At 37.4% G+C, this 140,755-nt stretch overlaps 2 protein-coding genes and 2 pseudogenes across 2 annotated transcripts; 3 read left to right on the forward strand and 1 right to left on the reverse strand.

The window, feature by feature from the left end:
• Window positions 1-14,534: 14,534 nt before the first annotated feature.
• LOC124971196 (zinc finger protein 286A-like) lies at window positions 14,535-15,107 on the forward strand (the record flags this gene model as incomplete). The annotated part of the gene is made up of 1 exon (XM_047534980.1): window positions 14,535-15,107. A coding segment is annotated over one exon (573 nt), but the record flags the coding sequence as incomplete, so codon positions are not given.
• Window positions 15,108-70,887: 55,780 nt separating this feature from the next.
• LOC124971197 (vomeronasal type-1 receptor 90-like) lies at window positions 70,888-71,820 on the reverse strand. The gene has a single exon (XM_047534982.1). The coding sequence runs from the start codon at window positions 71,818-71,820 to the stop codon at window positions 70,888-70,890; it is 933 nt and encodes a 310-aa protein (XP_047390938.1).
• A 5,814-nt stretch (window positions 71,821-77,634) lies between these two features.
• On the forward strand, window positions 77,635-121,568 carry LOC124971198 (ankyrin repeat domain-containing protein 46-like; annotated as a pseudogene).
• A 10,066-nt stretch (window positions 121,569-131,634) lies between these two features.
• On the forward strand, window positions 131,635-133,440 carry LOC124970971 (E3 ubiquitin-protein ligase RNF168-like; annotated as a pseudogene).
• The last annotated feature ends 7,315 nt before the right edge of the window (window positions 133,441-140,755 follow it).

Below are 140,755 nucleotides of genomic sequence, written 5' to 3' on the forward strand. Positions count from 1 at the left end.
TAAAAATATGTATTGGAGAATACCACAGGTGACACAATGTGTGGACTTGAAGAGTAGGTCTTACAATTAGCACTGATCTTTTCTTGGTTTGTAACTTTAAGATTTGTTGACTATTTCAAGTTCCAATTTTAATAATTACAAAATGCTTTTTAGAGCTTTTTTAGAGCATCAGACATTAGAAAATGTATCCAAAGAAGAAGGATAGAGATGGATTTCAGAAAAATTCTTTAATGAAAAATTTTCTTCACCATTTTCTTTTCCCTGAATGCTGATAGTAAGTTTATCACATCTTTTCCATTTTGGGAGGTGATTTCAAATCAAATTCCAGAGCTTAACTTTGTAAATTCTATCAGAAAAATAAATAGAAATAAAACATTCTCCTCCATTGTGACTGCATAAAAATCAGTACATTTCCTCAAGTTTGTGTAGCAGATAAGTTGGTGAATTATGTCTTTACCACATCAGATTTTCTCCTATGAAATTGTGACTGTCAATCATATATCCTATTCTCTGGATATTGCAGTTTAATGCTAAATCATTGTTATATTTTGCTTGTAAGGTGTTCCCCAAAAGCCCACTTTTGAGACAGTGCGAGAAGGTTCAGAGAAGAAGTGATTGGGTTGTGAGAGTCTTAACTGCATCAGGTACTTAATGCCCTGATTGGAATTTACTGTGGTAACTGAAGTGGTAGGCTGTGGCTGGAGGAGGTTGGAATTGGGGCATGACTTTGGGTTATGTATTTTTATCTGGAGAGTGGAGACTCTCTTTTTGCTTCTGCATTGCAATGTGAGCTGTTTTCCTCTGCCACACTCTTTCACTGCGATATTCAGGCTCACCTCAATCCCTGAGAAATGGAGGTGACAGAATGTGTGGACTTGAAGAGTAGGTCTAAAAATTAGCACTGGCTTTTCTTGGTTTGTGACTTTCTATAGACTAAAAGCTCTGAAACCTTTGACTCTGAAATAAACTTTTCCTCCTCTACAATTTTTAGGGTCAGGTCTTTAGTTACAGCAGCAAAATAACTGACTAAAATAATCATATCATAGTACTTGGCAAATCATAGAATTGTTCACATAAGATTCATTGTCTACTCAGTCATTATTGCTATGGAGGTAGCAACAAAATTACATATATATTTTCCAAAAAATATAAGTACTTGTGCTTTTTTTCTTGAATATATTGTAAGCACCCTACAAATTTATTTCTTCTTGTACACATAAACATTGAGTTTGGGCAGGCATGGTCATGCACACCTGTAATCCCAGCTACTCAGAAGACTAATGCAGGAGAAATAAAAGTTTGACCTTAGCCTTCACAATTTAGTGAGACCCAGTCTCAGAATAAAAAGCAAAAATATAAGGAATGCTATCAATGTAGCTCAGGCATAAATCAGTTCATTTTCCCTTGGTTCGGTACCTAGTAGAAAAGAACATAAGCAAAACCCACTGAATTTGAGTATTTTTACTCACATCACATTCAAACTGTATCGATAAAATTGGGTAGAGGAAAGACCTGAACTCCATGACTTCCAGCTAAAACTAGTCTTGAGCCTATGTTCTAATAGGAGTTCTATGAAGGTCCATGTGTTCTGATGCATGTAGAGGCAGATTTTTAAGAGCTAGATTTGAATTGTAGATAATCACTCCTGAGAGCGAAGCTCAGACAAGGAGAAGAAAGCAGATGCTGCTGGTTTTCAGGTGTGTTTCAGGTCATGGGCTTCATTTTCCTTCCAAAATACCATGTGTTTTAAACTTGCAAACTTCCTTCCATGGTAACATGTCTTAAACCACTTTATTTCCTTTTCAAAATAGTTAATTTGTAGTGCTTTATATTAGGAGCTTCCCCTTAATTTTTGTACACTTCATTTTTATTCACGTGATGGATTCATGATCTGTAGTGTTGAACATATTTTCTTTTTGAAATGTAAATGTTGTAGTAATATATATTTGCACTGGTGCTATTGATGAGTCATTAGATATTGCTAAAAAAGTAAAACGTACTTTTGTTTAGCTTTCCATTTGGATGCTCCATCAACTTCAAGAATTAAAAAATGCACATTAAAAAAGGATTCCATTCATTGCCTATAGTAACATAAAGCTTTGAAAGAGAATAATTAGAAGAGAATCACTCTCCATTGCATTCAGGGATCCCAAATCTGTCATTTCTTGGTGACTTTTCACTCACATGAGTCTTGGCAAGTCCTGTTTTTTGTCTTCCCTGCCTAGAGGGAGTCTTGGCAAGTCCTGTTTTTTGTCTTCCCTGCCTAGAGGACTCAATATGGAACTATCTCATTTGTCAAATTAGCCCAAATTTGGAGCATTGAATCATGGTTCCTATCAGGTGAGGCATGGACTCTGAAGTCTCTGGAAATCCCCATCCATCCACTCCTCAGCTGCTTTCTCAAGGAAGTGCCCCCCACCTGCCACAACTGCCCAGTCTCTCTAGAGGAAGATTTCCAAAGTTCTCTGTGCATGTGTGAAGTTTCTGAGGACTGGAGATGAACCAGCTAACTGCAAAACCAGATAGGTTCTGTCTATCATGCTGTCCTGTACAAAACTGGACTACCTGTCCACCAGTGTCCCAAACTGCCCACCATGTGCTTAATGGGGCTGGGTCAGTCCCACATGGGAGAGAGTTTAGGGCATAACCTTGTCTTCCCATGTGACTCCACTGGCTCAGGCCTGATGAAATTTGGACTGCTGTCCCTTGTGTGGACATCGCAGACTGTCATGGCCTAGGATTTTTTCGCCCTCCAGGCATGTCCTGCCACCTGGGCCTCTAGCTCCTCTGAACTTTCCAGCTCCCTGTGCCAAGCCCTCACCTGGTGCCAGCACCTCTGTCAGTCTTCCTACAGAAGCCCTGTCCAAGTGTGACATGGGAAGATTTCCAACACTGCCATTGGGTTCAACCCATCACTTCTTTTACTATGACAAGCATGATGTGCACCATATTAACCTAGAGAATCAGCCTGAGGGGACTGGGAGAAAAGTTGACATAGTGAGGAAGGAACAGATTCCAGCTGGAAACCCATGCTCTGAGAGTCCATCTTCATTTTTCCCATCAATATCTGTAGACTTGACCTTTACATCTCTCCTGGGGGCACAATTCTTTGAACACAATTCAGTAATCTTTCCCTCAGTTTTGCAAGTTCAAAATGGATGATATTAATCTTGAATCTTTTGACATCCCTTCTATTAAATCAGAATTGCTTTCTCATAATTCATATTAGAAAGATGTTTATTATACTAAAGCAAACCAGGAACAAAAGAGACTCAGTCTCTAGAATATTAGTGTCTGTTCAACTACCTTTTATCACTTCTATAACATGGATAACATGCACAGATCAAACTTGAAGTAAAACATTTATCAGAAGAAGATTGACATGTTGCTCTATTTCATTTTGCTTCCTTGTGGCCACTCATATAAAAACCATGGTGCTGTTCTTTTATGTGCATTGACACTTTATACAAAACTTATCTGCCAGATTCTTCCCAATAATGATAATGGATTTCTCTTTATTATTATTATTATTATTATTATTTTGCAGTACTGGGGATCAAACTCAGGGCCTTGTGATTGTGAGGCAAGCACTCTACCAGCTTAGCTATCTCCCCAGCCCAATTTCTCTTTATTATTAAGTATCTCCTCAGAATTTTTAAAATACTCTGTAAACAACCATGTTTTATAAATATATTAGTATTATTTTTCTTTTTCATTTCTCTTGTTCCTTGGTTTGGAGAACAAAAATTCTCATGTTTGTTTACTAGACATTGGCTTTGTAACTGGAGACTTGAAGGAAACCATAGCTCCGTATGTTCAAGGTCAAAGGCATACACATTCAAATCTCCTTACCTCTTCAGTAAAAGAAACAGTTAAAAAAAAAAACCTATTTCTTAGTACATTAAAATTCCAAAATATAGTTCATAATGATAAGTGAAAAATATCAAAGAAAGTGAAAGACTCAGAATATTTAGCTCTTTATATTGTTCTTCAAAGTTATATCTCAGTAGTGTCATAAAAAGCATCAATTATGATTTTAAACAATTGAATATTTCTACTTTCATTTACATGAAATGTTGTCTGTTGTTTTAGTGCATAAAACATTGCCACTTTTGCTTATGTACTAAAATGTATAATTTAATCTATTTGCTTTTATTGCCTTCTTAATTTGTTTTCATTACTCATCTCTATTATAAAGACTGTCAATAAAAGCTGTAAAATTCTTTTAACTTCACACTTTATTTTGATGTTTCTTTCCCTTTCTCTGAATTATAGGCCAGGTCAACTTGCAAGAAACCCAGGAAGAGCATTAATTTGATGTTTGACAAAATGTCCTCAAAGATTTAAAAAAAAAAAAAAAACAATTACCACTGTCAATAGATTATTTTGGGTATATGCATTAAGATACAAGAAACTCTTGGAGTGATAGGTGTATATTTCGAATGCTTAAAAAGGATTCTTATTGCTACTTGTTATTGTAGCAAAATGCACAAACAGCTTAAAATATTTCAATTCAGATTCATCAATGAACTCTCCTTTAGTGTTCTACCTCATTGCTATTCAAGAGGTTGTCTTGGACCAATGTCATTAGCATCATTAGACAGCTCGCTACATATTCAGAAATCCAGATCCTCTCCCAGGACAACTGACTCTATCTACACCACAGCAATGTATCCAATCCATGTTTGTGCTCATTACAATTTAGGAAGCACTCTTCTAACTCACTAGAACTTTCTCATCTGAGAAATATATAAAGTTCATTTTATAAAATATAAATATAGTCTCCAAATGTACATTCTTATATTTATCTTAATTTCACATTTTATTTCACAAAAGTGTAGCATATGCACTTTTTTTGGACTCCTGTCATCCTCTTTTCTTAGAGTTTTTTAATACATTCAACAATGCTGCTTTGTTAAGAAGTATTTTATTGAATAACTGAGGTTCCTCACCTATGTGAGAGCCAGGTCTGTTAACTCTCATCAGGTCAAATGAAAAACTGTCAGTGATCAAATCATCAAAATGCCATTTATGCACTTATTCTTATTTCAGGAACCATTAACATTCATGGATGTGGCCATTGATTTCTCTCAAGAGGAATGGGAATACCTGGACCCAGCTCAGCAGAACTTATACAGAGATGTGATGTTGGAGAGCTACAGAAACCTGGTCTTTCTGGGTGAGTGAGCTTCCCTTCAGAATTCTTGATTCACTATCAGTATTGAATGTCCTTCCTTTGTAGAGTATCTCTTGGTAGGTTCTACTGTGCATGAATGAGTTTCCCATACTTACTTTCATGGGAATATATTGGGAAATTGTTGATATAGACAGGAAAATGTTAATTATATTTCTTTTTATGTTTAACCTCATTCTTTCTTGATATGATGTACACCCCTCAGTTCAGATTTGTCATAGAAATTCAACAGTATAATATATTGTGACCTACCCCTTAAAGTGCAATGTATTTCCTTAACTTTGATTTGTTCCTTTTACTGTTGATAGTTGAAAGTTGGGCTCAGGATTTCAGGATTGAAATGCTTCTTATATATTCTAATGAATCTGTCAGGAAAAAAATATTTGGAGAAAAAGTTTTCCAGAATCTGGTCTTACTGTAATGAACACAGTAGTAGGACATAAACATCAGTCATTACAAGGAGGATTTCCAACAGTCATTCCACTTTCCAAAAAACAATCCTCATTATCTCCAAGCCATTCCTAGTCACCTTTATGGGCCAAAGGAAAGATATACGGAATCTAAAGAGACAAGAGACCATAACTAGATTTTTTTTTTTTTTTTACCACTGTGAACCTGTGAACAAAAGATCTGATGAGACCTTTTTAAGGAGGAAAAGTTTACTTGGGGCTCCTGGTTTCAAAGGTCCTTTGTCCATCAGTAGCCAGCTCCATTCCTTGGGTTTTGACATGAGGCTAACATCATGCTGGAAGTGTTTGGTGGAGGAACATCATTCACATGATGATAGCAAGCTGAGAGATACAGACTATGGAGATTAAATACAGAGACAAAATATATACCCTAGAAGTGTGCCTCCAATGACCCACCTCCTCCATCCAACCCTACCAGATCACAGTTACCTAGAGTTCATTAATTTTATCCAAGGATCTATTCTCTGATTGGGTTAATGCGCTCATAACCCAATCATTTCACCCCTAAACCTTTCACATCATCTCACACATGGACTTTTGGGGATGCTTCACATCCAAAATATAAAAATAGCCATAAATACAGGTGGGTAGATATGAATAGAACCAGAGACCACTGATGATAAGTCCCACTGTGAAAGAGGAAACCACAGTTTAAAATGTTAACTGAGAAGTGTAATCCAACAGAAATAAATTTTCAGAAATCTTGTTTTATTTATTTTGCAGTCATAAAAGGGCAAGCCCTTCCCTGTGCTTATCATAATTTCAAATACTTTTAGGCTTCTTCTTCCCCTTAGTGATTTCCTGAGTACATTCAAAGTAACAGCCAAAGTATCCCCCTTTGTCTATTAGGATCTGCATGGTCTGACATCTCTTTATTGATTTTGAAGGCATTAGAAAACCTGTTCACATTTGTGAATGTCTCTAGGTTAAATCATTGCAATATATTACTATCTTAAAATAGTTTCTCTAATTTATTTAAATATTTATTCATTTAAAGTTTCTCCTCAGTGTTCTTTCTGAATGATTGTTCTGGGTTTTCTGTTAGTATTCTCTGCCATGTAATGAATGTTTCCTACTCACAATTCAAGTTCTTTGTGAGTGCATAGTTATGAGTGAAAATTATTATTGTAAAGAGCATTTTTTAAAATAATATGGTTATTGATGATTTTATGGATAAAATTAAATATTATTCCTGTGCCCATGTGTGTCTTCCATTGTTTAGAATAGGTAGTATGCTGAGAAGTAGGTTTTCTCCCATCAATAAATATTTTTATTTTTGTAATCTATATATTATGATTGAATATAAATTCCCTTTTCTTCACATTTTGGGACAATATGCATTGAAATATGCATTAAGCAGGTACATGTGCTCTTAAAAATACATGTTTTACTTTTATAAATTTTACCCTTGTTTGTTTATGATTGCATATTGTGTCTTGTTTCTTTTTTCCATTTAGGTATTTGTTTAATTTATCTAATTAAATATATGTAGATATATGTACACATACTACTCAGTATATGAGGTTTGTACCCAGGGGTGCTCTAATCCTTAGCTACATCTGTAGCCCCATTTTATTTTTATTTTGAAATAGCTTCCTGAAGGTGTTCATACTGACTTCAAATTTGCAATTCTTCCTCAGCCTTTCTGTCAGTTAGAATTACTAGCATGCCTATCATCTATTTATTGATAAAGCTCTTCTTTTGTCCAGGATGAAAACTTTAGCATTTTAAAGAAGGGTTTTTAAATCTTTTTATATTTCTGTTTGTCTTTTATGTATTTTAAAACTTAAATGCAATCAAACCACATAAAATTAAACTTACTGTTTTAATATTTTAATTATTGTTTAGTAGTGTTAATTTAAGTTGTTTTGCAATGTCTTTTTAGGAAGTTCACATCTTTCACAATAAAGTTAGATTTTCATGAAAAACAAGTGCTCTTTTGTCTCCCATCACAAACACCATTCCTTCTGTGCAATGGGATTGACTCCTTTAGATGTCTCCTATAAGCAGAATCATAAATCAAGATTTTGCTTTTTTGCATGGTTGTTTCAGTAAGCATAATGTCCTCAAGATGAATCTTTATTATAGATGGTATGCAATTTCTCATCTCTGTAAAGTTGAAAAACATTTTGTAGTTTTTTTCCAATCTACCCTCATCCACGCATATGAAAGGACTTTTTTTTTGCTTCCCTTGTTGTCCTTCTTGAATGATTTAATGATCACAAGTGTGTAACTATGTCTTCATTCACACATATAAGTGAAGATTTACTCTGTTGTGTTCCATGTGGCTACTTGTCTGAGTCTATGTGCATATTAATCTATTGAATACAGTAGTTTTATTCTGTTTTAAAATCAGAAAGCATTACTCAAATTTGTTTCTATTTTGAATAATTTTGAATTATTTATAAACATTTGTAATGCCACAGGATTTCAAACACAGCCTTTCTGATTTTGAAAAAAATAATATTGGAATTTTGATAGATTATACCAGGAGTCCAGATCCTTTGGGTAGTATAGACAACATCTAATTTTATCTTTCATTTCTTGAATGAGCCCATGTTTAAGAGTGCACCATTGCCACATATTTTTGAAGTTTTGAATGTCACTTTCCCTTTTGATTTCTAACTTACTCTAGTATGTTTTTAAAGTTATTTAAATATTGTCATTTCTTAAGGTATTTTCTGCTTTTAAGTTGGTCAATCCAGAATATTTCATGAGCTGTTGAGAAGATTGGTTCTGTAAGTCTAGTTGGTTTATAATAGTTCTCGAAGTCTTCTAGTCCCTGTTTACCATTCTACCTGGTTTTATTTTCTGTTTCAGTCACTGGGGATTGGTGTCTCAAAATATCACTGTGTCACTATTTATATCAACTCTCTCAAGGTGACCTCTCTATATTTCAAAGTACAATGCAAGTTAAACATGTATTTACTATTATTTTATGGTTTTTAGAGAATGGAGTCTTCTATCTTTATATAATATTCCAGTTTGACTCTTTTCAAAGTGTTTTCACTTAAAAAGCCTTTTATCTCATTAACTTTTTGTTTAATTTTTTTTACATAACATAATTATTGCCATCTCTGATTTCTTTTTTATCTTTGCATGTAATATCCTTTCCATAGTTTCAATTTTACTAAAATTGAGCACAAATTTAAATAAAACCTCAAGTAGAGAGCATAGAGGAATTTTTAGATTTAATCCCATTAGTCATGTTTTGTGTTCTAATTGGTGTTTAATAATAATACAATTATACTTAAATAAATTACCAAAAATAAAGAACTTATTACTGTTATTTTGTAAGTTGTTTTCTCTGTTTCTTATAATTGTTTTTCCTACTTTTTATTTGCATTAAATTTTGGTTAATAGATTTTTATGGTGATATGCTTTGATGTCTCACCTTATTCTATTTATGTATTTTATGGTTCTTATGCCATTAAAAAGAGATTTTAACAGTTTAAGTTTAAACTACATTATGTACTGGTAGTACTTAAATTCCCTATAAAAATCAACATCTTTGCATGTCCTCTTAATGTTATTGATGTCACAGCCATTTTCATATTGTATATCAATTAACAGGTTTATGATACCTTGTTTTTTTCTTTAAAATGTTATAGCAAAATTGTTTTATGTATCATACAGTGTAATAGAATTCATATTTGTGTATATTTGTTCTTTTGTCAGAAAGTTTTGAAATTTCAAATGATTTGTTTTGTGAAGATTTATTTTAGTTTCAATTGAAAGGATTCTCTATAGAATTTCTTGTAGGACAGGTCTAGAAGTCAGAAAGTGTTTTAGCATTTGTTTATCTTGATATTCTTTCTTTTTCTTTACTTTGAAAAATAGTGGTTTTGGATACAGTATTTATGGATGTTAGTTTATTTTTTTTTATTCATTGGACTATATGTTCCAATTCTTTTCTGGAAATCTTCTAGTAAAAAAATCAACTAATAATTACATGGACGTATTCTTGTGAGTGATACATCTTAGCTTTTGGTTCTCTCAAAATTTCTGTTTGTGAATTTTGAAACTTTGATTAGATGTGCTTTATTTTGAGTCATTTTGTGTTTATTCTTGTTGGAAATGATTGTGCTTCTTAAAGTTTGATATCTTTTCTTCCTCACATTTTCAATTTTTCTGACCTTAGTTTTTAAGGAATATTTCAAGTGCACAATTTCTGCTGATTTCTATTAGTAACTTTTTTCTCTCATTTTCATTTACTTTAATTCTATCATTTTGATTTTTATTTAAACATTTTTAATTTTTAAAGACTGCATTTTGATTCATTGTACACAAATGAGGTACATCTTTTTATTTCTATGTTTGTGCATGATGTAGATTTATACCATTCATGTAATCATACCTGTACATAGCATAGTGATGTCTGTCTCATTCCACCATTTTTCATATCCTCCTCCTCCCTCTCATTTACTTTTATGTAATCTAACATTGCTCCATTTTTCTCTCACCCTCCACCTTCCCCCCCATTACATATTATCATCCCTTATCAGGGAAAACATTCGACCTTTGTTTTTTTTTTTTGTGACTGGCTTACTTAACTTAGCATGATGTTCTCCAATTCCATCCATTTATCTGCAAATGCCATAATATTATTCTTTATGGCTGAATAATATTCCATTGTGTATATATACCAGTTTTTTTTTTTTTTATCCATTCATCTGTTAAAGGGCATCTAGTTTGGTTCCACAATCTAGCTATTGTGAATTGAGCTGCTATAAACATTGAAGTGACTGTGTTACCGTACTATGCTAATTTTAAATCCCTTGGGTATAAACCAAGAAATGGAATAACTGGGTCAAAATGTAGGTCCATTTCAATTTGAAACTCCACCAGCAATGTGAAAGCATGCCTTTTTCCTCACATCCATGCAAAAATCTATTATTGTTTGTGCTTTTGACCCTAGCCATTCTTATTGGAGTAAGATGAAATCTTAGAGTTGTTTTAATTTGCATTTACTTTAATTCTTGATCAGCACATTGAATATCACAGAAATGGTTATTTAGTCTTGTTAGTAAATTCATACCTTTCACTTCTTAGGGTTTTTTTCTAGTTGTTTTATATTGTTGCTTTGATCCATCCAAGTTTCCCTTTTTTCTTGGTGTGCTTTTGTTTCCACTGAGATTTTTCACTTAAAAATAACCTTGCAGTAGATGATTATAGTTATTTTGAAAATGTTTGGAAATTCCTAAATAAATAAAAAATAGGCCACATAAAAAAAACGTGCTTATAGTCCAAGGTAAAAGGGAGTCTGAGGCAGAGTGACTACAGGTTTCCTGGTGATATTCTGTCTCAAAAATAAACAATCTGGAAAAGGCCTGAGGGGACTGTGGTCAAAGCTCAGTGCTAGAGCAATTTCCTAGCATGTGTGATCTAGTGGTTTTAATCCTCAGAACTCCATAAAAAGAAAACAAAGGTATTGTGTCCATGTAAAAAGAGAAATTTAAAAAAAAGAAAAGAAACAAAAAAGGGACTGGGGAAGTAACTCCGTGGAAAACTGTCCCTGTATTCAATCCTAATTACACTCCCCTCATAAAAGAAGGGGATAAAAGTGTGGCAAAAAGTCAATTGTTACCTCACTTAACTCATATGTGAAAACTGAACAACTTGAATTTAGGAGCCATAATTTGGGGGATATTAGGAGTAATGTCAGTCACAGTCTGCAAGTTTATATTTAATTTTATTTTTTGTGGTGCTGGGGATTGAACCCAGGGTTTTATGCTTACACAGTAAGCACTCTACCAACTAAGGTATATCCCCAGCCCTGCATGTTTTTATTTTGATGAGCAAAGTCAAGTGTTCTGTACAACATGGTGGGTGTAGTTTGTTATATTTGTCTTTTTATTTTGTATTGGGAATTGAGCCCAGTGGACTTTACCACTGGTCAATACCATCAGTTCTTTTCCTTTTTTGTTTTTTAGTTAGTGTCTTGCTAAATTGCTGAGTTTGGTCTTGAATAGGCACTCCTTCTGCCTCAGTCTCCTGAGTCACTGGGATTACAATTGTGTGCCAGCCACCATGCCTGGTTAATACATTGTGTTCTTTTTAAAATTCATTTTGATGCATTGTACACAAATGGGATACAACTGTTGTTTCTCTGGTTGTACACAAAGTAGAGTCGCACCATTTGTGTAATCATACATGTACATAGGGGTTAAAGAGTGCTACTAGAATGTATGTAAATTTACTAAAATAAATATGCTAATTATGTAAAATAATACACATATTAATGAGTTATATTTTGTCATTTGTGTGCTTTAAAATATCTAGATGTACATAAAAATTAGTCTAATCAATTAATAAACAACAATATGTGTGAACATTAAAAAGTGAGTTTTTTTGTTGACTTCTATGGTTTGACTTCATTCAGATAATAGTGACTTCAGCTCTGATAAATGTTTGTTGCCTCTGAAACCAGTTTTTATGCTGTATCTTCTCTAGATGTGTATTTACATTTCTTTCACTGTAAATGTCCATATTTCTTCTTAAGAACCAATAATTTTTTAAGCTCATGATGAATATCTTTGGTATTTTTGTTCCAAATCTACTTGTTATCTCCAGGTCTCTGTGTAGACCAAAACTAGTTTTTATAAATTTGTCAAGAAAGCCATAACTGTTTGTTTATTTCTCACTTCCCTTTTGCCAGTGAGAGAGAATAAAGGGGTTGACAGTTTTTCCTTATCATACAATGTCCTACTGAGGAGTAAGAATGACTGTGTTGATCAAAGTAGCACATTTTTCTTCCCTCTACTATGTGACTCTCTCTAGTGAGCTCATCTGAAGTTCTGTAAAATCTAAGATGGTTTTGGAAGTTCTCACAAGTTAATTTTTTCAGCACATTTTTGTGAAGTTTATTTTTTTATTTTTTATTGGTTCTTAGTTATACATGACATTCAAATCCATTTTGATAAAATTATACAAGCATGGGATATATCTTATTCTACTTAGGACCAATTCTTGTGGGTGGTCATGTTGGTGGAATTCACTTAGGGATTTTCATATGTGTACATAAGAAAATTATGTAAGATTTATTCTACTGTCTTTCCAATTCCTATCCTCTCTATACCATGATTTTCTTATTCATTCATTTGTTGATGTACATCTAGGTTCATTCCATACCTTAGCTACTGTGAATTGTGCTGTTGCAATCATTAATGTGGCTATGTCACTGCACTATGCTCATTTTAAATACTTTGGATATATGTTGAAGTAGCATTACTGGATCAAGTGATGGTTCCATTCCTTGTTTGATTTTTTTTTTTAACCAGGAATGGAATCCAGGGGTGCTTAAACAATGAGTCACACTCATTGTTAAAACACTTTTAATGTTTTAATTACAGACAGCTTCTCACTGAGTTGCAAAGAGTCTCACTATGTTGCTGAAGCTAGCTTTGAACTCATGAGCCAACTGTCCCAACCTCCATTGCCCATTTCTAGTTTTTGAGGAATCTCCATACTGCTTGCACCAATTTGCAGTCCTACAATGTATCGGCATCTGCTTTTCCCCACATCCGTGCCAACATTTTGTTGTTACCTGTGTTCTTGGTATTTGCTATTCTGACTGGAGTGTAGTGGCATCTCAGTTATAGTTTTATTTTGCATTTCTCTATTTCATAGAGATGTTGACCAGTTTTTTAGGTATTCGATGATCCTTCCTATTTCTTCTTTTGAGAAGTACTTGTTAAGTTTATTATCCACTTATTGATTAGGATTTTTGTTTTTAGCTATGCAGCAATTAGGATCTTGGATTTGCTTTGCTGCTCCCTTTCTGACATTCTCACATTGATAACTTCATTTTTTTTGCAAAATGTATTCAAAAGAGTGTAGCAAGTAAAATCAGTTGTTTCTTTATTTCTTTCAGTTATGTATTTTCATCAAACCCAAGAAATTTCATCAGAGAAGGGAATAAAATGTTCATTCCAAAATGTGATAAAGGGGAGGTATAGAAACTCTGGCATTAAAAATTTACATTTAGGAAAGAAGGGGAATGTTTGGGGAGAGTAAAGTTTAGAAAACTTGCATGATGAATTTAATAAATGTGAGATAGCTATACAATAAATTTTTTATCATGAATGTATATCAAGAATATATGAAGTCTCAGAAAACACCTCAAGTTTTGGTAGTCAGTTTTGAGAAGGGTTTTGAGTGTGTTGAAATTTTATCTTCACTGAATTTTTGATAAATTAACTTTGCTGTGAAATGAAATTGGAAAATATAAGATGAAATCTATTGCATGCTTTAGTTCATAACAATAAAAATTTGAAATGTAGCATTTGGTTAAATCTTTACTCAAACATTTTTTTTAGACAAGAGATTTAATAATAAAATATTACTAAGTACAATCAGATTTTTTAACTTAATGAAAAGTGTGTTCTTCTGCATTCAATGAAGAGTTCTTTATGCCAACACATAGCATTTTAATAAATGTAGGAAGATCTGTACTTATCCATTATTACTTAATAAAAAATTTGGTATAAATATTTGATGAGAATTCAACATTTATAATTAATCTTTCAAAACCTTTTACCCAGATCTGTACCCTAAATAAATATGAGTACATTTTTATTGGTGAAAAATGTAACAAATACAGTCAAACTCACAAGTATTTATAATATTTTTTCAAATCCTAGAAAATATCACTGTGCTCATTTTACAAACAAGCTTTACAAAGGTAATAAGTGCAAACAAGTATTTCATCAGTGCTCAAAATTTAAAGAATGTGCAAGAGGCTTCAACAAAGTCACAAGCATTATTCAGTGCAAGAAAAATTATATGAGAAGAATGCCCTTCAAGTTGAAGAAATGCGTTGAAGCATTTAAGGATTTCTCAACCCTTTATCACAGTAGTGATAAACCCACAGAAGTGAAGATTGTGGTAAAGCCTTTAATAAAAAGTCAGCCCTTAGTAAACAGAAGAATCATGCTGGAGAGAAGCCCTATACTTGTAATGAATGTGGAAAAGCATTTATTTACATCTCAAAACTTACTGAGCACCAGAGGGTTCATAGTGATGGGAGACCGTACAAATGTATAGAAAGTGAAAAAGATTTTAAACACACCTCAGGCCTTACTCAACACCAGAGGATTCATACTGGAGAGAAACCCTACACATGTAAAGAATGTGGAAAAGCATTTATTCAAATCTCACATCTTAATCAGCACCAGAGAATTCACAGTTCTGAGACACCATATGAATATAAGCAATGTGGCAAAGGCTTTAAGTATACTACACAACTCATTAGACACCAGAGCATTCATAATGGAGAGAAGCCCTACAAATGTACAAAATGTGGGAAAGGATTTGTAAAAATTTCAAACTTGACTGATCACCAGAGGATTCATAGTGATGAGAGACCATATAAATGTAAGGAATGTGGCAAAGGCTTTAAGTGTATTAGTGCCCTTGTTAGACACCAGAGAATTCACAGGGATGAGAGACCATACAAATGTAAGGAATTTGGAAGAGATTTTAAATATTTGTTGATCCTTACTCAACACCAGAAGATTCATACTGCTGAGAGGACCTACAAATGTACAGAATGTGGGAAAGGATTTATTCAATTTTCACACTGTACTCAACACCAGAGGGTTCATAGTGATGAGAGACCATATGAACATAAGGAATGTGGCAAAGGCTTTAAGTAAAGTGCAGCCCTTACTCAACACAAGAGGGTTCATAGTAATGAGAGACCATATGAATGTAAGGAATGCAGCAAAGGTTTCAAGTGTAGAAGAACCCTTATTAAACACCAGATGGTTCAGAGTGATGAGAGACCATATGAATATAAGGAATGTGGCAAAGGTTTTAAGTATAGTACTGTTCTTATTAAACACCAGAGGATTCATAGTGATCAGAGACCATACAAATGTAAGAAATGAGGCAAAGCTTTTAAACTCATCTCAACTCTTACTCACCACCAGATTATTCATACTGGAGGGAAGCCCTATAAATGTAAATAATGTGGAAAAGCATTTATTCATATCTCACATATTATTCAATGCCAGAGGATTCTTAGTGATGAAAGACCATATGAATGTAAAGAATGTTGGAAAGACTTTAAGGATTGTCCAACCCTTATTAAACATCACAAGGTTTATAGTGGTGAGAGATCATACAAATGTATAGAATGTGGCAAAGATTTTCAACTGAACCCTTACTCCGTACCAGAGAATTTATATTAGAGGCAAATCATGTGAAAGTGAAGAATGAGGGAAAGCTCTTAATAGGAGTGCATACCTTATTAAGCGCCAGAGAATTTATATTGGAGAGAAACCCCAGAATGTGGAAATGCATTTGAGTATTGTCCACCTCTTACTTGCCACCACATAATGGAGAGAAGTCCTACAAATGTAAATGTGGAAAAGCTTACAATTGAATTCCAATTCTTACTCAACACTAGAGGGTTCATCTTGGAGAGAGAGCATACAAATGTAGGAATGTGACAAATTCTCTAACTGTTGTTCACTCCTTACTAAATTCTTGAGAATTCATATGACAGATCCTGCAATGTAAATAATGTTGCAAAACCTTTAGTAATTGTTCATACATTACTGAACACCAGAGAAAGAGCAGACAAATCATAAAACTATAATTTGTCAGAAGGCTTGGTCTTAGACTAGGGTAGCACAGTTGATCCTTCTTATTCTGGGGCTTCCACCTCTTGGACTGTGCAGCTGCTGTTTCTTCCAGCTCTCCAGCCTGCAGAAGGTCATTGTGGACCATCCAGCTTGTGGTTGTGTAAGCCAATCTAATAAATTCCCTTTTGTAGTCATACTTCCTGTTTATTCTGTTCCTCTAGAGAACACTGAATAATACATTGCTGCTTTTTTTTTGTCAATTCCATATTGATAACCTGTTTTACTTCTGTTAATTTGAGTCTTTTCTCTTTTTTTCCTGGTTAGTTCAAACAATTTTTTCAATCTCTATAAGCAAACAACATTTGGTGTCCTTCAATCTATTTTCTATTCTCTATTTTAACCACTGCTCTGGTGTTTGTAATATTTATATCCTGTTAATTTTGGGTTTACTTCCTTGTTTTTTTTTTCCACTTAAATTATAAAGTTGGGTTATTCATTTGGAAGCTTCTATAATAATGTAGTGTTTCATAGCTCTGACTTTCCCTCTGATAATTACTTTGGCTCCATCTCATAAATGTTTATATATTTTGTTCTTTACACTGTTTAGAGTATTTTCTATTTTTTTCTTTCAGTTTTATATTTGTGCATTTTCTAATTTTAATTTAATTATTATTTTCTCACATATTTATTGTGATCATAAAAGATGCATGGCTCCATTTCACTATTTTAAATTTATTGACATTTCCTTTATGACCAAATATAACCCATCCTGGAGAACTTTCCTTGAACACTCCAGGAAAATGTATATAATGTCTTTTTGGACATAATATTCTGTATAGCTCCCTTAGGGCAGTTGGTTTCTATTGTTTCTAAATTTGTCTTGTGAACAATTGACTTTTTGAACTCAATAAACTTAACAACCAAAAAGTAAACCACCCAACCAATATGTGGGCAAAGGAATTGAACAAGCACTTCATAGAAGAATAAATATAATTAGTTAATAATTATAGGAAAAAATGATCAACATCTCCATCAATTACAGATGCAAATTAAAATTGCACTGAGATTTTATCTACATCAGTCAGAATGACAATTATGAAAATAGAAATAACAATAAGTGTTGGTGAGGATGTGGGGGAAAAAGATGCACTCATGCCTTGCTGGTGGGAATGCAAAGTGGTGCAACCACTCTGGAAGGCATTATGAAGATTCCTCAGAAAACTTGGAACAAAACAACCATTTGACCAGGTCACCCCACTTCTTGACATGTACCCAAAGGACTTCAAATCAGCATACTGCAGTGATGTAGTGTATCAGCCACATCAATGTTTATAGCAGCTCAGTTCATAGTAGCTATGGTATTGAATCAAATTAGGGACACTTCGACAGATGAATGGATGCATAAATTGTGGTATATAAACATGATGGAAAAATAGCCAGAAGAATGAATGAAATTATGCTATTTGCTTGTAAAAGGATAGAATTTAAGACATCATGCTAAGTGGAATACACCAATCCCAAACACCAAAGCCTAAATGTTCTCTCTGATATGGGAATTATAACACATATTGGGGGGCAGGGAGGAAGAATAGAAATACTTTGGATAAGAAAAAAGTGAGTGAAGGAAACTGGAAGGGAAGTTTCCTCCCTGGGGCCTATTTCCATATCCTTCACGCTCTACCAGAGTTTATCGATCATCTGTGACCCAGGAAACATTTTGGGACTGCAGCATGGTGGAGCCTATGGTAACTGAAACCCAGATTTGTGAGGTACTAAAAACCTTGAGGGACACTATAAATCTACAGGATAGAAACTGTACTACCTGAAACCCCTATGGCTAGATGGAAAGACACAAACAAATTGAAAAAAAAAAAAAAAAGGGAAGAAAGGACCCCAAACAAACCAACACACTCCAATTATACACTCCATTGAGAAACCAGTAGAAGAAATGTCAGAGAAGGAGTTCAGAATTTACTTAGTAAAACTGCTTCATGACTTTAAGGAGGATATAAAGAGTGAAATCAGAGCTATGTTTCAGGAGAAGGAAGATAACTTAAATAAAGAGATAAAGATCCTGAGAAGAAATATAAAAGAAATCTTTGAAATGAAAGAATCAATAAACCAAAATAAAAATTCAATGGAAAGTAGCACCAACAGAGGAGACCACTTGGAAGACAGAATTTCAGGCAATGAAGACAAAATACATAATTGTGAAAATAAAGGTGACCACACAGAGAAGATGATAAATTGTGTGACATTCCCTCACCCAGACACAATGCCTAAACAGCAGCTGCTGAAGCCAATGGAGTGGAGCTACTGTGACTACTTCTGGGCTGATAAGAAAGACCCCCAAGGCAGTGGCACCATGGTGGGTTTGAACTGCTGCTCCAAAAGCAACTTAAGGGCAAACAAATACAGAAAGAAATGTCTGAATTCATCCAAGAGAGGATAAAGATTGAAGAAGAATATGCAAAGAGCTTGGCTAAGCTCTCTCAGGACTTGTTGGATGCACAGGAGGAAGGCTCCCGGGGAGAAGCATGGGATCAGGTGAAGAAGAGCCTGGCAGATGAAGCAGAAGTTCATCTCATGTTCTCCAAAATCTTCACAGTAAGGTAGAGAAGCCCCTAATGAACTTTCATGAGAACTTCAAGAAAGACATGAGAAAGTGTGACCACCGTATTGCTGACCTTCACAAGCAACTCACCAGCCACTTTGCATTGGCAGAGGAGGCCCAGAAAGCCTTCACAGAGTGGCAGAGAGACCTGGAGATGAAGACCCAGCAGCTGGAGATCAAGCTGAGCAACAAGATGGAGGAGGACATCAAGAAGGCATGGAGGAAGTCCACACAGGCTGGTGATGACCTCATGCACTGTGTGGACATCCATAGCCAGGCCCAGCCCAAGTGGTTTGAAGTGATGATGACTACCACTTTGGAGCTGGAGCAGCTGGAAGTGGAGAGGGTGGAGATGATCCAGCAACATTTGTGCCCGTAGACATAGCTGTGGCCGAGACGGACATGTTCAACCAAAGCACAGTTGAGACTGTGGACCAACTGCTTTGAAAAATTGACACGGTCAAAGACAGAGAGCTGTGGATCAGAGCACAAAATGGGCAACATTCACCCTGTGGACATGGAGATCTATACATGCCTGTGTGACTCCGGGAGTCCTGCCCAGGAGAGGGACTGGGTGTCCCATGGAGAGGAGATGGTGTCTTCTGCTGGATGAAGCTACCCTCCCACCCACTCCTGTCCACTGAGAGAGCTGGCAATTCCAGAAGAGTGATCTGGATGTCCCAGCTGGGGGATCCCAAATATTCCCAGGCCAAGAAGACAGACCTGCAACCCTGCCCTTGTCTCCAAGACTGAAGCCCCCCAAACCCCAGGCCATGCTTGTTGCTGTGAGAACAAACTGAGGTTTGAAAAAAAAAAAAAAAAAAACAGAAAAAAGTGAGTGAAGGGAAGGTAAAAGGGATGGACATAGGAAAGACAGAATGAGTCAGGCCTCACTTTCCTATGTTTTTATATGAATATAGAACCAGTATAACTCCACAACATATACAACCTCAAAATTGGAGAGCAATACTTCATGTATGTGTATAATATGTCAAAATACATTCTACTGTCATGTATAGCCAAAAGAACACCTCAATTTTTTTCCAAGATTGCAAAATTTTATTGAACTATAATATGTATAGTGACTGAGATAGAGAGCATTGTTATAATTCATGGTATTTTCAATTTTTGTTGCCATTTCTGAAATTATATTCAGAGAAAATCATGTTCATGTTTTTATAAAGACAGAGGTTGTAAAATAGCACACTAATTTGAATAACCTTGAGTTAGATACCAGAAAGAGTGAAACAGGAAATACTATAGGATACTTTTACTCACTGTATTAATATTTATAAATCTTTCACAAGTATTCTACAGCTTAACTTCAGCAGTAGAAAAATCAACCTGAAATGTGGCACTCAGATGAGTGAGTTCATTCTGAAAAAAATTTTATTTCAGCATCAATTAAAAACAGTTTAAAGATGAATCTTACCAATAAAAATACAAACTACTATTAGAAGTCAGTCGTGATATTTTTCTGGAAACAGAGAACACTAAATTACAAATTAATCTTATCAGAAACTATGAGACAATGAAATAATGGCAATTGAAGGTTATCTTTCAGTACAATGTTCAATTAGGTGTAAACTGGACCACAAGTCCTAAAATGAAAATTATCTGTAATGGTTGTGTATTATTTTTATTTGAAGATTTTTCTTATGTTTGATGACTCTATAGGATGTGGGTTTTTTTTTGTTGTTGTTGTTGTTTTGTTTTGTTTTTATTGGTTTATCCAAAGTCTGACTTTTAATGTTTGAAATAAATAAACATTAAGGAAATATTATATGAAACATGATTATAATATAATGAGATCGTGTTGCTGTTGATTTTTTTTTTTTAACACAGATGAAATCTTATTACAGCAAAGGAGCACTGCCTTTCCAAGTCATTGTCTTGGAGAAGTGTAAGAAAATTCCATGTATCTGGCAATTGATCAAGGTATTTAAAAAACTCCCCTTGGAGTTTGTTAGAGCCAATTTGCACACCCCCAGAAAATAATTTGTTGCTATGTAATTGCACCACATTTGTGAGAGAAAATCAGCATTGTCCATTTTATTTCCTTTTTAAAATTATTTTTTGATTCATGTATACAAATGGGGTACAACTTTTATTTCTCTGGATTGCACATACAATCATACATGTACACAGGGTAATGATGTTTCTCTCCTTTTATTATCTTTCATTCCTTCCCCACCCATCATTTTCCTCTGCATAATCCATCTTTCCTACAATCTTTCCTTAACCCTGCACCCCCCCCATTATGTATTATAATCCACTTATCAAAAAAATTATTTGGTCTTTGGTTTTTTGGGATTAGCTTTTTTCTCTCAGCATGATATTCTCCACCTCTACCCATTTATCAGCAAATGCCATAATTTTATTTTTATGACTAATATTCCATTTTGCATATATACCTCAGTTTTTTTATCTATTCATAAATTGAAGGACATCTAGGTTGGTTCCACAATCTAGCTATTGTGAATTGAGCTGCTATGAACATTGATGTGACTGCATCACTGTAGTATACTGATTTAAGTTCTTCAGGTATAGTTTAAGAAGTGAGCTATCTGGGTCAAATGGTGGTTCCATTTCAAGTTTTCCAAGGAATCTCCATACTGCTTTCTGCAGTGGCTTCATCAATTTGTAATGCCACCAGCAATGTATGAGTGTATCTTTTTCCCCACAAAAGTACCAATACCTATTTTTGCTTGTATTCTTGATAATAAGCCATTCTAATTGGGGTGAGATGAAATCTTAGGTTGGTTTTGATTTGCATTTCTCTTATTACTAGAGGTGTTGACCATCTTTTTATGTATCTGTAGATCTTCTGTGAAGCATCTTTTCAATTCCTCAGCCCATTCATTGATTGGGTTTTTACTTATGGTTTTGCATGTTCAGAAGCAAAGGACTTCAAAATGCTTAGTTCTGGTGAGGATTCTTTGGTGTGGAGCATCATAGAAGATGGTAATGGCAAAAGCTGATGTGGGTATAAATTCATTTTATCAAAAAGGAAGCAAGAAAAGTAGAGTGGAGCCCATGTTGAGCTTTGCTAGTAACCTCTTATGAGAACATACTAGACTAAGGTAATATTTTACTTCCTTTTGATGCTATCACTTGCAGTGAATTATCAGTCACCAAGGAAAAACAGTCTTTTTAATTCCCAGCAATGGTCACATGGTTGCACTGGAGATCAAACTCTGAGCAAATGAACATTTGGGAGAAGCAATTAGATCATATTCAAGCCATAACTTTCTGTCCCATCCCCCAAGATCATGTCTATCTCACAATTCTAAATAAATTGATCTTGTGCCATATAGTTCCAAAACTTGACTGGTTGTGAAAGTACAGACTCCTATGAGAATTAAGAAATTCTCTTTCTGAATTGAGCCACCTGTAAAAAGTTCCATACTCCTAAAATTCAATGGCTTGGGATAATTTTTTTTAGTTTTAAGGAAGAAATAGAGAAGTAGAAAGAAGTGAACTCCAAGCAAGACCAAAATACAAAAGGGCAGAGATTAAATTCTAAAGCTCCATGTTTACTATTTTATGTCTATTTTGGTGAGCTATGCTCCCCCAAGACCCTGGGCAGCTTCATCCCTATAGCTTTATTAGTCTAAGTACCTAGAATCTTGGGCTGTATCGTATATCTTTGACTTTAAAGGCTAGCATAGAAAGTTGGTAGGGAAATTTTTTATGAGAACCTCACTACACCTCCATTAGAAATGTGTTCATCTGGGGTTTTCTGTAGGTGTTCTATTCATGGGGAAATCATCCTGCATTTCCAAACTTTCACCTTATTCTTTGAGCAGAAACGATCATGACTTTATAACTCTTGCATTCTGTGCACCTGCAATCTCAACTCTGTAGGAATATCAGGACCTGCATCTTGTACAAGATGCATCTGGATCTACTTAAACCTCAGCTATGTTTAGACCTGTTATCATTGGGGTGTTCAATTGAGGCCCAGGTCCTTAGGGTTCTGAGTAAAAAATTGAGGAAGACATGCAGAACTAACTGGAAAAGTACAGATTTATTGAAGGTGAATGCAAAAGTGAGATAGGAAACTGTATCTTAAGAGAAATGCCCACAAGTCTTTGAGATGCAGTTGTAAGTTGCAACATGACCTTGACCCATGCCCTTGTAATGAGGGAAATATTCAAGGACAGGGAAATCTGGCATAAAATTGTGATGTTCCATCCTAAATCCAGCTCCAGTTCAATCCCTAATATAGCCCTTCTATAAACATTGAACCCCCACACCAAGGCAGGTATTCTGACACCAAGGTACGTATTCTCACTCTCGAGATAGCCCACATTTTCCCTTGAATATGTATCTACCTTCCTAAATAACCTCTGTCTATATCTGACTCATATTCAAATTCTTTTCTGTCATGTATACCAAGAACCCTGCCGGTCCTGAGTTGAGTTCCCCCCTCTTCTCTAGGAAGTCCTTGGACCCTTCTGTGGAGGCATTTTTTGTTCCATGACAAAAATAGTACTAGATAAGGTACAGCAGAGCAGGCTGAATATGAGAGAGAAGCTTAAGACCCTGATGTCTGCAATTTAGAATCATATGCTGAGCTGTGAGGCATTCTCTTCCCTATACAGACCCAATTGAGGAACTTCCACCATATGCTACCATTGCTTACCTTATAATACCTAATTAGAACAATATTCAACTTTCCCCCATTGGTTATTTTAGAAAAGAAAGCATGTGGTGGGAATTATCATGGGCAATAAGGCCTCAGTGGTGGGAGTTTTCATGGTATTGGGACTTCAAGCAAACAAGAACATGATGTCTCATCTCTCTGTCTTGTCCTCCGGCTGCATTTTTTCTGGACCCTGCTTCCACCATCTTGGAGTTCTTAAACTCTTTCCTAAAAGACCCACAGCAGAGTGCCTCACTAGTAAGTGGGATAATCAATGCAGAGGTATTCAAAAGGAAGGGTTTATGGAAGTTCCCTCTGGCTATTAGCCTGGAAAGGATTCTTCCCTTAAATATTTCTGGACTTGTGATGGGGGTATAGTGGAATCAAAAAATTCTGAGATTTCTGGAAACCTGTTGTCATTGTCTTATCTTTGGCATATAGTTCCATTTGCTTATACTAATTTATTTACATTAACATACAAAAATTTTCATTTAAACTTTTTCACAAAAAATTCTTAGAACCATTGATTCCTTTAAATCTCTTATATTCACTGTTCCCCTTCTGTTTTTATATTTAAATTCACTTTATAAAAAACTCAAGATTTGTTTTTTCTCTTTTTTCAGTGAAGTTATATTTTAATGCTTTAATATAATATCCTTATTTTATAGAATTTCTATATAAAATTATATATATATATATATATATATCATTAGAAGTTTTACTCTCAGCAACTTTGACTTGTAGGTAAAACCTAGGAAATTAGCAAATTTTTAAAGGTGTTTGCCTTATGCCAATGATTTGAAAATACATATTTAAAAAATTCTAGAAACATGCTTCCATATAACCAGTTTTTATTGTAAAGTCTTTATTTTAAAAAGATTTTACAGGTCTGTCAACCTCAAACTTACATAGGTGAATTATTTATTTCTTTCTCTCATTAGATGAGAATTATGCCTCAATCCTGTCTGAAAAAATATATAAAAATAAATCTTTTTAACAAATAAGTATCACCCATATCTTCCTTTATGTAATGCCAGGAGCAAATACAGAAATATACTTTTCTAGTCATCCTCTTATGCCAGATTTAAACCAAAATCATATAACTAAATGATGCACATCAAGTATATATGACTAAAATTGTAAAGAGATTTCTATAGTAATATGTATGCCTTTGTACAATTGTTGTTAGAATGCATGCTGGGGGAAAGGACCCAGCCATAAAAATAAGGCAAGAGAAGTTCTGAGGCACATCCCTTCCCAGCTGTGCCCCATTTTGATCACACCTGGCATAGCAAATTCTAGTTGATCAGGGTACAGAACACAAGCTCTTGGCCCTTATTGGGGTGATCTGAGAAACACTCCACATACAAGGGTCTACAGGGTGATGCTACCAGTTTAGTACTTTCATGCCCTCTTGTGGGAGGTGCTAATATTGTATTTTATGCCCTGGTGGAATCAAGCTGCCCCCTGGCTGGACTTTCTCTGTGTATGAATGTGTAAATCACAGAGAGTCTGATGTGAATTTCCAAAATAGGTCATATTTGAAGAATCTACATCTGGTAAGAGAAAGAAAGGCCAAATAAGCAGATGAGAAAAACATAATAAATTAAAAACAGAAAAGTCCATAAAATTCAGAACTTTCATTTTTTAGTGCAGATAATGAAAACCGGGAAAACCTTATGGTCAGACCCCCTTTTATGGATCAAAGAAGCAGTCATGTTAGACATTTTGCCATTCTGCTATCGCCAAAATAATGGGCAGCTTTATGATACATGCATCATCATAGGTGTTCCCCTCAAACAAGTGAGAACTGCTCAGGCTGTGGACATGAGCTAGAGGTCAGAAGTAGAGAGAATTGTAGGAAGGGACACCTCTTTGTGAATCCCACTGCAAGTTTAGTTTAATGGGACATTCTGGGTGGGCAGATCCAGGGTGAAGTAGTGAAGGAAGCACACACTTGTTCTCTCATCTGCAGTGTGAGCATCATATTGCCTCTTAGGGATGCATGACAAGTAAATTCTTTCATTTACTCACCACATAGCTACATAAGTGCAGACTCATGTGCTTTGGATTGTCATCACACATGTCAGCTTCACCACTGTTGCCAATCCTTATCTTCCCCTTCTATGCACTAAGGCATAAGGTGGATAATGGGGATCTGGGAGGTTAGACTTGTTCTGCTTCAAACAAGTGTTTTTGGGACTGAGATTCATGTACATGGCACCCTCTACCTTATGGCACTATGTGTGCTGAAAATCTATGAAGAGTACTGGCACTTCAGGAAAGGCATAACCATCACCCAGCAGATGTCAGTCCCACAAGCACATAAGCTTTGAAATACATGAAATCCAGCAACATGATGAACCAAACCCTGGTCAATGTTTGGGCAAATAAATGACAGACATGTGTGAGAGACAGGTGAGTATTTTTGGTTGCTTTTATAAATTGTCAGGGTTTTATAATATAGCTCAGGGTTCATATTTAGAGGTATGATATTTATATTACCATTATTTTAAATTTCTTCTGAGAAAAACCACTAGAGAGAAAGTGTTCTTTTAAAGTAAATAAATAGGAATCCCCAGAGATGCTTCTTTGCAGACCCCAAGCTGTCACTGTCATTACTGGGAAACCCAAGCAGCCTTGCAGGAGAGTCTGTGTCCCTGATTGATGTAGTGATGTATGATTCATATCCTGCTTTCTTGCTCAATCCTGTCTCATTTCGTTCTTTGTTTCTTAGTTAAAAGACAATGAGGGGCTGGGGCTGGGGCTCAGTGTTAAGGTGCTCACCTGGCACGTGTGAGGCACTGGGTTCGATCCTCAGCACCACATAAAAATAAATAAACAAAATAAAGGCATTGTATCCACCTCCTGCAGCTAAAAAAATATTTTTAAAAAAAAGACAATGAGATAGGTTCAAGTTGATCTGTTCATGTGACATGAAAAATCAAGTTTGGGAATAAATCTGAAAGTAAGGTTCAGGGAGCAGGACAGGATCCAACCTGTCCACTGACTATAATATTCCACTAACCAATATCAGATTCAGACATTTCCACTGTGACAGAAGTTGGAAAATGTACCTTTTTTTAGTGACTAAGACATAAAAGACTAATGAATGCAAATATTCTTCCCCAAACTCTCAAGAATTATATTCCTGTGTGTTTTTAAACCAGGAATGGGTAATAACTAGGTTTCTTGTTGATTTTTAAAATATGTAATGTATTTCCAAACCTTTTCATGATTTGACATTAGATAAGTGATAGTGTAGAAGATAAGGCATTTTTAATAGGTGAAATTAAATTGGATCCAAAGATTTTATGAGAAAATACAAGTATGTAATTTATAGAAATGTGAGGTTTCCCTCTATAAATATGGTTCTTTACATAGAATGCCATTTCCTTTTTTAATATTTCAAAACTTATAATGACTCAAACTATAGAAGTTGCTTATATTAATATAATTCTATTTGGTTTATGAAAATGAGAAGCAAAATCCTAAGTCATAAGAGTGTTAAATTAAAACTTGTGTCTTCACTGATATCATTTGTACCAATATATAAACCTTAAAATCTCTGGATGATATATCATATGTAAGCTATCTGACAAGAAGTGATTGAATTTAGAAAAATGGAAAACTAAAATAATTGTTATTCCCTATGGAAAAAAATGACTAGCAGGATCTTAATTAAAGAAGCAAACCTTAGAAGAATATATCCTCATTGCATCATAGAAATCACAATCCTCTGGCCCAAATAGGACTGTTGGAGCTTTTGTCTCTTCTGCAGCTATTGGAAATCCCACTAGTAGGCTCAAATTCCCTCCTCCTACAGCCTATCTAGGACCCACACACAAACTAATTTTGCATCTGTGGACACAAAGACACTCACCCAGATGACTGAGAAAGGGAGGACTTCGTGCAGCTGAGAAGAGCACAGACAGTTGTAAGTTTTATGGAAAGGATGTCTTTAAGTCCTGTCTCTGCAGGCCTGTAATTTTAATGTCTGCAGGAAGGTGACAAGATCTCACTGGAGAACACAGAACAATGGCTTCTGCAATGGAGAATGTCACCTGTCTCTTAGTTTTACTTTATTCCCTGGTGGATAATGGCAACCAAACTTTTCTCTAAGTTCCCTGAACACATCTGGAGAGGGATCTTGATTGGAATCATGTCCTCATCATTCGACAGATCCAGTTACTCTGATCCTAAGATCAAGTTAGTTCAGAAATTTTTCACAATTTACTATGTCTCTACTTTGAGATGAGGAATTCCTGGCACCTGCCATCGTTTGCCAGTGACTCTGAGTGTCCTCTCCCTACAGTGTGTGATGGGCCCCTCTTCCCTACCTTGTTCCCATATGGAGCACCTGGTGTCTGGGTATTGTTGATTCTGTATGCCATCATTTCCAAACTGCAAACTTCAGATTTCAAGCTCTGAATGAGATATTAAAATCAATTTTGAATGAAATGAAAAATAAAAAAGTAGAGGCAGAGCTGGAAATCACATGTTTATGGGATCAGAGGCAGATTGAGCATCGTTAGAGCTGAGCCAGAGCCCAAGGTGCAAGTTCACTCTAAGAAACCTGAATTATCAGCCTTCATCCTTACTAATGGAGATGGGGGAGGGATGCATATACACAGAGAAACCATGTAAAATTAGACTTGGTTTCCTGTATACTTTATATGAAATTTTATAAAGCTTTAATGTCAAAATGAAGTCCTGTGACCTGGAGTCAAAAAAAAAAGTAAAATCCTTTCAAGCAGACCCCATATTTCTCTAGGTGTTGGAATCAGAAGATAGTTCTTTATGACCACCATTATCAATATGTGAAGGGTTAATACAGGTAAGATAACATGAAGAATTAGTTACTTCTAGAGAGAATTGGAAACTTGAACAAATGAAAATAAATAAAATGAAAACTGTAACCTCTAGTGGCTAAAATGCCACATGGTTGGGGTTGGGGTGTTTTGAAAACTGCAGAAGAAAGTTACAACCAGTCCAAAGCAAGAGACCTCCAAAGCCCTGTTAGAGGAAAATGTTACATAGGAGGAGAGTGCAAGAAGTTGAACAAGCATGCCAGCATATGTGTGAATATGCAAGATGCATCTGGGGAGGAGAAGGCCAAGGGCTTCATTCACTGTGGAAAATTTTACCCCCCACATGCAGCTCAATCCTGGCTCAGTCCCACCTCTGCCTTTGGTGACCTAGGTTTTGCCCTGCTCCTTTGCATAGTGTGATGGGCTGAGAAATCTGACTCCATGAGAATGTTATAGGCCAGACTCTAAGGGAGATGACTCAACAGACTCCATTTTGCTCTGAGACTCCATGTTATGTAGGAAATAAATTTCTCCCATGGGAACACCCCACCTCTGTGCTCATCATTAGTTACTTGGTGTGACATGTTTAATAATATACAATGGCAACTCCTATGTAGTAAAGAATTGCTCTCTTGTGATTCCTATTGCTCCTAAACAATGCACCATGTGAACAGTGATTGTGTGGATGTTAGTAACCATTTTTTAGTTTGTACCTAGGTTAGGGTCATTTTGACCCACTTCCCCCTCTGTTGATGATCTCATGAGGTTAATGTGTAATTTTGAATCATAGCAACAGACACTTATGATTAATGTAATTTTTGGTATTAGAACCCCTACAACCCTGTGGTCGGTGCTGTTCTCCCAATAGCCATTTTTTGGGGCATTGTGTGAGACAGTCAGCTGGCCGGCTTAATAAAGACTCTCAAATTTGGACTTCTCAGTGGTGATCTGTCTCTTAAGTTGCTCCCCATAACACATAGCATGGTTAAGTTATCACCAAGGTCCCACCTTGAAACCTCTTCCACAGGTACACTCATTCCCTGGGAGGCTTCTGGAGTGAGTTGAGACAGAGGGGTTGGTTTCTGTCCACCCAACTTTGTGGAGTCTGCTTTTTTTGTGGAATCCCTGAGAGCTCTTTGGAGAGATGCAGAAGTATAGGCAAACATCCTTGTTCTACTGTGGACTTGGTATGTGATTTGGGGCAGGTGAGTCCAATCTCTCTTTGTCTTAGTTTCTCTGATTTTTAATAGAAAAATGACTCCATCTGTAACTGTGAGATTAGGCACCAATATACTGATACTTGAATGCCACATCTTTTTCCTACCACTCCAACACTTGACACGGTTCTGTTGGAGTAGAGGATCCAACACTTGACATGGTTCTGTTGAAAGATCATCTTCCCTCTTGGGGGGCCATAGGTGTGGCATGTCACCATGTGCAGTTGCTTTTAATACTAATAATATATCCTTAGGAAAAAAATATATCCTTAGATTCAGATTATAGAGAATACTGCAGAGATTTCATGGTGCTGGGACACAAAATAATGTAAAATAAAGTTTAATATTAATACTTAGATGAAATTGTAAGTAAGCAATTATGATTTTCTCAAATTTATAAGGAGTCCTGATTTCTTTAGTATACAAATTCTCTAAAAGTTATATATAGGTATATGAGAATGTATTCCTCTGAGTTTTGATGTGGTGTTTGGTCTTCATTGCTTTCTTAGGGTTTATAACTAAGTTTAAGAATATTTTTCCCACTTAATAAAAAATAAATAGGTTAATCATAAATACAATTTGTATTCTTCCTATGACTATTTCTTTAAAGATCAAAATAGAGATTTACTCTGCCATTGAGTACATGAAATAGAATAAATATTAACTATTAGCTGATTCCTTTCTTCTGTGTTAGTAACAACAAAAATTTCCACTGTTAATAACTAACATTAGAGTTCTTGGAAAGAGTAACATCTATAGAAACTTAATGATGTAGTCTTTCAGGGAAATTATAACTAAATGGATCATGGTGCTCTGTACCTTGCTGGGAACTGTTTTTTTTGTTTTTTTTTTTTTAAGCTATCATACAGTAAGAACATGTTTCTTGAATAAGATCATTAATTTTACCTTGAAGATTTTTTACTTAACATTTCCTTGTATTAACCATGAAATGATGTAATCAATACCAAAGAAAAAAACATACAAAAAGACTCTGTGAACAATGAAGATTCAGATTCAGCCTAGAACACGTGGTGTCTCTGTGTGCTGTTTCTTCACTGCACAGATGCCTCCCATCCACCTACGACCCCCAACTGCTATTAGGGCTGGACCCCGGCACCTGGTGTTGTGATGGACAATCACTTTGAATAAGTATATCACTTTTGGTAATGTGGCCATATTATCAATATTAATTCTGCCTGTCCAAGAACACTGGAGTTTATTCCATTGTCCAGTGTCATCTTCTATCTTCAGTGTTATAGAAGTTTGACTATCGAGCTCTTTCACCTCTGTGGTTGGATTTATTTTTAAAGTTAAAACATTTTATTGTTGAAGGCTATTGTGAATGGGTTTGTTAAAATTTCTATTTCAGTGGATTCATTATTGATGTCTTAAAAGGGTATTGATTTTCTTATGTTGGTTTTGTAGGTTTATTCTTTGTTGAATTTGTTTATCAATTTTGGAAGTCTTCTGGTGGAGCATTTGGTTCTTGTATGTATAGGATCTTATTATTTGCTAACAGTGATAATTTGAATCTATCTTTCCTATTGGCATCTCTTATTTCCTTCTCTTGCCATTTGCTCTGCTAAAATTTTATATTCTGTATTGAATAAGAGTGGACAGGGTAGACATCCTTGTCTTCCTTCTAATTTACAATTTTTCCCTGCTTGGTATAGTATTGGTTTTGGGTTTGTCATGTGTAGCCTTTTTCATGCTGAGGTAAGTTCCTATTATGCCTAGTTTCTTCAGGGTTTCTATTATAAATTAGCACAATTTTTTAAAAAACGTCTTGTTCGGCATCTATTGAGATGACCATTTAATTTTTAATTTGCATATGTTGAACCATCCTTGTACCATGGAATGAAACAAACTTGGTCTTGATATACAGTCATCTTAATGTGCTTTGGAATAAAATTTGCTAACATTACCTCAAGTATTTTTTCCATTCTGTTCTCAGGCATGTTGCTCTGCATTTTTCTTTTGTTGACGTGTCCTCACCTGGTTCTGTATCAGTGTAATATCAGCTGCATTAAATAAATTTTGAAGCATTTTCTTCTCTTTCTGTTCTGTGGAGTAATTTGAGAAGTAGTGACATTAGTGATTTTTTAAAGGCGTGGTGAAATTCAACCAAGGCTATATCTGGTCCTGGACCTTTCTCTTTCATATGACTTTTAAACAAAATATTTTTAGCTGGTCCCAGCTGTGCATGCCTGGTATCCCAGTGGCTCAGGAAGCTGAGGCAGAAGGATTGCAGGTTCAGAGTCACCCTGAGCAATGTAACAACACCCTGTCTCAAAGAAAAATACAAAAAAGAGTTGGGGATGTGGCTCAGTGTTGAAGTGCACCCAAGTTCAATTACTGGTACAAAAAAAATCATTTTTATTAGCATATTATAATTATCTTAATAGTAGGTTCTGTGACATATCTGTGTATGTGCATGGCATCATTTGATGGTTTCATTTCTCAGTACCTCACTTTTCCCTCATCCTCCATTCTATGAACCTCTACTCCACTGTTCTCCATCCTATTTTTGTAAGATGCTCTTTATTCATTTCATTCCTCTTTTTTCTAACTTTCACATTGAAAACAGTTATTACTTGACTCTCTGAGTCTGGATTATTTTACTTAGCATGAGGTTTATTCATTTCCCCACACATGAGATAATTACATTCTTCTTTATGACTGACTGGAATGAGTACATATGTATAGAGATGTGCAGATGCTCTTTTTAGAAATTTTACCTGCCAACACACTGGACCTCCCATGTTCAAGCCCAACCTGCGGTTGTGTGAATCAGGGAACAATGACCCAGGGAGCCTAAGATCTCATATGAAGCCTGCGGGGCCCTTTCATTGTGGCTTTCACTGCTTGCATACTACCCAACCAGCCTAGTGACCTGCAGAGTGTCCTTCATTGTCTATGTGGACTACTAACCTGTCTCTGTGGCCCAGGTTTTCAATACAGTTTTGGGCCTGAGAGAAGAAAGTTAGTTGGAAGTTGAAATCTCACCTCCTTTTAGGTGTTTGATATAGGACTTGGCCCTTTCCCACAATTCTACCCCTTTTGTTCATTCATTAAGCTATTTTTAGCAAATTTACAGTGGCCAGATCTTCATATAATACTTTTGTTGTTCTGGACCTGAGTTCTGGTTGGAGAAAGGAAATCTGGGGTCAGAGCAGGCCTGGGCCCACTGGCTGTGTGAAATTTATTAAATGGCTTCACTCTTCTGGAATTCACATTTTCCGTGTTGTGAAGTAGTATTGACAGCTAATAATGGTGACAGTTAATAACAGCAGGGGCCATTAAGGAGCATGTGTTTGACTAAAGTGTTGAGGACTTTTATACCTATTCCCTTCACTGGAAGCAAGAACTCCATGAGCAGAAACCATATGTATACCCATCAGAGAGAATAGGAATGCTGAACTATGTAGAAGTTAACTTCCTCCAGATCATGCAGCTATCTAATGGTAGGTTCATTGAAGCTGAGGGGACAGAGATGCAAACACACAAATGATCATGATAAAGTGATGGCAGGTCTTGATCTTGGACTTGGTGCAGGTGATGGGAGGCTGTGCTATGACTTGGAGTCAGTGGGATCCCCAAGGAGGTTAGAACAGAGGCCAGAGTGCAGGCCAGAAGCAGGCTGCACTCCTGTCTTAAAGAGGTGGCCCAGAGAGGAGCAGTGCAGGAGTCCTTGACCTGGGTGACCATTTGCTTGCAAGAATGGGGCCCTGTTGTTGCTTCAGAATTTGGCATGTAGAAAGGTAGAATGTGGTGATGGGGCCTAGCTGGGTGCCCTGAGCTCCTTGCTGTTTTATGTGCATGTACAAAGGTGCACAGAGGGAGGGAGGCCCAGAGAGTAAATAATCTGTGTAAAGCTCATTCATTTTGGGGTGAACATCTTGAATGGATAGAATTCTCATTTCAAATTTATTTTAATCTACTGGGGTTTCACTAATGAAATACCAGAAACTATGCACTGTATTAACAGCATGTTTATTTATGCACTTCTGGAGACTTGGATGTCTAAGGATCAAGTCATAATTAGTGTCTGGTAAAGAACTGCTTCATCACAACTTCATACACACTGTGCTCTGAAGCGTTTTATCCCCTCAAATGCATATTCTGAACACCTCAAAGATGAGGATATTAGGAGGTTGTTTCTTGGGAAGATGATGAGGTCATGAGGCTGAAACTTTCATCAGTGGAATTAGTGAGTTTATGAACAAAGTCTCATAGAAAAGGAGGCCCTTCCACCATGTCTGGACACAGGCAGAAGCTACCATCCATTATAAATGTCCTCACCAGACATTGAATCTCCTGGTGCCTTGATCTTCCACACTGAAAAATAAACATCTGTGTCTTTTAAACAAGCCAGTCTACTCTAATTGATTATAGTGCACTGTCTTGCTGTCTTGCTGTTTTGTCAAAGGGTGAAATGAGAGGTCCCTTTTTTTTGTTTGTTTGTTTGTTTTTTGAAGGACAACAATTCCATTCATGTGATTCCACCCACATGACTGAATAACCTCCAAGTCCTCACCTCCTATCCTCATCTTCAGGGTTTAGGATTTCAACATACAAGTTTGGGAAAGACATTCAGACCATAATAAAAAGTGATGCCCTTTCTTCACTACCAATATTATATCATTGCTCAATACATAGGCCTCAGTGCTTCTTGTCCTTCACTTCCTGTGTCCTTGAGGACATGTGTACCATCAAGTGGTCCTCAGGGAGATTCTGTCTTCATATTTGATGGAACAGCTGCTGTGCAACCACCCTGGGTTTTAAGACTGAGTGTGACATCTAAGTGGTTATCAGCCCACACTGGTAAGTACTTTAGGATCTGGCAGCTGGGCAATAAAACCCAGCCCCCAAAGGGGTGAGGAGAGTGTATCCAGAAGAGAGTATATCAGTCTTACCCCAGTCTTGGGATAATTGCAGGATGTCATAGGGACAGAGAAATCACATATTGAGCCCACAGGAGAGATGAAGAAGAAGTTTGTCCCTGGATAGACATGAGAAATTTTTGTTCTGCCAAGGCTTATGCTAAGCCACCAAGATATTCAAATATCTACTCATACAGGGGTCTAGAACTGGCCATTTTGTCCCACATGTGTATAATCAAGCAGGACCTGTCAGTAAGTTTTGACTCCTTCCTATTTTGTGGGCATTAAATTGGCAAAGAATCCTTCAGGGATTAAGAGAAGCATCTGTGTATTCATCAGGGTAGTCACTATGAATTTGAAGTGGCCCCTGTCCTTGTGGCTTCCAGTCTAATGGAGAAAGCATGAAACCCATGTGGCCCCTTGTGCTGACAGTAGACATTGCTAATGAGTTGTGGCACCATTCATTGCCAAAAGCTGACTAGCACTGTTATGTAGAGACAGTATTGCTACCTCAGGTAAAAATTGTGTGCACATTGGACTACAAAATCCTGAGAATCATCCAAGGTTAAGGAATCATTTGTCTGAATAGCTTGGCTAATGCTGTGGTGGTCATGCTTGCCTGTCTTTTGGGCCTCATTTTTGTCTCTTTGATATAATACCATGTTTCAAACATGTATCCTGCTTATGTGGTTTGAAGTTAAACCCATGTTGAAAGTATACTGAAGTCTTGGCTCTACCCTTTTCATGTCTAGTTCCTCTCACTTCCCTTTGTGAATATCTGCTTAAGTGGTTCTGCTTTCTACTGCTGCTTGTTCTGGTAGGTGGCAAGCATAATGATATGTTCTTAAGTCCCTTCCTTTCTTACCCAAAAGGTAGTGCTACTACATATACTGTCTGTCCCTTGCTTTTATACTTGATGAAACAACCTGAAATCACTCCACATCTCTAAAAGTTTTAGTTTTTCATGGTGTCAATAGGCCACAGTGTTTTGGAACTGATTTCCATGATAGACATTAGGGCTACTTCTGAGCTTCATTTCTTAACAATTTTGTTGTAATGAATGGCTCTGGGCCTCTACTTTATTGTCCTGCAAATGCATCTTCAGGGGTCCATTTGTACAAGGAATATTTCTTGAACAATAACTAAATATGTCTTTGATGTTTAAAAATAGAACTAATTTTCTGAGGAGTTGCATAATTTCACTATATCCCAGAAGATATAGATTATTTTTCACTGTAGACTCCACTGTAGAAAAGGGCCAACCTTTGGAAATTCTGTGCATGATCACAATGTACTTGTCATTTTGTCTGCATTTTTTGAGGGAAACTTTTTTTCTTTTTGTTGTGGTTGATACCATGTCATGGTAACAGAAGGAAATAGCTGTGTGCTACCCTTAGTATTTCCTGATCAAAGAAAGAGAGATGCTGAAGCCCACTATTTCTTCCTAATATGATGATGACCAAGGCCACAGTGAGTTTTGGTAGCTTGTGTATTTCAATGAAGTAATTAATTTAAGTTCTCAGTTCTATGGACTGAGAGTTGTACACAATTTTCTAAAATTTAATTTTATTTTTTTAATTTATTTTTATTATAAACAAATAGAATACATGTTGTTTCTGTTTGTACATAGAGTAACAGCATACCATTTGCATATTCATACATTTACATAGAGTTGTGATGTTTGATTCATTCCATTATTTTTTCCTTCCCTCCACCCCTCCCACCTCTCTTTTCCCTCTATACAGTCCCTTCTTCTTCCATCCTTGCCCCCCTCTCACCCCCCCATTACATATCATCATCCGCTTATCAGTGAGATCATTCATCTTTTGGATTTTTGAGATTGGCTTATCTCACTTAACATGATATTCTCCAATTTCGTCCATTTGCCTGCAAATGCCATAATATTATTATTCTTTATAGTTGAGTAATATTCCATTGTATATATATATCACAGATTCTTTATCCATTCATCAATTGAAGGTCATCTAGGTTGGTCCCACAGTCTGGCTATTGTGAATTGAGCAGCTATGAACATTGATGTTGCTGTATCGCTGTAGTATGCCGATTTTAAGTCCTTTGGGTATAGGCCAAGGAGTGGGATAGCTGGGTCAAATGGTAGGTCCATTCCAAGTTTTCTAAGGAATCTCCACACTGCTTTCTAGAGTGACTGCACTAATTTGCAGCCCAACCAGCAATGTATGAGTGTACCTTTTTCCCCACATCCTTTCCAACACCTATTGTTGCTTGTATTCTTGATAATTGTCATTCTAATTTGGGTGAGATGGAATCTTAGTGTAGTTTTGATTTGCATTTCTCTTATTACTAAAGATGGTGAACACTTTTTCATATTTTTGTTGATTGCTTGTAGATCTTCTTCTGTGAAGTGTCTGTTCATATCCTTAGCTGATTTGTTGATTGGGTTATTTGTATTCTTCATGTAGAGATTTTTAAGTTGTTTATATATTCTGGAAACTAGTGCTCTATCTGAAGTATGAGTGGCAAAGATATTCTCCCACTCTGTAGGCTCTCCCTTTGCATTGCTGATGGTTTCCTTTGCCGAGAGAAAGCTATTTAGTTTGAATCTATCCCAGTTATTGATTCTTGCTTTTATTTCTTCTGCTATGGGAGTCCTGTTAAAGAAGTCTGATCCTAAGCCAACTAGTTGAAGATTTGGACCTACTTTTTCTTCTATAAGATGCAGGGTCTCTTGTCTGATTTCAAGGTCCTTGATCCATTGTGAGTTGAATTTTGTGCAGGGTGAGAGATAGGGATTTAGTTTCATTCTGTTGCATATGGATTTCCAGTTTTCCCAGCACCATTTTCTCTATTGCATATTTTTGGCACCTTTGTCTAGTATTAGAAAATTGTATTTATTTGGGTTTGTGTCCGTGTCCTCTATTCAGTACCATTGATCTACCTGTCTATTTTGGTGCCAATACCATGCTGTTTTTGTTACTATTGCTTTGTAGTATAATTGAAGTTCTGGTTTTGTGATACCCCCTGTTTCAATCTGCTAAGGATTGCTTTAGCTATTCTGGGTTTCTTATTCTTCCAGATGAATTTTATGATTGCTTACTCTATTTCTGTAAGGTATGTCATTGCAATTTTAATTGGAATTGCATTGAATCTGTATAGCATTTTTGGTAGTATGGCCATTTTGACAATATTAATTCTGCCTATCCAAGAACATGGGAGATCTTTCCATCTTCTAAGGTCTTCCTTAATTTCTTTCTTCAATGTTTTGTAGTTTTTATTGTAGAGATCTTTTACCTCTTTCGTTAGATTGATGCCCAAGCTATTGCAAATGGAGTTATTTTCCTCATTTCCCTTTCAGCTGTTTTGTCGCTTGCATATAAAAATGCTTTAGATTTATGTGTGTTGATTTTATAGCCTGCTATTTTGCTGAATTCGTTGATGAGGTCTAGAAGTTTTCTGGAGGAGTTTTTTGGATCCTCTATATATATAATCATGCCATCCGCAAATACTGACAGCTTAAGTTCCTCTTTTCCTATTCTTATCCCTTTAATTTATTTGGTCTGTCTAATTTCTCTGGCTAGAGTTTTGAGGACAATGTTGAATAGAAGTAGTAAAAGAGGACATCCTGTCTTGTTCCCATTTTTAAAGGGAATGGTTTCAGTTTTTCTCCATTAAGAATGATGTTGGCCATGGGCTTAGCATAAATAGGCTTTACAATGTTCAGGTATGTTCCTACTATCCCTATTTTTTCTACTGTTTTGAGCATGAAGCAGTGTTGTATTTTTTTGAACACTGTTTCTGCATCAATTGAAATAACCATATGATTCTTATCCTTAAGTCTATTGAGATGATGGATTACATTTATTGATTTACAAATGTTGAACCGTCCTTGCATTCCAGGGATAAACCCCACTTGATCGTGGTGCAGAATTTTTTTAATATGTTTTTGGATACAGTTTGCAAATACTTAGTTAAGGATCTTTGCATCTATATTCATCAAGGATATTGGTCTAAAATTTTCTTTCCTTGATGTGTCTTTGCCTGGTTTAGTTATGAGGGTGATATTAGCTTCATAGAATGAGTTTGGTAAGGTATCCTCCCTTTCTATTTCCTGGAATACTTTGAGAAGTATTGGAATGAGTTGTTCTTTGAAGGTTTTGTAGAACTCATCTGAGAATTCATCTGGTCCTGGTCTTTTCTTGAATGGTATATTTTTAATGGCTTCTTCTATTTTGTTGCTTGATATTGATCTGTTTAAATCATGTATGTCCTCCTGGTAAAGTTTGGGAGGAGCATGTGTCTCTAGAAATTTGTGAATGTCTTCAGTAGATTTTATGTAGTTGGAATACAGATTTTCAGGAGCTTCTCATTAAGTTCTATATCTCAGCAGTGTCTGTTGTGATATTTCCTTTTGCATCATGTATTTTAGTAATTTGAGTCTTCTCTCTCCTCTTTGTTAGTGTGGCTAAGGGTTTGTCTATTTTCTTTACTTTCTCAAATAACCAACTACTTTTTTTTATTGTAAACAAATGGGATACATGTTGTTTCTCTGTACATGGCGTAAAGGCATACCATTTGTGTAATGATAAATTTATATAGGGTAATGTTGTTTGATTCATTGTTATTTTTTTCCTTCCCACCCAACCCTCCCACCCTCACACCCCTCTTTTCCCTATATACAGTCCTTCCTTCCTCCATTCTTGCCCCCCTCCCTAACCCTAACTCTAACCCTAACACTAACCCCTCCAACCCCCCATTATGTGTCATCATCCACTTATTAGCGATATCATTTGTCCTTTGGTTTTTTGAGATTGGCTTATCTCACTTAGCATGATATTCTCCAATTTCATCCATTTGCCTGCAAATGCCATAATTTTATCATTCTTCATAGCTGAGTAATATTCCATTGTATATATATACCACAGTTTCTTTATTCATTCATCAATTGAAGGACATCTAGGTTGGTTCCACAATCTGGCTATTGTGAACTGAGCAGCTATGAATATTGATGTGGCTGTATCTCTGTAATATGCTCATTGTAGAGGTCTTTCACCTCTTTTGTGAGATTGATTCCCAAGTATTTTATTTTTTTCGATGCTATTGTGAATGGGGTGGTTTTCCTAATTTCTCTTTCTAAAGATTCTTCACTTATGTATAAAAATGCCTTAGATTTATGTGCATTGATCTTATATCCTGCTACTTTACTGAATTCATTTATGACATCTAAAAGTTTTCTGGTGGAATTTCCTGGTTCCTCTAAGTATATAATCATATCATCAGCAAATAGGGATAGTTTGAGTTCTTCTTTTCCTATTTGTATCCCTTTAATTTCTTTGGTCTGTCTAATTGCTCTGGCTAGCATTTCAAGGATGAAATTGAAAAGAAGTGATGAAAGAGGGCATCCCTGCCTTGTTCCAATTTTCAGGGGAATGCTTTCAGTTTTTCACCATTTAGAATGATATTAGCCATGGGCTTAGTATAGATGGCCTTTACAATGTTAAGGAATGTTCCCACTATCCCTATTTTTTCTAGTGTTTTGAGCATGAAGGGGTGCTGTATTTTATCAAATGCTTTTTCTGCATCTATCGAAATAATCATGTGATTCTTGACTTTAAGTCTATTGAAATGGTGAATTACATTTATTGATTTCCTGATGTTGAACCAACCTTGCATCCCTGGGATGAAACCCACTTGATCATGGTGCAATATCTTTTTAATATGTTTTTGTATGCGATTTGCTAAAATTTTGTTTAGAATTTTTGCGTTGATGCTCATTAAGGATATTGGTCTGAAATTTTCTTTCCTCGATGTGTCTCTGTCTGGTTTAGGTATCAGGGTAATATTGGCTTCATAGAATGAGTTTGGGAGGGTTCCCTCCTCTTCTATTTCCTTGGAATACTTTGAGAAGTATTGGAATGAGCTCTTCTTTAAAGGTTTTGTTGAACTCGGCTGAAAACCCATCTGGTCCTGGACTTTTCTTTGTTGGTAGGCTTTTGATGGCTCCTTCTATTTCAATACTTGAAATTGGTCTATTTAAATTGAGTATGTCCTCCTCGTTCAGTTTAGGCAATTCATATGTCTCTAGAAACCTGTTGATGTCTTTGAAATTTTCTATTTTGTTGGAGTATAGATTTTCAAAATAGCTTCTAATCATGTTTTGTATTTCAGTCATGTCTGTTCTGATATTTCCTTGTTCATTCTGAATTTTAGTGATTTGGGTTTTCTCTCATCTTCTCTTTGTTAGTGTGGCTAAAGGTTTATCAATTTTGTTTATTTTTTTGATGAACCAACTATTTATTTTGTCAATTTTTTGTATTGTTTCTTTTGTTTCAATTTTGTTGATTTCAGCTCTGAGTTTAACTATTTCCTGTCTTCTACTACTTTGGTGTTGGTCTGTTCTTCTTTTTCTAGGGCTTTGAGCTGTAGTGTTACGTCGTTTATTTGTTGAGTTTTACTTCTTTTATTAAATGCGCTCCATGAGATAAATTTCCCTCTTAGTACTGCTTTCATAGTGTCCCAGAGATTTTGATATGATGCTTCTTTGTTCTCATTTACCTCTAAGAATTTTTTAATTTCCTTCCTAATATCTTCTGTTATACATTCATCATATAATAGCATTTTGTTTAATCTCCAGGTGTTGGAGTAGTTTCTGTTTTTTACTCTTTCATTTATTTCTAACTTCAATCCATTAGGATCTAATAGAGTACACGGTAGTGTCTCTATCTTCTTGTATTTGCTAACATTAGCTTTGTGGCATAATATATGGTCTATTTTAGAGAAGGATCCATGTGCTGCTGAGAAGAAAGTGTATTCACTCTTCGTTGGATGGTATATTCTATAAATGTCTGTTAAATCTAAATTATTGATTGTGTTATTGAGATCTATGGTTTCTTTTTCAATTTTTGTTTGGGAGGGCTGTCCAGTGGTGAGAGAGGTGTGTTAAATTCACCTAGTATTATTGTGTTATGGTCTATTTGGTTTCTAAAATTGAGAAGGATTTGTTTGACATACATGGATGAGCCACCATTTGGGGCATAGATGTTTATGATTGTTATATCTTGCTGATTTATGGTTCCCTTAAGCAGTATGAAATGTCCTTCTTTATCCCTTCTGACTAACTTTGGCTTGAAGTCCACATTATCTGAAATGAGGATGGATACTCCAGCTTTTTTGCTGAGTCCATGTGCATGGTATGTTTTTCCCCATCCTTTCACCATTAGTCTATGGGTCTCTCTTCTATGAGGTGAGTCTCTTGCAGGAAACATATTGTTGGATCTTTTTTTAATCCAATCAGTCAGTCTATGTCTTTTGATTGATGAATTCAGGCCATTAACATTCAGGGTTATTATTGAGATATGATTTGTATTCCTGGTCATTTGGTTCATTTTTTAAATTTTATTTATTTATTTATTTTTTTGACACAACTTTGTTCCTCCTTTGTTTGACAGTTCCTTTAGGATAATTGCTCCCTTTGCTGATTTGCTTGTTTGTTTTTTATCTCTTCCTCATGGAATATTTTGCTGCGAATGTTCTGTAACGCTGGCTTTCTTTTTGTAAATTCGTTTATCTTTTGTTTATCATGGAATGATTTTATTTCATGGTCAAATTTGAAGGTAAGTTTTGCTGGGTATAAGATTCTTGGTTGGCATCCATTTTCTGTCAGATCTTGAAAAATGTAGTTCTGGGCCCTTCTAGCTTTTAGGGTCTGGATTGAAAAATCTGCTGATATCCGTATGGTTTCCCCCTGAATGTAATTTGTTTCTTTTCTCTCACAGCCTTTAAAATCCTGTCTATATTTTGTATGTTAGGTATTTTCATTATAATGTGCCTTGGTGTGGGTCTGTTTTAATTTTGTGTATTTGGAGTCCTATAAGCCTCTTGAACTTGATTTTCCATTTCATTCTTCAGTTTTGGGAGATTATCTGATATTATTTCATTAAATAGATTTTTCATTCCTTTGGTTTGTTTCTCTAAGCCTTCCTCAATCCCAATAATTTTTAAATTTGGACTTTTCATGATATCCCATAGTTCTTGGAGATTCTGTTCATGATTTCTTACCATCTTCTTTGTTTGTTCAACTTTGTTTTCAAGGTTAAATATTTTTCTTCAATGTTGAGGTTCTGTCTTCCAGGTGTTCTATCCTATTGGTTATGCTTTCTATGGAGTTCTTAATTTGGTTTATTGTTTCCTTCATTTCAAGGATTTCTGTTTTTTTTTTTTCAATATCTCTAACTCTTTATTGAAATGATATTTTGCTTCCTGTATTTGCTGTTTTAACTGTCGATTGGTGTGATCATTCAATGCCTGCATATGCTCTTTCATCTCATCGTTTGCTTCCCTGATCATTATCATTATGTACATTCTGAACTCCCTTTCTGTCATTTCTTCTGCCATGCTGTCGTTGGATTTTATTGATGTAACATCTAGATTTGTTTGGGGCATTTTCTTCCCTTGTTTTCTGATATTGTTCAGGAATCAGTGGGTCATTAAGATATTGCAGATTTCCTCTATTGACTTATAATGTCCCTGAAGATTGCTAGTATATCCCCTCTTATCCTTCAGTAGCCTGAATTCTTGGAGTAAGTTGATAATGTGGTGCTCCACAAGGAAGTTGTCTCTCTAGGGTTGGTGATTCTCAGGTGGGGTATATTCCCTGCCAGTGGGCAGAGGTGCCTCCACTTGTTGAACAATGGTCAACCAAAGGGGAACTAGGCTGTGGGCTGAGGCAAGGCCTGTTTGTGCCTGTGTCTCTTGTTTTACCATCCTTGTGGGAAAACCTCACCCGGCATGGAAGACTCACCTGGTGGGGAGGTCTCGCTGGTCAGTTCCCCTCCTAGAGGTTCCCCTCAATGTACAACTACTGCCTGGGCTGGGCTGCCTTCCTTTGTAATGTTCCCAGGGGCCCGGACCTACCTCCTGGGCCTGGGAGCCTCACCCTTCACAGACGAGTCTCCTCAGGCTTCCTCTCCTCAGAGAATCTGCCCACAGTCCTGGAAACTTTGCTCCACCCTTAGGCGTGTCTCTGTGTGACTCTTCCACCAAGAAGCCGCCTAGGTCCTTGGACCCTGTTCTACAACTAATTGCCTGGCTATGTGGCAACTCCTGTGAGCCGCCACCTGGAGCCCCATACAATAGCTCTGAGACCCAGAGACCCGCCACTCACCTCTTCCTCCAGACAGCCGCTCAGTGTTCCGATGCAGTCACTAGGAGTCCAAGCAACTCACTTCGCATCTCCTCCTCCCGCCAACCTCCCATAGCCCTAGACAGTCACTCCGAGTCCAAGTGACCTGCCCTGTTTCTCCTCCTCCTCGGGGTAACCCCCCGGGTGTCCAGAAGCGGTCACTCAGAGACCAAGCGACCCACAGCGCTCTTCCTCCAGGCATGCCACCGGTGTTCAGGAGCGGTCGCTTTGAGTGCAAACAACTCACCACTTGCCTCCTCCTCAGGCAACCCCCTGTAGCTCTGATGCAGTCACTCCTAGACCAAGCGACCCACCGCGCTCCTCCTCTTCCTCCGGGTAACCCCCCGGTGTTCAGAAGCAATTGCTCTGAGTCCAAACAGCTTGCCACACGGCTCCTCCTCTGGCAACCGCCTGTAGCTCTGATGCAGTCACTCCTAGACCAAGCAACCCGCCACGTTCCTCCTCCTTCTCCGGGCAGCCCCCCGGTATTCAGAAGCGATCACTCTGCGTCCAAACAGCTCACCAAGCAGCTCCTCCTCAGGCAGATGCCCGGAACCCCAGTGGTTGCTCTGAGTCCAAGTGGTGTGCTGAGCAGCCACCTCTATGATGTTCCCAGTGGTCCATGTTGGCACCAGTGGGGGGAGAGGTGCCTCGCCGGGCAACTCTACTTCACAAAGTTCCCTGCGTTCCTGGGCTACCGCCCCATCTGGGACACCTCCCCAACAGGAGAGACTCACCCAGTGGCTTTGAGTTGGTCCCAAGTCTCTCACTATCTCCTCTTTTGAATCCTGCGTCCTGGAGCAACATGAAATGCAGCCGCCCTCTAGTCCGCCATCTTGAAACCTCTCCCAACTTTTTATTTTGTCAATTTTTTGAATAGTTTCTTTTGTTTCAATTTCATTGATTTCCGTTCTGATTTTAATTATTTCCTGTCTTCTACTACTTTTGCTGTTATTCTGTTCTTCGTTTTCTAGGGTTTTGAACTGTGATGTTAGGTCATTTAGTCGTTGACTTTTCATTCCTTCCTGTAATGCACTCCATTCAATGAATTTTCCTCTTAGTACTGCTTTCATAGTGTCCCAGAGATTTTGATATGTTGTATCATCATTCTCTTTGACCTCTAAGAATTTTTTTATCTCCTCCCTGATGTTTTCTGTTATCCATGTTTCATTCAATAGAATATTATTTAGTCTCCAAGTGTTGGAGTAATTTCCCTTTTTTATTTTGTGATTGATTTCTATTCTCAGTCCATTATGATCTGATAGAACACAAGGCAGTATCTCTATTTTTTTTTTTGCATTTCCTAAGGGCTGCTTTGTGGCATAACACATGGCCTATTTTCGTGAAGGTTCCATGTGCTGCTGAGAAGAAAGTGAATCAGCTCGTTGATGGATGCAATATTCTATATATGTCTATTAAGTCTGGGTTATTGATTGTGTTATTGAGTTCTATGTTTTCTTTGGTAGGATTTTGTTTGGAAGATATATCTAGTGGTGACAGCGGTGCATTAAAATCACCCAGAATTATTGTGTTGTGATCTATGTGATTCTTGAAATTTGAAGGATTTGTTTGATGTACAGGGTTGCACCATTGTTTGGGGCATAAATATTTACTATTATTATGTCTTCCTGATTTATGGTTCCCTTAAGCAGTATGAAAAGTCCTTCTTTATCCCTTCTGACTAACTTTGGCTTGAAGTCCACTTTATCTGATATAAGGATGGAAAGCCCCACATTTTTACTGAGTCCATGTGCATGGTAGTTTTTTTCCCATCCTTTCACCTTTAGTCAGTGGATGTCTTTTTCTATGAGATGAGTCTCTTGCAGGGAGCATACTGTTGGGTCTTTCTTTTTAATCTATTCTTCCAGTATTTGTCTTTTGATTGATGAGTTTAGGCCAACAATGTTCAGGTTTATTATTGAATAATGATTTGTATTCCCAGTCATTTGGCTTATTTTTGTTTTTTAAGTTGGCTTGGTTTCTCCTTTGAGTAGTTTTTCTCTAAGGTAGTTCCTCCCTTGGCTGACCTACATTGTCGTTTTTCATTTTCTCCTCATTGAATATTTGGTTGAGAACATTCTGTACTGCAGGCTTTCCATTTGTAAATTCTTTTAACTTTTGTTTATCATGGAAGGATTTTATTTCATCTTCAAATCTGAAGGTTAGTTTAGCTGGGTATAGGATTCTTGATTGGCAACCATGTTCTTTCAGAGCTTGAAATATGTTGTTCCAGGCCCTTCTAGCTTTTAGAGTCTGGGTTGAGAAGTCGGCTGCTATCCATATTGGTCTCCTTCTATATGTAATCTGATGCTTTTCTCTTGCAGCCTTCAAAATCCTATCTTTATTTTGAATGTTAGGCATTTTCATTGTCATGTGCCTGGGTGTGGATCTGTTGTGATTCTGTGCATTTGGTGTTCTGTAAGCCTCTTGTATTTGATTTTCCATTTCATTCTTCAAGTTTGGGAAATTTTCTGATATTATTTCATTGAATAGGTTGTTCATTCCTTTGGTTTGTATCTCTGTGCCTTCCTCAATCCCAATAATTCTAAGTTTGGTCTTTTCATGATGTCCCATAGTTCTTGCAGATTCTGTTCATGATTTCTTACCATCTTCTCTGTTTGGGTGACTTTATTTTCAAGATTAAATATTTTGTCTTCATTGTCTGAGGTTCCATCTTCAAAGTGGCCTAGTCTTTTGGTGATGCTTTCCATTGAGTTTTTTATTTGGTTTATTGTCTCCTTCATTTCATGGATTTCTGTTTTTTTTTTGTTTGTTTGTTTGTTTTGTTTTGTTTTCTGAGAACCTCTATCTCTTTGTTGAAATGATCTTTTGCTTCCTGCAGATGCTCTTTCATCTTATTGGTATTATCATTCATTGCCTCCATTTGCTCTCTTATCTCATCCTTTGCTTCATGAATCATCTTAATCATGTATAATCTGAAGTCCTTTTCTGACATTTCTTCTAACATACTGTCATTGGATTCTATTACTATAGAATCTAGATTTGTTTGGATCATTTTCTTCCCTTGTTTTTTCATGTTGTTCATGTATCTTCCCCTCTAGCAATGCAGATCTGGGGTATTGCAGATTTCCCCCTATAGGCTTTTAGTGGCCCTATAGGTTTCCAAAACCCTTTCTTTAAGGGGAGATCATTTTAGCAGTGCCCAAATCAGACACTATGCAATCCTAGACCAAATAGCCCCTAGGGGGACAGTAACAAAATTGTCATAATAAACAGAATGAGTTCAAATATTATCTTCGGTAAAACAAACAGTTTTGCAATTAGGTCTGCAGTTTCTAATGGAGGACAAAGAGGATGCAGAGGGATGTAGAATGTGGCTGTTAATGGGATAAGAAAAGAATATACAGAAGTTCTAGAACATAGAAAGTGTGAAAGTGTAATCAAAAGAAATTGGATGATAGCATGCAAAAAAGGGAGAAAGAGACTCTGAGGGAGCAGGTAAACAAAAGGAAAAGACAGCAAGAAAAGTAAAGAAATATAAACTTAATTTTTTTTAAAAAAGGAGAAAAAAAAATCCACTGTATAACAGTCATATACTAATGAAACCTCCCAGTGTTCAGTAGCCTGATGCATGAGAGGTACCTGACAATGAGCTTCTAGCCTGCAGCAGGCATTGCAGGTTGGGATTTGCCCCACCCAAAGATTGGACCTAAGACTTCCTGCATTATCCAAGATGGCCACTCTGGCTTCGAAATGTGTTGTCAAATGGGGAGCTGCAGCTCAGGGTTGGACATGGTCAGCTGGAGATCTTGTAGACGGGATGCAGTTGGTCCGGCCGGGGTCCTGGATGTCCAGTGTGTTTGGTGTGGTTGTGGGATCCTGGAGGCTGGGTGCAATCAGTCTCTCTGTGGTCCCAGTGATAGGGCACAGTTAGTTGGTCTGGGAGTCCTGGCGGCAGGGAGCAGTCAGTCGATGTGAGGGCCCCAGTGGCAGGGAGTGATCGGTTGGGCTTAGGGATCCTGGAGACGGGGCTCAGTCAGTCCGGCCAGGGATCCTATGGGGCCTGGCTGTCATCTCAAAATGGCGGCAGCCACGTGTAATCAAAACTGCCGATACTGTGACAGTGAACTTCCAGGCAGCAGCAGGCAGTTGGTGCTCCACTGGCGGTTGGTGCTCCACTGGCGGTTGGTGATCATTTTGCTGACTAGTGTCGGACGATCGGGAGGTGAACCTCGAGTGTTGGGTGATGGATAGGAGTAAGGCAGGCAATGGACAGGCGAGAGGCAGGCAAATGGCAGATGATAGATGCCTGATAGTGAGCAAATTGGAGAAAATCATGCTAAGTGAGATAAGTCAATCCCAAAAAAACAAAGGATGAAAGATCTTGCTGATAAGCGGATGATGACACATAATGGGGGGTGGGAGGGGGCAAGAATGGTGGAAGGAGGTACTGTATAGAGGGAAAAGAGGGGTGGGAGTGGTGGGGGAATGAAAAATAACAGATGATGAGCAATTCTGAAAGTATCCTTTTATTCATTTCAGAGGAACTTCTCAAGAAGTGGTGGACCGGGTGGGCCAGAGTTTGGCAGGTGTAGGAGTGAGCTTGATGGAAGAGTATGGCTGATCAAGAGCAGAGTCATCTGCAATTCTACCATATGTCAGTGGAATTGGGCCAAGCCAGACCACAGAAGGTTCCAGGGCTAGAGGGGAAAACATGGGACCCTAGGATGTGAAATAGACCAGAAGAGAACAAGCAAAGTGGGCAGAATGCAGCTGTGCATGTGGGTGGAGTGGGCATGGTAAGTCCAAATGTTGGACGGAGTCTATGAGTGGAACCCAGTGCAGTCCAGTGAATGGATGAAGCTGGCAAGCAGAACTTAATGGAGCGAGTTGAGCCCAACTCATAGAAGCATACGGTGGGGTGGACCCTAGTGGAAACACAGGGAAGGAGCGCCCCACCCAGTCCATCACAGGTAAGCTCCCAGGTGCATCAGGAGCCCTGAGGTGAGTGTTGGCGTGGTGGATGCATCCTCAGAAGGTGGAGGGAGCTAGGAGAGGTATGTTTTGGAAATCCTTTCAGACATCACTGTGGTCCCATGGGAATCAGAGTCTGTTCCCTCGGAGCCTCTTTCCCCACTCACACAGTGAGGTAATGGAGGGAGGCTGGCAATGCCACTGCACAGCCTTCCATAGTCCCTCTTTCTCATGGGATGGTGTGGACTTTCCGTGTATTCAGGTGGGTCGGGGGCCTGAGGAATGTCCTTAGAGACTTAGGATCTTGGGAATGACCACTATTCCTGTGTGTTCACAGAGTCTTCTGGTGCCTGCTGTGTAGATAGTGTGACCTGGAGGTTCACAGGTGGCAAATGTGTGGTGTGGCTGTCACTCGCTGGAGCCAGGTCTGACTCCCATACCCACAGTGCACCTCACTCAGTGGGCAGGGGATTCCTAGCACCTGGGCAGTGAGAGGAAGTATACATGGGGGAGGTGGCCTTGACCCTTGCCAGGGGCAACCTTGTGGGACTTATTGCATCTTTAAGGAAGGACAAAGAGCAACACATGCTTCTCAGGCTGGTGTGAAGCCAAGCCCCAGCTTCACAATTTTCTAACAGGCAGTTTGGCATGGACAGGGCAGGGGATATGGGTTTTTAAAATGTTATTATTATTTTGTTTGTGGAAACATACCCCTTTGAATTTTAAAATGATACTATAATGTACAATGCTCTTTTCTAGGCAGAGAGGACATAGATGTGAATGAAACAGTCAGGAATTTCTTCTTCCATTCTGATCGGGTGCTAGGCATCTGATGTCATGTTACCATCCTGGCAGTGTTCCACCTGCTCAGTTGTTTTAAAACATGCCCCTCATCTTGTCACTTAGCTGCTCCCAATCCTTTCCTTCCTGTGACATAAAGGCCTCCTTCAGGAGCTGTCTCTCACTTGCTTCTCCACTTGCATCTCCCCATCCCTCCCTGAAGTTTCAAGAACATCTGTGTCACCCCTAACAGTATATACCTCTCAGCTCTTTGTGAATTTTTTCCTTGTTAGAAGTGCTGAATTCCTTATTAGATACTAGATGGCACCAGAACTGTAGACTTTCTGGAGTCCACCAGAGTATCTGCCTACCTATTGGCTGGCTTGGTTACTGGAAGTTTTAGAAATCCCCTCAGTACTTATTTTACAAGTGACCTTTTTATTTTCCCCCATTAAGCTCTTAACAAATTTTATGTATGGAATTAGTTCTCCAGCTATGAAAGGGAGCATTGCTATACTCAAAACCAAGAGTGCTCATTGTCATCATGACAATGAAGATATATACTTGAATATATGAATATATATGTGTGTGTACATATAAATCCATGTGATAGGAGGATTTATGGCTGTTTAGCAGAACTTGCCACCATGGGCCTGTGATGTGTATCAGTAGAATATTTGTTATGTAACATGATGGCATGACTAGGTAACAGGAGAATAATATTGGTTGATCCTTATGTATTTATAATTATATATATAATGTATATTTATAATTTTGTGTATATATACACACATGAATATATTATAATCTTGTCTCTAGAATAAGCAGGGATTGAAGATGAATTGGGTTGTGGGTAAGAACCTCAAGACCAATGATAATTCCTGAATCTTTGGCTTCAGCAACCTTGGTAGTTATTGACATCCAATACTGGATGGTGCAGAAAGTCCATATAAGGTAGGAAAAAGTGCTGGTTTGGAGGAAGTCCTCTGTGTCAGTATTTGTGATACCTACTATATATCCATGTGGACAGGTCTGAAAGTGGAAGAAGAGGTCAGGGAGAATATGGATCTTTGGGAGGCAAGGGGTGTGAAAATGCTTCTTGCAATGAGACTGCAGGTGAAATAGGGTGAGGGTGAAGATGATGAAGCACAGCGTGCCTTGCTCTGAGCTGGGGACACACATATTTTGTGATGGAGAACAGAAGTCTATGGAGGAGATATTAAGTGATCACATCCAGATAGGGAGATGAAAAACCAGGAAAGGGAATGACATGGATTTCTGGGAAGCAATGATTTCAAAAATAAAGGCAGGACCTCATGTCCTGAGGAACACAGAAGCAAACTGGAGCATGACCAAGGAGGAAAATTAGATTTGGTGCCATAGAGGTTTCTGATGCTATCAGGTCATATTGATATAAGGTAGTCGAAACTGAAGTCAATTGGATGATTAACAGAAGAAGTGAAGTTGGCAAAGTAAAGGCAACAGCTGGAGATCATTTTTCTAATAGCAGACAATGAGTTGAAGGGAGACACAGTCAGGTGTTAACATTGGTTGTCTGTGACATGTGGGGAGGGTGTCATTTCAGAAAGTGCAATTTTCTCCTGGTTGTGGCTGCAGAAATCTTTGTACTATTGCTATGTTTCCAAGTTAAGCACTAGAGTTTTTAGTTTTGTTTTTTATTTTTAAGTCTGGATGCATGATAGGGATTACTGGGCCAGGGACAGTGCTGGGGCAGGTAATGAGGTGAGAGTGGGGGACAGGTAATTAGATATGATCACTATGTACCATGGATTTGGAAATATCATACTTATTCCCTTTAATGTGTGCAATTAATATGTGTTAATTTTAAAAAAAAGTACATAGAAGTAATCATTCTCCTCAATCACTGAGGAGTAGGCCATCCACAGTAGAGGAGGAAGTTTGTATCCTTATCACGTGCTTTTCCTGCTTGTGCAAGTTTTCATTCTCAGTCACCTGTGAAGAGCACAGTATCCAAGATTTGCATTATTCCCCATGATATTCACAATAACGGCAACTACTGGCCACACATATTGAGGAATGTACCTTACATGGGATTTGGTGGTGTGAGTTTGTGTGTGTATGTGTTTTCAGACTGGTGGTTAAATAATTTTGAAAGGAATAAAACAGATAAAGTGCCTCCTTGTTGTAATGTGATGGGGTGATCTGATGATCACTGAAAGCCTTAAGGTGCTACCATCTATTCATGGGCAAAGTAATTTTTGCCAGGTTCACCATTTGGGGAGTTTCCATTTTTCTCTTTTCCTTCACTATTCATTTCAATCAACTCAGTGAATCCGCCCACCCTGAGAAGAAGGGTAGTAAGCTCCACCTACAGGAGGGGATGCTATCTGCATTGTTTTCAACTCTTCTGTTGGAAAGATTTGTCTGTTCTTGCACTGTTATCTCTGTAGCCATTTATTTATCTATGTCAGTGAACACATTCATTTATTGCTTTCAGTTATATTCCACTCTTAAATCCATTTATTTTACTGTTCATTTCCTTCCAGCTTTGTCTCTTTGAAGATCTTTACCTTTTTTCCCAGATCATTTGTCAGACATTTATATTTGGGACACTTTGGGATGCTTTCCTCTTCTACTACTCTTTCTCTCCCTCACCTGACATCACCTTCTCCCTTCCTCCTCTTGCTACTTCCCCTCTTGTCCCTCTTCCTTTTCTTCTATTTTCAGGCTCATTTTGTATATATTTTACCAGACCCTAAATCAGCATTTTCTTCAGGGAAATAGACTCTTATTTACTTGTACTTATTAGGGCTAGCTCTGTAATTTGTCAGCCCCTGTGCAAAATAAAAACTTAGAGTCCTTGTTCAAACCAGATAACCTGTGCCATTAACATCATGCAACAGAAATTTATTTCTTTCTTGAGTGATCTCTGCACATGTCATGTGCATTTTATTTGTCCTTTAGTGTCCTTCTTATTACAGAAAAACCAGTATTTTGTTATTAGCAAGACTTTTAATATTCATCTTTAAATATGCAATGACCATTCTTAGTGCAAACATAAAATGAAGCCATATTTATAGCCTGTACTCCATTTGAGTTCTTTCATACAAGAGCAGTGAAAATATTACAGAAAACAAACCCAATTGTTTTTACTACATCTTGATAACTCTTAACCATTTCTCCAGTTCATTTGTTAATGAGTTAGAAAGAATTGAAAGGAAAGTGACTATAGATTGTGCTGGTTTCCCTTTCCCTTCAATATTCAGATGGAGAGGTGGGCTAACACAGTGAAGTACAATAAATGACAAAAGACAAGACAGGGGTCCTTGGTCTTGGTGAAGAATATACTGCCTTCCTTCTGCATTGGAATCTAGATCTGGCTGGAACACAAAGTTTGGTCTCCCTGGTATTCAGTGCCCTCCCTCTTTGTTCTTACTTGTAAATAGAGCACAGTCACCTGACTCTCTCTCAGTTCCCACATTTTCTTGACCCACTGAACTTCTGTGCTTATGGGAATTAAAACTTCTCAATATAAATGAGGTGGCCAGATGCAGTAAACATGTAGGTTACATGTATGTGCTCTGTTCATTCATGTGGTCCATTGTCTTCTTGGAATTCACTTACTAAACATAACTAGTAAGATGCAAGCAATAAAAATTTATAATAGTAGCAGCAGAGTATTCTAGCAAGGACAAGACTACTTTGAGAAGGGATCCTGATATGTGATAGGAGTATAATGGGGCTAGTCTTCCTTTGCCTGCCTTCTGCCTCCTCGTTGACAACTTCATACCTCAACATTGTAAAGGCTATGTGTGCTAATCCCAAGGCTAACATCATTCTAAATGGAGAAAAATTGAAAGCATTCCCTCTAAAACCTGGAACAGGACATGCCTGCCTCTTTCACCACTTCTATTCAACATTGTCCTTGAAACCCTAGCCAGAGTAATCAGACAGATGAAAGAAATTAAAGGGATATGAATAGGAAATGAAGAACTCAAACTATTACTATTTGCAGAAGACATGATTCTGTATTAAAAGATCCAAAAACTTTACTTCTAGAACTCATAAATGAATTAAGCCAAGTAACTGGATATAAACTCAATACACATATATCAATTGTATTCCTATACATAAGCAATGAATCCACTGCAAGAGAAATTAGGAAAGCTTCCCCATTCACAATAGCCTCAAAAAAAAAAATACAGAGGAGATCCAGGATGGCAGACTAGAGGGAGGCTGCATTCATTGTCACTTCAGGTTTCAATCAGAGAATATCTGTTTCTCAGTGAGGCAGTTTTTGCCGCTTATTGATCCCCTGCTGTTTACCCCATTTGTCTACTGTGATCACCTGCAATCTGCCAGCATATTGACTACTTTTTGAGTGCAGATTGCTCACTGACTGGTGCCTATTGTTCACCATTCTATTGCTCACCATTTGCCTGCATCTTGCCTGCCTTTTGCCTACCCATCACCCACCACCTGAGGTTCACCTGCTGATTGTCCACTGGTAGCCAGGAGACTGACTGCAGACTGCCAGTGGATCACCAGCTGCCTGCACTTGCCTAGAAGTATACTGTCACAGTACCTACATGTTTGGTTACATGTGGCTGCTGCCATTTTGAGACAACAGCCAGGATCTGTAGGACCCCCAGTCAGACTGACCAAGCCCTGTCACTAGGACCCCTCAGCCCAACTGACTACTCCCTTCTTCCAAGACACCCAGACAGACAGACTGCACCTCTTCACCAAAAGCCCCAGAGGGACAGACTGTGCCCTGCCTCCACAACCCCTCCACCAGACCGAGCACACCCTTCCTTCAGGACCTCTGTCCAACAAACAACACCTCACCTCCAGGAACCTCCAGTCGACTATGCCCACACCCTGTACTGCAGCTCCCCCTTTGACAACACATTTGGAAGCCAGAATGGCCATCTTGGATAATCCTGGAAGCAGTAGCTCCCATCTTTAGGTGGGGGAAAATCCCATTCTGAGACTCCCTGCTGGACACTGGAACCTCATTGTCTGGTACTTCTCCAACATCAGGCTACTGAAGATTGGGAGATTTGAATACTATATGATATGAGAATGTAGATTTCTTTTCTTTTCTATTTTCTCCATTTTGAAAATTTTTAAATTCTTATTTCTTTTCTTTTCTTGCTCTATTTTCCTTTTGTTTACCTGTTTCCTCAGAGTCTCTTTCTCCCTTTTCTCATGCTAACAACCAATTTCTTTTGATTACACTTTCACTCTTCCTATGATATAGAACTTTTATATACTCTTTTCTTAGCTCATTAACAGCTACATCCTACACCCCTCCCCATCCTCTTTGTCCTCCATTAGAAATTGCAGACCTTATTGCAAATCTATTTGTTACACTGTAGATAACTAAACTCATTCTGTCTATTATGACAATATTGTTAACATCTTCATAGGGGCTATTTGGTTTAGGGCTGCATATTGTCTGTACTGGGTACTGCTATTATTGATCTCCCCCTTAAAGAAAACGTTTTGGAAACCTATAGAGTCACTATAAGCCTATAGAGGGAAAACTGCAATACCACAGATCCACACTGCTAAAGGGAAAGATATGTGAACCACATGAAAAACAAGGGAAGAAAATGATCCAAAACAACAGAGATTCTATATTAATAGAATCCAGTGATAGCATGGTAGAAGAAATGTCAGAAAAGGAGTTCAGAATATACATAATTAAAATAATTTGTGAAGCAAAGGATGAGATAAGAGAGCAAATGCAGGCAATGAGCAGTTGAAAGAGCAACTGTAGGAAGCAAAAGATCATTTCAACAAAGAGATAGAGATTCTCAAACACACACACACACACACACACACACACACACAGAAATTCTTGAAATGAAGGAGCCAATAAACCAAGTAAAAATCTCAATGGAAAGCATCACCAACAGACTAGATCACTTGGAAGACAGAACTTCAGAGAATGAAGACAAAATATTTAATCTTGAAAATAAAGTTGCCCAAACAGAGAAGATGGTAAGAAATCATGAACAGAATCTCCAAGAACTATGGGACATCATGAAAAGACCAAATTTAAGAATTATTGGGATTGAGGAAGGCTCAGAGATACAAACAAAAAATGAACAAACTACTCAATGAGGTAATATTGGAATATTTCCCAAACCTGAAGAATGAAATGGAAAATCAAATTCAAGAGACTTATAGAACATGAAATGCACAAAATCACAACAGGTCCACACCAAGGCACATTATAGTAAAACTGCCTAACATACAAACTGAAGATAGGATTTTAAAGGCTGCAAGAGAAAAGCATCAGATTACATACAGGGGAAACCAATACAGATATCAGCCAGATTTCTCAGCCCAGACTCTAAAAGCTAGAAGTGCCTGGAACAACATATTTCAAGCTCTGAAAGAACGTGGTTGCTAACCAAGAATACTATACCCAGCAAAACTAATCTTCAGATTTGAAGATGAAATAAAATCCTTCCATGATAAACAAGTTCAAAGAATTTACAAATAGAAAGCCTGCACTACAGAATATTGTCAGCAAAATATTCCATGAGGAGGAAATGAAAAAGAAGAATGTAGGTCAGCAAAGGGAGGAACTACCTTAAAGGAAAAACCAATCAAAGGAGAAATCACATCAAGTTAAAAACCAAAAATAAGCCCAAATGACTGGGAATACAAATCATATCTCAATAATAACCCTGAACATTAATGGCCTAAACTCATCAATCAAAAGACATAGACTGGCAGATTGGATTAAAAAGAAAGACCTGACAATATGCTGTCTTCAAGAGACTTATCTCATACATAAGAATATCCACAGACTAAAGGTGAAAGTATGGGAAAAAACCTACTATGCACAAGGACTCAGTAAAAATGTGGGGATTTCCATCCTTATATCAGATAAAGTGGACTTTAAGCCAAATTTAATCAGAAGGAATAAAGAAGGACATTTCTTACTGCTTAAGGGAACCATAAATCAGGAAGACATAATGATCATAAATATTTATGCCCCAAGCAATAGTGAATCCATGTACATCAAACAAATCCTTCTCAATGCCAGGAATCAAATAGAACAAAACACAATAATTCTGGGTAACATTAACACATCACTATCACCATTGAATAGATCTTCCAAACAAAAACTAAACAAAGAAACCATAGAACTCAATAACATAATCATTAACTTATACTAAACAGATATATATAAAATATTTCATCCATCAATGAGTGAAAACACTTTCTTCTCAGCAGCACATGTAACCTTCTTGAAAATAGACCATATGTTATGCCACAAAGCAGCCCTTATTAAATGCAAAAAATAGAGATACTACCATGTGTTTTATCAGATCAAAATGGAATGAAATTAGAAGTCAATGACAAATAAAAAACAGAAATTACTCCAACAGCTGGAGACTAAATAATGTACTATTGAATGATTTATGGACAACAGAAAACATCAGGGAGGAGATAAAAATACTTAGAAGTAAAAGAGAATGGTAATACAACATATCAAAATCTCTGGCACACTATGAAAGCAGTACTACAAAGAAAATTTATTGCATGGAGCATATTCAATAAAAGAAGGAAAAGTCAACAAATAAACTGGCTAACATTACATCTCAAAGCCCTAGAAAAAGAAGAACACAAACACCAAAAGTAGTAGAAGATAGGAAATAATTAAAATCAGAGCTGAAATAAATGAAATTGGAACAAAAGAAACAATTCAAAAACTTGACAAAACAAAAGGTTGGTTCTTTGAAAAAGTAAACAAAATAGACAAACCCTTAGCCACAGTAACAAAGAGAAGTAGAGAGGAAACTCAAATTTATAAAATTCATGATGAAAAAGGAAATATCACAGCAGACACCACTGAGATACAGAGCTTAATGGGAAGCTACTTTGATCCTCCTGAATCATCCTCTTACATCACTGTGTTTATAGTTATGTACCATCATGCCCAGTCTCCCATCACTACTGTATTTTGTTTTGAGACAATGCCTGTGTAGACTGCCCAGGCTGGACTCAACCTTGCAATTCTCCTGCCACAGACTCTAGTCATTAGCCACCATGTTCAGCTATTTGTAGTTATTTTTTTTTTCTTTGTACTAGACATTGAACCCTGGGGCACTTGACCTTAAGCACCAAGCCACATCCCCAGCCTTTTAAAAATATTTTATTTAGGGACAGGGTCTCACTGAGTTGCTTATGGCCTTGCCAATTTTCTGAGAATTGCTTTGATTGTGCAATCCTCCTGCCTCAGCCTTACAAGCCACTGGGATTATGGGTGTGTGCCACCATGACTGGTTACTTTTTGTTTCTTGAGGAACCTATACAATTTTCCATAGTGGTTGCACTAATTTGTATGCCCAGCAAGAGTGTGTTTTCTTTTCTCCACATCTTCAGCACCATTTGTTATTTACTGCTTTTTTATTAAAAATGGCCCTTCTAATTGAGATGACATGATATCTCATTATAGGTTTTCCTTGCAGTCTCTTGAAAGCTAATATATTGAACATTTGTGTATAAATTTATTGGCCATTTATATTTCTTATTTTGATAAGTTTCTACTCAAATATTTTGTCCAGTTTTGAATTGAATTCTTTGATTTTTGAAGTTCATTCCTCAGTTCTTTTCTTGTTCTTGATATTAATCTAGCTTCCTAAGAATAACTGACAAATTTATCCCACATTGAAAATTTCCTCTTCACTCTTAGCTGTTTTCTTTGCTGTGCATCAGCTTTTTTGTTTGCTGTAATCACATTTATTTGTTCTTTTTGTTTGTTTGGTTGGTTTTCCTTTGTGTTTTGGAGGTCATTAACTTTAATATAAATCATTAACATTCAAAAATTATTTGCCCAAAGTATGAAATTATTTTCCCTATGCTTTATTTTATTTTCAGAGATTCAGGTCATAGGTTCAGGTCATATATTGAGGTCTTTCATGGTTTTGAGTTGATTTTGTATGGGTTGAAAGACAGAGATCCACTTTTATAGATTATATAAAACCAAGACTGTAGATTATAGTATAAACCAAGATTAGCAATTGGAAAACATGAGTCTTCCAATTTTGTACTTTCATTAAAGTTTGTGTTGATTAAATACAATTCCCTGAACTTCCATATTAATTCTAGTGTCACCTTTAAATTTTGTGAAAAGGGAAGGATGAGAGTTTGATAGGTTTGCATTGATGTGTAGAGCAAATTAGCATTCATAATTTAACATTATATCCTCTAATCCACATGAAATTCCTGTTTATTAAGTTCTCAGATTTTTTAAATAAAATTTTCAGCAAATAGACTTGGAATTGTTTTGTAAATTAATTGCTAAATATTTATATCTTTGATACTTCTATACATGGAATTTTGTACTTAATTTCATGTTTTTGTGTTCACTGCTAATGTACAGAATATGACTTACTGAATGAATGAATTTATTTATTGGTGCCTTGGATTGAGCTCAGATTCTTATCACTGAGCTATACCCCAGCATTTTTCTTTTCCTTTTTAAACTTTTGAGACAAGGTCTCACGTACTTGCTTAGAACCTCCCTAAGTTGCTGAGCCTGGCATTGAACTTAAGGACCTCCTGCCTCAACCTCCTGAGTTGTTGAGGCCACAGTTGTGTGCCACCACACCCAGTTCAAATTTATTTTTCATGCATTGGTTTTAGGTCCTACAACCATTCTGAACTTTTTACTCTAATCATTGTTACATAGATGACTTAGGATTTTCTATGCACATAGCCAAACTAATTGTTAATATAGATTCATTTTGAAATTCTCATTTAGTGTCATATATAGCTTCTTTGCTTATACATTCTCTATCTGTTATAGGCATCTTTAGACTTTTCTATTAGTTTTCAAATCAGTTTTGGTAGCTTTGTTTCTAGGGATTTTTCTATGTCATTGAATGTCATCTTATTTCTTGACACACAATTCTTCATAAAATATTATTAATGGCTTGTAATAGTTAATTTGACTTGTCAACTTGATTGAATTAAGAGATGCTGATGATTAAAAGTCCTCTGTGTGTGTCCATGAGAGCATGTCTAGGAATGCATTACTATGTGGGATAGTGAACTAAAGAGAAGTCCCTCCCTAATCATGGGAAGCCCTGCCCAATAGGATGGAACAAAAGCTGGAAGCAGATGTAGACGTAAGCTCAGTTTTTCTTGAACAGATTCTTGATGGCTGCTTTGGTTGTCTGAGGATATCAGACTTTCACTTCTTCACTCTGCCAGGGAATCTCCAAGTAGTTTCCAGAAGCCTTGGTTTCAGACTAGGGTAGCACTGTTGATCTTTCTTGTTCTGGTACTTCTGCCTCTTGGACTGCACAGCTGCTGTTTCTTCCAGTTCTCCAGCCTGCAGATGGCTATTGTGGATAATCCAGCTTTTGATCATGTAAGCCAATCTAATAAATACCCATTTATAATCATACTTCCAGGTTGATTCTGTTCCTCTAGAGAACCCTGAATAATACATTGCTTTTTTGTCTATTCCATATTGATAAACTATTTTACTTCTGACTATGTTAATTTGAGTCTTTTTCACTTTTTTCCTGGTTTTAATAATTTTTTCAATCTTTATAAACAATCAATTTTGGTGTCCTTCAATCTATTTTCTATTCTCTATTTTATCACTGCTCTGGTCTTTGTTGTATTTACCTCCTTATGCTAATTTTAGGTTTACTTTTTTCTTTTTCACTTAAATTATAAAGTTAGGTTATTCATTTGAAAGCTTCTTTAACAATGTAGGGTTTTATAGCTCTGACTTTCTGAGGAGATAATGACTGTCACCAGATAAATGTCCCTGTGCTGCATCAATGTAGAATGCTGATTTAACATCCCTTTGATATATGCTGAGGAGAGGGGTAACTTGGTCAAATGTTGGCTCCATTCACCAAGTTTTTGGAGAAATCTCCATACTACTTTCCAGAGTGGTTGTACCAATTTACAACACCACTAGTCATATTTGAGTGTACAGTCTTACCAAAATTTTTCTTGCTTTTGTTATTAATACTTGCCATTCTGATGTGTGTGAGTTTATATCTCAATGTAGTTTTAATTTGCATTTCTCTAATTGCTAGAAATGTTGAACATTTTGTCATATGCTTTTGACTATTTGTGTTTTTTGAGATGAGTCTGTTCAGTTTCTTTGTCTCTATTGATTGAATTACTATTAATATTTTGGTAAGTTCCTTGAGATCTTGGTATATTTTGGAAATTAATGCCCCATGCAAGTTGCAGGTGGGAAAGGTTTTCTCCCATTTGACAGGCTCTCTCTTCATACTCTTGTTTCCCTTGTTGAGAAGAAGAGTTTTAGTTTTGTGCCATCCAATTTATTGCTTTTTCAATTTAATGCTTGCACTTTAGGAGTCTTATGAAGGATGTCAGTTCTTGAGCCAATATGTTCAAGTGTTGGGACAACGTTTTATTCTCGTATGTACATGGTTCCTGACCTAATTCCTAGGTCTTTGATCCACTTTGTGTTGATTTTTGTGCAGGGTGAGAGATAGGAGTTCAATTTCTGTCTACTACATTTGGACTTTCCAGTTTTCCCAGGACCATGTGTTGAATAGGCTATCTTTCCTCCAGTGTATGTTTTTGGCATCCTCACCTGGTATGAGATAACTGTATTTATGTATTTTTGTCTCTTTGCCTTCTGTTCTCTTCTGTTGTCTTCAAGTCTGTTTTTGTGCCAATACCAAGCCATTATTGCTACTATAGCTCTGTAGTAGAATTAAGAACAGAAATGGTGATGCCTACAGTGTCACTGTTCTAAGAATTGTTTGGCTAACTCTGGGCCTCTTATTTTTCCAAACGAATCTCATGATGGCTTTTCCTATATCTATGAAGAACATCATTGAGATTTTAATAGCAATTGCATTAAATCTGCATAGAGCTTATTGTAGTATGGCCATTGTGATGTTAGTTTTACCTAACCAAGAACATGATAGATCTTTCCATATTCTAAGGTTTCCTTTAATTTCTTTCTTTAGTGTTCTGTATTTTCACTGAAGAGGTGTTGCACCTCTTTTGTCAGATTGAATTCAAGTGTTTTATTTTATTTTTTTAATTGTGGTAAATGGGACAATTTTCCTAAGTTCTCTTTCAGCTGACTCAACATTTGTGTATCAGAATGCATTTGATTTATGTGTTTTGATTTTATATCCTGCTACTTTTCTGAATTTCTTTATGAGTTCTAGAAATTTTCTAGTGGAGTTTTTGGGGGTCTTCTAAATATAGAATCATGTCATAGGCAAATAGAGATAGTTTGAACTGTTTTCCTATTCATATCCCTTTAATTGCTTTCTTTTATCTGATTGCTCAGGCTAGAATTTCCAGGACTGTGTTAAATAGAAGTGGTAAAAAAAGGCATCCCTACCCCATTCCTATTTTAAGAGGGAATGCTTTCAATTTTTCTCCATTTAAAATTATGTTGGCCTTGAGTTTAGTATATATAGCTTTTACAAAGTCGAAGTATGTTTCTACTATCCTGGTTTTCTGGTACTGAAAGGATCCTAAATTTTGTCAAATGATTATTGTGCATCTATTGATAACTATGTGATTCTTGTTTTTAACCTATTGATATGATGAATTATGTTTATTGATTTCCATGTGATAAATCCACCTCATTTCCCTGTGATAAACCTCAATTGGTCTATCATTTTAATATGCTTTTGTTTATAATAGGCCAGTATTAATTTGTTTTTTGAATTTATTCATCAGGGTTATTGGCCTGTTTTGCTTTCCTTGATGGATCTTTGGTTTCAGTAATGGGTGATATTAGCTTCATAGTATGAGTTTGGAAAGGTTCCCTTATTTTCTATTTCATGGAATAATTTGAGGAGGACTGGTGTTAGTTCTTTAAAGATCTTGTTGAACTCAAATGAGGCTCTGTCTGGTTCTGGGTTTTTCTTTGTAGGTATTCTTTGATGGTGCCTTCAATTTCATTGCTTGATATTTATTTTGTTACATTTTCTGTGTTCTCATGATTCAATTTGTTTAGGTACTATGTCTGTAGACATTTGTCAATGTCTTCAGGATTTTCTCTTTTATTGGAGTATAAATTTTCAAAATAGTGTTTTGTTTTTTAAATTTTTATTTCAGGAGTGAATGTCATAATATTTTGTTTTATTTTTTAAAACAGTTTTGTCATTGTAGATGTGCAGAATGCCTTTATTTTATTTATTTATTTTTATGCAGTGCTGAGGATCAAACCCAGAGCCTTACATGTGCTAGGCAAGCACTCTGCCACCAAGTCACTGTCCCAGTCCCATGATATTTTTTTCATAATCTTCAGTAATTTGAGTTCTGTCTCTCCTTGCAATTGTTAGCTTGGCTAAGTGTTTATCAATTTTATTTATTTATCCAAAGAATCAACTTTTTTGATTTTTATGAACTTTCTTGGTCTGTTTCAATTTCATTGATTTGTGGCTCTGATTTTTAATTTTCCTGCCTTCTGCTTTTTTTTTTTTTTTTGCATTGCTGGGGATCGAACCCAGGGCCTTGTGCTTGCAAGGAAAGCACTCTACCAACTGAGCTATCTCCCAGACCATGCCTTCTGCTTTTTTGATGATTTCTTTTATACCTAGGACTTTGAGGTTAAATGTTGTTATTTATTTGTGGATTTGTAGAAATCCCTTTAGTGAATGAGCTCAATGCAGTGAACTTTCCTCATAGAACTGCCTTCATAAACAGATGAGGCAGAGAAGTTTCATTTTAAAGCACTGTCCCCCATATGGAGATAAAGTCCTTTCACTTATTCCCTATGATACAGTTACAAAAACACTGAATATTACAACAAAGTTTTATGGATAACAAAAGAGACAAATATAGAAACTAACCTACATCAGATAATCTGGCACCAAAATACTCTTATGGCATGCTTCCTGGGATTGTTCTTTATCCTGATCTCTGTTGCCCCCCCCACGCCACCCAAGCAGCCAAACCACCTTTAATAACCACCTTGAAGCATCATAAGTCATGTTTAGATACTTTGAAACCCAAACTGAGACAATGGAGAGAGACACAGTTTCTCACATGAGTTTCAGACGCTTTTGCAGTATTTCATATTGTCAGTTGATTCATTCTTTTTTTTTCCAGGTATTTGTTGAGTGTTTACTCGACATTCCAATAGGGCTGAAGATGAAGTGATAGAAAACCTTTATCTTTGCCCCCATGGTGTTGTGTTTGGTGATCTATAGGTTTTTTTTTTTTTTTTAGTGCTGGGGATTGAGCCCAGGGCCTTGTGCATGTAAGGCAAGCACTCTACCAACTGAGCTTTATCCCCGGCCCTTTATCTATAGGTTTCTGCAGAAGTCAATGAAGGATCATGCTTCTGTCCTGAATAATTTTTATGATTTTATCAAATGTCATCTTCTGTTCATTTCAGTCCTCACCCAAAGGCTGAAATTACAGAAAGTACTCAGTGGCCACTTGTACTTTGGTTGGAGTGGGGTTGATGATCAGCTGTCTTGGATGGCCTTAGTGTCCTTAGTTCTAATTATCAATATCACAGAGAGATCCAACAAACACTTTGAGAGGATATTTTTCTTTTTCTTTTTTTTTTTTTTTTTTTTTGTGGTGCTGGGGATCGACCAGACCCTGTGCTTAACCCAGGACCCTGTGCTTGCAAGGCAAGCATTTTACCAACTGAGCTATCTCCCCAGTCCTGAGAGGATATTTTTCTATTAAAGCATGTTGTGTGTTTACTCATAGTATTGCATTAGGCAACATGGCCTAATGGTCATAATCTCTGGATATCTTAGGACTCCAGAGGGACTCCTTTGGACCTGGGAATTTTTATTACATGTACTCCACCCAGGGATATTGATGGGACATCTCTTCCAACCTAGGAATTCCTGAAAGTTGGAGTAAGGCCAACTTGGACCAAGGATGTGCAGGGTCTTAGTCAAGTGTGAGGTCAGGGAACAAGTCTCTGTTTCTCTCATATCTTTTGTGTCTGGGATGGTCAGACTCAGCTCAGTATGTGCATTAGTGTGACTAGAAAGGGGCACATGACAGAGGGGATACCTAAGGTGGAATAAAAGAGCAGAAGGTTTCTTCCACCTGAGTCATCCTCATAAACACCCCTACCTGGGGATACTGCACAAAGTCCTAGCTCTGTAGTCTGTCCCTCTTCAATTTTGATTCCCCATGGCAGATTTACAGAGTTCCTATGGGTACTTACTACTTCCATCAAACAGAACAAAATGATAGACACCATTGTATGTTGTTTTTAAAGTGTTTCTCATAATAGTTTCTATTAAGGTATAGCACATTAAAGCCTATATTTTTCTTGTATTCTAGAAGTGTGCTATATTTCACTATTTGAATTGCCCATTGGGTTATTGATAACTGATTTTACTACATGTAAAAATTTTGGAGCAATTTGATTTTGCCTTCCAAGTAGATGTTGTGGATAAATAAGGAATGTTTTTTTTTTTTTAAAGAACTACCTTCATAGTATCCCATAGATTTTGACATGTTATATCATTATTCTCATTTACCTTAATTCATTTTTTAATTTCATCTGTGATTTCTTCTGCTATCCAGTAGTCATTCAGTAGTGTATTATTTAGTCTTGTGGTATAAGAGTAGTATCAATTTTTATTACATTGTTGATTTCTAGTTTCTTTTCATTATGATGTTATAGAATGCAAGGTATTATCTCTTCTTTTCTGTATTTTCTAAGAGTTGTTTTTGGCCTAAAGTATGGTTGAATTTAGAGAAGGATATCTGTGTGTGATGAGAAAAAAGTGTATTCAGTCACTGATGGATACAATTTTCTATATATGTCTGTTAAGTCTAAATTATTAATTATGTTTCTTAGTTCTCTAACTTCTTTATTTAATTTTTGTTTGGAGGATCTATCCAGTGATGAGAGAGGTGTATTAAAGTCACCTAGTATTATTGCTGTGGCCTGTTAGATTCTTTAAATTTAGAAGATTTTTTTTCCTTTTTAAATTTTTTTATTGTAAATAAATGGGATACATGTTGTTTCTCTGTTTGTACATGGCATAAAGGCATACCATTTGTGTAATCATAAATTTACATAGGGTAATGCTGTTTGATTCATTCTGAGGTAAACTGGGAAGGTCTCAGTGGTGAGTAGAAAGGACTTTCTCAGGTGTGTAGGGAGGACACTGTCACATAGTAGAAAGGACTCATACATGTGTGTAGGTACTGCCTTTTAAAGTGATTAGTGAGATTTCTAATATGATTAAATGGGAAAACTGAGGTGTACAAAAGTGCTGTATGAGTGTGTAGCAGGGCTATCTAAAGTGTGAAGGAAGGACTTTCTGAGCTTTGTAAAGGTCCTGTGTGTGGTTTGCAGTGAGGGTTTTCTGAGGTGTGTAGGAATGACAAGAAGAGAGTGAAGAATTGCTCAATGAGGTGTGTAGAAAGCATCCCTATGTTGTGTATGGATGGCACTGCATGTGTGTAGGAAGGGCTTTCTTATTTGTGAAGGGAGGGCACTGTGTTGTGTGGTTAGTAGTCTCTGAGCTGAGTAGGGAACGCTGTCTGAGCTTTGTAGTGTAGGTCTTCTGAGGTGTGTAGGAGGGATCTCTTAGGGGTGTTAGAGGGTTTTTTGACTAAGAGTACTAACTCAGTTATGTATAAGAAACCACTGATGTGATTAGTGAGATTACTCTGAGATGAGTAGGTAGAATACATTGAGTTGTGATGGGAAGACATTTTTGGGGAGAGTAGAAGAAATCTCTGAGGTGTTCATGGAAGACAATCAAAGGAGTATTGTGAGGGCTTTCTGAGGTATGTAGGTACAGCTCTCAGTGGTGTGAATAGAGGAATTTGTGGTGACTGAGTGTCATCTGAGATGTGTACTTAGGGTTTTCTGAGGTGTGTAGAATGAGCATTCTGAGGTATGTATGGAAAACTTTTTGAAAGGTGAGAGGAGGACACTTTGGAGTTTGTAGGGAAGACTCTTTGGGTGTCTAGAGTGGGAGTTCCCATTTATTTAGGGTTGCTCAATTAGGTGTGGAGGAAGAGTCTGTAAGGTGTGCATGGATGGCACTTTGAGGTGTGGAAGAAGTTTCCTTTTTGAATAGGGAGGGATCATTTAGGTATGAAGTGTAATGCCTTTGAGGTGCATAGGAAGTGGTCTTTGAGGTGTGAAGAGAGCTTTCTTAGGTGTGTAGTGGAGGCTCTCTGAGGTCTGTAGGGAGGGCACTTTGAAGTGTGTTGCAGGACCTTATGAGGTGTGTAGGAGGATTTCTTGAAGTCACTGGAAGTATTCCCTTAAGTGAGGAAGAAGAGTTTTTGCAAAATATGAGGAAGGCCTGTGTGGGAAGACAAAAGGGCTCTGAGGTGTGCAGTGAGGGCTCCAGATGTGTGCAGCAATGATGATTGATGTGAGTAGGGAGGGCTTTCTGAGGTGTGTAGGGAGGTGACTTTGTGTACAAAGGACTTTCTGGGGTGTGTAGGAATTGTTCAATGAGGTGCAGAAAAACCCTGTCTAGGGTGTATAAAGATGGCCCTGTGTAGGAAGGGCTTTCTGACCTGTGAAGGGGGCTCTGTGGTGCATAGGTTGGAGTCTCTGAGATAAGTAGGGACAGCTCTCTGAGCTTTATAGTGTAAGTTCAGTGAGTTGGGTAGAGAAGGTGCTCTGAGCTGTGAAGGACTCTCTGATGTTTGGAGGGACTGTTTTTGAGGTTAGTAGTGAGGACTTTCTGACATTCATAGTGAGGAACCTCTGATCTCTGAAGGACATTCTGAAGTTTGTGTAGAAGGCTCTCTGAAATTGTGAAGATCTTGCTGGTGTGTATTGGGTGGGCAATTCAAGGTGTTTAGGAATTGCTTATTGAGTTGTGGAGGAAGTCTGTCTATATTTTGCATTCTATGGCCACCTGAGGTGTTTAGGAAGAGCATTTGATGTGAGTAGGGAGGGCTTTCTGAGTTGTGTAAGGTGGTGTCCTTGAGTTGTGTACTAATGGCTTTCTGAGGTGTGAAGGGAAGACTCAGAGCTGTGTAGAGAGATGTACTTGTGAGATGTACTTGTGAGATGTACTTGTGAGGTCTACATGAGGTGTGTAGGCAAGTTTCTTTGAAGAATGTAGAAAGGACTTTCTGAGTTAAGAAGGGAGGTATGTCAGAAGTGCATGCACAGGAGTAGATTGAGGACTTACTGAGGGTTGTAGGGGCATCTCTCTGAGTGTATAGACTGATCTTGAGGTGAGTAGTGAGGGCTGACTGAGATGTGTAGGGAAAGCACTTGTGTATAGGGAGGAATCTTTGAGGTTTGTAGGGAATGGCCTCTGAGCAGTGTAGGGAGGGCTTATTGACATGTAGGAGGGCTCTATTAGGTGTGTCAGAGAGTGCTTTGACATGTGTGGGTGGGCCCTCTAAGGTTACTAGGAATGGTTCACTAAGGTTTATAAGGAGGGTACACTCTAGTGTGTATAAATGGCTCAATGAGTTGTATACGGAGAAACTTCTGAGGTGAGTAGTGAGAGTTCACTGAGATGAATAGAGAGGACACACAGATGTTTCAGGGAGGCCCCTATGAGTTGTGTATGGAGGGTTCTATGAAGTCTATAGGAGGTCTTCATGAGGTGTGAAGGAGGGCACTTGACCCAAGTTGGGAGTGTGCCCTTAAGTGAATAGGAGGGCTAATTGAGGTGTATGGGAACATCCTCTATATAGAATAGAAAGGGCTTTCTGAGGTACATAGGCAGTTGAGTTTGAGGTGTGTATTAGAGACTCTGAGGTGTGTAGGGAAATCCTTTGATGTATGTATGGAGAGCACTCTAAAGTTTGTAGGAGGGCTCCATAATGTGAGTGGGAATGTTCCCTAAGATGAATAAGTAGGACTAGTTGAGGTTTATGGGGAAGACTTCTGTGGTGAGTAGAAAGGGCTCACCATGGTGTGTAGGTTCTGTCATCTAATATGAATAGTGAGAGATTTCTGAGATGAGTAAAGAAGAAACACTGAGTTTTGAAAGGAGGGCTCTACTTGATGTATAGCAGGGCTCTCTGAAATGTGTAGGGTTTGCTCAATTATGTGCAGAGGAAGCATCCCTAGGGTGTGTATGGATAGTCATGTGAGGTGTGTAGAAAGGGTTTTCTGAGGTATGAAGGAAGGGATCTGTGATGTGTGGGTGGGAGCCTCTGAGGTGAGTAGGGAGGGCTTTCTGATCATTTTACTGTAGAATCTATGAGGTGTGTAGGGATGGCTCCCTGAAATGTGAAGATTGGGCTCTCTGTGGTGTGGAGGGAAGGTGCTCTGTGGTGTTTAGGTTCTGTCATCTAATATGAATAGTGAGAGATTTCTTGGAGAAAACTCCAAGATGAGTAGGCTGGGCTTTCTGATTATTGTGGTATAGTTTCTCTGAGGTGTGCAGAATGGCTTTCTCAGATGTGAAGATAGGGTTTCCTTGAGTGTATATGGAGGGCTCACTGAAGTATGTAGTGAGAGTCATCTGAAGTATGTAGGAGGGCTCTATGATGTGAGAGGGTGTGCCCCCTGAGGTGCATAAGGAGGGTTGTTTGAGGTGTATAGGGAAGGCCTGTGGTGAGTAGAAAGGACTCTCTGAGGTGTGTGATGGTTCTCTGAGGTGAGTAGGAGGGCATTCTGAGATGTTTAGTGAGAGCTTGCAGAGTAGAGTGAGAATTCACTGAGGTGTGTAGGGCATGCTATTAGGGTGAGTAGTGAGGGCATTCAGAGATGTGTAGGGAGGGCACTCTGAGATATGTTGGGAAGGATCTCTGCTTTGTAGGTAAGAAGCTCTAAGCTGTGTAGGAGGGCTCTATGAAGTGTGATAAAGGGCACCTTCAGGTGTGTGGGAGGGCCAACTTCAGTTAATAACTGTAGTTAATAACTCCCTAATAGGGAGGACTCCCTGAAGGGTATGTGGAAGGCAATCTAAGGAGAGCACGAAGGGCTCAGTGAATGGGCTCTGAAGGGACTTTTGAGATGAGTAGTGAGAGTTCACTGAGATGAGTATTAAAGATGTTGAAGGAAGGACTGTCTGACGTGTGGGGTGATTACTCTCTGCAGTGTGTAGGTAGGACTTGCTGAGATGAGTAAAGTGGTCTCTGTTTCATAGAGTGGTATCTGTGATGGTCCTCAGATGTGTAGGGAGAGATCCAGAGATGCATAGGAATAGCAGTTGATGTGAGTAGGGAGGGCTTTCTGAGATGTGTAGGGAGATATCTTTGTGGTGTGTAGGAAGAGCTCTCTGAAGCAGAGTTCCCTGAGGTGTGTAGTGAGCACTCACTGAGTTATGTAAGCTTGGTCCTCTGAAATATGCTGGAGGGCTGTATGAGGTGTGTAGGCAGGCTCCTTGGTGTAAGTAGGAGGGCTCCCTAAGAGGATTAAGGAGGGCTATTGGGTGTATAGGGAAGGCCTCTGTTTTGAATAGAAAATGCACTGTGAAATGTAGTGAGGGTTCTCAGAGATGAGTAATAGGGCACTATGAGGTGTTTAGTGAGGGTTTGCAAATGAGTAAAATGAGGACTCAGTGAGGATTGTAGGGACATCTTTCTAAGGTGGCTTAATACTGCTGTTGGAGTAATTAGTGATCCCCAAAATGTGTATGGGGTTACACTGAGTTGTGTCATGAGGGAGAGCTTAGGTTTGTAGAGATGGGCCTCTAAGCAGTGTAGTGAGGTCACTATGACATTTGTACAAGGGTTTTATGAGGTGTGTCAGAGGGCTCCCAGATGTCTGTGGGAGGGCCACCTCAGGTAATAAGGTAGGACTCACTGAGGTATTTATGGAGGGCAGTTTGAGTTGAGCAAAGAGGGCCCAGTGAGGTGTGTATAGAGGCACTTTTGAGGTGAGTAGTGAGTTGGTTCTTTCTAAAAATAGTTTTAGTTGTAGATGGACACAATACCTTTATTGTATTTATTTTTATGTGGTGATGAGGATGGAACCCATTGCCTCACGCATTCAAGGCAAATGCCCTACCACTGAGTCACAACCCAGTCCCAGCATTGATTCTTTAGTGACTGACAGTTCAGTTGCAATAATAACTCCAAGGTTCATGAGATACTCCCTCAGGCATTTATGTTTCTTTTCCAGGCTGAATAATATTCCAAGGTGTGACCAGACCACATTTTGTGTATACATTCATATGCTTTTGAGCATTGACTTGTTTTCAATGTAGGTAATTATTAGTAATACTACTATGAGAATTGGTGTACATATTATAAAGTGAGTCCCTTCATTCAATTATATTTTGGCAGATCAATAAAAAACATCTGGTGGATCACTTGATAATGAATGGCATTGAACATTGACATATTTAGCTGGACAAATTACAGCTAACTGGAGCATTTACTTAAAAGTACTTTACACTGAATGTATTTATAAGTGGTTAACCCATGCCTTGAAGGTGACACACAATTCATAAGAATCACTTGCTGACACAAAGAAGATATATTGTGCCTTTGTATTAAATCAAAAAGATCCATTATTGACATTTCTATGACATTTTTTCACATGTCTCAAAGTAAACAAATTTAACAAAACATGCATATCTCCACATTGATTTAATTCAGAGAGCATATATTCTATGCCATGATTTATTGTTCAGAAGCCAGTATACTGGCAGATTAGGAGAACTTGTCTATCACTTAGTAATTAAATATATACTATCTTCCCCCAAAACCATTTCAACAAGTGAATAATTTGTTTTTCAGTACAGAGGAGCAGAAAAGGACTTGTTGTGGCATAGCCACTTGCCACCATCATCTGGATAGAAAGACAAACAGGGTCATTGTTCCACATAGTTCTTGAAGAGGAGAAGATGCAGTCCAAACAGTACATGAACACAAAGAAACTCATGAGAAGAAGGATGATCCAGGTGGCCCTCTGTACAGGGGATGCTTTTGGAGAAGGGCAGGTACTGTGAAGTTGCTGGATGTGCCTCTTATGCCTGACCAAGAGGGTCACCATGTACCCACTCGAGAGGGCCATGAGCCCTATAAGAAAGACATCCCGGAATGCACCTAGTATAAAAAATAAATGCCTGAGGAAGTAACTCATTGGTAAAATCATGCAGGATTCAGTAATAAATATAAGACCATGTGAAGTCACATTGAGGATGACAGTAGAAGAGAATGAGAAGTGAGCACTAAAGGACATATAGAAGACCCACAGGAACACAAGGGAACACAAAATCTGATATGGAGGTTTATATTTGAACTTTTCCAGGCAGGAGCTTCTGGGGCTGAGGGTGATGGCCTGGAGGACACTCAGCAGGCAGGTGGCACAAATTGAGAGGCCCCTCAAAAACTTGTACAAATAGATTAGTACTTTACATTTTATGTCATCCCAAATATTCTGAGGCACAAAAACATCTGTAGTTATGAACCCCATAATTATCAGCATCCCTATGTGGATTAAGGCCAAGAGACAAATGATGAGGTCAGTGGGCTTCAGCCTGTGCTGGAGAAGGAGCGTGAAGATGCGGAAGAGAAGAAGGATGGTGTTGGCTGAGATCCCAATGCCAACTTCAGAGAAGAATGCATATCTCATACTAATAAAATCATATAGTTGGTTGGTCACTTTCATCTTATAGGCAAGAAATCACATAGTGTATATCTTAGGAGAAAATGAAGAAAAAGTCTTTATTTCAAATAATATCACTGTCATGAATTTCAACCTACACTCTTACCATCAGGAAATGGTAATACACACACCCTTTTCTCACTTAAGCCCTCAAGTCTCTCTGACACACTCCAGGTTCCATTTTGCTAATAATACCAAATCATGTCAAAGTATGTAAATATTTTTGGACTCCCACTGTACACGAGCTTTTCTATACATTCAGAATTACCATTTAGTTTTGAAAATAGTTCACTTATAATCTCACCTTGAGATTTTCCAGGGTAGTGTCTTACTTGTTTTTCATCTTTCTCTTCTTGATTAAGTACCAGGTACACATGGAAACTCTACAATTTTTGGTGAATTCAAATGGGAGGATTGCATAATAGTAGAGAATTCCAGAACTCTCAAGAAATTAATCTCAATGGAGTAGTTGTACACATAACTATATTATTTCAGTGCTGTCTTTATTCTGGTTTATAACCAGATGTAATATCCTTAATACAACTGACCCAGTATTAAGAGGTATGCCCTCTATGATACATTTTTTGAAATTTACTTTATAATTTTTCATTGAGTTCAAGTGTGACCTTGATGCTAAATATGACCATCTCATCTATACAATATGAGCAGTCATTTTGCCTATCTTCTAGACAGGTTAGCCATTATGTTTAAATTTTTCAGTTCTTCATACCCCTGACTTGGGAGATTATCTTGGTTATTTTAATAATGACCACCTCTTTTGCTGCCTCAATAAAACCTCCATAATGTTAGAACTTCTTAGCAATTTGTTCAGAAAGATCTCTGGTGGTATTTTAGGATTGTGTTTGAATTCCAATATAGCTTTACATCTTAGATTTCTGTTATAACTATCCTATGTGAGTCAAGTCCAGTTATTAAATATTACTAAGAATATATCCTAGTGTTTTCCCCTCAGTCATCTAGAGTCAGAGTGGTTAGTAAAGTCACAGTTAAAATAGATTCAGAATCATTCCATTGTAAGGTTTCCATTAGAGAAAAAGCATTGGATCCAAGACTAAAAGATCTACCTCCTAAAGAGTTCAAATTTTCTTCTCTTTTAAGTAAGCAGTTCTCCAGATCAGAGGCCCAAGAACAAATGATACAGAAAATTTGATGTCGACCTACTGGTAGAATATTTTCTCTACATGATATTTTTGTGCTTTAATTCAAGTGTCTAAAATAGTAGGTACCTACTTTAAATTATTTACAGCCACATACTGAAAAATAATAATCATCAGAAAATCATGCATGTGAGGCTAAATCATTTCAGAACTCTTTGAACTGTAGACCTATAAGGCAAGATATTAAGAAAAACCAGAAAAACTATTCATGAACATGGGACACCATATAAAAATCTGAAGTGATGTAGATACTTCATTAAAACATTAAATTGTTGATTTTTCTTTATTTTAATTTTTACTTGGAATCTACTAATTGTTCTTGGATATGGGACCTAGCATTATAATTTAAGGGTGTGGGTGTACAATGTGTATATAGTGTGTAGTGATCAAATCAGGGCAATTTCCATCTTCTCAAATATTATCATTTTGATAATTGAAACCTATATACTGTTGTGGTTATTATGAGTTGTATAAGTAATTGTCATAGACTATAATCACCCTATTATGCTATAAAACCTAAGAGTTAGTTTATCCTGTTAACTATTTTTAGCATTCCTTACCCACCATCTCATTTCTTTTCTTATCATAGATCTAGAAAACTTTTCTTTTCTCAACTTCTGTGTGATCAAGTTTTTCAGTTTCAATGCATGAGTGCCAACATACATTATTTGTGGAAAACTAAAACTCTCTACCATCACTAGGAAAAGTCAGTCTTATCCCCAGTTAATGAGATAAAATTTCTGCTTTTACTCATTCAGTGTTTTGGTGTTGTCTCCAATGATAAGTCCAGAAAAAAATAGAAGATATAAATCAATTGTCCATATGTCTAAGCTTTTAGGGGTTACATTTGATCAATAGGACATAATTCTCTTATTTTGTGACATCTGTGTATATTTAAATGGCTTATGCTCATTCTTATAAATTTATTTCACATATCAAGTGTGAATATATTTATAGTGTAAGTTTAAATGGATACATATTAGCATGGGTTAAATAACTTTAAATAATTGTACTAGGCCAGGCGCTGTGATGAATGCCTATATTGCACTGACTCAGGAGTCTAAGTTAGGAGGATTGCAAGTTGAAAGCCAGCTTCAATAACTTAGCAATACCCTAAACAACTTTGTGAGACCCTACCTAAAAATTTTATAAAAGGACTGGTGACGTGGCTCAGTGTTTAAGTGCCCTGGATTCAATCCTTGGTACTAAGAACAGACAAACAAACTTTAAAAATTGTCTTCTCTGAAAACACACACAAAAGTGTATTATAAAACAAAAGCAAAGCATGCATTCTATGATATCATTTCTGTGAGTGACTTACAAGATCTGCTTTAAATAGTTTTAACCTTTGGACCTTACAAAAAAAAAAGCATTCTAACACTCATTGAATGATATTTTTTAATCACCTGTGACTCAAGGCCATTGGATGACATAAGTTCAGTATGACCAGGGATTTTTCAATTCTACAAACATGAGTAATGAAATGCAGGAGTATACAGTGCCATGAATTTGCAATAATATTCAGGAACTTATGGATTTCTTTGTTCATTGTCTTATAACCACTGGAAAATTGTTTTCTGAAAGTGAGTGTCTGTATTAGTAGCAGGAAAAACACTCTCTGCTGATGTTATGCATCAAAAAGACACATTTTGATGTAATCCTAAGCACAACTAATTCTCCTAGTAATGCCAGGAGAAAATACAGAAAAATACTTTTCTTGTCATCCTGCTATCTCCAATTTTAAACAACATTCATATCACTAAATGAGGCACATCAAGTATGTGTAATTAAAATTATGTAAATATTTTACAGTAAGTATTATAAAGAAAGGTTCATAGTAGTGTATGCTGATGTACAGTTATTGTTAGAAAGCATTCTGGGCAACAGGAATCATTCATACAAACAAAATAAGAAAAATCCTGAGACACATTCCTTCCCAGTTGTGCACCATTGTGACCACACCTGGCACAGCACAGTCTAGGAGATCAGGGGAGAGAACACAAGCTCCTTGCTATGATTGTAGTTATCTGAGAAACACTTCTCAAATTAGGGTCTATGGGTTGATACTGCCTGATTGGTACCTGGATGCCCTCTTGTACCAGGTGCCAATATTGTACTTTATACACTGATGAGATCAAGCTTCTCCCAGACTTGACATTCTATATGTAAGGATGTGTAAATCATAGTGAATCTAATGGTAATTTCTGAAATAGATCAGATTTGAAGAATCCACATGTGGTAAGAGGAAGGAAAGACCAAGTGAAATGATGGGAAAATCAGATCACACATGGAAAAAAATGTTCAAAAAATTCAGAACTTTTATTTGTGAGAGCAGATAATGAAGACTGGGGACCTTTATGTTTAAGACTCCCTTTATTATCTGTATCAAGGAAGAAGTCCTGTTAGTCACTGTGCCATCCTATCACCAAAATCAGGAGTGGCTATATAATACATGCATCATAATACATGTTCCCTCAAACCAGTGCAAGCTGTTCCAGCAGTGGACATAAACTGGAGGTCAGAATGGAAATAGAATTACAAAAGGAGGACACCCTCTGTGGAACCCACTGCAAGTTTGGGTTCTAAGGACATTTTAGATAGGCAGATTCCAGTGTGAAGTGGTGACAGAGGCACACATCTGTTCTGTGTGAGCATCATCTGGCCTCTCTCTTAAGGATGAGATGACAGATAAATATTATTTACTCACCACTGATCTATGCATGTGCAGCCTCACATGCTTTGAATTGTCATTATCACACAGTTCAGCTTCACCACTGTTGCCCAACCTTCCATTCAGTAAGAAAAAAATGGACAAAGGGGATGTGGGTGGTGAGACTGGTCCTGGTTCAAGCAAGTGGGTTTGGGACTGAGGTCAATGTAGGCAGTACCCTCTTCTTTGTGGCACTACTTGTGCTAGAAATCTATGAAAAGCACTAATCAGAAATAACTAGCACCTCAAGGAAGGCAAAACCATCACCCAGCAGTTGGCAGTCCTGCATGCACATCTGCTGTGAAATATATGAGCTCCAGCAACATGATGAGCAAAATCCTGGGCAAGGTTTTGACATATGAATGACAGCTATCTGTGATTAATAGAAGTATTATTTGTTGCTTTTGTAAATTGTCAGGGCTGTAAAATAAAACTCAGGTTTCATACTTCTTACCACTATTTTAAATTTCTCCTGAGAGGTTGGGGTTTTTGCTCAGTAGTACAGCACTTGCCTATCATGTGTGAGGCACTAGGTTTGATTCTCAGCATCATATATAAATGAATAAATAAAATAAAGATGTTGTGTCAACTACAATTAAAGAGTAGAAAGTGTTCTTTTAAAGTAAAGAAACAGGAAGTCCCAGAGGTTCTTTTATGCAGAACCCAAGCTCTCGTATAGGAGAATCTATCTCCATGATTAATTAAGTAATGTAAGATGCAAGTCCTGTTTTCTTTCTCAACAGGTTTGGCTTTCCTGCCTCATCTTACTCTTTGTGCCTTAGTGACAAGAAAAGGAGATGGGTTCACATTTATCTGTTCATGCTAAAGACATCAAAAATTGAGTTTGGAAAGAAAATTTAAAGGTACTATGAACAGGGCAGAATGGTATTTCACTGTCCTAAGTATTCCTCTAAACAAAATAAGGTTCAGACTTTTCCATTGTGACAGAAATTGGAAAAGATACATTTTTTAAGTGACTAAAACATAAAAGACTAGTGAACACAAATATCCTTCCCCAAACTCTTGAGAATTATTTTCCTGGGTGTTTTGGAGGCAGAAATGGGAAATTACCAGCTTGTTCATTTGAGTTTTTTAAATATTTAATGTACTTACAAATCTTATCATCATGGTACTCTAATTTGACATTTCCAACCTGATAGAGTACAGGGTCAGGGAGTTTTAATTTGTGAAATTTAATATTGCATGAGAAAATACAAGTACATAGTTTATATGAATGTGAGATTCTCCTCTATGAAATGAGGTTTTGAATGTAGAATGACAATTCTTTTTAAAGATTTCAAAACTTAAAATGACTCAAACTATAGAAGTTTGTTACATCAATAATAATTCTAGGGAACTGGAGTTGTGGCTCAGTGGTAAAGTGCTTGCCTAGCATGTGTAAGGCACTGGGTTCAATTCTCAGCACCACATATAAATAAATTAGTAAAAAAATAAAGGGCTACCAACATCTAAAACATATTTTAAAAACTAATAATTCTACTTAATTTATGAAGATGACAAAAGCAAAATTATAAAGAAACATTAAATTAAAACTCATGGCTTCCCTGATAATATGCATACCAATAAGCAAAGTTTAAAGTCTCTAAATGACATGCCATCTGTAAATTGTCTAGCTAGAAGTGATCAAATTAAAAAAAATAAAAAAAATAAAATTAATTGATATTCCCTATGAAAAAAATTGACTAATTTTAGAAAGATCTAAATTAAAGAAGCAAGCATTCTTATAAACAAATTTACTCATTGCACCATACAGAACACAGTCCTCTGGCCCAAGTAGGACTGTGGGAACTGATGTCTCCTGTGCAGCTACTGGAAACCTCACTAGTAGGGTCAAATTCTGTCATTCCACAGCCTTCACACTAATTCAGAATCTGAGGACACAGAGGCACTTACCCAGATGGCTGAAGCATGGGAGGTCTCCATGCAGCTGAGAAGAGCCCAGTTGTAAGTTTTAAGGAAAGGGTATCTTTAAGTCCTATCCTTGAAGGTCTATAATTTTAGTCTGTAGAAAGATGACAAGATCCCCTGGAGAACACTTAACTCTGGCTTCCCCACTGGAACATGTCACCTGTCTCTCAATTTTGCTTTATTCCTTGGTGGATAAAGGCAATCCTGGGAGAGCTGGGCTCCAAACTTTTCTCCAAGTTTGGAAATCTGGAAAGAAATTTTGATTGGGATCATGTCCCTATCATGTTGATGATTCCAGTTACTCTAATTCTTATCCTAAGGTCAAATTAGTTCAAATCCATTTTAAAATTTATAATGCCTCTACTTTTGAGTGAGTGAATCCTGGTAGCTCCTGTGGTTTCCCAGTGGCTCTGAGAGTCCTCTCCCTACAGTGTGTGATGGGCCCCTCTTTCCTAGTTTCTTCCCACATGGGGGACCTGGTTTCTGGATAGTGCTGGTTTTGTATGCCACCATTTCCAATGTGGCAGTATGAAGTTTCAAGCTCTGAGTAAAATATTAAAATCAATGTGAAATGAAATAAAAAATAAAAACATAGAGGCAATTCTGAATGTGACAGGTGGAGGAGATGACAGGCACTTTGAACATAGTAACCTAAGGAGAGCCCAACTTGGGAATCCACCCTAAGAAACCTGTATGATAAGCCCTCATTCTCACTAAGGGAGAGAGCAGGGAGTTCTGCACGTTCTCTGAGAAAAACTATAAAATTAGGCTTAGTTTTCTGTGTACTTTTCATGAAGATATATAAACTTTTAAGAAAATGTGGATCCCTGTAACCTGGAGTCAAAAGAAACTAAAATCACTTCAGGCAGACCCAGTGATATTCCAGGTGCTGGAATCCAAAGATAGTTCTTTAGGACCACCATTATCTACATGTGAAGGGTTAATACAGGTGATAATAAATTAAAAAATTGTCATTTCTATAGAGAATTAGAAACTTGAAGTAAATGGAAATATATAAAATGAAAATTGTAATCTCTACAGTTTGAAATTCTCCATGGATGGCTTTGGGAGGTTTGAAAACTGCAGAAGAAAGTTGCAATAAATGCCAAAGCATGAGCATACCTTTCACTATTGGTTTTCTAAGTCTGAAGTTATTAGGGATGGCTCACTGGGGTGTATATAGAGGACACTCAACTGAGTAGAAAGGGCTCAGTGAGTTGTGTACATGTAGCTTTCTGAGGTGAACTCTGAGATAAGTAGGGAGAACACACTGATATAAAAGTTAGTGCTCTCTGAGGTTTGGAGGAGGACTCTGGAATGTATATGTAGTACTCTCTAGGGTGCACTGGCAGGGTAGGGTGCACATCATGAGTAGACAGGATACCCAAAGTATGTAGGAATATACCCCTAAGATGAGTAGTGAGAGATCTCTCAGTTGAGTAAGGAGAACAAACTGAAGTGTAAAGAGGGCTTAATGAGGTGTGTAACAGTGATCTCTAAAGCATGCAGGGAGAAATTTTTGAGGTGTGTAGCAAGGCTGCAAATGGTGTTTATTGAGAATTCTCCATGGGTTATAAGAAAAGCTTTCTGACATGTAGATATTGTTCAATTCTGTGTGGAGAAAACATCTCTAGGGTGTCTATGGTTGGCCTTCTGCAGCGTGTATGAAGGGCTCTCAATGTGAGTAGGGAGGGTATTCTGAAGTGTTACGGAGTTGACTTTGAGGTGTGTAGAAATGGCTCTCTGAGGTAAGAGAGGACCTTTGAGGTAAGTAGGGAGGGCACAATGAAGTGTGTAAAGGGCTTTTTAGAGTGCTCCATAAGGTGAATAAAGAGTCATTTGAGGTGTATAGGGAAGGCCTCATTGGTGAAGAGAAAGAATTCTATGAAATATGTAGGGACAGCTTGCATAGGACTATAGTGAGGACTCTGGGGTGCATAGGGAGGACTCTCTGAGGTGTATAGGAAGGGCACACTGAGGTGAGTAGAAAGAGCTCTTCAAGATTTAGGGACTGCCTTTTAATATGAATAGTGAGAGATTTCTGAGGTGAGAAAAAACACTGAGGTGAGAAAAAACACTAAGTTGTGAAAGGAAAGCTCTATTAGCAGTGTATCAGGGGTCTGTGAAGTATGAAGGGAAGGCTCCTTGAGTTTGTAAAGAGGATCTGTGTGGAGTTTAGTGGAGGCTTTCTGAAGTGTGTAGGAAGAATTTTCTGTGATGTGTAGAAATTTCTCATTGAGGTGCAGAGGAAGAATCTCTAGGGTGTGTATGGATGGCCCTCTGAGGCTTGTAGAGGGGGCTCTCTGAATTGAGAAGGGAGGCCTTCATGGTGTGTAGTAAGAGTCTCTGATGAGTAGGAAGGGCTCTCTGAGCTTGTAGTGTAGGTTTTCTAAGGTGTGTAGAGTGGGTTCTCTGAGTTGGGTAGGAATGGCTTTCTTATGTGTCAGTTGAGCTTCAGTTGTGAGTAGGAAGTGTGACTGATGTGAGTAGGGAGGGTTTTCTGAAGTGCGTATGGAGGTGTTTTGAGGTTTGTGGGAAGTGTGATCTGAGATATGTAGAGAAGGCTCTCTGAATTGTGTGGGAGGGGTTTATGAGGTGTGTAGGAGAGCTCCTTGACATGAGTGCGGGTGCTCCCTAAGGTGAGTGAGGAAAGCTACTTGAGGTGTATAGGGAAGGTCTCTGTGGTGAGTAGAGTGGTCTCTCTGAGGTGTAGTGAGGGTTCCCTGAAGTGAGTAGAAGGGTACTCTTAGGGGTTTAGTGAGGTCTTGCAAAGGAGTAGAGTGAGGATAGACTGAGGTGTGTAGGGACTGCTTTTGAGGTGAGTAGTAAGGGCTTTTCTAGATATGTAGAGAGAACACTCTTGGTGTGGAGAGAGGGCTCACTGAGCTGTGTAAGAAGGACTCTATTATGTGTGAAGGAGGTCAATATGGGGTGTGACATAGGGATCCATGATGTGTGAGAGGGCCCCCAAAGGTTATTAGGGAGGATTTACTGATGTGTATATTGTAAGAAACCCACAAAAACTACGCCAGACATGGGAAATCACATAAGGGAGTTTATTAAGCAAACAGAGAGTCTCCCTGCAGGGTAAGAGAGAAAATGAGAGGAAAAGAGAGGAAAAGAGAAAGGGTGTATACAAGAGAGAGTGTGAAAAGTGAGGAGGAGAGAGAAGGAAAGTGAGTAGGAGAGAGAAAGCATGAGAAAAAAGATGGCAGGGTAGCTACCCTTAAGCAGTTTAATTCTGCAGGGTTAACAGGGGACCAATAATGGAGAAGGATACTTGCAAGCTAAATGATGAACCAATAGTTAGCAGGGATGTTCACAGACTGACAAGTAGTTGGGAGGCTGGGAAATGGCTGCAGCAGAAACAGCGGGGAAAGCAGCTTTCAGACTGACAAGCTAGGTTGTGATGCAGTGGAATGGTGGGGGAGCAGCTTTGTATTACATATATGAATGGCACTCTGAAGTCATTTAAAAAGGGCTCAGTGAGTTGTGAACAGAAGGAATTCTGAGGTGAGTAGTGAGAGGTGCCTGAGGTGAGTAGGGATGACACACAAATGTTGAAGGGAGGGTTCTCTGAGGTGTGTAGGCAGGACCCTCTGAGACGACTAGAGTGGGCACTCTGGGTTTTGTAGTGTAGGTTCTCTGAGGTGGATAAGGTTGGCTCTCTGAGGTATGTAGGGAAAACTCTGAGTTGTGCAGCAGGGATTTATGAGGGGTGTAGAAGGGTTTTTTGATTAAGTCAGAGTGCTCTCAGTTGTGTAGAAAGGGCCCTATGATGTGAATAGTGAGATCTCTGAGTATGAAGAACATATGGAGGAGTCATACGAGGGTTCTCTGAGGAGAGTAGAAGGAATCTCTGAGACTTTCATGTAAGACATTTAAAGTAGTATTTTGAGGCCTGTCTGAGGTGTGGAGGTATAGCTCTCAGAGATATTCATGGAGGGGTTTATGGGGAGTAGTGAGGTCTACCAGATGTGTAGGTAGATGTGTTTCATTAAGTTTGTAGAAAGGGCATTCTGAGATTTGTACAGATGGCTCCCTGAGATGTAAAGGGAGAACTCTCTGGAGTGTATAGTGCAGATGATCTGAGATTAGTACTAAGAACACACAAGGTGTGCAGGGGTGACCCTCTAATGTGAGAGTTGTCTGAAATGAGTATGGAGAACACTGAGGTGTACATTAGGGCTCTCTGAAGTGAGAAGTGTGGGAATTCTGGGGTGTGTAGAGAGAATGCAGGTTGTGTATACCAAAGAATCTCTGATGTGTGTAAAGGGCCTTCTGAGGTTTATAGGCATTACTCAATGGTCTGTGGAGGAAGCATCTCTAAGGTGTGTATGGATGGACTACTGCAGTGTGTAGGAAACATGCTTAATGTTAGTACGGAGGGCTTTCTTAGTTGTGTAGAAATGTGTCTCTATGTTGTGAAGGAATAACTCTGAAGTGTGAAAGTAGAGCTTTCTGAGGTATGTAGGGAGGTCCTCTGAGGTATAAGGGGAGGGCCTACTGAATTGTGTGAGAGGATTTTATGGGGTGTGTCAGAGGGCTCATTGACATGAGGTGGAGTGCTCCCTAAGATGAGTAAGCAGGGTTATTTGAGGTATATAGGAAAGGACTCTGTGGTGGACAGAAAAGACTCTCTGAGGTGTAGGAAGCGTTCCCTGAGTTGAGTAGAAGGACCCTCTGAGTTGTTTAGTGAGAGTTTCCAAAGGAATAGAATGAGAATTCACTGAGATGTGTAGGGATGACATTTTTAGTTGTAGAGACTGCTGTTCAAGTGAGTCATGAGAATTTTCTGAGATGTTTAGGGCACTCTGAGTTGTGTACGATGGGCTTTTTGAGCTGTAAAGGGAGGTCTCTATGATGTGTGTAATAGGGCTCTATGAAGTGTGTCAGAGACCTCATTGACTTGTGTGGGAGGGCCCCCTGTGGTAAATATGGAGGATGCCTTAAGGCAAGTAGAAAGGGCTCATTGGGGTGTGTAAAGAGGGACTTATGAAGTGAGCAGTAAGAGTTCTCTTAGATGAGTAGGGAGAACACACAGAAGAGAGTGGTTTCTGAGGTGTTTAGGAAGGACTATCTTTGAGCAGGGAGGGCACTCTGACTTTTGGAATGCAGGGTTCCTGAATTGCAAAAGGTTGACCCCATGTGGGTACAAAGGTGTTTATGAGGTGTGCAGGAGGGATCTATAATGGTGTAGCATGTTTTTTGACTAAGAAAGAGTGCTAACTCAGTGTTGTGAAAATGACCCTCTGAAGTGAATAGTGAAATCTCTCTGAGATTAGTAGAACCCACTGAGTTATGGTAGAAGTTCTTTGAGGAGAGTAGAAAACATATCTGTAAGGTGTGAATAGAGTTCCCTCACAAGAGTATCATGAGCACTCTCTGAGGTGTATAGGTATGGCTTTCTATGGTGTGTAGGGAGAATATTGTGGTGAATAGTGAAGGCCATGTATGATGTGTAGACAGGATTTTCTGAGGTGTGCAGGAAGGGAATTCTGAGGTTTGTGTGGAATGCTTTCTGAGATATGAAGGAAAGACTTTCTGAAGTGTGTAAAGCAGACCCTCTGACATGTATGACATGGGTAATTTGAGGTGAATAGAAAGGATACACAAGGAGTGTAGTGACAAGACTATCATGTGAGTAATGAGGGATCTCTGAGATGAGTAGAAAGAACACTGATGTGTGAAAGGAGGGCCCTATCAGGAATGTTACAGAGCTCTCTAAACTGTGAAGGGAGGTGTTCTGACATTTGTAGAGAGGCCATATGTGCTGGGTAGCAAGGGTTCTCTGAGGTGTGCAGGAAGGGCTTTCTGAGTTGTGTAGGAATGGCTCAATGTGGCATGGAGGAAGCATCTCCAAGGTGTGTATGGATGGCCTTCAGCAGTGTGTTGGAAGGGTGCTTAATGGGAGTTAGGAGGGCTTTTTGAGGTGTGTATGTAGGTGACTTTGATGTGTCCAGGAATGAATATCTGAGGTGTGCAGTGAGTGTCTCTGAGGTATGTAGGGAGGGCTGAATGAAGTGTGTAGGAGTGCTTTATGAGGTGTGTAGAGGGCTCCTTCATGTAAGAGGGAGTGCTCCCTTAAGTGATTAAGGAGTGCTATTTGAGGTAGAGGGAAGTCTTCCGTGGTGAGTATAAAGAGCTCTCTGAAGTGTGTAGGGATGGCTTGCATAGGACTATGATAAGAAATCTGGGTGTGTATGGATGTACCTCTGAGATGTACAGGGAGGGCACTCTGAGGTGAGTAGAAGGGGCTCACCGAGGTGTGTAGACTGCCCTCTAATATGAGTAGAGAGAGATTTCTGAGATGAGTAAAGAGGAAACAGTGAGGTGTGAAAGGAGGGCTCTATGAGGTGTGTAACAGGGCTCTCTAAAGTGAAAGGAGGGATTTTTGAGGAGTGTAGATGCTGTGTTTGCTGTGTAGTGAGGGCTTAGGTGTGTAGAAAGGTCTTTCTGAGTTGTGTAGATATGGCTAAATGAGGTTCAGAGGAAGTACCTCTAGGGTGTGCATATACGACCCTGTTAGGTGTTTAGAAAAGGTTCTCTGAGTTGTGAAGGGAGGGCTCTGTGGTGTATAGGTAGGAGCTTGTGAGATGAGTACAGAGGGCTCTCTGAGTTTTGTAGTTTAGGTTCTTTATGTTGTGTAGAGAGGGTTCTCTCAGCTATGAAGGGAGGACTCTCTGGTGTTTAGATAAAGCTTCTGAGATAAGTAGGAAAAACTATTTTTTTCCTCAATTACTTTTATTATGCATGTTTATTCCCTTCCCCATCCTACTTGAAATACACTTCATGGGTACAAACCTCAGCCCCAAAAACTTTCAGAAACTGAAGTGATGACACATTCAATCTTCTATCCCAAGAGAATCCATTCCAGCTGCCTTTCTAAGGATTGTGATGTGCCTGCAGGTGCCACAAAAGCCCTTAAAGATCTCAGGATTTCACACACCTGCACTTTTCCAATCGTGAGGCAACTATATTTCTTCAGCTGACCCACTGACTCCTGGGTTCAGGCAATGGTCATGCCTCAGGCTAATGAAGATGGAATTACAGGCATATAAAAACCTTGCCCAGCCTCACTCCTGCCTTTGCTTACAGCTTCTTACACACTGCTTCCCAAGGTGATTCTTTGTACCTTTATTTAAAAAGGTCTCCAAACTGGTCCCAGTCACACCATCCACATCAAAATGTATGTCCAGTAATAGAAAAATAAAGCTGGTCCAAACAAATCAGACTCCATCATTTCTACTTCTGTTCTATCTAGTACCTTGTGCCCAGATATTGAGGCTGCTTAGGACCTCTGTACTCATTCCTTTGGCATATAACTGTCCACAAGATGCCATGTGGGGTCATACTGCTGCTACTCCAGGAAGCTGAAGCATTTCAGAGGACACCCTCCTACCGGAAAGACTCGCAGCCCTGAAAACCGAAAAACTGTATTTTGTAGTGTGGGTTCTCTGAGGTGGTTAGGGATGCACTTCTGAGGTGTTTAGGAAGGACTCATGAGGTATGTAGGAAGGGTGATTCATGTGAGTAGAAAGGCCTTTCTAAGGTGTTTAGGAAGGGCTCTCTGTGTTGTGAAGGGAAGGTCTCCAAGGTGTGTTGGTATGACTCTTGGTGGCATCCAGGGAAGGATTTTGATGGGTAGTGAGGGCTCTGAGATGTATGTTAGGGGTTTCTGAGGTGTGTAGTAAGAACATTCCAAAGTTGATGTGGAACACTCTCTGAGATGTGTAGAGAGGACTCTGTGCTCTATAGGGTGGGTGATCCAAGGTAAATAGAGGAGACAAATGAGGATTGTAGGGATGACCCTCTAATGTGAGTAGTGATCTCTGAGATGAGTAGAGAGAACAAACACACTGAGGAGTGAAAGGAGCAATATATGAGGTACGTAACAGGACTCTCTGAAATGTGAAGAGGGGGTTTCTGATGTTTGTACAAAGGCTGTGTGGTAGTTCTTTGAGGTGTGTAGAAAGGATTGCTGACATGTGTAGGGATTGCTTAATACTGTGGGGAAGAATCATCTCTTAGGTGTATATGGAGAGCCCTCTGCGGTGTATAGGAAGGGTGTTTGATGTGAGTTGGGAGGGCTTTCTGAGGTGCATGGGGAGGTGAATTTGAGGTTTGTAGAAATGGCTCTCTGAGATGTGAAGGTAGGGTTCTGTGAGTTGTGGAGAGAAGGCCTCAGGGGTATGTAGGGTGGGCCTAATATACTGTGTAGGAGGTTTGTAGGAGGGTTGCCTGACATTAGTGAGAGTGCTCCCTTTGGTGGGTAAGGATGGCTCCTTCAGGTATAGGGAAGGCCTCTGTGTTGAACAGAAAGGGCTCTTTGAGGTGATAAGAAGGGTTATCTGAGGAGTTTGTTTAAGGCTTCTGAAGAGGTAGAGTTAGGACCCATGGAGGTGTTAGGGATGACATTCTTAGGTGTACTGGGACTGCCTTGAAGTGAGTTGAGAGCTTGCACAGAAGTGTAGGGAGGGCACTGAAGTGTCTAGGGTGGGCTCTCTGAGGTGTGTAGGGAGGGTTCTCTGAGGTGTGTAGGTATGACCCTCTGAAGTCTGTAGGAGAGCTCTATAAGGTGTGCAATAGGACTCCTTTACATGAGTTTGAACGCACCCTTAGGTGAGTAAGGAGAGTCACTTGGAAAGTATAGAGAAGGCCTCTGTGGTGAGTAGAAAGGGCTATCTGAAGTGTGTATTGAGGTCTCTCTGTGGTAAATAAAATATTTTCTGAGGTCTTTATTGAGGACTTGCAATGGTGTATAGTGAGGACTCACTAAGGTGTATAAGGACTGTTCTTGAGGAGGGTAGTGAGTACTTTCTGAGGTAAGTAAGTAGGACACCCTGAACTACATAGAGAGGGCTCTCTGAGGTTTGTAGGAAGGGATCTCTGAGGTGACTTGAAGTGCTGAATGGTGTTTAGTGAGGATTTATAAAGGCGCATAGTAAAGATACACTGAGGTGTGTAGAGCTTGCTCATAAGGTGAGTAGTGAGGTATTCTGAGATGTTTAAGAAGGGCACTCTAAGCTGTGTGGGGAAGGCTCACTGAGGTGTATAGTGACTGTGCTCTGAGGTGAGTAGAAAGGGCTAAGTGAGCTGGATACAGAGGGCCTGCTGAGGTGAGTAGTGAGAGCTCTCTGAGATGAGTTGGAGAAACACATCATGCTGAAAATAGGGCTGTGTGATATGTGGAGGGGAGCTTTCTGTAGTGTGTAGTTAGGACTCTGAGATGAGTAGCCAGGGCACTCTGAGCTTTGTAGTAGGTTCTCTGGTGTGTGTAGGAAGGTCTTTATGAGATCTCCTGGAGGGATTTATTGGTGGTATAGGAGGGATTTTTGACTGACTGGGGGTTTTAGTTAGTTTTTCTTTGCTCTTGCAGCTAAATGACTCAACCAGAACAACTGAAGGGGAGGAAAAGTTTATTCAGGGGCTCATGGTTTCAGATGCCTCAGTCTGTAGACAGAAGTTTACATTCCTGGGGGCTTGATGGGAGGAAGAACAACATAGTGTAAGAGTATGGTAGAGGGAAGCAGCTCACAAGTGGTCAAGAAGGAGAGGAATATATTCCACTAGACAGATAAAAATATAACCTCAAAGCCATGCCCCCAATGTCCACCTCCCCAACCATACCCCACCCCTTCAGTTACAACTCAGTTAATTCACTGATTGAACTGAGAGTCTTACAACCCAATCATTTCTCCTCAGAACATTTTTGCCTTGTGTCACATGTAAGTTTCTTGGGGACACTTCACATTCAAACCATCATGGTAGGAGTGCTGTCAGTTGTGTAGGGAGGGCCCTCTGAGGTGATAGTGAGATCTCTCTGAGATTGATAAGGACACAGTGAGGTGTGATGGAAGGGTTGTTTGAGCAGAGTAGAAGGAAGCTCTGAGGTGTTCAGGGAGGATATCCAAAGAAGTATCATGAGGGCTCTCTGATGAGCGTAGGTATGGCTCTCAAATGTGCATGAAGGCATTTGTGAAAAGTAATAAGGTCTATGGGATGTTTAGGTAGAGATTTCTGAGGTGTGTAGAAGGGCATTCTGAAGTTTGTACAGAAGGTTATCTGAGATATAAATGAAGGACTCACTTGGGTGTGAAGGAAGGACTCTGGTGGGTATAGATAGTGTGATGTGATCTGAGGTGTGTAGGAACCACTCTGTAATATGAATAGTGAGAGATCTCTGAGAAGAGTAGGGATATAATACACAGAGCTCATGTATATTTAGGTTATTTATGAAAATCAAGCCTAATCAAAATTTTATGTCATCTGTTTCTCTGACAGTGAAAAATCCTAAAAGAAGTGAATATTACAGTTTGTTGTTGTGTGTGTGTTTTTGTAGGGGTTACCAGGGATTTAACTCAGGGGCAGTCAACCACTGAGTCACATCCCCATCCCTATTTTTGTATTTTATTTAGAGAGAGGGTCTGTTTTGCTTAGTGCCTTGTCATTGCTGAGGCTGGTTTTGAACTCACAATCTTCCTGCCTCAGCCTTCTGCACGGTTGGGATTATAGACATGCAACACTGTGCCTGCCTGGACATTACACTTTAATAAAAACTTTATAGCTCTCAGATCTTGTACAAATTGTTGCTCATGAGTGTGAGGGTTTTTAACAGATGAAAGTAGGATATGTGGCAAGTCTGACTCAATTTACATTTTAAACAATTGTCCAGAAGAGAATGAATCCCCAGTAATACCTCTTTCTTAAGGAGTTATTTTTCCCCCGGGTAAGTTATTTCCCCTAAAACAAAATCTTGGTTAAGATAACACTGGTCACCTTTCTCAGGGTCTCTCTCTCCTAAAAGGTCTTGTTAACGTATAGTAAACCTCTAACAATGCAGACTATGTTTCCTTTTTCTGAGATGCACATGCAAATGAAGTTGTTGCTCTTTGGAAGTGTTCTCTACATTTAATGTACCAACAAATATTATCCCAGAAGAGGCTTTGGACAGTCTGGTATGTAAAAAAAATAGCTGTGCCTTAAACTTTTTTCCTTCCATTTTGGACTCATGCATTTAGAGCATGGGATATTGTTCTTTAACCAGTCTCCCTTATCATCATAATGCCATCTACAAGTGAGTTCCCCACTGTCAATTGTATAGAGACTCTTTCTTTATACACATTAATATGCAGAGCACTCTGTCCAATGAAGGTCATATTGACCATACAGAGATTGTTAGGAAACTCTCTCTGCAGAAATCAGCAGAGCCAAAATAGGGTATCTTCTCAAATCTTAAAAGGTTATAATTTAATACTACTGGAACCCATTTCCACATTCTTTGTGACTGGCAGCTTTCATTCCTACCACCATAAAGATAGGGCAGTCAACTGTCAGATAATGAGTGTGATTGGCCCCAAATAAGGTCTTTTGGTTTTTAAATGTGAAATCAACCCTGTGAGGTTAAGCATTCTAGTCCCCTCCTTTGTACAAGGGAAGATGGAAATGGCGGTGGGCTAAAATGGAGGTAACATGAAATACAGACTTAGGGACTAAAATGAAACAAATAGAAAGCCATGAACCTGCATTCCTTCCAAACATCTGTACAGCATACATTCCAACAAGTAGCCCCAATGCTTTTTAATATCTATTCAGCATAGATTCTGATCAATACCTTAACCCCAAGCCTAAGTCTCAAGATCAGTGTAATCAAGTGAAATAAGTTTCTTTGGGTTTCCCCCCTTACATCAGGGGAAGTGTGTTAGGGCTAATAAAAGAGTTTTCCAGTGTCAAAACAGGATATATTCTTCTATAATGCCGGGAATCAAACACATAATGTACACAGCAAGTAAGATTGTTGGAATTCTATTTTCCTTAATCAAGGCCAACCTGCCCCATTTAAAATTAGGATGCACCTCCATGCTCTCAGAATCATAGCAAGTATGATTAACTTTGGAACTGTAATTTCCTGATGTTTTGTCTCCATCCTGCTTGAGAGATCATGCAAAACAAGAACAGAAGAAATTAACAGTATAGTTAGAGCTGGTTACTCAGCTATATGTTTAGGAAAGTATTCTGAAGAGTTAAGATGATAAATCCCTTCAGCTAAACCACCCCAAACTTCTTTATTATCAAAAGCAGGTGTTTTGGCATTGGCCATGGTAAAAACATGAGACTGTAATTTCAACACAATCAAAGAAACATGAAAGTTATCAAGTCCCATTAGGTAAATGTATACAACTTGCCATTAAATCTCAGTGTCATTATATGGAACTCTAGTAACACAAAATTGGGTAATATTTTTAGGGCCCTGGAGTCTCTGGGCCCATCCTAAATCTTGTAAAATCTTTAATTGTTGAATTTCATTCAAAAATTTCTGATACTTGAGTTTGCTGGGTCTCAGTAAAATTCCCTTCTCCAATGACCCTCCTCTGTACAGCAGGTGTACTGATTAACTTGTGTTCTCCAGTGGTCTCATTAATCTTTCTGATTGGGAGGTTAAGTGGCTGGCCCAGAGTTAACAATTATCCTTAGATAAGTTCCCATGTTCTCTTGATTTAGGCTGACTCAGAAGGCAATAGCAAAATATTGGCTATTTTTTTTTTTTTTTGCAGTGCTGGGGATTGAACCCAGGGCCTTGTGCTTGCGATGCAAGCACCCTACCAACTGAACTATCTCCCCCGCCCAATATTGGCTTTCTTGACCTTTTATTTTAACCTTAATCTTTAAGTCTTGGTCTTAAATATCCAGCAAGCCTGTCTCACCAGTTTTAAAGTAAGAGTACTAGACTTTAACTTCAATATCAACAACCTTAGAGTTATTTACCCCTTTTATTTAATGGAGGTCTGTATTATACTGGAAGCTAGCATTATATTCTCTCTGTCCTGTGGGTGATGGCTTATTATCTCAAATAAACCAAGGTTGTATGTTCTTGAAGCCATACCTCTGCAAAACATTAACAGGAAACAGTTATAACATTTACAAGGAAAATACAAACTAAAATTAACAAGAGTTAAACATATTTAGTTTGTGTAATAGCTACATTGAATTTTGGCTGAGTTATACATTATATCCCATGTTTGAGATCACAGTAATCTTTACAGAAAACATCAATCTTTGGAACATAACTTTAAATGAGATAAAGACTGTCTTTTTCTGGAGCCATTCTAACATGTGGTAAGATGTGAGGCAGAGCCTTTTCTCAGGTAAGGCAGGGTTCTTGACAAATCTTAGATAAAGTGTTCTAGTTTTGAAGCAGATCTTTGCCTCTTTCTTAAATGTAATTTTACAAAGTTGCACATATTATTTTCTGAGTCTATATGAATGTTAGATAACATAATATAACATTACATTTAATACATAAATCAAAGAGGCTGAGCAAGTTTTTACTTTCTTTTTGTGTGGAAAAATCCCAAAATGCTTCCATGTTTCACAATATTAACTTTTAAAAAGATTTGACTCTCATTGTCTTATAGAAATATATTTACATTTTGTACCAGTGTAAAAAACAGCATTAGGTTCAGGTTTGATTACAGAACATTAAATGATATAAATATATCCCCAATATAATTTCCAATTCTTATAAGTCTAAAATTACCATTACAAACAATTCTAGTTTAGAGAATATCATCTTGATAAAAATGTCCTTTTAAACCTCCTGCTTTTAAGACTTGTACACCTGGAAGTCATGAATATATTTAGTATGTTATACTAATGGTTTTATATTCATCAAGTTTAGCTTTTAAAGGAAAAAATTAGACTTTGTAATGTGACATAATACTCAAAAATAATGGTTGTTGCTGTGTAACCACTGTTCAATAGATCATAATTTCTTTACAATTAGTTGCTCTAAAGAGTTAGCAGACACAATGTTAAGAGTAAATTAATGTTTTAAGAAGTCATTGTCAGGTGAACACATAGATTAAACCTTGGTTTTATATTAGTGCTTTAGTATTTGACCTCAGGGAAAAACCTTAAATAGATTTAACTGATTGTTCTACATACATATAACCAACTTAGTTACTAACAAACTTGTTGAAATTTGCCCTTTTCTCACACAGACCTTCTTATTACTTAAACACTCTTGTTTATTTGATCATATACTTTCTTACCTAGAAACATTTTATCTTCTACTAAATATATTTCCATTCCTAGAAAGTTGTAATTTTTCTTTTCTATCTGTTGACCACTTCTCTTAATTTACATTCTGAGATAGCCCTCATGAAACTTCTGAATTTAGACAAATTACTCCACTTTAATAAGAAGAAATACTATGTTATTTACAGTACTCTAATTGAAACACAGTTGCAACTTTGGAGACTTTGTATGTAGAATCATATCTGTTTGTTTGCCAGCTCATGAAAACAGAAAGCAATGTTTAAGTGTAACACCCCATAGGAGTTCAAGAAGAGTACATGATGTTATATTTAACAGTTAGAATTTTATCTTTTTAAATTAATCAGATGCTTTTAGAAAACACATTTAAGAAGGCTAAACCCATATATGTCAAATCTAATTTACTTACTAAGAACCAAGGTGTTAGACAAGTATATTAAACAGCATTCACCTCTTCCTTGTTGAAGAAAAATCCTAGAAATGATGGACTTATAGATTATATTTTTATTAGTTGCTTGATCACCTGTAAACACCTGTGCAATAATGATTTTATGGGTATCCTTTGTTCTCACTTGTTTATGCAATTTAAATTGAACCCTCTAAATCACATGAATTAAAGCTGTTTGGACCATACTTTTTAAATTTTACTTTATGAGTTCATTCATTTATATGACAATTTTTATACACAAACACATGCAGAGAGGGTAATACACTAGTGTACACACATACATTGAACAAGCCAATGTAAAAGTAAATTGGGGACAGCTATAAAATTAAGGGGTCAGCAAATAAAGAGAGGAGCACACAGGATGGCATACAGAAAGAAGTGGCTCCCTTGGGAAAGTCAGTTCAGTTTTATTATCCATTTCATGGTCATATCAACTTACATTAAGTAGTATTAGTGCAGTTAGCTTTGCACATGTGCAGATCATATAACTTGCTTGCTTCTCAGAGTCCACTAGTACCAAATGTTTTTCTAATAAGATAATGTCTCCAGGCCTGAAGGACAGAGGAGTTGCAGAGTGTTTATAATCTATTCAAACAGAAGGCCTTTAATGTCCTGAGGTGTTTGCCCACTCAAAGGAATTAGGCTCCTCTGTACTTTTTGACTGGCCCGAATCTCTACAACTTCCCTTTTTGTTTTGTATGCCTTTTGAATAGACAAGACTTGTCTTTTGTGTAAGGAAGGTGGAGGGAGAAAGCAAGGCAGATATTGGCAAAAACAAGCACAACATAATAAGACAAGTATCAATAAACATCCTTCAATGAAAAGCTGTTTTGGGCTGGGGATATAGTTCAGTTGGTAGAGTGCTTGCCTTGCAAGCACAGGCCCTGTGTTCAATCCCCAGCACCACAAAAAAAAAAAAAAAAAAGAAAAGAAAAGAAAAGCTGTTTTATCTATACAAAATTTGGTAACCATGAGGTTAGCCAATGTAATAAATCCCAACCTCCATCATCTATTTGCACCTTCTTTATATTGTCTTTAAGATGACCCGATTTCTTTTGAATGAGATTACTGTTTTCAGTTAAATTAAAACAATATATATTGTTAAATTCATGGCACCCCTTATGATATAACAACAGCAAATAATCAATAGCAGTCCTATTATCAAGAATATTTTGATGAATATAATTTTTCAGAAGAATTAACAATTTCCACTGAGCAGTCCCAAATATTATAATGAGTGCAGGAAGCCAAAGATGAAACAGTTTTTTGTACAGGATCACCTCCAACAGGGATACAACACAATAATTTTGGGTAAATTTTGCAAACAGAGATGTAACCAAATTTTCTGATGTACATTCTAAACCTATCTGGGTTGGAAATTATTGAGCAGATGTTGTTGACCTATTTATATCCCCCAAGTCACTAGAAGATTCAAAGATAGGGGTCTCTTGGGTCCCTTGTTCTTGTCAGAGGTTTCTTCTTTGAATCAGGTTCCTCTATCTAGGACCTAATAGAATTTGGGAATCAAATTGTGAAGTCTTTGATGCCACCACATGATGATTGATGGGTCTCACAGCTTGGGAGGAATCCAGACAGAACCTGTAGGAGTAAAAACAGTAGGATATCCCCTAATCCATGTATTGAATGTACAGGATCCTGCCATTTTGGATCTGTTGGAACTCAATATTTTACATAAATATTTCATAGTGGTACTGTAGGGGTAAAGTGACTGTCCAAGGTAGAGGACCAGCAATGAGTATTACCTTCATATTGCACATTAAGATCATTTATTGTGAACAAGACAATATTGAGAGCATTATTAATAAAGAGCAAGTCTTACTAGTAATAAATAATAAATAAATAAATAATAATAAAGGTTCCACTCCCCTTTTTTAAGGCACATTTTAAATGTGCGATATGTGTGTTCAACTAAAGCCTGTCAAGTGAGATTTTGGAGAATTCCGTGGATTAGAATTTTATGCCATTGATTACAGAACTGAGCAAAGGGACTAGAAGTATAAGCAGAGAAACTATCAGTTTTTAAATGATTAGGTTTACCCATACTGGGAATGCAAAGGAGCAAGTGAGAGATACAGGATGAGACCCTCTCTGAATGATGTACACTGGCCCATATAAGGCCTGAAGATGTATCTATGGTAACATGGAAGAAAGACTAGGTGTGTAAGGGAGGAAGATAAGTTACATCCATCTGCCAAAGGGCATTATAATATAAAACTTGAGGATTCATGGTTTCCCAAGTAGAGGAATGAAAGGAGGTGCAAAGATCTTATAGTCTTTGAAATTCTATCAGATTGAGAACTAACTTTTGCAAATTGGCCTCTGAACAAAGCAGAATGTAAAAAAAAGACCTTGATAATTGAACAAAATAGTTCTGATCAAAAAATACATTAACCTAGGTGTACCAGATTAAAATTATTATATATGTATGTATGTGTATGTGTATGTGCATTTGTGTGTGTGTGTGTGTGTGTGTGTGTGTGTGTGTGTAAATAAAATGAACATGAATAATAGACAAAAATAATGGCAGGACCATTAATTGTTTTAGTAAAGCAGCATGAGAGAATGAGAGAGGGAGAAGGAGGGAGAGAGAGTGGAACAGAGATGCCAGAAAGAAGTTAAACTGACATTTTTGTTCCTTCAGTCTTAGATCAATCTCTTGCTGAGCCTGCAGGCCTCTTCTGTCTATGTTCCAATGCAAGCTTCAGCATGGTCTGGCTAGGGAAATTGATGCGTAGGGCTTTTTATCCCTTTTGAACTTGGTTGGTAATCAGGATGCCCAGATTTGAGCAGACAATTATGAAACATCTCCCATTACTTTTGAGGATGAGGCTGCTGTGTAAGCTGAGGGTAGAAGCTTGTAATATGGCTCCTTTTTACATGAAATGAGCCTGAGAACTCACTCAGAATTGAGGATCCTAATTACACTTTTGATAATAATTTTAAGTAAGGGAAAATATTTGCCAGATAACTCTACCCTTAAAATCTCTTCAGAAGGATATTGACCTGCTACTTGGCTCTTCAACATCCCTATAACTTGGAGTTCCTCAGAATTATTATGGGATGTGGAAATTAGGCTGCACTGAGGGAAGGGTTGTTTTTCCCCAGGGACAGTCCACTTTCTAGCATACCCATTGCCAACATTGGGGATGTGGCTTCGTGGGCAGCCTTGAGTTATGACAAGATTTTGCCCAATGTACAGTCCACCCACATCAGAAACAGCGTTCAGGGGGTGTATTACAGGGACTGTGGGGACAAGAACAGCAGTGAATTTTTATGGCTATGGATGGCTGAGGCTCAAAATTGGTGTTTAATTTAAGATGAATTTCTTTCTTTTGTTTGGCCTCATCTTTCTTATTGTTACAGGTCTTGAAAGCAGTATCTAGAAATTGCTCCTGGAAATACTTGGTGCCGTTCTGTAACTATTTATGCTTTTTATGGCATCAAGCACAGACCCACTGATAAATTGGTCAGAGAGAGTATCATTAAAAGTGTGAAGGTGTAGGGTGGTATATTTGGTGTTTGAGTGAAGGAGGAACAAAGGGTGAAGGTAGGGAACCTCAAACCATTTGCCATTGTGTATTAAATATTTTCCCAAAGCCTAGAGAATTTTGTTATCAAGAATTCTGTTCTTGTGACATGTGTACTGGTTATCTAATTTGTACTATGGCCAACGTTGAGTCCTGAGTCTGATGAGGGGTTGAATTTTGAGGTCCATTTTGGAGTAGAGTTCTTAAAATTGGTAAGGAGAAAGTTCAATTTGGTGTCTCTGGGAAATGACTGAGTAAGTCCCGTATTTGGAGAGACTCAATGGAATTGATGATTTGAGGGCATAACATCGTCTGGATTCCTATGACACAGGTGTGCCAGTCACTGGACTGGACTTTTTCCACTGGGGATTAGGGGAAAGACTTCACCCAATCAATGACAGGGAAAACCCAGGATGCTGGCTAGCTAAAGGGTAGGTACTTATCTGCTGGAGGCCCAGATATATGGAGTCTTACCTTTCTGGGGATAATGGAGAGGCCATTCTTGCAGGCAGGAACAGAATGGCCTTTGATTCAGGAGGTTTGCTGAGTGTGTAGGGAAAGGTAGATTGGGGACAGGAGGAAATAGAAATGGGACAACCTTAATGCCAATAAAGGATTTGCCACAAAACCTTGCACTTTCCATGTGGCATAAAGCTACAATAATGTAGCAGCTGGTTGATATTTGGTATCCCTGTGGGTTGTTAGAACCAGATGTGAGACATAAGATCTTCATGCAGCATCAGAGAATGGCCCTGGCATGTGGTCTTAATGTGCCTTTGGTCCCCCTCTCTCACACACACCAAATTTCTCTCACACAAAACCTGACAGTTGCTCAGCTAGAGTGGACTTCAGAGGACATAAAGGGACTACATTCTACAAGGAGGGTTGGCACACTGAGTTTTGGGATTCAGTCATAGTTTGAGTGGTAGCTGTGGTGACCCCCAACTTTCAGAAAGCCACAGAAGTGCTGGATGTTTGATGGTCACTTTCAGGACTCATCAGTCATTTAACTTTGACTGTGGGGAGAGGGAATGGGCTTTTGAGATACAGGGAATGACTAAATATAACCTTTTTCTGTTTCCTGATCTGAGAATCAAAATGTTAGCACAGAATGTCTGAGCCAGCTACAAACTTCTTGGATAAGCACAGCCTTTATTCATCAATGAAATCAATGATGAAGCACATTAAATGAGAAAAAGGTCCACCCTCTAATGAACCCACTTTCTTGGTGGAAAATGAGCCACTGGCCAAAGTGGGAGCCTGTGCTTACATAGGCTACTCTGAGAGGTGACTTTATGGACAGAGCATGTCAGTTGAGCACTTAGGAAACAGGTTTTTGGGAATTTGAGATTTGTTTTACTGGGCAATATTTTTGCTTGGGGAATGATGGAGGGTCTGGGGTCACCATTCAGTGCTTATCTGTTTCCCTTCAGAGTCCTATTTACTGTCACTGGGAAAGGATTTATATGGAGAAGGATCAATGCCTTGGATTCCTCTCAGAGACTGTCACTTTAGGCTTGATGGATGTCTCCTTCCCAGGACTTGTCTTTCCACTAAATGATGGCCACTTCTTTCTAAGGATTGTCCTGTCAGGGGGAGAGAATACACTGAAAATGAATCAATGCCATCAATATATGGCCCTCCTCCTCACTCCCTATTCCCAGGTTACAATATTTGGGGTTTGCTATTTTCCATAACTTAACCTGTGAGCTGCCAGATGGAACAGTGGGAAAGAGGTGGGTCTGATTTTCCCCTGGTTTGCTGGGCTCAGTTAAGTCTTTGCTAGTCTCAGATAAAGTCATGCTGACCCACTTGTAGACTTCAAAATTGCTTTTGCACTGGTGCATGGTAATCCCAAGATGTGGCCTGGCACCTGGCCCAGCTTCCCACAGATGATTTCTGAGCTCATTTTGTCTTCTGTGGACCCACTTCAGGAGTCAAACATCCTCTGCATTGACTAAAATATGTGTGCATTTAGCCTCAGGATTTTTTTTTGCTAAACCTGTTTCTGGAATTTCTCAGCATTTTCTATCCTATGTGGCAATTCCACTCTTTCTGCATATCAGTTTTCTCTAATTTTGTCTCCTTTCCTCACTTCATGTACTCAAACTCTTTTTTTCAGATTCTTTGCCCAATATTGAATATGAGTGCAATCCCATTTTCATCCACCTCAGGGAGAAGCAGTATTCCCACTGAGTAACTGAGCTATAAGAAGTACTGCTTCACTTCTCACCCACCATCTTTCATCCCATTTTCTTGGGAGAAATCCTAGTTCTTGGCCAGCAGCAGTGAATGTCTCAAGTGTGTAAACCTGGAGGGAGGAGCATTCCACCTTGGCCACTTAGGGAAGTACACAACTCCCCCAAATTGACTCAGTGTTACCAAGGGAAACTGTATAGGAATCTGGTGGTCTGATTCTCCATGGTGCATTGTGATTGGGAAAGAAACCTATAAAATGTGTAGCTGTTCCTGCAATAAATGAGTTTACAATCTGCTTGCCACAAGTTTGTTTCCACCCAACTCCTGGAGTGTTGGTCTTGACTCTGAGCTGCTTACCCCTTGTATGTTCAAGTCTGGCACAAGAGAAGCTATACTGTTTAACTTGTTGCTACCAGGGATTGAACTTAAAGGTGCTTAAGCACTGAGCCACAGACTCAGCATTTTTATTTTTTATTTACCGACAGGGTCTAAGTTTCTTAGGGCCTCACCTAATCCTGTCTCAGCTTCCTGAGCTTCTGGCATTAAATGCATATGCCAGCATGCCTGCCCATTAGCTGGACTATATTTTGGGACCACTTCAGGCCAATTTCTCATCAAGCCTGAGGGTAGTAATATCACTTTGGGCCCCATTTTTTTCACTATTTAAGGAATTACTAATTATGAGAGATGACTAATCGGATGGATGAACATCCGTGTGGACATAAGGAACTTGTTTCCTTCCTAAGAACTTCATATATCTCATTAAAATGTGTGAAAATAGAAAAGATTAATTTGTTTGAGCTACTGATAGGAAAAGGCCACCAAAACCTCAAAGGGAAATTCAGTAAAAATTAGGATGATTGGTTCTGCATCATTAATTATCAGTATTAAGGCATCTGTGTTCCTTGGGTGAGGGCTCATTCTGCAGAGGGTATGACTGAGGCTGTGAAAATTCCTGACAATATTCTGCTTGTTTCAGTTCAACATTTTTTTTTATATCAGAGTCACATGGACAAAAAATGAGGATATAATGGAAAGTTACCATGTGCTTATTCACCAGTTTTCTCTATAATTGACATCTTGCATTTCTGTAACATTTATTGTAATTATTGGACTAACTAATAATACTGATGTTGATATATTATTATTAAATAGACTACTTGGTTTGTAATTCTATAACTATTGACAAAAATCATACTATTGAGTAGCCACTGTCATAGTGACTTACAGATTAAGTTCACCACACCAAGGTTCCCCTTCTTCGGATGTTCAGTCTTCCCATTTTCCCTGAATCTCTAGCAACCTTTAATGTTTCCATGGCCTATTGTTTCACAATTTTTCCTGGATTCAGAGTTATGTGACATTTTAGGCCAGCTGTTTCCCATACCAACATGTTTATGTGCTTACATGTTTATTAGCCACATTACTTTTATTGCTGGACTTAATCCTGTCCCTCTTCCCCCAGAACTGAAGCCAGAACCCAAAAAGCCAATGCCATGGTGATGGGTTGCCCATTATTCCTATGGTGCAGCTCATTGTGAATATATCTATTCAGATTGGTGGACACCTCATTGCTAACCAGCATTTCTGGTACCTCCCTACCTCCCATGAGATCTCTGTCCTCAGTGATTAGAGCTTGAGTAGCTCCCTGATGCTCACGCCACCAAGACATGGCCGTGCATACCAGATTCCCCTGAGCAACTTAGCCAGCAATTTTTGACAACAAATTGCCATGCACTGCCTATTTGATCTGAACAGATATCTTGAGATTTTTCTTAACAAACCACGACAAGAAACAGAATAGGAAGTCACAATTTTCCCTCTGTAGTAATGACCATTTTTTGCAACTGCTGTTACTTTCCATTTTAATTTTCATTCGTTCCTTTTAGATATACATGACAGTAGAATATATTTGACATATCATGCATACATGGACTATAACTCTCCATTCTTGTGGTTGTACATGTTGTGAAGTTTCACTGCTCATGTATTCATATATGAACATAGGAAGTTATTTTCATTCATTGTATTGTCTTTTTTTTCCACTCCCCTCCTTTCCCTTTATTTTCCTTTGTCTAATGCAATGAACTTATATCTCCCCACCCCCATTAGTTACTTTAAATAGTGCTACCCATCCTAGTGACACAACAAAGTCAACAAGTCTTTGAGGTGAACTTTATCCTCATAGCATAAAGTAACCCATGGTACCTCAAATGCAAAAGAGATCAGGGAGTTCTAAAGGAGTAAAGCTTCAGACCTGAGGTGAATCCACCCAAGACTCCAGGGTTCTGCAAAGAAGACAAAGGACACACCAAAAGGAGGAATTAGTGACTCTGTCTTCTTCCAGAATGTCCAGTGTTGCTAGAAGTTTCCCTTCAGTCTCTTCCTGTGATAGCCAGAACTCTGATGTTTCCTCTTAGTTTTCTTTTTATTCATTCACCTCAAGGACATGAGGTGAAATTTTACATTATCCTCAGTGGTGATGTCACCAAGAAAGGAAGCACACAGGGATCAGAGATCATTTTAGCTCAACACAAGTTAATGACATTTATTGAATATGAACCAAGATTTTAAATCAGTCAGGTGTGTGTGCATGCGTGTATCTTGTGTGTGTGTGTGTGTGTGTTTTAGATAGGCTTTTGGTACATTTTCTGGGATTCAAGTGATTCTCTCACCTTAGCCTCCGGAGAAACTAGATGTATCAGTGAGTGCCATTATGCCTCCCTAACCGGAGCCATATTTAACAAGTGACTCAATACTAAATAAGTCATGTTAGTCAGTTTTTTTGTGTGTGTGTATAACAAATAACTGAGATAAACAACTTAAAGATGTGCAAAGGTTTCTTTTGGTTCACAACTTTGGAGGTTTTGGTTTATCAATTGATGATCATGTTGTTTTGGGGTGGTGAGAGTGCACAATGGAACAAAATTTCAGAAAATAACAGAGATAAAAGGGTGGAACTCTATTGATCCCACTAGAGTATGCTCCCAATGATGTACTGGGTTTTGTCTCTCCCCATCTCTCTCTTGTTCTTTCTATGGTAGTCAGGATAGAATCCAGGTCATTGAACATGCTGGGCAAGGACTCTACCACTGAATCACATACTCATGTCCTGGGTCTTGCCACTTACAGGCTCCCCCACATCCCAATAGCTCCATTTTGGAAACCAAGCCTTGACCTTATATATAAACATTTGGGGCTGATGAAGATCCAAACTATCAACATCTTCTTTATACCTGAAGCCAAAGACAACAAAGAGGGAAACAGAACACCAAACTCCAGAGCACTCCCATGTGACAGCCAAAAGGGCTCTGATGTATATTGAGAAATTACGGGAAATAAATTCAGTAATACCTCCAAACTGTAGGAGCATATTTTGTAGTTTGCAATACAATGTATAAGCAACAGAATCATGTGAAAAGGGAAGCACAGATTTCTTCAAATATATAAACAATATGAACTATTACCATTTACAGTTTGCGTTAAAAATTTAAACACTAAATTCTGGAGAATTTTTTTTCAAGAAGAAAAGCATTTGTGATGAACATATTTTCAGCTTTTATGTAAGATCATGAAAGTTAATGTGAGTTCACTACTTGGCTGTAGTGCAGAATCAGCTTCTAGGTGGCAGAATAAACCAAGACCTGAAGCCACTGGGTGATGTCATCCTATGAGACCAGGTGTCTGCGGAACTGACATCATGCTTCTCTTTGCTGCTTGTGATGGTAATAAACTGTCAGATTCCATTTAGGCTTGTTGTATTCTCCACAGCAGTGTAAAAGCTGCAATTGTGATCTTTATGGCCCTGTCAGTGAACATATGCAGCCTGGGGACTGCTTGACAGTGACTTGTAGATAATGGTAGTTAATTGTGAATAATCATGTGTGATGTGATTTGTAGCAGCAATTTCATGCACCTGGAATGTACTTACTAATATCTCAAATACTTTCCATACCCCTTGGTAATCAGATTAAAACTAGTTTTTATTTTATGACAGGGGCTAGAATTGCTTTGACCTTCTTACCCTAATGCTATTCCAATTATCTTACTCTTTATAATGACAAAGTGTCTCAGTAGACTGGTAATCTTGTTATTGTATCTAATGTTTGACAAGACCAGTCTTGCTGTAGGCAGAAAGGAACTCCCCATGGGAAAAGAGGAAATATTTCCACTTTCAGACTATAATAAACAAGCACCATCCGGTAAAAACTTTTGGTTATACCTCTCATTTTCCAAGGTAATGACCCTGTGGTTTTAATTGGGTACCCATCAAAATAAATGAATTGATGACCTCACATGTACCCAAATGTGTAGGGCCTATCATAAAGTGTACTAAGAACATTATTTAATGTTTTTTGATTGTAAATACATTTAGATGATATATTTGTGAGATGTATCTACTGAAAACAGAGAAGAGTAATGGCACCCATGAACAATTTATGTAGCTCACAGTAAGATTTTAGTTCTAAATACCTTGGTCATGAGAAGAAAATATGGAGATTGAACTGGAAAATCTACTTCTAGAGTGAAAGGTAGGGAGTGAACAGGATGGAAGAAAAGACAGAAGGGGGAAAGAAATTGGGAAGTAAAGAAATAATTCATGTCTAATAGGACATCTATAATTGAGCATGAGACATGTTAAAGAGGCCTCCTTCATGAGTGAGCCAGATTTCTGTGCATTCAGATGATTGTAACTTCCCTCAATAACTGTGGGTCCTCAGTTAATCTCCCATTTTAGTCCATTCCTCCAATTCTCTCATTCAAGTCAAGCTTGAATTTGCAGATCTGTTTTCATTATTGAACACAAATCCACCAAGGAGTATTATGGGCCATGACTCTTCATAGAAGTATTTTCTGCAGCTTCTGTAGACTGTAGATCCTGGCTACTTCTTAGCCAGGAGTAGGTACTGTAAGGATTGTAGATCCTGGCTACTTCTTAGCCAGTAGTAGGTACTGTAAGAACCATGGATGCCATCCCCCCAGGACTCTCTCATTTCAACTTTAGAACCCCAAAAATGGAACATCTTTGCTGTTAACTTTGTGGTGAAGACAGAGCTGAGTTGACCAGAACTGATTCACAGGCACTTATTCCTGTCTCTGGTTGATAGTGTTATTCACCACCAAAATTCAGAAATGGATAAACCACAGGGAGAAGGGTTATATCGTTAGGAAAAGAGAGAAATATGTGGGACTACCCCAAAAGTCAAATACTAGTTAGTCTAAATATCAACAAATGTTTATGGTGTCAGACACAATTACTTTTTTGTAGGGCATTCCTGAGTTACATGAATTGTCCTGATGAATTATCATAAATTTTATCAGATATCTAGAACATTATTTTTACTTTATTGGTTACAGGGTGTAATCGATATGGATATTTTCTGTGTGTGAGTGTGTGTGAGTGTGTGTGTGTGTGGGGGGGTGTATCAGGAATTTAACCTGGGGTGCTTAACATCTTCCAGCCAGTTTTTATATTGTATTTAGGGACAGGGTTTGACTAAGTTGCTTAGGGCCTCTCTAAATTACTGAGACTGGCCTGGACTTACAATCCTCCTGCATCAGCTCCCAAGTCACTGGGATTAGAGGCATGTACCACCACACCCTGCTCTGAAACAGTTGTTTTTCCACTTTAGGGTACATTTTTATTGTATGCTCTACTTAGTTATATATGACAGAAGAATAAATTTTGATTCATTGTACACAAGTGGAGTACAACTATTCATTTCTCTGGTTGCACATGATGAATAGTCACAACATTCATGTAATCATATGTGTACATAGGGTAACGATGTTTGTCTCATTGCAACATCTCTCCTTTCCACTGCCCCTCCTCTATTCTTATTTTCCCCTATGCAATCCAAAGATCCTCCATTCTTCTCTTGTCCTCTCCCATTATGCATCAGCACTCACATATCAGAGATAACAATTGGCCTTTGCTTTTGGGGATTGGCATTTCACTTAGGATGTTATTATCCAACTCCATCCAATTACCAATAAATGCCATAATTTTATTCTTCTTTATGGCTGAGTAATATTCCTTTGTGTATATATACCACAGTTTATTTATCCATTCATCTAGGTTGGTTCCATAACTTACCTATTGGAAATTGGGCTGCTATGAACACTGATGTAGCTGCATCACTGTAGTGTGCTGATTTTAAGTCCTTTGGGTATACGCCAAGAAGTGGGATATGAGGGTAAAATTGTGCTTTCATTCGAAGTGTTCTGAGGAATCTCCATACTGCTTTCCAGAGTGGTTGCACCAAGTTGCAATCCCACTAGAAATGTATGAGTGTACCTTTTTCCCCACCTCCTCATCAAAACTTATTGGTGCTTGTATTCTTGATAATAGCCATTGTAATTGGAGAGAGATTAAATCCTAGGGTAGTTTTGGTTTGCATTTCTCTACTGGAGAAGTTGAACATTTTTTTCATGTTCATTGATTGCTTGTCTAACTTCTTCTGGGAAGTTTTTGCTCAGTTCCTTACCCTTTTATTGATTGGGTTATGTATAATTTTTTGTGAAGGTATTTGAGTACTTTATAGATTCTGGAGATTAGTGCACTAGCTGAAGTGTGTGTGTTGAAGATTTTCTCTCACTGTGTAGGCTCTCTCTTCACAATTTTGTTTCCTTTGATGACAAGAGGTTTTCAGTTTGAATCGATCACATTGATTCTGGTTTTTGTTAGTTACAATTTGGGAACATTGTTAACGAATACTTGTCCTAAGCTAACATGATGAATATGAGCCTACTTTTTCTTCTGTTTGATGCAGGGTCTCTGGTCTAATTCCTAGGTCCTTCATCCACTTTGAGTTTTGTGCAGGGTGAGAGTAGTTTCATTTTACATTGCTGCATTTTGATTTACAGTTTTGCCAGCACCATTTGTTGAAGAGGATACCTTTGCTCCAATATATGTTTTTGATGCTTTTGTCTAGAATGAGATAACTGTATTTATGTGGATTTGGCTCTGTTTTCTCTATTCTGTACCATTGGTTTACCTGCCTGTTTTGGTACCCAATCCATGTAGTTTTTATTACACTTGGCATTTTAATTGAAAACACATTGAATCTGCATAGCACTTTTGGTAGTATGGCCATTTTGACAATATAAATTCTGCCTATCCAGGAACATGGTAGATCTTACAATCTTGAAGGATTGCTTTAATTTCTTTCTTTAGTGTTCTATAGTTCTCATTGTAGAGGTCTTTCACCTCTTTTCTTAGATTGATTCCCATGCAGTTCACTTTATTTTTTGGAGGCTGTTGTGAATGGGATAGTTTTCTGAATTTCTCTTTCAGAAGATTCATCACTTATGACTGGAAATGAATTAAATTTATGATTTTTTATTTTATATCCTGCTACACTTCTGAATTCATTTTTGGGTTCTAGAAGTTTTTTGGTGGAATTTTGTGGATCTTCTAGATATAGAACTCTGTCATTGGCAAATGGTAATAGTTTGAGTTTTTCTCTTCCAATTCCTATCTCTTTAATTTCTTTGGAGAGAGTTTCAAGGATGATGTTGAGTACAAGTGTTGAAGGAGGGCATCCCTCTCTTTTTTCAGTGTTTTGCGGGAATGCTTTCAATTTTTCTCCATTTACAATGCTAAAGCATGTATATTTGGTATGTATTTTTCATTTTCTGTCATATATAATGCCTCTAGGATATAGATAATATGATTGTCCGTATTCTATAGATAAGTTGACCATTTTCCCATCATAGAGTGTTCATATTCACACTCGTACTAAATGGAAGATCATAAATTCAAACAACGTGTCCTTACAATGCACATTTATCAACATGTACTCAGTTACTATATAAAGATACTTCCTCTGGTAATAAAGTTGAATGAAGACAGTTCTGAAATCACACATGTATGGTTTTTCTACTACAGTGAGACTCATTGGTTGGGAAGTGTATTTGTCAGGGATCTCTACAGAAAAAGAATCAACAGAAAGTACAAGTGTAAAAAGGGATTGGCTTACACACTGAATAGTCCACAGTTGCTGTCTGTAGGTTTGAGAGCTGGAAGAACCTGTAGCTGTGCAGTCCAAGAAGTGGAAGTCCCAGAACAAGAGGGAGCAACAGCGCTATCCTAGTTTGAGACCAAGGCTCTGGAAACTACCTTGAAAATTGCTGGCAGAGTCCACTTTGGAAGAGTAAGTAGCAAGTGTCCAATATCCTAAGACAACTGAAGCCGCAATCAAGACTCATTCAGGATGAGTCAAACTTGCATCTGTATCTGCTTCCTTGTTCTTCCAACTTTTATTCCATCCAAACTACCATCCTATTGGGTATTTCTGCCCATGCTAAGGGAGCATCTCCACTTCAGTTAACTATCCCATATTCCAATCATTCTTATACATGCCCTCATGGACACACCCAAATCCTCTTAATCATCTTCATCTTTTAATCTAATCTAGATGATAATTCAAATTAAACATTACAGGAAGGCTGGAATTTTTTACTGTTATGCAATACTCCCATTTGAATTTACCAAAAATTTTAGAGCATTGAATATGTATCTGACCATTCATAAGATGACAAAAATGAAAATCAAATAAGATACAACCTCTGAAAACTGCAAGATGAGGTAAAAATGGGAAAATATTACTATGACACATGATAAATTGTTTGTACCAAGGAGTAAACCTAGGTATGCTTATCCTCTGAGTCATATTTCCATCCATTTTTATATTTTAATTTGAGACAGGGTTTCAGTAAGTTGCTGGGGTCCCTCAATGAGTTGTTAAGGCAGCATTAGAACTTGGGTATTCCTGACTCAGTCTACATTGAATTTTTTTCATCTTTGCCTTAAGAGGTATTTATTAAATTTCAGATGACTATTAAGCATCTACAAAGACTTCTTTACATAGATATGTATTAAAAGCTTTTAAGACTATTATGTCACTCATTTAACAACCTAATATCTCTTATTAGGAAGAAAAACAATCATATTTCATAAAAGAGAGCATAAAGTGCTATGATGAATCTTGCTTAATATTTGGCCTTTACCAGATTTTCAGTCTTTACTGTCAGTGACCATCAGTGTGCTAGGTACAACCAAAGCTTTTAGAAAGCCAAGACATTGAGAGGAGTATTGGAATGAGCTCTTCTTTAAAGGTTTTGTAGAACTCGGCTGAGAACCCATCTGGTCCCGGACTTTTCTTTGTTGGTAGGCTTTTGATGACCTCTTCTATTTCATTGCTTCTATTTCATTGCTTTGAGCTGTAGTGTTAAGTCATTTATTTGTTGATTTCTACTTCTTTTTTTGAATGCACCCCATGAAATAAGTCTTCGTCTAAGTACTGCTTTCATAGTGTCCCAGAAATTTTGATATGATGTGTCTTTGTTCTCATTTACTTCTAAGAATTTCTTTATTTCCCTCCTGATGTCTTCCGTTATCAATTCATCATGTAATAGTGTATAATTTAATCTCCAGGTATTGGAGAAGTTTCTGTTTTTTATTCTGTCATTTATTTCAAATTTCAATCCAGTATGATCTGATAGAATAAGGGTAGTATCTCTATCTTCTTGTATTTGCTAACAGTAGCTTTGTGGCATAAAATATGGTCTATTTTAGAGAAGGATTCATGTGCTGCTGAAAAGAAAGTGTATTCGTTCTTTGTTGGATGGCATATTCTATAAATGTCTGTTAAGTCCAAATTGTTGATTGTGTTATTGAGATCTATGGTTTCTTTATTCAATTTTTGTTTGGAAGATCTATCCAGTGGTGAGAGAGGTGTGTTAAAATCGCCTAGTATTATTGTGTTGTGGTTTATTTAATTTCTGGAATTGAGAAGGATTTGTTTGATGTACATGGATGAGCCAATATTCGGGGCATAGATATTTATGATTGTTATGTCTTCCTGATTTATGCTTCCCTTTAGCAGTATGTAATGTCCTTCTTTATCACTTTTGAGTAGTTTTGGCTTGAAGTCCACATTATCTGTAATGAGGATGGATACTCCAGCTTTTTTGCTGTGTCCATGTGCATGGTATGTTTTTTCCCATCCTTTCATCTTTAGTCTATGGGTATATCTTTCTATGAGACAAGTCTCTTGCAGGCAGCATATTGTTGGATTTTTTTTTTAATCAAATCTGCCAGTCTATGTCTTTTGATTGATGAGTTGAGGCCATTAACATTCAGGGTTATTATTGTGCTATGATTTGTATTCCCAGTCATTTGACTCATATTTGTTTTTTGACATGATCTGGTTTCTCCTTTGTTTCACTGTTCCTTTAGTCTAGTTCCTCCCATTGCTGATTTGCATCGTTGTTTTTCATCTCTTTCACATGGAATATTTTGCTGAGAATGTTCTGTAATGCCAGCTTTCTTTTTGTAAATTCTTTTGGCTTTTGTTTGTCATGGACAGATTTTATTTCATCATCAAATCTGAAAGTAAGTTTTGCTGGGTATAAGATTCTTGGTTGGCATTCGTTTTCTTTCAGGGCTTGGTAAATGTTGTTCCAGGTCCTTCTAGCTTTTAGGGTATGGATTGAAAAATCTGCTGATATTTTTATTGGTTTCCCCCTGAATGTAATTTGATTCTTTTCTCTCATGGCCTTTAAAATTCTGTCTTTATTTTATATGTTAGGTGTTTTCATAATAATGTCCCGTGGTGTGGGTCTGTTGTAATTTTGTATATTTGGAGTCCTATAAGCCTCTTGTATCTGGTTTTCCATTTCATTCTTCAGATTTGGGAAATTTTATGATATTATTTTATTGACTAGTCTCTTCATTCCTTTGGTTTGTTTCTCTAACCCTTCCTGAATCCCAATAATTCTTAAATTTGGCCTTTTCATGATTCCCATAATTCTTATAGATTCTGTTCATGATTTCTTACCATCTTCTCTGTTTGGTCAACTTTGTTTTCAAGATTAGATCTTTTGTCTTCATTTTCTGAGGTTCTGTCTTCCAGGTATTCTATCCTATCGGTTATGCTTTCTATGGAGTTCTTTACTTGGTTTATTGTTTCCTTCATTTCAAGGATTTTTTTTTCACTATCTCTAACTCTTTATTAAATGATCTCTTGCTTCCCACATTTGCTCTTTTAACAGTTGATTGGTGTGATCATTCAATGGCTGCATTTGCTCTTTCATCTCCTCCTCCAGTGCCTACATTTGCTCTTTCATCTCCTCATTTGCTTCCCTGATTGTTTTAATTATGTACATTCTGATCTCCATTTCTGATATTTCTTCTGCTGTGCTGTCATTGGATTTTATTGATATACTATCCAGGTTTTTTAGGGACATTTTCTTCCCTTGTTTTCTCATATTGGTCAGGAATCTGTGGGACTCTGAGATATTGTAGATTTCCTCTTTGCCTTATAGTGTCACTGTAGATTTCCAGTATATCACCTCCCAGCCTTCAGTAGCCTGAAGTCTTGGAGGAACTTGATAATGCAGTGCTTCCAAAGAAAGCTGCCCCTAGCTCGCTACTGGTTCCAGGGCTGGGGACTGGTTCTGTGTGGAAAGGCTCTCACTGGGCGGCCTGCTCCAAGAAGCTCACTGTGGAAGGAGATTGCTGTCAGAGGGAACAGGGCTGTTTGTGGAAGTCTCTGGCTGCCCTGGCCTGTTCACAGAAGCCACCTTCGGGCTGGGTCCTGCCACTGGGTTCGTGGCTTGGAGCTTGCTCTGTGTGGAAAGGCTCTCACTGGGTGGCCTGCTCCAAGAAACTGGCTGTGGAACGAGCCTGCCACCGGAGGGAGCAGGGCTGCTTGGGGATGATTCTAAATGCCCTGTCCTGCTCCAAGAAGCTGCCCTTTTTTGGGTGCAAAAGACTCAACCTGGAGCTCTTTGTTAATCCAAGTCTCTCACTGCCTCCCCTTCTTGAATCCTGGGTTCTGGAGCAATGGGAGATGTAGTCACCCTCTAGTCCACCATGCTGGATCTCCCTACATATGACTTTTAAGATACAGGAAACCTGATACAATGTGGGAGACCAGGAATGGAGAGAAAAAATTTATTCTCTAATCAGTAAAGTGAGGTGATGCCTTCTGGAGTGTGTGAGGAAGGATTGAAGCAAGAGGATCCATATGAATCCTCAATAGCTGTGTGTATGCTGAGATTGATGGATGTGTCCATATCTGTGATAAAGAATTTTTCTTGCTTTTCTCCTCACCATTTGATTCCTTGACCAATAAATTATAAGTAAGGTATGCATTTTTCTCTGATGTTGTCCTTCAGATCTCGGGCAACACCATTCTTCTTCTCTTCCACACCTTCACATTTATTCTACAGCACAGGCTCAAGTCCACTGATCTGACCATTGGTCTCATGGCTCCATTTCACCTAGAGATCCTGCTCATTGTGGAACTCATAGCTACAGATGTTCTTTTGTCTCAGTATTTGGAGATTGACATCAAATGTAAATGTAAATGTAATCTACTTGCACAGGTTGTTTAGGGGATTCTCCATTTGTGCTAACTGCCAGCAGATTTTACCCCAGATGATCAACCACAGCCCCAGAAAACCTCCCACTTGGCAAACCTCAAACATAAGTCCACAACAGAAACCATGTACCTTCTTTTCCTGTGGGTCTTCTACATGTCAGTCAATGCTCAATTCTCAATCTCTGCTGTTAAAAATTCCATGGTCAATATGCATGGTCTTATATTTATTACTGAATCCTACACAATTTTACCCATAAGTTATTTTCTTCAGCATTTATTTTCTATATTGGGAATATTCAGTGATGTGTCTTTTTTGGGGCTCATGGGTCTCTTGAGTGGGTACACGGTGACCCCCTTGTGCAAGTGTAAGAGGTAGTCTCAGCACCTTCACAGTACCATCCTGTCTTTAACAGCATCCCCAGAACAAAGATCCACACAGTCCATTCTGTTGTTCATGGGTTTATGTTCATGTACAGTTAGGACTGCATTATCTCCTCTTCAAGAATTATGCAAAACAATGGCCCAGTCTATCATTTAACCCCATCATGTTGGATAGCAGCTATCCACAATTAGTTCTTTGTTGTTAATCACTACTGAAATGATTTATGAATTTGTGAAATCCTTATAGTATATAATTATTAAATGATGGAGGAATTCTGTTAATGAGCCTCTGAACAGTTTTGTAATCATGACATAGTCTGGGTGTATTCTAGGTTAAATAAATACATGGTTTTATAATTTTTAGATAAATTGTTTTCCCTTGGTACATGTGGATTGGAAATATGTAATAGATAGTTAAATCATTTACCTCTGAGTTGACCTAAAATTCTACATTTCTGCATGATATCAGGAAGGAATAAATGGGAGGTGCATCTAAATTTCATGACTTAATTTTGCCCATACTGATATATATATAAATATGTACAGCACCTATTATAAGTCAATACTCTCAGTAGTCTGTTTTTACCTAATTAAATATGTTAAGATTTATCAGTATAAATTAATATATGGTCCATTAACTGTATTTCCATGTCCTCAGCAGGAAAAATAATGAATTCAGGGATTGAAACTAGTATTTATATTCTTATTCTTATAGTTGCATCATTTACAGTTGCCCATGTTAAAAACAACACAATGTCCCAAGTAGATAAATCTATAATTAGAGTCTGGCCTGGAATTATTTGACTTTCACCAGGAAGAAAATAATGGCATATGGTTCACCACACATGAAACTTCAAGACTCTATGTCAAGTTCAATGTATTACAAAAGAAAAAAAACTACTGTAATATTTCACATGTACAAAATAGAGTTAGATTCTTCTAATTTATAAGATCTGAAAACAGAGTGGCAGGTTTTAGAGACTCAGAAAGGATGGCAATGGGAAATTCTGGCTTGATTGAAATAGTTAGATTTTGAAAAATAAACAATACTGAGGATGGCTGGTAGTTATAGTTCCAAAATAATATGAATGCAGTTAATACCACTAAAAATTAAAATGTTTACTCTTACATCATATATTCTTTCTGTAATAAACATAGAAATAATAACATGACACTGGATGTAGCTCAGTGGTAAAGCATACCTGTGTTCAATTCCCAGGAGCAAGAGTTTTAACTGTAAATAAGAACTTAAGCATGAATTATCATCAAATGCATGGGAATAAACATAACAAGGAATATCAAAGACATTAATGCTGAAATATCTTACTATGTTGAGAGAAATTAAATAAGTTACAAATAGTTGGAAAGGCATCCTATGTTCATGGATTGAGAGAAACAATATTGTTAAAACATCCATTCTATTCAAAGCAATCTACAGAAGGAGGCCATGAAGACTTCTATAGGACAAAGAAGGCATCAAATTTTCTGGGTATTACATACATGCACTAACTAATACATTGTGATTCTGGAATAAGAGTAAACATACAGACAAATGAAACAGGAAGGAAAACCCAGAAAGAAGTCCATACATACAACATCAAACCCTCACTCTTTTAATTTATTTCACCCAGAAATATATCCATACATACACAATCACCCTTTCATTATAGATGCCAAGAATCTGTAATGTGGAAGATGAGCCTTTTACTCATTTTACGGTCTACTCAGCAGATGGTGCTCGTGAAACTTCATATCCACATACAGAAGAAATTAGAACTTTAACTTATATCATACTAAAGAAGACATCAAAACAAATTAAAGATTGATATGTGGTACCTGAATCTACAATACCCCTGTAAGAATACGTGGGATACAGTTATCAATCTCTATCCACTTTCTTACACCTAAGGTGTTAGATGTACTAATGGCTCTGGTTTTACAATTACACAATGTATGAATGTATGAAAATATCATACTGTCTACCATAAATAGGTGTTATTATTATGGGTCAATCCCAAATTTATTATAAAATTTTATTCTACATAGTTATGCATGACAGCATCATGCATTTATGTATTTTGATAAATCATAAGCAAAGGAGTATAATTTCTCATATTCTGAGGTAATAATCTGTTACCCTCTACTATTGTTTCTACCCCATACCCCTTCCCCACTTTACAATCCCCTCTACCTAATCTAAAGAAACTGTTTTTCCCTTGCACAGTCCCCTTATACTGTATTACCATTCACATGTTCAAGCAAACATTCAACCTTTGGTTTTTTGGGTTTGACGTATTATGCTTAGCTTGATATTTTCCAACACCATCTATTTCCCAGCAAATGCCATAATTTCATTTTTCCTTAATGCTGGGTAATATTCCTTCACACACACACACACACACACAACATTTTCTTTATTCATGTGTAGAAGGACACCAAGCATAATTACATAGTGTAGCTATTGTGAGTTGAGCTGCTATAAATATTGATGTGGCTCTATCATTCAAAAAATTTAACACCAAAAAATAAACCCAGTTAAAATAAGATGGCAAAGGAACTGAATAGACAATTCACAGAATAAGAAATACAGTTGACCAACATGTATCTGAAAAAATGTTCATCATTTCTTAGCAAGTAGAGAAATGCAAATCAAAATTACTGTAAGATTTCATCTCACTTCAATCAGAATGGCAATTATCAAGAATACAAGCAACAATAAATATTGGTGAGGATGAGGGAGAAAAGGTACACTCAGACATTTGGTGATAGGAATACAAATTGGTGCAAGCACTGTGGAAATCAATTTGGATATTCCTCAGAACACTTGGAATGGAACCACCAATTGACTCAATTATTCAGTTCCTCAGTTTATATCAAATGGACTTAAAATCTGCATACTACAGTGATGTAGTCACATCAATGATTATTTTTTTTGTCTTATATTGCATTTATTGATTTGTTTTTGTAATGATGGGGCTGAAACCAAGGGCTATGCACAGGCTAGGCAATGCCTCTACACTGACCTACATACCAAGCTAAATACAAAGAAAATTTTAAAATTATGTCTGAGAAAATATTGTAAAAGAAACAAAATAGGTGTGGGGGTGTATACCTGTAATCCCAGTGACTTCAGAGAACGTGTCTGCTTCCATCTAGGGATAACAAGATCTGATATAATATTACCAAGGTCCCTGGAGGCAATGTTATATCTGAGATATCTCTGCTAGGTGTGCTAATAACCACCATCTTGTCACAGAGGCAGGAGAGAGCCTTGCAAGGGGTCAGTAGGTTGGAAGAGGGTATCAGGGCATCTTGATTCCAGCTCACCCAAACAACCTGCCCAGTACCACTGGGATTTCAGACAACATGGGAGCACTTCCTGGGACCTGACATGAACCTGTTCCACAGCTTCTTCCCTCATAGAGCATCCACTGATTTCCTGGTCCCACTGGTTTGGCAATCAACAGGGCCAGGCAGCTCCTCAATCACCAGGCTCCCAATCACCTCATAGCCAGTAACATGGCCCAGCCCTTGCAGCTACATGGCTGGTCCACAGCTCTCCATACCTGGTCTTGATCTGCCCAAACAGAAAAATTTTCCTGAACAGGCACCCAGATCCCAGCACTCAGCCCTCAGGACATCTAGGGAGAGAAGTTCCTGATTAGTAAGTCAAAAGGGTGGAGGCAGGAGAGATACAATTTAGAGACTAAATTAGAGACCAGGAACTGTGGAGCCCACAAGTGAGGTAAAAGGCAAAGACCAGGGTCCTGAATCACATGAGTGGACCCCAAAGAGGAGTCCTTGGGTGAAATCTTCCAGTAGGACAGGCAATTGCTATACCGAACCTCCAGGAGTCTGACCTCCAAGTCTAGTATTCCCACTGTAGTAACTTTTACCATCCTAGGGTGGAGTTACCAACAAACTTCAGAAATCCACACTTATTAGATGAGAAGGGAAACAGAAGATATTGATTTCCAATGGAAATAACTGTTCACTCTTTCTTCAATGCTCCTTTATTACCCCTAATTTATTTCTCATTCCCTGCACTCACAACCCCAACATTTGTGAAATAAACTACTTTTCATTCATCGGGACTGGAATTTGAGTGGCGTATTACACTTTGGTTGTATAATGTTTTATTTTTTTCATGTTTCTCTTTTTTCTATTTAATTCACTCTACCTTCCTTTTATTTATTTGCTCCCTTGGAGTCTCTTTCTCTTTTCTTCTGCTAACAACCAACTTCTTTTGATTCCTCTTTCACACTTTCTATGATCAAACATCTCTATAATCTCAACTCCTACCTCATTAATATCACATCCTACACCCTCTCCTGTTCTCTATCCACTATTAGAAATTGTAGAACTTATTGCAAACCTAATATTTATGTTGTAGATGATAACTGAACACATCATCTTTGCCTATTGTAACAAAACTGTTAATATTTTAAGAAGGAATATTTTGTTTAAGATTCCTATAATTTTTTTTATTGTAAACAAATGGGATACATGTTGTTTCTCTATTTGTACATGTAGTAAAGGGAAACCATTTGTGTAATCAGAAATTTACATAAGATAATGTTTGATTCATTGTTATTTTTCCCTTCCCCCATCTCGCCCACCCCTCTTTTCCCTCTATGCAGTCCTTCCTTCCTTCATTTTTGCCACCCTCCCTAACCCTAACCCTAAACCTATCACTAAACCTAACACTAACCTCTCCCACCTCCCATTATGTGTCATCATCCACTTATCAGCAAGATCATTCATCCTTTGGTTTTTTGAGATTGGCTTATCTCTCTTAGCATGATATTGTCCAATTTTATCCATTTGCCTGGAAATGCCATAATTTTATCATTCCTTATGACTGTGTAATATTCCATTGTATATATATACCACAGTTTCTTTATCTATTCATCAATTGAAGGACATCTAGGTTGGCTCCACTATCTGGCTATTGTGAATTGAGCAGCTATGAACATTGATGTGGCTGTGTCTCTGTAGTATGCTGATTTGAAGTCCTTTGGGTATAGGCCAAGGAGTGGGATAGCTGGGTCAAATGGTGGTTCCATTCCAAGCTTTCTGAGGAATCTCCACACTGCTGTCCAGAGTGGATGCACTAATTTGCAACCCCATCAGCAATGTATGAGTGTACCTTTTTCCCCACAACCTCAGATAATGAAGACAAAATATTTCATCTTGAAAATAAAGTTCACTACAAAGAGAAGATTGAAAGAAATCATGAACAGAACCTCCAAGAATTATGAGATAACATGAAAAGGCCAAATTTAAGAATTACTTGGATTGAGAAAGACTCAGAGTTACAAACCAAATGAATGAAAAATCTATTCAATGAAATAATGTCCGAAAATTTCCAAAACCTGAAGAATGAAATGGAAAATCAATTACAAAAGGCTTACAGGACAGCAAATGTATAAAATTACACCAAACCCACACTAAGTCATATTATGAAGAAAAAGTCTAACATACAAAATAAGATATAATTTTAAAGCCTATGAGAGAAAACCATCAGATTACATATATGAGGAATCCAATATGAACATTAGCAGATTTCTCAGTGCAGACACTAAAGACTTGGAGGTTCTGGAACAACATACTTCAGACTCTAAAATAACATGGAATCCAATCAAGAATCTTATACCCAGCAAAACTAACATGCAGATTTGATGATGAAATAAAATCCTTCCATGATAAACATAAGTTAAAAGAATTTACAAATTGAAAGCATTAGCTACCAAACATTCTAAGAAAATTATTTCATAAGGAGGAAATAAAAAACAATGAGTTAGCAGAGGCAGAAACTACACTACAGAAAAAGCCAATCAAAGGGGAAACTAAGCCAAGTTAAAAACCAAAATGAACTCCTATTAAGAGCTTTCCCTCATTCTTTACAATCATAGGAATATTCTCCAATATGAATTCTCTGGCAGTAAGAAAGGGTTGCATTGAAAATTTTTGCTACAGTCCATACATTTGTATGATCTCTCATCACTATAAACCTTATGATGTTTAATAAGGGTTGTGCAGTCCTTAAAGCCTTTGCAACACTCTTTACATTCATCATTAAGAATCCTGTGGTGTTGAATAAGATGTGAACTCTGAATAAATGCTTTTCCATATTATTTGCATTTATATGGCTTCCCTCCAGTATGAATAGTCTGCTGTTGAGTAACAGTTGAGATGAATTTCAAATGTTTGCCTCATTCATTACATTTGTATGGTCTCTCATCTCTATGAATTCTCTGGTGTCTAATAAGGGTTGAACTGTACTTAAAACCTTTGCCACATTCCTTACAGTCATATGGTCTCTCATCTATATGAATCCTGTAGTGTCGAGTCAAGTCTGAAATGTAAATAAATGCTTTTCCACATTCTGTACATTTGTACAGTTTCTCCCCAGTATGAATATTCTGGTGTTGAATAACGGCTCTATTGTTCTTAAAGCCTTTGCCACATTGCTAACATTCATATGGTCTTTCATTTGTATGACTCTCCTGGTGTACAATAAGGGCTCTAATACACTTAAAGCCTTTGCCACATTTCTTACATTCATATGGTCTCTCATCACTATGAACACTCTGGTGTTCAGTGAAGTTTGAATATCATATAAATTCTTTCCCACATTTTGTACATTTGTAGGGCTTCTCTCCAGTATGAATCCTCCGGTGTTGAGTAAGGCCTGAGGGGTATTTAAAATCTTTTTCACATTCTGTACATTTGTATGGTCGCTCATCACTATGAATCCTCTGATGCCTAGTAAGATTTGAGGAGGAAATAAATATCTTTGCACATTCTTTACAAGTATAGGCCTTCTTTCCAGCATGATTCTTCTTGTGTTTAGTAAGGCATGACCTTTGATTAAAACCTTTACCACAATCTTCACATCTGTAGGGTTTATCAATACTGTGATAAAGGGTTGAGAAGTCCTTAAATGCTTTAATGCATTTCTTAAATCTGTATGGCATTTTTCCCACATGAATTTTCTTGCATTGATTAATTGTTGTGATTTTATTTAAAGTTCTTCCACATTGTTGATATTTGCAAACCTGTCCTTGAATATGGATGCGTGGAATGATAAATTTTGAGCACTGATGACATACTTGTTTGCATTTGTTGCCTTTGTAAAGCTTCTTTGTAAAATGATCACAATGATATTTTCTAGAATTTAAAAAATATTAAATATTTGTGAGTTTCACTGCATTTCTTACATTTTTCACCAATAAAATTGCACTCATATTTATTTAGGGTACTGAACTAGCTAAAAGGTCTTGAAAGTTTTATGATAAATGTAGAATTATTACCAAATAGCTGTATCTGATTGTTTATCTAGTAATATGGTATAAGTAAAGATCTTCCTACATTCATTAAAATGTTACCTTTGGACACAAGGAAGGACTCTTTGTTGAATGTAGAACAACTAATGCTTTGTTAAATTAAAAAAAACTGATCATACATAGTAATTTATTTTATATTCAGTAATATAGATTTATAATACTAAATCTATTCTCTACAAAAATATTTGAGTAAGAATTTAAACAAATTGTACATTTCAAATGTTCATTGTTATGAACTGAAGCATGCAATAGATTTTATTTCATATTTTCCAAATTTTATTTCACATTTTTATTTTTTATTTTATCCATTTGCCTGTAATGCCATCAATTTATTATTCTTTCTGGCTGTGTAATATTCCATTGTATTTATATGCCACAGTTTCTTTATCCATTCATCAATTGAAGGACATCTAGGTTGGTTCAACAATCTGGCTATTGTGAATTGAGCAGCTATGAACTTTGATATGGCTGCATCTCTAATATATGATGATTTTAAGTCCTTTGGTTATAGGCCAAGGAGTTGGATAGCTGAGTCAAATGGTGGTTCCATTCCAAGTTTTCTAGGGAATCTCCACACTGCTTTCCAGAGGGGCTGCACTAATTTACAGACCCACCGGAAATGTATGACTGTACCATTTTCCCCACATCCTCATCATTTCACAAGGTTATGTTATCAAAAATTCAATGGAGATAAATTTTTGAGATACTCAAAACCTTCCTCAAAACTGATTAGCAAAATTAAGGTATTTTCTGAGACTTCATATATTCTTGATATTGATTTGTGATAAAAAACTTTACTTTGTAGCTATCTCACAACTATTATATTCACCATGACAACTGTCCTGAACATTACTCTCCTCCACACATTTCCATTCTTTCTTTAAGAATACATTCTCAATGCCACAGTTTCCATACCTTCCCTTTATCACCTGATGGAATGAACATTTTATTCCCAGCTCTGATGAAAATTATTGGGTTTGATGAGAATATATCACTGAAATAAATTGAAGGAATAAATTATTTTACTTGCTACACTTTGTGAATATACTTTGCAAAAAAAGAGAAGTTATTATCAATGTGAGCACATCAGAAAGGGAACAGTAAAGCAAATCCAAGATTGTAATGAATTGATAGATTAAAAAACCCAAAAAACCTAATAAATAAATGGGTAAAAAACCTTACCATGTCCTTCTCAAAAGAAGAAATAGGAAGGATCATCAAATATATAAAAAAATGGACAATATCTCTAGTAATTAGAGAAATGCAAAATAAATCTATACTGAGATTCCCCCATACTCCACTCAGAATGGGGATTACCAAGAATACATGTAGCAACAAATGTTGGCACAGATGAGGGGAAAAGTAGGATGGAAAATTGAGGCAAGCAAAATGGAGATTCCTCAAAATTGAGGGATGACCGTTGGAGGCTGAGGCAGGAGGTTCATGAGTTCAAAACCAGTCTCAGGAACATAGTGAGACTCTTAGCAACTCTGTGAGATCCTGCCCCTAAATAAAACATTAAAAGGGCTGGAGATGCAATTCAGTGGTTAAGCACCTCTGGGTTCAATTCCTGGTAAAAACAAACTAGGAATGGAACCACTGTTTGAGCCAGTTATGCCAATTCAACATATCCAATGTATTTAAAATGAGCATAGTGCAGTGACACAGCCACATTAATGTTTACAACAGCACAATTCACAGTAACTAAGGTATGGAACAAACCTAGAAGCACATCAACAAATGAATGAATAAAGAAATTGTGGTAGAGGGAGAGTAGGAATGGAAAAGACAGTAGAACAAATCTACCATAATTTTCTATGTATACATATGACAATCCATAAATGAATTTCATCAGCATGACCACCCACAAGAATTGGTCCTAATTAGAATAACATATATCCCATGCTTGTAAAACTTTATCAAAATGGATGTGAATGTCATATATTACTAAGAACAAATAAAAAAGAAAAAAGAAACTTCATAAAAACTCACTGAAAAAATTGACTTGTGAGAACTTCCAAAACTATCTTTGATTTTACAGAACCACAGGTGAGCACAATAGGGAAAGTCATGTAGTAGAGAAAAGGAAAATGTGTTACTTTGATCAACAGTCATTCCCCAAAAACAGTAGGACATTGTGCAATAAGAAAAAACTATCAACACCTTTATTCTCCCATGAGCAAAAGGGAAGTGTAAAACATACAAACAGCTATGACTTTCTTGACAACTTTATGCAAACTAGTTTTTGTCTCCACAGAGAGCTGGAGATAAAAGGTAAATTTTGGATGACAGTGCCAAAGATGATTCATCATGGGTTTAAACAATTATTGCTTAAGAAGAAATATGTGCATTTACAGTGGGAGAAATGTACACACACATTTAGAGAAAATACAGCAAAAATATGGTTTGAGGGGTAACAAAAGCCTATCACAGTTGATTTTAGTATGACTGGAATGAAGTCAAAGCATAGAAATCAACAGAAAGGACTGATTTTTTTAATGTTCATACTTTTTTGTTATTTATTACCTGATTACACTAATAACTTTTTATGTACTTCATGTTCTATGGCACACAAATGACAAAATATAACTAATTAATACATGCATTATTTGACATAATTAGATTTATTTTTAGTAAACTTTACATACATTCTAGTAGCACTCCTTAAAAACACAATGTACAAGTGGCTGAGCCTACTCCATCTGCAACCTGCAGAGAGGAGCTGCTGCTTTCAGTGCTGCTTGTCTCACAAATTCTTGTGGGCATTTACCGAATACTTTTGTTGATCCCGTGTAAGTATTCAGAGAAACTGCTGAGTGACCACTGGAGGAAAGGTCTAATCTTACAGCTGACCCATATACCATGCACATTAGGCCAAGATCCTAGGTTTTTGTAAATGATGCTTCTCAAACTAATGTGTCATTGCTTCAAGTCTGTATTGATGGAGACATTACCTATTCTAAGATGGTTCTGGAAAGTGGCTTTGACTCAAATGTCTGCAACAGCAGAGGCAGAACATGTCTTCACCTTGCAGCAGCCCAAAGGAATATAGCCATCTGCAAGCTGTTGCATAATTTTGCTGCTGATCTGCTGACTACAGATTATCAAGGAGACACAGCTCTTCACCTCTGTGGCCATGTGGATTCCATTCAATCCTTAGTTTCCAATGGACTCAAAATTGATATATGCAATCATAAGGTGTGACTCCTTTAGTTCTGGCAAAGTGCAGGGGAGTGAATAAAGATGTCATCTGATTGCTGGAATGTTTGGAAGAACAGGAGGTAAAAGGATTTCACAGAGGAACCCACTCAAAACTGGAGGCCATGAAGATGTCTGAGAGTGAAAGTACCACAGAAAGCCATTCTCTCCTCAATCCCACCCTACAGCCAGCTGAAGGAGTCCTGTCCAGCTTTTGAATGACTTGGCAGGAATTTGTAGAAGATCTGGGCTTCTGGAGGGTACTGCTCCTGATTTTGCTATTGCTTTGCTCTCTCTTGGCATTGCTTACTATGAGAGTGGAGTGCTGCACTTCGTGAAAATCCAGCCTGAACAGGTACATTAAAGGAGCTCAAAGAAGTGAGGCTAATGCCTATTTCTTGACTCCCAACAATGATTCCCAGTTTCTCAGAACTTTTCTTAGTGCAAGGCAGTGAGGGCTGAACATTTTTCTTTATGCACTTTTACTTATTGTCACCCTTTTAGAAGAATAATGTGTTCATTTGAACTTCATATTCAACTATAGTGCATCCTAATGCTACCTCTGACTCAACCTGACTTCTTAAGAAATTCTGCCCATAGCCTTGTTTAATAAAAACACAGAAAAGACTAGAGAATAGAAGCTAAAGGAAGAGAGTAGAAGTTCTTAGGGTGTAAACCGTACACTGATCTTGGACCAATTGAAGTATCTGGAAAGAAAAAAACCTTCCCTTTATGAATATTTTGAGTGGGGGATTTAGTTTTGTTTATTTTTGTAAGAGCTCCTTTTATCTTTTTATTTACTTTCTCTGGAGAGAAGACAAAACCTTTGAACTCAGAGTACAGTTTTAAAATCCTGTGTGGCACATTAATATTGTTAGAATATAGTTTATTTTAACATTTTGAAGTCTAATCACAAACCAAACAAAACTTTCATAATGAGTTGTATTTTCTTCAGAACCGATTGATTTAATCTTTGCTTCAGGGTGATTTTGATTTATTGCAAACTACTTTGCTTGTTAGTGTCTGAAAAATCAGTTTCAGTAGTTCACTTTACTCACTTTCTACTTTCCCCTTGTGTGTATTTTAGAGGTGTCCTGTTCATCAGAAATGCAGTCAGAAAACTCTTTTTCTGCTGAATTGTTAGAGGGAGACATAATTCTAATATTTATTGTCACTAGAATTCTGTAGAGTTATTACAATGGAAACATCAGTTATATAATCCAGCTGTGCAGCACAGTTATGTCATAATTATTTAATGGGCAGTCCTGTTTAGAGACCTGGCAGAGTTGTCATTGCAGTCCCATCCACATAGAAACAGGTGGACTCAGGCAACAGCCCTGAGCAGGACTGTTCTGTCAATAAGCTCTTTATCACTCATAACATTGTGTACATTGAAATCTGGCCCCCAAATTATATTGTGGCTTTCAGCAGTGTGTTTGAAGACCTCCTTTGTTAATATTTCTATAAATATAATTCATTTCTTCTGTTAATACAAAAAATCTGAATGTTTAATAATTGTTAATTGAGTAAAGTCTGAAAATTGTAGTGAAAGAATTAATGGTTTTATTTTCTAGAACAGCATTAAGTTACTGTTAGTTGAATTGTTGCTAGAATTAGAAATCACAGAGTAAAATTGGTACTTGTGATTTGTTTGCTCCTTCATATTTCCTCCATTGCATTTATATATGTGGTATAGAAAGTTTTTTCTTTTGTGTGTCTTTATCCTCCCCTAAAAAGCTGCTTTAAAATTTCTGATTTACTGTTTTGTTTCAGGATCATCTTGCAAAGTCTTGCTTTTAGGTTAGATACAAAGAAAACTAATCATTCTTGGTATAACTACAGCAAAAAACAAAACAAAACAAAACAAAACCTCGAATTCAAAGTATATTCAGAATGAAAGTTTTACATTTTTTGTAATTGCTAACATACAAAACTATTCAATATATGTAAATATATTACACTTCTTTAAAGATTAATGCTTCCTTTTAAGTGCTGCTTTATTTGTATTCTCTGCATTCAGTGGTAAGTAAAACCACCAATAAATAAAATATTTGTTAATCCTTTGAAAAAAAAGGAATACAATATATTATCCAGGCACTCTGGCTGGCACACAATTGTAATCCCAGTGACTCAGGAGGCTGAGATAGAAGGAGTGCCTATTCAAGACCAATCTCAGCAATTTAGCAAGATGCTAAATAAAAAACAAAAAAGAAAAAGAGCTGATGGTATTGACAAGTGGTAAAGTCCACTGGGCTCAATTCCCAATACAACATAAAAAGAATATAATAAACTACACCCACCATGTTGTACAGACACTTGACTTTTGCCCATTAAAATAAAAATGCAGGGTTGGGGATATAGGTCAGTTGGTAGAGTGCTTGCCTTGCAACCAAAGGCCCTGGGTTCAATCCTGAGCACCACAAAAAGTAAAATAAAATGAAAACTTTGATTGTCATTACTTCTAATATCTCCCAAATCAAAGCTCCTAAATTCAACTTGTTCATATTTCACGAGTCAGGTGATGTAACAATTGACCTTTTACCTTATTTTTTCCCTCTTCTTTTCTTATATGGGGATTGAATACAGGGGCAGTTTTCCACTGAATTACTTCACCAGTCCCTCTTACGTTTTTCAAAAATTTTCTTCTTAATTTTTGTGCGGTGCTGAGGATAAAACCAAAAGATCACACATGGTAGGAAACTGCTCTAACACTGAGCTTCAACCACAATCCCCCAGGCCTTTTCTAGATTGTTTACTTTTGAGACAAGATTTCACCAAGAAACTTGCAGTCATTCTGCCTCAGACTTCTACTTATCTGGAATTAGAGGCACATGTCTTTTTATCTGACCTATTGATTATTTATTTAGTAATTTCCAAATATTTTCAGAATAACTATAAGCATCTACTGTAAGTTTGGTTTTAAGTAGAAAAATCTCAGTGGAAATAAGAGCACACAAAGAAAAAAGGGAAACTTGGGCAATCAAAGCAACAATATAAAACAGTGAGGAAAAGATAATAATGTGAAAGTTATGAATTTACTAAACAAAACTAAATAACCACTTTTGTGATATTCAAAGTGCTAATCAAGAACTAAAGTAAATGAAAATTAAAGCAACTCTACAATTTCATCTTACTCCAATTAGAATGGCTAATATCAAAAATACAAATAATGAGGGTTGGGGAGATGGCTCAATTGATAGAGTACTTGCCTTGCATGCACAAGGCCCTGGGTTTGATCCTCAGCATGCCAAAAATTAAAAATATATACAAACAATGGGCTAGAGATGTAGCTCAGTTGGTAGAGTGTTTGCCTTGCAAGGCCCTGGGTTCAATCCCCAGCACTGCAAAAAAATAAAAAAAAAAGAAAGAAAGAAAGAAAGAAAGAAAAAGAAAAAAGAAGAAAAAAAATACAAATAATAATAAATGTTTCCCTGGATTTGAGGAAAGAAGCACACTTTTACATTGCTGGTGCAGTTTCAAATTGGAATGGACCTACCTTTTGATCCACTTATCCGACTCCTTGGTTTATACCCAAAGCACTTAAAATGAGCATACTACAGTAACACAGCTACATCAATATTTATAGCAGCTTAATTCCCAATAGCTAGATTGTCAAAATAACCTAGATGTCCTTCAACAGAAGAATGGATAAAGAAACAGTAATATATATAGACAATGGAATATTATTCAGCATAAAGAAGAATAATATTATGGCATTTGTAGATAAATGGATGGAATTGGGGAATATCATGCTAAGTGACATAAGCCAATACCAAAAAACCAAAGGCTGAATGATTTCCCTTATAAGGGATGATGATATATAATGGGGGTGGGGAGGTGGGGGTGAGAGAAGAATGGAGGAACATTAGATTATGCAGAAGGAAATGAGAGGGAGGGGTATGAAAAATGGTGGAATAAGACAAATATCACAACCATATGTACAGATATGATTACATGAAAGGTATAAATCTACATTGTGCACAAACAGAAAAAGATGTACCCCATTTGTGTACAATGAATCAAAATGCAGTCTGTAAAAATATTTTTAAATTAATAAAAATTAAAAATATAAATTAAAAAAAGAATTAAAGTAAATGAAACTGAGAGAAAAATGTTACTAATAGAAATCAGCAGAAATTATATATATAAAATATTCCTTAAGAAATGAGATCAGAGAAATTTAAAATGTGAGGAAGGAAAGCTATCAAACAGTAAAAAGCAAGGATAAGCACAAAAACTTTGAAAATAAAGCACATATAGTCAAAGTTTCAAAATTCACATATAAATTTTGAGAGGATCAAAAGATAAGAGATGTATCACTTACAAGGACATCTATATAATTACTAGTTGATTTTTTACTGGAAGACTTCCAGAAAAGAATTGGAATATATAATCCAATGAATAGAAAAAAGAAAAAGAAAAAAACTAACATCCATAAATACTGTATCCAAAACCAGTATTTTTCAATAGTAAAGAAAAAGAAAGCATATCAAGATACACAAATGCTAAAAAAAGTTTCTGACTTCTAGACTTCTCCTATGAGAAATTCTATAGAGATTCCTTTCTATTGAATGTAAAATAAATCTTCACAAAATAAATCATTGGAAATCTCAAAATTTTCTGGTAAAAGAACAAATACACACAAATATGAATTCTATTACATTGTAAAGATGATACATAACACAATTTTGCTATAGAATTTCAAAGACAAAGGTGAGGGTGTCATAAACCTATTAATTAGTGTACAATATAAAATAGCTGTGAAATTAATAATGACTTTAAGAGGACATGCAAAGATATTGATTTAATTGTGGAGTTTAGGTAAATTTAGTATCAATGCATAATGTAGTTTAAACTTAAACTGCTGCATATAATCCCAATTTAATGGCATAATAACCATAAAATATATAAAGAGAATATGAGCAGACTTTAAAGCATGTCACAATAAAAACCAAAAATTAACTCAAATAAAAAAGTAAGGAAAACAATTATAAAAGCTAGAAAAAACAACTTATAAAGTAACAGTAATAAGTTCCTTATTTTTACTAATTTGTCTAAGTATAAATGGATTATAATTAAACACCAATCAGAACACAAAACATGACTAATAGGATTCTGGCTGTTTATGGACAAGGACCTTTGAAATCATAGCCACAAGTATACATTTCTTCCTTACAATTATCTTGCCAGATCTCTTAGTCACAGCAGCAAAAAAAGAAAAAAAAAAAAAACTCATTAAAACAACTAGTGCCCCTTGTCTCTTTAGATTCCATGGATCTTTCCTTTGGTCCATAAAGGTGAATAAGAATGGCTTGGAGACAGTGAGGATTGTTTACTGGAAAATGGAATGACTATTGGGAATCCTCCTTGTAATTACTGATGTTTATGTCATACTACTGTGTTTATTAGACTAAGGCCAGATTCTGGAAAGTTATTTCTCTAAATATTATTTCTTGACACACCCATTAGAATATTTAAAAAACATTCACTCTTCAAATCCTGAGCAAATTTCCAACTATCAACAGTAAAGGGAATGAATCAAAGGTAGGAAATGCATTGCACTTTAAGGGGTTGGTCAAAATATATAATACTGTTGAATTTCTTTGACAAATCTGAAGTGACAGGTGTACATCATATAGAGAAGAAAAGAGGTTAAACATAAAAAAGAAATATAATTCATATTTTCCTGTCTATATCAACAATATCCCATTGTATTCCCATGAAAGTATCTGAAACTCATTCATGCACAGTGGAACCGACCAAGAGATAATCTACAAAGGAAGAATATTCAATACTGATAGTGAATCAGGAATTCTGAAGGGAAGTTCACTCACCCAGAAAGACCAGGTTTCTGTAGTTCTCCAACATCACATCTCTGTATAATTTCTGTTGACCCTGGTCCAGGTATTCCCATTCCTCTTGAGAGAAATCAATGGCCACATCCATGAATGTCAATGGTTCCTGAAATAAGAATAAATGTCTAAATGACACTTTGACCTCATGATCATTCACAGAAGTTTTATCTTAACCCAATGAGAGTTAAGAGAACTGGTTCTGACAAAGATGATTCAGTAAGATACTTTTTTACAATGCCTCCTTGTCTAACATATTATGTAACTCTCAGGAAAAAGGAAAACAGAAGTCCAAATGATGTGTATATCCTACACTTTTGTGAAATAAAATGTAAAATTAAAGTAAAAGAATATATTTGCATATTTTGTATATTTCACAAATGAGAAAATTACACTGAGTTAGATGATTGCTTCCCAAATTGAAATGAGCACAAACATGGATTGGATGTGTTGGTAATGCATAGATGGAGTCACTAGTCCTGGGACGGGATCTGGGTTTCTGAGTATGTAGCATGTAGCAAGCTCTCTATTGATGCCAGTAGCACTGGTCCAAGAATAACAATGAGGTAGTACACTAAAGAAGAGTTCACTAGTGAATCTGATTTCAAATATTTTAAGCAGTTTATGCATTTTGCTACAATAGCAAATAGCAACAAGACTCCTTTTTGATCATTTCAAATATATACTTATCACTACAAGAGTTTCTCATATCTTAATGCATACACCCAAAATAATCTTTTGACAGTGATAATACTTTTCTTTTTTAATAATCTTTGAGGACATGTTGTCAAACATCCAATTAATGGTCTTCCTGGGGTTTTTGCAAGTCTACCTGGCCTACAATTCATTAAAAGGAAAATAAATGTCAAAATAAAGTCTGAAATTAAAAGTATTTTCAGAGCAGTTATTGAAGTTATTATAACTGAGAAGAGTAATGCAAACATATTAAAAGGGCAATAAAATCAAATTGATTAAATTTTACATTTTAGTACATATGTGAAAAGAGCAAGATTTTATGCACTAAAACAAGACAACCTTTTATGTAAATCATCGTAAAAATATCCAATTGTTTAAAATTATAATTCAACTTGGGATTGATGCTTTTTTTCCATTTTACGACACTACTGAGATATAATATTGAAGAACAGAATAAAAAAAGTTAAAATTTGTGAGTCTTTTATTTTCCTTGATATTTTTCACATATCATCTATGAACTATATTTTCAAATTTTAATGTACTGAGAAATAGGCTTTTTAAAACTGTTTCCTTTACAGAAAATGTAAGGAGATTAGAATGTGTATGCCTTTGAACTTGAGGCAAAATAAATTGAAAACATACAGAGCTATAGTTTCCTTCAAGCCTCTAGTTACAAAGCCAATGTGGAGTAAACAAACATGAGAGTTTTTGTTCTCCAAAGCAAGTAACAAGTAAAAGAGAAATTCAAAAAAAGAAAACAATTTTTGCATAAAATAAGGTGGTTTACATATGATATTTTAAAATTTCTAAGGAGATACTTAATAATAAAGACAAATTTATTATCATTATTGGGAAAAATCTGGTAGATAGATTTTATATAGATTGTCAATGTACATAAAGAAACAGCATCATGGTTTTGATACAACTGGCCTCCAGGAAGCAAAATGAAATAAAATGTAGAGCATAATATAATGTTAACCTTCTTATGATAAATGTTGTCCCTGAAATTTGATGTGTGCATGTTCTCCACACTATAGAAGTGCTAAAAGGTAGCTGAATAGGAACTTTAATATTCTAGAGATTGAGTCTCTTTATTTCATGGTTTGCTTTAGTACAATAAACATCTTTCTAATATGAACTATGAGAAAGCAATTCTGATTTAATGGAAGGGATGTCAAAAGATTCAAGATTAATGTCATCCATTATGATCATGTAAAACTGAGGGAAAGATCACTGAACTGGGCTCAAAGAATTTTGCCCCCAACGGAGATGTAAGGGTCAAGCCTACAGACTTTGATGTGAAAAATGAAGAAAGATGGACTCTCAGCGTGGGTTTCCACCTAGAATCTGTTCCTTATTCACTATGTCAACATTTTGTCCCTGTCCCCTCAGACTGATTCTCTAGGTTAATATGGTGCACATCATGTTTGTCATAGTAAAGGAAGTGATGGTTTGAACCCAGTGACAGTGTTGGAAATCTTCCCATGTCACACTTGGACAGGGCTCCTCCAAGGCAGATGGACAGAGGGAAAAGAGGTGCTGGTATTAAGTGAGGGCTTGGCACAGGGTGCTGGAAATTTAGAGGAGCTAGAGGCCCAGGTGGCAGGACATGCCTGGGGAGCAAAAAACTCCTATGGCCATGAGAGTCTGCATGCCCACACAACGGACAGCAGTCCAAACTTCATCATGCCTGAGCCAGTGGAAGCACAAAGACAAGGACATGCCTAAACTGTCACCCACATGGAACTGACCCAGTGCCATTAAGCACATGGTGGGCAGTTTGGGAGCATGGAGGGCAGGGTAGTCCAGTTTTGTTTAGGACAGCATGATAGATAGGACTCATCGTGTTTCTGAGGTGAGCTGGTTTATCTCCGTCCGTCAAAGTCTTTGGACATGCACAGAGCTGCAGGACAGCTTTCTGGTTGAAATCTGTTGGAAATCTTCCTCTAGTGAGACTGGGCAATTTTGGCAGTGTAGGGGAGGGGGCTTCCTTGAAAAAGCAGCTGAGGAGTGAATGGATGGGGATTTGTAGAGACTTCAGAGTCCATGCCTGGTCTGATAGGAACAATGCTCAAAATTTGGGCAAATTTGCCAAATGAGGTAGTTCCATCCTGATTCCTCTAGGCAGGGAGGACAAAAATAGGCCTTGCCAAGACTCATGTGGATGAAAAGGGGCCAAGAAAAACAGATTTGGGCTCCCTGAATACAATGGATTGTGATTCTCTTCTAATTATTCTCTTTGAAAACTTTATGTTACAGTAGGCAAGAAATGGAATCCTCTTTTAATGTGCATTTTGTTAATTCTTGAAGTTGATGGAGCATCCAGATGGAATAAAAAAAAAATCATGGTTTCCTTCCTTAGCAATATCTAATGACTCAACAATTGCAAATGCAAGTCTGTGGCACTAACATTTAAAAGAAAATGTGTTCAGCACTACAGGTCATGAATTCACCACATGAATAAAACTGAAGTGTGCACATTGAGGAGATGCTTCTATTATAAAGGGCTACAAATTAACTATTCCATAAAGAAAATAAAGTAGTTTAAGACATGTTACCAAAATAAACAGTAGGGAAGGAAGTTTGCAAATTTAAAATACATAACATTTTGGAAGGAAAATGCAGCCCCACACCTGAAAAACACCAGAAAACCAGCAGCATCTGCTTTCTTCTCCTTCTCTGAGCTTCTTTCTCAGGAGTGATTACCTACAATTCAAATCTGGCTCTTAAAAATCTGCCTCTACATGCAACAGAACACATGGACCTTCATAGTATCCTTTTGTAGACTCAAGACTAGTTTTAGCTGGAAATCATGGAGCTCAAGCATTTCCTCTACATAATTTTATTGATACAGTTTGATTGAGAAAATATTCACTGTGATGTGAGTAAAAATATTCCAATTCAGTGGGTTTTGCTTATGTTCTTTTGTAGTAGGTATTGAACCCAGGGAAAATTGACTGATTTATGACTGAGCTACATCAATAGCATTCCTTATTTTTTTGTTTTTTATTCTGAGACTGGGTCTCACTAAATTGTGAAGGCTAATGTCAAACTTTTAATTCTCCTGTGTTGATCTCCTGAGTAGATGGGAATAGAGTGTGCATGAGCATGCCTGCCCAAGCTCAATGTTTACCTGTACAGAGGAAAAAAATGTGTAGGGTTTTTACAATATTCAAAAGCAAAAGCACTTATTTTTTCAGAAAATATATATGTAATTTTGTTGCTACCTCCATAGTAATAATTACTCATTAGTCAATGAACCTTATGTGAGCAAATCTAGGATTTGCCAAGTACTATGATATATATGATTATTTTAGTCAGTTATTTTGCTGCTGTAACTAAAGGCCTGACTGTAAAAATTGTAGAGGAGGAAAAGTTTATTTCAGTGCTGATGGTTTCAGAGGTCTTAGTGTACAGAAGGTGATAAACCAAGAAAAGACAGTGCTAATTGTTAGACCTACTATTCAAGTCCACACATTCTGTCACCTCCATTTCTCAGGGTTTGAGTTGAGCCTGAGCATCACAGTGGAAGAGTGTGGCAGAGGGAAACAGCTCACATTGCAATGAAGAATCAAAAAGAGAGTGTCCACTCTCCAGATAAAAATGCATACCCCCTTGTTTGTGGTTGACTGAAGAGCTGTGAGGGGCCTGTCAGTCACGGGCTTTTAGGACACTGTGTAGGGCCCCCTGAAGCTGGAATGTTGGGGCTTGTGAGTCGCCCCCACAGCAATGGTAAAATGGGTAAAACAGAAGTCCTGTGGTATGAGCCAGGTGTCCTGGCTGGAGCGGCATTCTCTCAGCAGTACCCAGAGTCAGTCCCGGAGCCGCCCTGAGCATTGGGACCTGGTGGTGATGTTGAATAGGCCTCCTTATCATATTAAAATGGCTCTACCCAAAGAAGCCATCCCTTTCCTGTCACAATGCCTGTGCCAGATCTGTGTGGAAATCCTAATCGAGCCCGTTACCCTTTCTTGTAACCACATGCTCTGTAATCCGTGTTTCCAGTCAACTGTCAAAAAGGCAAGTTTGTGCTGTCCCTTCTGTCATCACCAGGTCTCTTCATGGACTTGGTACCATACCTGAAGAAATTCTCTTATCAATATGGAACTATGGGAAATAATTCAGAAAAACTATCCAAAGGAATGCAAGCGTAGAGTCTCTGGGCAAGGATCAAAAGAAATCGTTGATGGTCATCAGCCCATTCATCTGTTAGGTAAACCTGGGGAATTAAGAAGAGAATATGAAGAAGAGATAAGCAAGGTTGAGGCAGAGCCATAAACTGGTGAGGAAGAAGAAAACAAAGCCAGTGATGAATATATACAGAGATTCTTGGCACAGAAGGAAGAGAAGAAAAAAACATGCAGAGAAAAGGCAAAGTGAAGTGGAAGAACTACTAAAAAATGATGAAGAACTGGCAAGAAAACTAAGCATTAATATTAATAATCTGTATGAGGGAAGTACCTTGGCTTCACCTTTGAATTCCAGAAAATCTGATCCGATCACAAGAAAGTCACAAAAGAAAAATAAGAACAAAGAAACATTGGAGATATTCAGAAGAAATTGACAGTAGTGATATGAAGAGTCCTAAGTGGCAAGACAAAGAAATTGAAGAAAACATGCCAACACTTTCTCCTCAAATATGCCTTGAAATTCAAGAACAAGGTGCAAAGTCTTCAGTAGAGTCACGTATGCCATGGTTATGTGTCTATGACGCAGAACAGTGCCTTGAAGGAAAAGCCAAAACACAATCCAACAATCATGATCAAGAGTTGTGTGTCATAAACTATTAAGGACCTAAAACCAAAGTTCCCTATTCTAAAGAAACTATAAGTAAGCCTTGTGGTAAGACAGAGAATGGGTGTACTTCCTCAGATAAAACACAAGTACTTGGAGGCAACCCAGTTGAGACAGAAAATGAAGAGTCTAGCCAACTGATGAGTAAAGGTATTTCAAAAAGAAAAAGCCAGGAATCTTCAGTTGAAGCAGTCAGGATCCATGGTTTTCTTTAAAATGGAGGAAAACATTCCCATTATCTTCTTCAGATCAAGAGGGAACAAATGAACTTTACCCCAAAACTGATAGATTTGGAGCATTCACTTTTTGAGAGACATAAAAAAAGAGGAAAAGGACCAGTTATTAGCATTACAACTACAGAAAGAGGTGGATAAAGAGCTAATGAAGCCAAACCAGCAAAAAGGATTCCCAGATGAATACCAGTTACGTGCTACATCCTCACCTCCAGATAACTTACTCAGGGGGCAGAAGAATTACAGAGATAGGAACTTCAAAGAGCAGACTGATCAGGTTTAGAGCATCCTAAACCTCGGAGAGGCTCAAGAGATGAAAATTGGCAACCTTCTTTTAAAATTCGATTGAACCAATAAGTCAATGGAAAAAAGATGTCAAAGAGGGGTGGGAAGGGTGGGGGGAAGGGAAAAGAGAACAGAATGCATCAAACAACATTACCCTATGTGAATTTATGATTGCACAGATGGTATGCCTTTGCTCCATGCACAGAGAAATGACATGTATCCCATTTGTTTACAATAAAAAAAAGAAAACAAAAAAACTCAAAAGATGTCAAATTCTACTAGAGAAAGTTGTAATGTATCTAAAAGCACTCATTCTCTACAGCCTAGTAAGTCACAGAAAAGTATTTTTCAAATGTTTCAGAGATACACCAAATAATGTGGGCAAAGAGAGTGTCTTCTAGTAAAACTGGATTGTGAAGCTCTCTTCTGTCATAGAATCTTTATAAATTTCACATTAATCTCTGCTTTCTGAGTATACTTATTATCTTTAAATACTGTGATTATAAAAGAAGAATATAAAAATATGTTTCTGTAAAACTCAGTGATAAGCAAGGGTGTCGGGGTTTCGGCCGGACCCCTGGCCCTAGGTGTGGCAAGGCTAAGATGGCGCTTGACAGGCTGCCAGTATGGTTGGCTTTTGCACAAACAACTGACATCATTTTGAGGAAGTTCCAGGGATTGGTTAAGCTCCCTGATGGACAGTGCAGGTCCACTGTATGCCTGCCTTTGCTGCCTGTATCTGTTCATGCTCTCCCCTCGTGCAAAAATGCTGATTGGTTACAGTACTGTAGATATTGGAGTGTAAGTTCCTCAAAGAGGGAGAACAAAGAAAGAACTGAGAGGAAGGGGGTGCGTGCAATAAAAAGACTGAAAAGAACCAGGTTTGTGTCTCGTCTCTCTGCGGGCAGGGAGCGCGACAAGTGGTGCTGAAATCCCGGGAACCAAAGAACAATAATTTTTCACAGACAAGGGTAAGTTAAGTGGTAAGTAATAAAGTAATAAAATAATAAAGCAATAAAGTAATAAAGTAAGTAAGGCTAGAAAGCCCGGTAACAGAGAAAAATTAATAGGCTTTAAGCCCGGTAACAGAGAAAAATTAATAGGCTTTAAGCCCGGTAACAGAGAAAAATTAATAGGCTTTAAGCCCGGTAACAGAGAAAAATTAATAGGCTTTAAGCCCGGTAACAGAGAGAGGTTAATAGGCTGAAAGCCCGGTAAAAGTTCACAGAAGGCAGGTTCGTTGCCCGGTAAAATTAGTTAGTTTCAATTCATGAAGTGGTACCAAACTGTGTGTGTGGTGTGCATTGTTGTTGTCTTGTTCGTGTGGCTTCTTTGTGTGCTTAGGTTAGCTTTTAATGCTGTACATTTGGGAAGCTAACAATGCAGTCTAAGCGCCCTATTAATGATGACATTGACACCGGTGAAGACTCGAGACCTGTGGGCAATAGTTAAAAAACACTCTTTTGTGGAGCCTCTGACTGAGGGCAGTCAGGTTTTGGAGAAAATATAAGAGAAAAGGTCTAAAACATCAAAAAGGACATCAATAAGATCAGGGACAAACAAAAATAAAAATGAAAGTGGGTGTAAGGAACAACTTGTTAGAAAGAGGGAAATCAGTTTGGGGAGGGTCCCCCTAGACAGAGAGCTCAGCAGCTCCATTCCTTAAAAGTAGTAAAAAATAATGTTTTGTGATTTTCTGCATTCAAACCTAACCTGATTTCTCAACCAGGTAAAAAAGGGTTAAAAAGTCCTGGGTAATCCTCCCTCCCCCTGCCTGGCCTTGCTGAAGCCACAGTGGAATGTAAACTGCAGCGGTCTCAGCGGGAAAGGGAGGTAACCTGAAGATAAGAAAAAAAAAAAAAAAAAAGAAAAAAAGGTGTCCGTTTTAAACTCCTGGGCCGCTACACAGAAGTAATTCATTTTTCAGGATTCTTGTTTTGTTTTGTTTTTTCTTTAATGCTGTATTTTTGAGCTCATAATTTTGATCCTGCATACCTAGGTTAATGATTTTATTTTTAATCAGTTCTATTTTTTATTCAACTGAAGTTTTTGAACATCTGTTTCATTGCAATGAACATTTACCTATAAAGTTACGAGGCCTTTGATTTTGTGTTATGTGTTATGTTGTGCTGTCTAATGTCATGTTTTGTCAAAACTGAGCGCTCTTAAAATTAAAATTTAAAAATGGATCCAAATACTTTTATTCATGTGATTTAAAAAAGGTTCAATTTAAATTGGGTGAACTAATAAAAGTAAAATATCTTTAAAAATAACTTGCAAGTCTCCAGGTGGTCAAACTAATGAAATGTTAATGTTAAACAATGTCTAATGTCAATTGCTTCTAGGACTTTTCTTCAGCAGGAAAGAGGCAACGGATCCTGTGCAGGACACTTGTCTGATATCTTGGTTTTTATAAAATAAATAAATTAGAGTTAATATGTATGGGATTACTCAAATGCGTTTGTAGAGACGTCTGGTTAATTTACAAAGTTAAAATGCTAATTGTTAAATAACATCAAATACTTTTAACTCCTTAAATTACATGGGGTAACATACTTAAACATTATTGGTGTTTTCATAGGTTGGTAAATAAAAGGGTTTAAACTTGCTTTCTGTCATCACTAAACTAAAAACAAGGTTACTAAAAGTTATGTCCTAACAAGTAAAATTCTATATATAAAGGGTCCCAAAAGTTTCAACTGTGTTTCAATTAAGAGTACTATAAATAACAAAATATTTAATCTTATTAAAATAGAGTGATTTATCTAAATTCAGAAATTTCATAAGAGTTGTTTCAGAATGTGAACAAAAAGGGGTCAACAAATAGGAAAGAAAAAATAAAAGGTTCTGGGTTTGAAAATATATTTAATAAAAAGAAAAAGAAAATGTTTCTGGATAAAAAAGTCTGTGTATAACAAAGGACAAGTTTCAACAAGTCTGTGTGTAACTAAGTTGGTTGTATGTATGTAAAACAGCTAAAGCTATTTAAGATTTTTCCTAAGGTGAAATACTAATGTTCTGATATAAGCCAAAGTTTAATCTATATGGTAAAATGACATGGTAAAATAACAAAGTTTTCTTAAAAACACTAATTCATTCTTAACTTTATGTCTCTTAAGTTTTATTCTTTAGAACAATTGTCTTAAAAATAGGGGTTTATACAATTATGGTTAAGCAACTGTTAAAAATTGTACTACGTTATAAAGTCTAAATTTTTCTTTAAAAACTAAAATTGGTAAGAACCAATTCCTCACTAAAATTAAAATAACTCTAACCACAAATGTACCTTATAACCCACAAAAACAAAGTATTGTTAAACATACTCATCTCACCCTCAAAAATACTCTTTATAAACAAAAAGGGGGAATAGAGGAGACCTTCAGGTCCCCTAAAGATAAACTTTCTCTTTGTCTCTTTGTTTGGGGTTTTTTTTAACTCTGGGTAATAAGGGTAACCCGGTGCTTTACTGGAGCTGCGGCTCAGTTTGTGTGTTTCCACGGAATAAACTAACTTACTACCTCTTTTTAGTCTCTTAGGAGGAACAGTTCAACTATGTAACAAAACAACTGCTTCTCTCAATTGTACTTCAGATTTGTGCTATCTCTCAATGTTAAAATGCTTCTAGGTTCCTGCTGGCAGACTTAATGTGTGTTCCTACCTTCCTACCAGTCCCAGTCTCTGTTACAGATGCAGAATTGCCAGTGTTACTATCAAGAAACAGGAGAGAATTTGGCATCACAGCAGCTATGGTCACTGCAATAGTGGTTTCTGCAACAGCAGCACTAGCAACTGCCATACCTACAGCAACAGGAGTCAATCACTTGGCCGAAAATACAGCTGCAGCCTTACAGACTAAAGAGACCCTAAACCAACATCTAACAGCAGACATAAATCAAAGAGTGGACCTATTACAAGAACAAGTGGACATATTACAAGAACTTTTGGGACTGGGATGTGTTTACTCTTTAAGAGCTGTTTGTGCTACCCCCATTGTATATGATAATTCCAGCACCGCAGCTGGGTTATCTAAAAAATTGTCAGCCTATCTTACTTAGGGCTAAAATTGTCAAAGTTAATTCTACTAGGGTACAAATTGCTTCTATGTCTGAGCTGGCTAAATGGTTTTCTTCTGCTTTCAATTTTGTAAACAGTGGGCAAGCCTTGGCACTTTGGGGTTTTTACTCCTCCTTGGTATCTTTTTCCTCACCCGCCTGGTTGTACAACTACGAGCCACCCAACAAATGAACCAGATTATTTTTCATCAGGCCATGACAGCCCTAGAGGCCGGCAGTTCCCCACAAGTATGGCTCTCGATGCTGGACCGGTAGTCAAAGACGGGTAAGGAAGGAGGTGACACCGTACCAACCTAAGACAGGAGCTGTAGCATGCTCTGCAGTTATCCAATGACGGGTAAGGACGGTGGTTGACCACTCCGCCTAAGACAGGCACGGTCCCGAGCTTTCCTTTTCTTTTTAAAAGAGAAAAGGGGGAACTGTCGGGGTTTCGGCCGGACCCCTGGCCCTAGGTGTGGCAAGGCTAAGATGGCGCTTGACAGGCTGCCAGTATGGTTGGCTTTTGCACAAACAACTGACATCATTTTGAGGAAGTTCCAGGGATTGGTTAAGCTCCCTGATGGACAGTGCAGGTCCACTGTATGCCTGCCTTTGCTGCCTGTATCTGTTCATGCTCTCCCCTCGTGCAAAAATGCTGATTGGTTACAGTACTGTAGATATTGGAGTGTAAGTTCCTCAAAGAGGGAGAACAAAGAAAGAACTGAGAGGAAGGGGGTGCGTGCAATAAAAAGACTGAAAAGAACCAGGTTTGTGTCTCGTCTCTCTGCGGGCAGGGAGCGCGACACAAGGGTCCCTATCCATTGTTAATAACTAACGCATACTAAGTTTAACAATCCTTCTGTATGTACAAATGCATCCAGGAAGCCCAAGAAGTATTAAAGTGCCACTCTAAAAAAAAATAATAATAATAATAACAAGTTTTATGGCCTTGGCTCATTTACTGTCATGAATAATCAAAACAAAAATAATACTATATCAAATAGTTAAGGAATCCTTGTAGGAGTTAGAGTCTAGATGTTCTTTTTTACTTTTCCTTATATTTACACAGCACTTGAAATACATCTACCAAAACAGTTGAGTAGTTAATTTCCATCACTAATTAAATTTTAAACATTATAGCATTTTCTTTGACTTAAAAAAAGATTAGGATCAATGTTAAATCAGAGTTTTCTAGGAAATTAAAATTCAGTTGACAGAAAGGAAAACCAGATTTTTTATGCATAAGAAAGAGATAGGATTAGACCAAGTGGGGTGGATTGGCAGTTTAGGAGCATTCTGGACCCATGTTCTAATAGTTGATGTTATTTGGCAGAATGTTCTCTCTTTCTTTGCTGTAAATGACAAAGAAAAAATTGGGGGTTTATACCTTTTCACACCATAGTATTCAGTGTAAAAATCAAAATTAGTTTTCTGCATTTTTAGCAATTCATGCTTCTATTAATCTGCTATTTCCTGAAAAAATGAAAATTGCTATAGAAGAGTCACATCACAATGTCTTATGTTTTGGAATCTGAAACAACCATAAGTTTATTTCCTTATACTCTCATTTGTGCTGATACTTTTCTTTGTTCTTATGGACAGTGAGAATGTGTATAGATTTTGCTCTTACTGCTGAAAGTTAAATCAGAAGCAGTGATTTCATTCATGAAACTTTAGAGATTAATGCTCTTAATTCTGCTGCTAATTTAAAATTTTAGTTTTTTCTTTCTCAAAAAAAATTTTTTTTGACCTCTGAGTAATTATTGTCATAATAAAAGGTATAGTCAGAAACTAACCAAATTTGTCCAAAACAGACTAAATCCGCCTTGCCATCAAAACAGTATTTTTCTAAGAGCAAGTTACTTAATGTTTTAGCATAGACATTGTTGGAACTCCTTGAATTAAAAGTTATTCAAAGCTTCCTGAATTGTTCTATGACCAAAAAGGAAAGAAATAATAAAAAGCCCATGGTGTGATAAATTTGGGATTTATTTATTTAACCACTTATTCACCTGTGAAGAAATCTTCCTGACTAGAGTTGACTTTAAAATAAATTTTAATTTCTCTATTAGTCCTTCTGCTCTTCCTAATATGTATGCATTTTTTATTAGAAGTTAATAAATATTTTGTGTCAGTCAAAAAATAAAATGCATACCCCAAAGTCATGCCACAATTCCAGTGTCCTCTAGTCACAGCCCACCTACCACTTCAGTTACCACAGTTAATTCCAATCAGGGCATTAAATACCTGATGGAGTTAAGACTCTCACAATCCAATTACTTCTTCTCTGAATGCTCTTGCATTTTCTTATAATCGAGCTTTTGGGGGACACCCTACTTGCAAAACATACCAATGATTTACCATTAAACCAAAATATCCAAAGAATAGGATATATGATTGACAGTCACAATTTCTTAGGAGAGAAAATCTGATGTGGTAAAGCTGTAATTCAACAACTTATCTGCCACACAAACTTGAGGAAATGTACTGATATTTATGCTGTCATAATGGAGGAGAATTTTTTATTTCTATTTATTTTTCTGATAGATTTTCCAAGGTTAGGCTTTAGAATTTCAATTAAAATCACATCCCAAAATGGAAAAGATGTGATAAACTTACTATCAGCATTCAGGGAAAAGAAAATGGTGAACAAAAAGTTTGATTAATGTAAAGTAAGGTCAATAATGTTTCTGAAATGCAATTCTATCCTTCTTTGGATACATTTTCTAGTGTTTCTACTAACAAAATGCATTTTACAATAACTAAAAATGGAACTTGAAATAAGTGAACAAAGCTTTTCAAGGTTACAAACCAAGAAAAGAACAGTGCTAATTGTCAGGCCTACTCTTCAAGTCCACACATTGTTTCACCTGTGGTATTCTCCAATACCTACTTTTACTTACTGAAGGGCATTTTTTTATTCTGGAACACAGGAACGTGTATGAGTTTTCCTTAGGCTTTTTTTTAATTTCCCTTCTTTCACATATCAGAGGGAAAAATAAATTCTGTATTTTCTCTTCAATACCAGTGTCCAACATACAGATCACCAAAAATCTCCACAAAATTGAGGAAGTGAAGAAAAATCTTTATACATTCATTTCCCAAAAGGTTACTTATGTAGACTAAAAGGATAATGGAAAATCCTTCTAAACCACAGATAATTAGCTACTCTCCTGATAATCATCTTCCATTTCCTCTGTCATCTAAGAAGAGATGACAAGACACCAATGAGGCTCTACAGCCAGGAGAAATCACCTCTGTGGGCATCAAGTTTAATGCCCTGACAGCTGTGATATTTATTACTTGCAAAAACATGATGGTGGATGAAGACATTAATTTGTATTCTTTCATTATTAGTAAACATTTTTCATCTATGTGACCAAAATGCTGATGAGAATAATTTAAAAGAGGATTTATTCATTTTGAATTATAATTTCAAAGAATTCAGTCCATGCTAGGCTGTCTGCAAGGTATAAACATCATTGAAGAAAGACATGGAGAAAATCTGCTGAGCTCATGGAATCTAGGAAGCAGAGAGAGGCAGGAAGAGGTTGGGAAGAAGATAAACTGTGCAGTGAACCTGCCAGTGACCATTTCCTCTAAGTAGGTTCCAGCTCCCAAGACAACAGGCAGATACTG

The sequence above is a fragment of the Sciurus carolinensis genome, chromosome 19 (assembly GCF_902686445.1).
Source record: "Sciurus carolinensis chromosome 19, mSciCar1.2, whole genome shotgun sequence".
In the NCBI taxonomy this organism is placed as follows: Eukaryota; Metazoa; Chordata; class Mammalia; order Rodentia; family Sciuridae; genus Sciurus; species Sciurus carolinensis.

What these genes read in the sequence shown, in the direction of transcription:
- LOC124971197 (XM_047534982.1), bottom strand. Translation starts at nt 71,820, where the DNA reads ATGAAAGTGACCAACCAACTATATGATTTTATTAGTATGAGATATGCA.